Source organism: Netta rufina (assembly GCF_964035555.1).
Source record: "Netta rufina genome assembly, chromosome: 11".
In the NCBI taxonomy this organism is placed as follows: Eukaryota; Metazoa; Chordata; class Aves; order Anseriformes; family Anatidae; genus Netta; species Netta rufina.
The window spans coordinates 11,549,522-11,682,282 of record NC_140134.1 but is presented as its reverse complement, the minus strand read 5'-3'; the positions used below and the strand labels follow the sequence as shown (position 1 = coordinate 11,682,282).

At 56.4% G+C, this 132,761-nt stretch overlaps 4 protein-coding genes across 6 annotated transcripts in view; 1 reads left to right on the top strand and 3 right to left on the bottom strand.

Annotated features, from left to right (window-relative positions):
- Window positions 1-15,391, bottom strand: part of RBPMS2 (RNA binding protein, mRNA processing factor 2) — a 24,957-nt gene extending 9,566 nt beyond the window's left edge. The window contains exons 1-6 of the mRNA XM_084293293.1: window positions 14,799-15,391; window positions 3,844-3,921; window positions 2,899-2,937; window positions 2,302-2,364; window positions 1,289-1,439; window positions 558-706 (exon numbers count right to left, since the gene is read on the bottom strand). Of these exons, the coding sequence (XP_084149419.1) occupies window positions 558-706; window positions 1,289-1,439; window positions 2,302-2,364; window positions 2,899-2,937; window positions 3,844-3,921; window positions 14,799-14,858 (540 nt within the window). The 5' untranslated portion in view covers window positions 14,859-15,391. The remainder of the gene's footprint in view (window positions 1-557; window positions 707-1,288; window positions 1,440-2,301; window positions 2,365-2,898; window positions 2,938-3,843; window positions 3,922-14,798) is intronic.
- A 21,278-nt stretch (window positions 15,392-36,669) lies between these two features.
- Window positions 36,670-49,860, top strand: OAZ2 (ornithine decarboxylase antizyme 2; the record flags this gene model as incomplete). Its single annotated transcript, XM_084293649.1, is given in 6 exon segments — window positions 36,670-36,689; window positions 39,698-39,773; window positions 39,775-39,855; window positions 44,851-45,026; window positions 46,740-46,825; window positions 48,376-49,860. Coding segments are annotated over 6 exon segments (573 nt in total). The 3' UTR covers window positions 48,510-49,860.
- Window positions 49,861-50,601: 741 nt separating this feature from the next.
- On the bottom strand, window positions 50,602-98,786 carry ZNF609 (zinc finger protein 609). 3 transcript variants are annotated; one of them, XM_084293361.1, is made up of 10 exons: window positions 98,650-98,786; window positions 86,272-87,132; window positions 63,116-63,341; window positions 56,706-56,793; window positions 54,256-56,608; window positions 53,628-53,991; window positions 53,207-53,382; window positions 52,861-53,077; window positions 52,668-52,746; window positions 50,602-52,554 (listed from the first exon to the last, which is right to left on the bottom strand). In XM_084293361.1, the coding sequence occupies exons 2-9, from the start codon at window positions 87,016-87,018 to the stop codon at window positions 52,673-52,675; spliced, it is 4,245 nt and encodes a 1,414-aa protein (XP_084149487.1). In that variant the 5' UTR covers window positions 87,019-87,132; window positions 98,650-98,786; the 3' UTR covers window positions 50,602-52,554; window positions 52,668-52,672. The 3 variants fall into 3 exon arrangements, with proteins under 3 accessions (XP_084149487.1, XP_084149485.1, XP_084149486.1); XM_084293359.1 differs by having other exon boundaries at window positions 52,677-52,746; XM_084293360.1 differs by having other exon boundaries at window positions 52,677-52,746; window positions 86,272-87,129; window positions 98,650-98,782.
- Window positions 98,787-100,204: 1,418 nt separating this feature from the next.
- Window positions 100,205-131,610, bottom strand: TRIP4 (thyroid hormone receptor interactor 4). The gene is made up of 13 exons (XM_084293644.1): window positions 131,493-131,610; window positions 130,759-130,925; window positions 130,417-130,553; window positions 127,376-127,609; window positions 126,374-126,452; window positions 124,496-124,625; window positions 123,964-124,179; window positions 123,292-123,418; window positions 122,367-122,554; window positions 121,063-121,187; window positions 119,903-119,994; window positions 104,145-104,247; window positions 100,205-100,403 (listed from the first exon to the last, which is right to left on the bottom strand). The coding sequence occupies exons 1-13, from the start codon at window positions 131,576-131,578 to the stop codon at window positions 100,336-100,338; spliced, it is 1,752 nt and encodes a 583-aa protein (XP_084149770.1). The 5' UTR covers window positions 131,579-131,610; the 3' UTR covers window positions 100,205-100,335.
- Window positions 131,611-132,761: the final 1,151 nt, after the last annotated feature.

The following is a 132,761-nucleotide window of genomic DNA, read 5'->3' as shown; positions in this document are numbered from 1 at the left end:
TCATGAACAGAGTTCCTTGCAGTGGCAGGGCTGCGGTCACTCATCCCCTGTGGGACATTCCCCTCCAGCTTTAGAATTGTTTCTGCATTACCTGGCCCATGGGGTTCCAGCTGAGCCCCTGAGCTTCAGCACTGAGCTAAGCTTTCACTTCACGGAGGACATCTCCTGGCTATCCTACGTGCTGGCACACAGGGTATCCTCCCAGCAGTCACACCAGGTTCTCTGGCCAAGGGTACCAAAGCCGGCCAAAAATTGAGCACTGACTTTCTCCAGCTGCCTGCCTCTGGCACAGGAGGAAGGCTGGACCTGCAGGGTCAGAAGCCAGCGCAGAGCTCTGGCTGCACTCAGGTCACCTATTTATCCAACAGGCTATGGCTGAGACATCTGCCCCGTGCTTTATTGAGGGCTGGGGGCCCCTGCGCATGGCAGCCGGGAAGAGGCTTTGCCCAGGAGTCAAGGTGCAGAGGCCAGGGTCGAGCTGCCCAAGCAGAACCCCGAGAGAGCAAGAACCAGGGGAAGGGGGGAGAGGAGAGCGTGGTTCTTGGCGAGCAACTCACCTGAGCGTGAAGAGCAGCGGCCGCAGCAGCGGCCGCTGGGTACGTGAAGGCGGCATGGGGGATGGCTGGGGTTAGCTCCGTGGTGTACAGGGGGTAGGGAGCCCATGCTTCTGGGGACGCTGGAATAAGAGCTGCTCCAGTCAAGTCATCTGGACAGGGGGAGACAAGGTGACAGCCTCTCAGTGGCCAGAGCCAACAGCCTGCTTCAGGGACGGGCTCTGGATTTTTCACCCCAAACTAAAACCCTGCACTGCTGTCCCAGCAAGGTTTAAGATACAATGCAGGTAATGCATTCTGCTCCTCTGGCCTCCCAGCCTTGCCAGGAGAGGCCAGGAGCATGTCCCATCCCTACTCCACACCCCACAGGGGCACTCGGCTTCATGCCTGGGCCACCACCAAGCCTCAGCAGGGCTGCCTGCCCCACCAGGACATGCTGAGGGTGCATGGCACAGGACCAGCCCTTTATGCCTTGCACCTAGCTTAAAGCACTTGAGCAGTACCACTTCAGCTACCAGAACCAACTCCGGTCTCCCGATGCTTCTGGTGTTGGCCAGCAGCCTCAGCAGATGCCTGTTGTTCTCCTACAACCCCAACATGCTGACAGGTTTCAGCCAGAGCAGGTGGCTACAGTTCCCTTACTACACCAAGCTCTGACACCAGCATTCCCAGTGCCAGGCATCTCCCAGGCTGGGCCAGACACTGCCTCCAGCTGCCTCCCCCAGCATACTCACAGGGGTCCCGTGCAATGAAGTGTGCGCCCAGGGCAGGGTGGATATTGGTGGGGTTTGGTGTAGCCATCAGCTTGCTCTTGGCCATCTTTGTGTTGGCTTTAGCAAACTCTAGCCGCAAGGTCTGAGGGTTCTCTGGGTCAAAGCGGATGCCCTGTCACAGAAGAAAGCACAGGAATCTCTCAGAGGAAAGGCTTCCTATCCAAGCACAGGATGCACTCATGGAGTAGAGCCTAACCAGGGGATCAGGGCCATCACCCTGCAGTCACACACCCAGTTTTTGTCACCTCATGTTTGCATTTCCATTTTTAGCTGGCCCAAGGCTACTACTTCCAAGATGAGGGACTCAGCTTTGCTCTTTAAGTGCAGTTTGCCAGCCAGCAGAGCAGGGATGTAGTGCTCGTCAGGAAAGGTGCCCCATCTGCTGCCATGGAAGAGTCAGGGTGGGAAGGCTGCTCTCCTCTGACACATCTTTCTGGAGCAGGTACCTTCTGGCTGCAGAGGTCCTGGCAGTCCAGAACGCAGGACAAGGACCTGCTCTGCTGAACTGACACTTTCCACCAGGACATTTGGTAAGCAAGGATTTAAATGAGGCTGTCAGCACCAAGCAAGCCTTGTGGCCATTTGACAGAGCTTTGCAGCGAGCCTGCTTCACTGCCCAGCTAGGCTGGTGTGCGCAGCCTGGAGCCCCACAACACTGCTAGGACCACAGGCTGAGCACCATGTGCCACAACAGAGCACTGAGTGTTGCTGTACCTGTTCGCTGAGGCTTAGTGTGCCAGAGGACCCTGCATCAGATACCCCAAGCCAAGCACGACTGACATCAGCCCTAAACATGACTAGCCCTCCTGCCTGCCTGGTGCTGCAGGACCATTTATTTGGTATTTGTGGGCAAATACCAAATTTGAGACTCCCTGACCCTTCCCGTGCTGCGGGGAAGCCACACATCATCCCTGCCCACAGCTCCAGGTGGAGTAACTGCAGGGTGTACAGCCCCCAGCCCTCCCAGTACTCACATTTAAGGCATTCTTCGCTGCTTCAGCACCAGCCCGGCTGTCAAAGGTCACAAAACCAACTGGCTAGAAGAAACAATGCTGATTTCAGTTTGGAAGCCTCCTCCCACTCCTCAGACCACCCTGCCACCCTCTCTCACCTAGACAGCTTATAGGAAGCAGAAGAAACCACGTGAAGCTGCACAGGGCTTTCAGGCAGAGCTTGAAGGGGCTTGAGGCAGTGACCCCTGCTCTGTCTGCTCCCACCACACCAGAGTGCTTTGGCATTCCTACACAAGTGAGCACTTTTCACCCCAGCAGCCCCCTCAGCAGAGATCCCCCTTGCCCACAAACAGAACTGCTGCTGCCTCAGTTAGGATGGAAGGGTTTTCTGGTGAGGCTGAAGCACCATTCCACCTGCAGCCCCCATCAATATGGCCAGCCATAGGCAATATGGAAAGCTCTCAGCATGTGCTGAGAGCTTGGGGCCATCAGGAGAGGAGGCAGTGAGCAGAACCCAGCTGGGTACGTGGTGCTGAACACAGACAATGCTTTAGACAGTGAAGTGGCATCTGCACCCCTTCCCTCCCAGCACATCCAGCAGAAGGAAAAGGGAGGTACCTGCTTTGATGTTAGCTTGATCAGTGACCCTTCATAACCCTAGAGAAAGGAAGAAAGTGAGTCGGTGCCAGGTTCCTGAAGGAGCCAAGCTACAAACGAGAAGTGATGCAACAGCTCCAGGAGCTCCTGCAGCACCAAACCCTCCACAAGGCAAGGTCTGCAGCAGAGGCAGAAACATTAACCCATCTCCCAGGGAGCCATCCTTCTCTTCCCCAAAGGAGAAGAGAAATCAGTCACCAGGCAGAGCAGGTATTTCAACTAACCCATTCTTCTAGTCCGCTCAGGAAGAAACCCTCTTTTCCAGCTCCTTGTCAAGCTATTAAAATATGAAACCCTTGCCTGGGTAGCACACAGGGAGCACAGAGCACCCTGTGCTAGAGGAGTGCAAACAAGGACTCCTGGGGAAGAGGCTCATTTTGATGCAAATTCCTCTGCTCATTCCCCAGCTTCCCAGGTCCTGCACAGAAGGACTCCACAGAAGGACTTCCAGGACATTAGGACCAGACCTTCCAGAACCTCGAGCTGGCCAATTCCAGCAGCTACAGAGCCACCACTCCCCCTGCCCTGGGGAGCAGCAGTACATGGGAGGAGAAATGCTATCCCAGACCCCAGTGTGGCCAGAGGGGAGGTATCTAGTGAAGGCTGGATAGGAACTGGGTCAGGACAAATGGTAGAGGAAGGGTTGGTCCAGTCAGGCATCAGTGCTAACCAAACAGCCAGCATCAGGCTTGGAGACAGCAGGATTCCAACAAGAGGCTCTAAGGGAGGCTGCCAAGCTGAGCACAACCCACAGGACCCCAGTCCCATTTCCTAACGGGCTCACAAAGCGTCCACAGAAGGCCTCGCTTCCCACTTCATTCTTGCTTCCTTCTGGCAGAGGTCATTTCTGCAAGGCTGGCTGTAAGATAGCATCTTTCCCCCCAAAGCCCAAACCTGAAGACTTACCTTGAATGGTCGGAAGAGTAGGTAGAGCTCTCTGGGTTTGATGTCCACAGGAAGACCACTGACAAACAGAGTCCGTACCTAGGAGAGAGGTCAATGAGATCTACTGAAAGGAGATGTTCAGGACTGAAGTGGGAATACAGAGGACAGTGCAGGAGCTCTGTGTGGTAGAGGCAGGGCATCTCGCACCAAAGGTGGCCTCACAGGCACTCACACTTCCCTATATTAGAGGATTACTGTCACAGATGAGATGCACCCAGTCCTTTTCCTCTTCCCCCAGAGGATTTAGGCCTTCACAAAAATCCAGACTCTAGAACAGTTTGGATTGAACAGGGTGTGGACAGCAGCCCCAGTCTTTGACTGGACCTTGATGACTAAGACAAGACTGTACACCATTCAAAGCACTACTGCAGGGTGAAACATCTCACCACTCCAGGAGAGACTGGTACAACCCCGATGTGTCTCTCTAGCTCTTCCCACAGACATAAAGTGCTAGATCTTGATCTCCTTTCCCTAGCCCAACCTAGCACCTCACTTCAGCCACGAATTCAGAGACAGCCCTCAATTTTGTGAGCCAGCTCACTACTACATGCACATCTTTTACTTCTGCGAGAGCCCCAGAACATCACTGGCAGGGTGATTTTGGGTCCACCCCAGACCTTTCAGAAGTCATTCTCAAAGCAGCTCATAGTGTCCATCCTACTACAGCCAGCCACGAGCCAGCTGTGTTGCACCAAGTCCAAGGAGACCGCTGCTCCTTCCAAGCTCTAGAGGTAATACACCAAATCCAAACATTTGTACAAGCACCAATCCAGTACCAGAGGAAGATTTCAACAGACAGCGCCAGAATTCACATGAATAGCCAGGAAGATAAAGCAGTACTACAGGCTGATGGAGAATGTTGCTGAACAGTCAGACCATCGCAGCCACCTTCTCCCTGCACTGGGAGATGTTGGCTGCCAGCCTATTTCCATAGGAAGCAGCACAACAAAGCTGCCAAGATTTCTTGTAAATCAGCACTGAGCTGGAAAAGGAAGTTATGCACTACAGAGGTCACCAAGACACTAGTCGTCGTTAATAAGGAGCAGGAGACCGCAAGCTCAACTCAGCCAGCACCAACACAGAAGCAAGGGAAGACAAAACTATAGGAACAAGATGGAGCTCTTCATTCCTCGCTCTGAACTACCTGGCTATGCCACCCACTGAAGCAATCCCAAAGACATCTCTGGAAGCTCATGGGACAGCAGCAGAGCATCAGTGCTCAGAGAGACACCAAACTGCACCAGAGACATTTGGGGTGGACGCAGCAGGAGCAGAGCCCTTGTGCTGGCCCTCTTCCAGTCGGGAGTTCACACTCCCGTTACGTTCCCATGGCAGAAGCATTCTGCTCCCACACTTCAGTTTTTTGTTTCCCCTTCCCCAGAGGAAGGGGGTTGTACCTGACACCTCATTAAACCTCTTTTCCCACCAAAGTGAGCAGCACACTCTTGCCCTGCTCCTGGGCTGGAAGCTGTGGCCACCAAAAAAATTAAAAAGAGGGATGCAGCACAGCCTCCACACCCTGCGGGTCTTCAGGAGTAGCCAGATCCAGACTCCTCCAAGCAAGGAAGCTTCTGCTGTTTTGCCACAGGGAATACACATCTCCTTCTGCTCCTGTGCCCAGGTCAGCAACACCCATCACATCAGCCCAAGTGGCAGCGTAAGCCCTCCAGGATGGATGGTGATCACCAACTCTTGGGGTGCTCTGCCCCTCTTTCTCTCCACGACCTGAGACCAAAGGCTGCCACCACCCCCGTTAATGCACAGAGCCCTCCTCCAGTCCAGCACATCTGGGATGCAGCCACTGAGCATCCCTCCTACCCCAAGTCCCAGCATTCCCAGGCTCAGTCCTGGGGTCTTCCCATCCCACCCAGCACCTCAGGTGAGGTCTCAGTGCATTCCTCAGGGCTATTTCATACCCAAACAGAGCAGGCAGTGGCAGCCAGCAAGCTCGAAGACTTCAGGCTGAAGCCTGAGCTATGTGGAGCGGCTGCTGCACGTTCCCAGAAGACGCGCAGCCATCTCTTGCAGGGGAGGACTGCGTGGAGCACGGTGGCACACATGTGCCTCAGCCATGTGAAAGCACCATCCCTTTTCAATATTTCAGGATTTGAGTGCGTTCAGCCCCCAGAATGGATGTTTCTTCCGAGCAGATAGAAATCTGCATCCCTGTTGGGTCTCTAAATGGTCCCGTGATGTGCGGCTGGGTAAGTCCTTGCGACAGGCGTGACAGAATGGAAGATGTGCAGTTGCTTGGGGAGGGAGAAAGTCGGCTACTCAGAGCCCTTACAACAGCCTGAACAGAGCAGCGCAGGTGCCTAGGAAAGCTCTTTGTCAGAGGCAAGCTCCTAATGCTGTCCCCATCAGCTGCTGCCAAGGACAGGAACAGGAGACCTCCTTTCACAAGCTTCAAAGCTTCCCTTGGCCTCCAGATTCAGTCTGTCACTGCACGTGGCTTTGGAAGGGGGACCCCAGCTGACCCACAGCACCCCCCAAAAACCAGCATTGCCCCAGAGCAAGCCTGGCCAGTCCTGCATGCCACAGGACCTGCAAGTGAGGTTTCCCCAAGGGTCTTGAGACAGATTAAGGAAGGGGCCTGCTCAGAGGAGCAGGTTAGGAAAGATGACACCAAGTGGGTGGTTTTCCAAGATCCCTGCAATTCAGCACATTGGTGAGCGATCTGGCAGAGGGCAGGGGGAAGTGAGACCAAGATATTCAGGGAGGAGGGCCTGAGGCTGGCAAGAGACCCATTCAAGGCTTATAAACAGAGCAAGGCAAGCCAGAGACCATTTCTCAGACCAGGTGTGAGCAGGAGAAGAGCAGCAAGCATAAAGCAAAGGAGATCTATGGTATTCCAACAGGAAGAGAGCAGGAGGCATCTCGCCAGTCTAAGCATTGGGCATGCACTGTGGGCAGCCCTGGTCCAAGAAGGAGGAATTATATAGACGAGCATCAATAAAGGCTTTGGACAAGTACCTTCCAGTGTATTAACTGCACTGGGACTCTCCAGATGCCCCTTTGCAGCCCAAGTCCTGCTGGTTTTGAGGCCACCGGGACCGACACATCCACCCTTCCAGCCCTCATGGTGCCACAACGGGGTACTTTAATCAGCCCACCCTGCCTCACCAAACACCGGATCCACTTTGACATTCAGCCTCCCCACAGAGCAGCCAGAAAAGCCACAGGGCAAACAATTATTTTTATTATATATATATTATATATAATGTGTGTGTATAGGGCTAGATCAGAAAGTACCTAAGCCAAAGTGGATGTTCAGCAGGAGTTTGGAGAAGATACCACAGAAAGCTCTCCAGGAACACCTTGTTCTGATGCTCTGAGACTCAAGTGGCTGGTAGCAGAGCAGAGGCAGCGGCTCAGAGCAGCCCCTTCTCGCCCAAGCTGCTCCTCACCATGCACACAACCAGAGAAGCAGAGCAACTCTCGCCTAGGACAGCCCAGCAGGGTCACGCTGCTGGAGGCCCTGCAGAAAACGCGCTCCCTTCCCTGTCCCTGCCCCCTCTGGGGATGTCCCCAGTCCAAACACCCGGCAGAGATGGAGGAGAGCCATGGAAAACAGGATTCGTGCCAGGAGGGACAAGACCATCTAGGCCATCTCTTGAAGAGGGAGGATCCCAGCGCTGCTTCCCACGCAGGAGCAAGGGAGGGACAAGGACAAAGCCAGTTAGCGATCAGATCCTCGGAGGCTCTAAAGCCGTCCTTGCACAGCTGCATCTCCCAGAAGAGAAACGCACCCAGTGCGAGCACAGCCAGGTGCTTAGCACCAAAGTTTCAACCAGCACAAGTCCTGTACATCCGCATCTCCTGCCTATGTCTGCTTTAAATAAGCGCTCGAAGGGGAGTCCTAAGAGCAGCCAGACGCTGCCCTGCAGCCCAGCAAGGGTCAAGTTATGTCAAAAATGCAAAAACACAAGCACCCGTCTCCTGCAAGGCTGCTCTGGTAGTTCTCTGGGCTTTCATTAAGAGATTGCTCCAAATCCTCCCACAAGCAAGCGAGGCAGAAGGGGAGGTTCTGCAGGATGAGGCTTTTAGCTGCGTTTCCCACATCCCTGCTTTAACAAAGCTGTGACCACTCCAGCTCCCATCAGAGCCCTGGGGCCGTGCTGACATAGGAAGGGAGCCCAGCACCCAACACGCTCAGACAGCATCCCAAAAGCAGTCCCCACTCCAGGCATGCAAGCCCACCACCCATCCCCTGTCCCTGCAATGCCCTTCTGGCTGAGCCAAGCTGCCCCATAGCCACCTCCTGCACCGCAGCTATTCCTGTGGGAGTGCAACCCCAGCTGGGCACCCAGCACCCCAAGGACTGGGGCTGCAGCCCCCAGGATGCTGCTGAGCCCCAGCGGCCGCGATGCGGCTGGGGCCACTTGACACGAGGCTGCTGGAATGCAGCAAGGCTGCAGGCAGCCCCAGGAGCAGGGACTTATAAGGCATGGATGGGAAAGGCGGGGAGCCAAGCGTGCAGAACTCGGCTGCAGAGAGGGGAAGGCTCAGGAGCGCTGCTGCCGGGGCTGAAAACCGATGGGGACGCTCCAGATGGGCTGCAGGGCTCCTGCCGCTGCTCCAGGTGGAGCCAGCCCTGGGCAGTTTTGTTCTTCTGCACAAACACCCCCCCAAATAAAGAAAACAGAGACGAGAGGCAGCTGATCTGCAGCTCACGGGCTGGATACCACTGAGCCCCAGGGCAGGATCAGACCTGGAGTTGGGCACCAGCACTTCTCCCCCTGAGGCTGGGGTGTTCTGCACAGCTCTGCTCCCAGCTGGATCAACCCTTCTCCAACAAACCCACGGCAGGCAGGGGGACACCACCGGGGCTCAGCCACCCCTGTGGTCAGGGCAGGAAGCAGCTCGAGCAAGGGGAAAAGCATGGAGAGGCACCAGCCCCTGCCTGGAGGAGCAGGAAGCACATGGGTGCCGATAAGGCCAGGCACAATGGGGCAGCACCCAAGAATAGGACGTGGCAGGGGCAGAGGAAGTGCTGCTGGTTACTGTCCCAACGGGGCAGCTCCCCAGCTCAGGAAGATGCCAGCACAGCATCCCCCCTTCCTTCCACCTGGCCAAGAGGTCTGCTGGGCTAGGAGACACACGAGTGGTGCAGACAACACGCTGGATGCTCACCTCCACACTGGTACCACCCAGCCCATGTGGCACCATGAGGTGGCAAGGGACCTACAGACCTCTCACCAGCAGCTGGAGCCATGGGCATCACCCACAGGGAGGGCTCAGGAGCACACGCACCATGGAAAGCTTCTACAGACCAGCTCCGCCTGCTCACACCCATTTGTTCTCCTGGCAGGAGACACAGAGATGAGACAAGTTCCTGCCCTGACAGCAGGGTGTTGGTCTGGATGCAAGACCCTCACGAGGAACATCCTCCCCTTGGGTCCTCAAGCATGTGTCCAAGGTCTCTGCCCAGCCACAAGTCAGATTCCTGGGCACCCTTCAGTCCTACATCTCCTCTACTCATACAGAGTACACCTGGAGGCACACGACCCTCTCCTCAAACCAGCTTGATGTAGGGCAGCACACTTCTGGCCACACTTTGCATCTCCATGGGCCAACACCAAGCAAGTCTTCCACAAAACCTGAGCTATGGTGAGGTAAAGGGTTTCATCAGCTCTCTGCTATTAATGCTAGCTACGGGAGTGTCACCCTGATCCCGGGGAACCTTTTGGGATTATCAGTAGGATGCCACAGCACTGAACCACCATTGCATTAGTTCAGTTTCTGGCAAGACAAGGCTACTAGACAGTGGGGAGAGGCCATCCTACCCAAGAACAGACCCTAAATGCCAGCCTAACCAGCACCAAGCCCTGGCCTCCACACAGCACTCTTCCCCACAAGACCTCAAGTGGGCAGCCAGCCTGTGAGAAACAGAAAACAAGGCAGAGGCAAGACTATCAGCCCAGAAGGAGAGCTTCTGCTGGCTCCCAAGACAACAGCTTTGATACGCAGCCAAGTTCCAGGACCTCACTGCACACTAACACGAGAACCCACCGTGTCCTTAGCAGGGAACATGCCATCCCAAACTGGGAGGTGCAGCCAGTCCACAGCCTGTTTCGGGCTACGCAGCAGGGCTGGAGGTCTTCCACGTGAGTAAGGCTGTCCTACTTGTCCCTTGGTTTTGAGCAGCCACAGCCTGTGCCCAGGTAAGCTTGGGCTCAGGAACAGAGGAGAGCGTTGTGCAAGGCCAGCACACATGGTCAATGCAGCCATGATCCAGACACACACCCCCACAAGCTCTGAGCACACCAAGGCAAGGCTGGAGGCAGGATCTCCTACCAACATCCTGCCTCCCTGTTCTCCCAGAGGGATAACATCCATCTGGTGGGGCTTGAGACCGTTCCTTCCCATAGGGCATGCAGCAGAGGTCAACATCCTGCTCCTGTCCACATCTCCAAGCAACTGAGGGAGCCCCAGGCCCAAAGAAGTCCTCACCGCCCCAGACACACCAGGCAGAGCCCAGAGCTTGCAGAAGTGCCCTACCTCCACACTTTCTGCCATTCAGCCATCACCCAAAGCATCACAGCACAACACCCTTCATCGGGGCTGAACCAAGGGGGACAGCAGGCCCTGGGGCAGGGGGCATGCCAGGACCCTACAGGACAGCAGGCAAAGTACCCTTGCCAAGCTCATGTTCTCAGCTTTTGCCACACTGAGGGCAGGTTCACCTGGCACAGATGCCCTCATGGCATGAGGGACACCACTTGCCCCAGGGTCCCTCCTCACCAGACGCACCAGGCTGCCTCAGGACCACAGCTACACATGGCAGTGTGGCCCCAGCCCAGCATCTCCAGCACGTGGGGCTGCATCCCTCTGCCCTGCTCCCTCACCACGAGGGACTTCACAGCATTCTGCACACAGGAGGGATTCAGCTCCAGCCATCCCACGTGGCACATAGGTGTTTTAAAGCACAAATGGATCCTTCCCACTTACGTCCTCTGCCACATGAGACATCCCTGTGTAACAGTGACTGCTGCTGTAGAAGGCACTGCCCTCTTCCAGGGGTGGCCTGTGATGTAGGGACACATGGGGAAGACACCTCAGGGCTTCCTGACAGGCTGAAGGAGCTGGGGTGTTCGGCCTGGAGAAGAAAAGGCCCTGGGGAGACCTCACAGCAGCCTGCCCGTGCTAAAGGGGGCTGCAGGAGAGCTGGGGAGGGACTTTTTGTCAGGGTGTGGTGATAGAACTAGGGGTAACAGCTTCAAGCTGAAAGAGGGTAGATTTAGATTAGATATAAGGAAGAAATTTTTCACTCAGAGGGTGGTGAGGCCCTGGCCCAGGTTGCCCAGAGAAGCTGTGGGTGCCCCATCCCTGGCAGTGCCCAAGGCCAGGCTGGGTGGGATTTGGGCAGCTTGGGCTGGTGGGAGGGGTCCCTGCCTGCAGCAGGGAGGTGGAATTAGATCATCTTTGAGTCCTTCCCAACCCAAACCATGCTAGAATTCCACAGCATAAAAGCTTTGGGACCACTCATCTCCAGATCTGAAAAGGAGACCAGCTCTCAGGCCGGGTCTCCTAGAAAGCAGGTGACACACCTGAGCCTTTATTTCAGGCACTCGGGGCCAGGACAGGCAGAATGAAGCATTGCCCCACGATCCAAGCAGCTCAGTCTTCGTGACTCAGCAGAGCCTAACCTGGCTGAGACCAGCAAGCCCACGAGAACTTCTAGCTCCAGAAGCGTTCTGCACCAGCACTGAGGAGTCACGCTTGACTTCACACAGTGCCAATTCCTCCAGCAGAGACAGGGCACCGGGACAGGAGGAGATAACAGGGAGACTCCCACAGCCCTCTCCCAGGAAGAGGGACTCATTGGTAGACCAAGAGGAGTGGGAACACTGCAGTTCCCAGACCCTCTACGTGCATGGTGACTTCAGGGTGTTTGCTGGGCCAACTATCTGTCAGTAGCAAAAAGCTGCGTCTAACATCGAAGATACTCGCACGATGCACAAAAACAGCTCTGAAGTGAATCACCAGCCAGACAGAGCACAAGGAGATTACCAAGTGGTGACCACAGCCCCTGCACCCGCAAGCTCCACATAGCAAAGAGCAGCATCACAAAGTCATTTGACTTCAGAAGGCACATTAATCTTATTTGTTTCAAGTCAGAGAGCTAGAATCCACGCATGTAGGAGGTATCTAGGTCCACTCAAGTGGAGATTACAGAAATCAAGAAGCGTCTGGCACCAGTCCATGAAGGGCTACAGCCACCCAGCGCGAAACACAGGCTGCTCACCACTGGCATTCCTGGATGTTTCTGGCAGCCCCAGCATGCTACAGAGCTAAGAAAGGCCAGGGACGAAGTACTTGCTACACGTGCCAAACCAGAGCTCTGCCCGTCCTTCTTCTGGAGGCTGCAGGGATGCTGAGAGCCTCCTGCCTCCCAGAGCAGGGCATCCTCCAACTGCTGGGTACCACCACAGCCTCGCCATGGGCCAGAAGGGAAGATGCCCCTCTCCCAGTGGAGAGGCCCCAAGGTGGTGAGCACACAAGCTCCCCCGGCTACTCGAGGGGGGCACGCAGCACCCAGGCAGCTGCCAGTCTCACGCTGCCCCTGGGGAGTGCGGGGACATGAGCTGCCATGCAGATTGGCGGCTGCCTGGAAAACTAAACAGAAGATAGCAGCAAGTGGGGAGGGAACGGCTTTGGGGAGGTGTCGGGTGAGGAACAGCAGGGACTGACATTCGGCCCTGTTTGTTTAACATTCCCATTAACGACCCAGAGAGGAGCAAGAGGCATTCCTGTCCTCCGCATGTCACCGGGCAGGAAGGGGCTGCGAGGTGCGGGGGCTTGCAGATTAGATAAAGGGAGAGGCTGAATTTAGGAGCCTCATACCACTGCATCTGGGGCACACAGTGCCCTTCTGAGAATGCTCTAGGAAGCAGCAGAGGAGGCTTGGGGCGGGATGCATCCACAGCACCAGGATCTGGCAGCATTATCAATGCCATTTGGGAAGATATTCCAGCATTCCCTGCTACTTGTGTTGGGATTGAAGGAGTCGCCTTTGCATTAAATGCAATTATTGATAGAAGGGAGCGAACAGACCTATAGCAAAGGGAGCTCTGGGCAAGCATCTGGGCTAGCCCAGGACGCAGCTGAGCCCCCAACCACAGCAGTACCCTGAACACAAGGTCACTCCTGGTCCTTGTGTCACCATTAGCTTCCTCTGCTGAAAGGATGGCTTCTGCTCAGCCACAGAAAACCCTTTGGAGGGCTCAGAGTGGCCACCGGGGAGTCCAACGAGCATCTAACACTGTAATTTGTGGTGACAGCAGGATCCCAGAGGAGGGCTTCCCAACAGCAACCCCACCAGGCACAGGGACACCCCCACCAGCCCATCACCTCCCAAGCATCCTCAGCCACCTCCGGGACAGTCAGACATCCTCTGCTCCCCTGGGGGCAGGGTGACAAACACAACCACGATACAGACCTAGCAGGGTGTGCCAGACTATCCCCCTCCCCACACACAGCCAGAGGCAGCACGATGGAGAGCAGGGGACACCTCTGCCGCAGAGCCAGCCCCACGCTCTTTAATTCTGTTTTTCGGCCACTAAGCATAACCTTGGAGAACACCAGACTCCGAAAATGTAATAAGGGCACACCAGCTTCCAGCACCCAAGTGGCCAAGCCACTGCCAGGCTCCCTGAGCACCACGAGCTCACCCAGCCACCACCGAGCCAGAGCTGTGATGCACCACACGGCATCAGCCTCGGAAAGCTTTGCAGGCCAGTGAACAATCGGATCAAGGAGCCACATTCAGTCTTCTGTGTGCACATGAAAACCAGCTGGTACTCAGCACCCAGAAAGCTGCGTGGGTCCCCAGGTGCTCCCTCTCTACACTCACACACACCAGTGCCGCCCAGTGAGGCAGGGACGTGCCACCAGCAGCATCACAGCCACGTCCCATCGCGTCACCTCAGCCTTGCTCAGCAGAAGCCGAGCCGCGGCCACCACCTGCCCATCCATTCCGCCCCATTACCCGGGACTCCACACCAAGGGTCGCAAGGGCCCCGCAGGCAGCTGGTGCACGGGGTCTGTCCGGCCCCGGGGGTGGCAGAGCGGCCCGGGCGCCATGTTGCGGCGGCGCGAGCGCACGGCGCGCTGGAGGAGAGCGAGGGGAGGGGGCAGCGCTTCTCCCCGCTCCCCAGGGCTGGGTGCGGAGGACTGCAGCAAAACGCTGCCCAGGCTTTTTCCCAACACCAAGATGGAGGAGAAGAGGTAACTGCACCACACCAACGTCGCCCCAACACGCGGCAGTAACGATGATGTTGATGCCCAGCCAGTGGATCCGCAGCGTTGAGGGCTGGGCTCCATGTGCTTCAGCAAGTGACTATGAACAAGCAACCCTCCTTGAGAGCCCTCCCAGTGCAGGATCTGGCTCATGACGGGTGTCCAAGGGATGGGGATGGCAGCCAGGGCGGCTCCCAGCCCTCTCCAGCCCCAGCCGGGCTGCCAGCACACATGGCACGGGCTTCATCACCAAGATTTGCCTGTCCCTACAGCCCATCAGTGATGCCTGGATGCTACAGCCTGGTCCCACCAACCATGGGGGCTTGGGAACAGGACTCTGTCCCCCAGGGCAGCATGGGACCCTGTCCCATGAGGCTATGAGACCACCGGGCTGCTCTCTCCCAGGGCTCACTACATCAGCGCTGTCAGTCAGAACCCCCTGCCCTCGAAAACCCCGATGCCCACCATGCTCCAGCTCCCCGACTCCCCAGATCTCCAGCTCCCACAGCTGGACCTCAGCTCCGCAGCCCAACGACGGGTCCCTCAACACCCCCATACCCCACCCCGATGCTCCATACTCCCAACACCCCGGACCCCCGAGGCTCCGGAGCTCCCCGCTCGCAGCTCTCCGGACCCCCGACGCCCCGGTTCGCGGCCCCGCCGTGAGCTCCCACCTCCTCCTCGACGTTGCCGCCGCCGTTGGTGTGCTCGGTGTCCTTGTTGAGGTTGCTCATGGTGTGGGACCGGGGAAGGGGAGAAAGAAAGAGAGAGAAAAAAGAAAAGGAGGGGGCGAAGGGGAGGGTGCACAGCTGCTCCGGGGCTCGGCGGGGCCGGGCAGGGGAGCGCTGCCGGTGCTCAGGGGCGGTGCGGGGCGGTGCGGCGCTGCCCTCCCGGTTCACATGCGGTGACCCCCGAGCTCCGCTCCGCTGTTAAGGACCGGACCGGGCCGGGCCGGGCCGGGCGGAGCTCAACGAGCCGCAGCTGCGGGGCCGACGCGCCCCAGCCCCAGCGCCAGCCCCAGCGCCAGCCCCCGCCGCTCCCGGTGCCGCCGCTCCCGGTGCCGCCGCCGCCGCCGCGCACCGAGCAGCGGGGCCGGGACCCGCCCGCCCCCGCCCCGCCGCCCCCGGGGCCGCCCCCGGGCCGCCCAAAGCCAATCCCGGCCCGGCCCGCCCCCGGCCGTCGGGGGGGTGAGGGGTGTCCAGGGGCTTTTTTTGGTCGGGTTCTGTTGTGTTTTTTGTTTTTTGTTTTTTTTTTTGCGGGTCTGTTTTTTTTTGTTGTTGCTTTTTTTTTTTTTTTTCCTCCTCCCTTTTCCACGAAAAACTTTCTCAACTTTGATGAACTTTCGGGCTTCAGCTTTTTAAAGAGACAAGAGACCGGCGGCTCCCCGAGCCGGCACCGATCGCTCCGGGCTCCCCTCGGGGGCTGGGGGAAGGCGCTGGGCTCCCCCCGGGGCTCCGAGGAGCTCGGGGCTGCAGCTCCGAGCGCCGCCGTTACCCCCGTGAGAGCCCCGAGCCCCCGGCACGCACCCCATGGGCTCAGGATGCGTGTCCTGTACCCTAGAACAGCATCCCCGGGGCAGCAGCTCCACATCCCTGAGACAGCAGCCTCAAATTCCCTAGGACAGCAGCCCCACATCCTTAGGACAGCAGCCCGAGTCCTCCTGCAAGAGCAGCCCCGCGTCCCAGGCACACAGCCCCGCTCTCAGCCCGCACTGATCGCCTGCTCGGCTCCACGGCTGGGTGAAAGGAGGGGAGATGTCAGCCCTACTCTGTCCCCCGTGGTCCCATAGCTCCCCCGAGCATTGTGTGCTCCCGGTCCTTGGCTGCTGGGGTTGGCCCCGCCTGGAAGTGCTCTCGCGCCCAGGCTGAGCATCACTGCTCACAGAATCTCAGGATCGCAGCACGGCTGGGGTCGGAGGCACCTCTGGGTGCAAGTGCTCCGACCCCTGCCCAAGCAGGGAGACCCAGAGCAGGTTGCCCAGGACCACGTCCAGGAGGCTTTTGAAGATCCCAGTGGGTGGAGACCCCACAGGCTCTCTGGGCAGCCTGTGCCAGTGCTCCATCACCTGCACAGCACAGGAGCGCTTCCCGATGTTCAGATGGAGCCTCCCGTGCTCCAGCTTGTGCCCAGTGCCTCTGCTCCTGGCACTGGCACCACTGAGGAGAGCGTGGCTCCATCTTCTAGCAGAAATGTTCCAGTCTTTTGATTGTGTTGGTGGCTTCCTTCACGCAGCCCCACAGCCAGCTCCCCACCATGACCGCGTGCCCTCATCTCCAGCACCATGTTGTCCCACCAGGGCTGAATTTCACTTCAAAATCAAACTTAGCCCATGACCAAGACTCCAACCAGTGCCTTGCTTCCAGCAGCAGCTCGGGGACAACATTTCGTTCATGTGTGTGCTGTGAAGGGGTGTGAGCGTGGCTGTGTGCAATCACAGCTGATTTCTCTGCTGACACCTGGGTTCGGTGCCCTGTTCAAGCTCCCACTCCTGACTTGCTTCTCCACCTGGGTGCATGGAGGCTCGTCAAGAAAATTTCACCCTAAACTCAGCCAGTAGCATGACCAAGGAGCTCTGGGTCCAGCACCATCACCAAGGGTTCCCGTAGTCAAGCGAGTGCCCTCTAGGCCATGTCTTCATGGGAGGTGTCGTGGTTCTCGTGTGGCCAGTGGCAAGGAGGTGGCTTCTTTTAGTAAGGCTATGCAATGAGCTTCTAAACCCGAGAGCCTGATCCCTGCCAGGATGCTGTCCTCCAGGAGGGGGGGGGGGGGAGGGAAGGAAAAACAAAAAAGTGCTTTTTAATTAAGAAAACCAATTATTTGCAGTGTTGATCTGTGGTATTTTTTTTACCTTTACTCCCCCAGCCCTGCCAAACCAAGGGAGAGCCCCTGCTCCACCCCCACAGCCGGGTCATCGGCCGGGCAGGGCTGGCCGCTTCTCCGCTCAGCAACAAGAATGTCGAGCAGACACGGAGCTCTGCACAGCTCTGGTGTCAGCAGGACGCCTGCTTGAGCAGCTGATGGACCACCCGGGTCCTTCCAGGTGACACTTCTGTCCCTTATTGTAGGTGGCAGCCTAAGCTTGGCCAGCTGACATGGGCATGGTGGTTCACTTGGTAGGAAAGCTCCTTGTGGGGTTGTTGGGCAAGAGAGAAGCATCCTGCTTGCAGGGCCACCCCTCAGAGCTGCATTCGCTGGCAGCATCCCGATGTCCCAGCGTCCTGTGGCTCCTAAGTCCCATCGATGTCCCCAGCAAGGTCACAACAAGGCAGCCTGTCCTGTCCCAAGGGGCTTCAGTGAAGCAGCGTGTGCTGCAGCGAGGAGCCCCTGCTGGTCCAATTTCTCCTCCACGGGGAGAAGATGATGCCTCCAATCCCAACAAGCTCACAGGGGTGGACAAAAGTTGGGAGAAATGATGTGGTTGCTGCTTGCAGCTTGTGCAGGAGAGCCCGTCCACCAGAAAAGTGTGGGATTTGGGCTGAGGACTTTTTCTTTGGGTTGCTCTCCACTCCCCGCACCCAATTGGAGCTTCAGCTGCATCATCTGAGACCACATCAGCTGGACCTGGGTGACACTGGTTGGGGACAAGCTTTACAGCAACATGTTTTCATGCCAGCACTTTGCACCCTGGAGCACCTCCTGTCCAACAGTGTCTACCTCTGCAGTCTGGCCAAGGCCTGCATCAGGGCAGTGTTCTTGCCATGCCATCCTTGGTGATGCAGTGGTGAGAAGAGCAGAGAAGACCCCCACCAGCCTCTTCTATGTGGCTTCCTATGGGGCAGAACCCCCCTCTGGCAGGTGCTGGGAGGCAACACCAACAGGGCTTGGAGCAGTCAGTGCTCACTGTCAGCTGGAAAATCGTATTTCCATCTCCAGAGCAACCCCCAGGTCTCCTGCTTCTGCAAACACAGGGATGTGCGATGTGCACAGGGGCCTGCCCCACCACCTGTCCCATGCAGGCACATCACTGTGTCCTATAAAAGATGGGAATTTGGTGATGGCACTCACCAGGGAAAGGTGCTCAGCTGTCAGGTGCTCATAACCATCAAGTAGGTCCAGGGGAGAGTACTGCTTAAGTACTTTAGATTAAAATAGTTTGCCGTCAGCTGAGAAATCAAGGTGAAACCTGATGAGGTTCACCAAGGAGAAGCGCAGAGTCCTGCCCTGGGGAGAACAAGCCCAGGATGTGCTGGGGGCACCCAGCTGGGGAGCAGCCTGGTGGGGAAGGCCCTCAGGGACATGGCTCTGGGTGGCCCTGCCTGAGCAGGGGTTGGACCAGGAGCCCTCCAGGGGTCCCTTCCAGCCCCAGCCAGTCTGTGACGCTCTGGAACAACTCGGAGTCGTTCACCCATCTGTAGGGATGCAAAAAGTTTCACCTGGGGGTTGTCATGGAGGGTGCCTCGGGTGCCTGCTAGCCCCAAGCCCATCACAGGCTGTGCTACACTGCGCTGTGCTGTTTTGCTATTTCTCGCTGCTTATCTGGGGCAACAGCTGAGCCTTGGCACTTGTCCCGGAGCAGAGAGGACGTTCCCGTGTTGTTTCCAAAGTGTTTGAGGTACGGGGATGGGAAAGTGCTCATCCTCCAGGCACAACATGGGGGGATTTCCTCTGCTGACACCAATTTCTCCTCCTCTCACCCTAGTCTGGAAAGCTTCATGTCTCCCCAGACCACTCCTGCCAGCACCGCTCTGCTGCTCCGCTCCATCCTGCCCTGAAAAATCCCTGATTTCCAAGGGAGCAGAGCAAAGCAGCCAACCCCGCCGTGCCGACACTGTGGGGAGAGATGGGCACGTGCAGGCTGGGTGTTGGGGTCACCAAAACCTCTTTGTGGCACCATAAATTCGTTCTTGGAGACTTTTCTGGCCACCAGCAGGAGGAGGCTTTAGGGCTGAGATGATGCCTTTGGTATTAATCAACATCCAAACGTCTGGAGACTCATTACCACAGAATGGCTTGGGCTGGAAGGGACCTTACAGGTCATCTAGCTCCAACCTCCTGCCACCCTGGAGCCCCCCAGAATGGGTGCCCCCCTCCAGGTGCCCATCACAGGGCTGGACCCTCCTGCACCTTCCCTAACACCCACCAAACCCTCCCAAGCTGTGGCCGCTGTCCCGTGTTGTGTCGTCTCCCACTCCCAAGGGACGTGTAGCTCCACCAGCTTTCTAAAAGCTGGCCCAGGAGCTGTAAGCTGCCAACAGACCCCCTTTTAACCTCTTTTTGGCCAGACTAACCCAGCCCAGACCCTTGGTGACCCTTCTGTGGTTCCTCCACCTCCCATTCCCATCCCCAACCTGCACAGGGAGCTCGCTCTGGCCCCACAGCCCCTTTACACCTCCCCAGCCCACCACAGCGGGGAGAGCAGCCAGCTGGGGCAAGGCTGAGAGCAGCCCCCAGCCCTCTGCATGCTGAACACCCCCGCACCGCTCCCACGAGGCCCGGGTGGACGTGTGTTGGGCTGTCCCATCTACCCAACGTGTGAGCCCTGCTCTGGTACTTTACGACTTCGGGTTTGTGGGAACACCACGAGTTTCATTTCTGAGGGTGCCTCGGGTCTGTTGGCACTAAATCTCATTTCCTGGTACTTTTTAAAAAGCGATTTATCACAGCGACGCCCATTTTGCAGATGGGAAAACTGAGGCCTAGAGCAACCAGCATCACTGGGCTGGTAAGCAAAAGTGCCGTGGCCTCTCCGGAGACGGAAACACTGACAGAGAGAAGGTGATTGCAAATGGCACAAGGGCTCCAGAGCAGCAGAAGGGTGCCCGAAGGCAGCACTGCAGCATCACCCCCCTCCGGCTGCTCTGAGCCCCAAACTGGTCAGCTCAGCGAGCCGTGGTGGCCGCGCTCCCCTCTGCAGCCTGCAGCACCCCAAGGACCAACAGCAGCACGGCTGAAGGGCGAAGGGTGAGAGATGTGGCAGGAAAACCAGCACCAAGCACGGCCGGGATTTGGGAGCACCTGGGTACCAAAGGGCGGGATGCAAACGGCCCAAGCAGTGCAGGATTTTGGGTGGAGCAGCAAGGAGGGTGCTGGGCAGAGGCAGGGGGAGAGCGGGGCTCATCCAGCATCGTCTGCCTGCAGCAGCTACTCCAAGGGTGGCAGCGAGCGCTTTCAAACTTTAATTCCTTCCCGCACGTCACTGCCCGTCTTCTCCGGCTCTGCCTTGCCCCAGGAGGACGCGCTGAGGCTAACCGAGAAAGACAGGGGCTCGGAGGTGTGTGCAAATGCTTGCTCAGACGCACCAGATCGCTGCAAAGCGGCTTTTATGGGCATTTCGGAGCGGCTCCTGGCAGCGCCGCCGGAGCTGAGGGCCGGGGACGTTCTCCGCTCGCCGCGCCCCGTGACGTTTCGAGGCCGCTGAGTGGGCTTCAGCCCAAAAAGGGGCGAGGAGAGCTCGTGTTTACGAAATTTGAATAAAAAATGCGCCAAACAGAAATGCCTCTCTGGAGCCAGGAGCGTGAACAATGAGCCCACACGCTTCTCCCTGATGGGTTGCAGATGCAGCACGCCTGCAGTCCCCCGGCGGAAGGAGAGGAGGGCTTTTGCAGTTTATTCACCCAGGAAATGAAGATCTCGCTTTAGTCTGCCCCAGAACTCCTCTTTTTTTTTTTTTTTTTCTCTCTCTTTTTTTTTTCTTTTTTTTTTTTACCTTGAGGGTAAAATACGCAGGAAAAAAAAAGTCACAGCATTTTTCCAAGCTTGTGCGGTGCTTCAACAACGCGTTGTTATCCCGTTAGTTTCATAATTAATGTGTTGCTCGAGCTGTCATATTAATTACAGGGGAACGAAGCAGCGGGAATTTTTTATACGGACCCTTGTTAAAGGTCCCAGAGCCAGCTCTCCCTGGTGGCAAGCACTTGTGGAGGAGGGCACCGTGCTGGGACACTTCTGAGGGTCAGCAGCAGCAAGCAGCAGCCCCTGATCCCAGCCAGGATCACCCCCTGCCCTGGGATGATAGCGGATGGACCCTGTGCCGTTCGGCTCAGCAGGCCCACCTCTGACCATTAATTCTCTCCCGACCTCCATCCTCTGTTAAATCACCTTCGGACCCAACCAGCAGACCACAGAACATGCTGAAGGCAGGAGTGCTCCCCACATTTACCATTAAGCAGCTACAAGTCGAGAGGGGTTGCGTGATACGTTTCCCTGGTCACCCCAGAAGAGATGACCAGATCTCCTCCGAGGGAAAGGAAGGCCCGTTTTCACGCAGGGTATTAATGTCCAGCCCTTTTATGCACTGGAGACCTTGTAAAGCAAAACAAAAGGGCTTGTTGTGGATGAATCCTTGGCAACACGGCCAACATACACATGACCTTCCGACTTGGAAAACAGATGGCCAAAAACCCAAGCGAGCGATCCCACCGCACGCAGCGTCACTCGGCTCCCCCGGCGCCGTGGCTGCGGCCGCGGGCAGGGATGCGCCGTGGCTCACGGAGCCCAGATGGGACGTGCAGGGCAGCTTGTGGCAGCCACGAGGCTGGACACCTCAATCCTCAGCCCCATCACAGGGGAAATGACAGCACCGCCAAGCATGGCACAGAGACCTCCTGGTGGCTTTGGCCTCCCAGGTCCTGCCTGCCTAGCCAGAGCCGCCCATGTCCTCCTCCCAGAGCCAACGCTTCCCGTTCAGGAGCTGCTGGCTGCTCCTGGGTCATGTGGATAAGGAGGGATTAGCAAGCCGGGGGAGGATGGGAGCTAAATGAAGCATCACCACCGCCTTGGAAGCTGCTGCTCTATCGATGCTGCCGGTCCGGATCCAGAGGGCAGCGCGCGCAGGCGGCCTCCATGAGGTGGGGGTAGGAGAGCCACCATGGGCAGCACCGTCCCGCAGCCCCTCACGCCATCCCTGTGCAGAAGACCCTGGCCATGGTTTTGGCCAAGCTGAGGAGCCTGTGCAGGGGCTTTCAAGGGCTCCACGGCTTGGCCAAAGCCAGGGGGTTCCTGACAGGAGCAGGGAACATCCCGTCTCTGTCCCCAGGGCACCCCATGCTTCTCCTCTCGGCATTTCAAGCCTTGGCAGCAAACCAAAGCCATCCATCTTTCCAATCCTTAGTCCCAGAAATGCCAGACATGTTTAAAATGGGCTGTTTAGATGAACCCGTCTACGTTGGTATGTTGGACACCCAGCATGAAAGACTTCAGCTCGCGATTAAAGCTTGGCACAGCCCTGAAACCACAGAAAACAAAAAGTTTTATCATGGGACAGTCCCTGGGATGAGCTGTAATTAATTCTGCTCTGCTTTGACCACAGCACATAAACACCGACGGCAGTGAGCGCCGATTTTCCAGGGCTGGCTGCTATCGATCGTTTCAGCTGATGGGGCAGGAGGGGACAAGGTGCATGTCCCGGGCTGATGCCTGCCTCTAGGCATTTCCCCAAATCCCAAACTCCCAGGAAACACCCGCTGCATCCCTGGCCATCAATGCTCTGAGCATCGACAGCACTTCCAGGACAGAGCTTTACGCTGGTCAAGAGTCAAACTTCACTGGTTTCCCCACCACCTCTCCAGTGTCTCCCCATCCATGGTTCCTCACTACCTCCAGCCCCACCATTTCCCCTTCCTCCCACCCCAAAGTGTTTGTGCACAGACTTCCCAGGAATCATCCATCTTGAAGAAGGGAATAGGGCCTGGAAAATTCCACCCTCAGCAGGGAACAACAGGCAAGGGGCTGTGATGGAAACTGTTTTGCAACCTCCGTTATTCTGCCCCAACGCTGGCAGCCCCGGCAGTGCCTCTCACCCCGCTATCTCATCGGTCTCTTGCCCCCTCGGAGCGCCTGCCCCACCACAGCCCCGGTCTCTCTCCTTCTCCACCCGCTCGCTGAGGCACCCAAAAAGCTCCCGTCCGAGCCTGGGGAGCTTGGGGGTCCAGCGAGCCCCCCGTGCACGCGCCCTGCCAGGCAGGTCCTGGGAACAGCTGATTTATAGGCTTGTGCCTCGTTCTGTTTACGCCAGGCGAGTTATTTAAAACGAGGAGAGCGAGAGGAGCCGGGTTTTGTTTAAAGTCCAGCGAGGAGATTTGCCTTAAATAGGCAAGAGCTGAGATTGGAGGGGAGGCCGGCAGCGGCGCAGACCTCCGGGGTGGGAGCGGAGCCGGGCACCGCAGGGGGAACCAGCGGGGGGGAGAGGTGGCAGCAGGCTCCCGGTTAACCCTTGGGTGCTGCTGGTGCCCCCGGCACCGCAGACACTTCCCCGCCGGTCCCAGCGGGGAGAGAAGGGGCTGGCATGTCTGAAACACACCAGACGGCAGCCCTGGGGGGGATGTAGCTGGCTCTCCTGAGCCAGAGTTCACTCTGAAGCCTAATGATGGCAATTCAGAGAGCTGTTTGGTGGGCTGTGTTGGAGCAGCCACTGTGTGTCTGCCCCCAAGGGAGCCCCCACAGCCCGGCACGGCCCTGGCGATGTACCCCAAGCAGTGAGCCCCCCGATTGCCCCCCTCCAGCCCTTGAGGCCCCCTCCATAGGGGTGAGGAGCTGCACTGATACAACAGCGTCCCACGGGGGCATGCCATGAGCTGGGTTTGCTCAGTGCTGAGCACGGATCTGATAGCTCTCTATAAATACATCCGGGGTCACCACCAGGGACGGGGCAGAGCTATTTAAACTCAAGAGGGACGCTGGCAAAAACAAAAGGCTATATATAAACTTTCCATGAGCGGCGCCAGGCCGGGGGGGAAGGTTTTAACTCCTGGAGAAAGGAGGTGGAGGAAGAGCCCCCAGAGGAGTGGGGCGAGGCTTTGGGATGGGGCCGGACACGTGCCTCTGTGTCCCCAGGGCGGGCAGCCCCCACGTCCCTCCATCCCCATCCCCAAGACCAGCAAAACCAGTGCCGGCAGAGGGGGACAGGGTCCGGCCCCAGCGCCGCAGCTCCCAGCCCCGCTCCAGGCAGGACAGCAAGGGGCAAGAAGCTATTCAGATACTTTTCCACTTTCTTGACTTATTTGGTCAAAGCTGCTGATGCATTAATCAGAATAATGAGTAACGTGGGTGCCTCTGAGCACTGCGCTGCTCGGCTGGGGGGAGGCAGAGCTGCCGGCGCTCCCTGTGCTGATCCCCGCGGTGCTGCTGGTGCCTGCGCTCCCCAAAATCCCCGCACCCCTGCTCACCCCTGCACCACCACCTGCTAATCCCAAACCCTTGCAACGTCGCCGATGCCTGCGTGCCCGGCTGATCCCTGCACCCTGCCTCTGCATCAAATCCACGTCGCCTTGATGCTTGCACCCAAAACTGCCGGCACTGCCACCCCACACCCCAACACCCAGCGGGGTGGGCAAAGACACCTCGCACCTGTTCCCACTGCTCTGGTGTCCCCATTGAGTCCTTCTGCCCATCCCCGTGAGCTCTGATGCTCACAGGAGTGCCATGGTCCCAAAATATTGCAGCCAGGGGAGAGGAAGAGGAGGGGGGATGTGGCTGTGAGGTGACACAGGGAGCAGGCAGGCACATGGGACATCGCCCTGGCTCTTTCTGCAGCTGGTTTTGGGGTGGATCTGGGCTTTGCAGTGAACACCAACTCGGGATCCCTGCCCCGCTACCCCCTCGGAGGTCGTTCTGCTCCTACATTGCCACTCCACTATTTTGGGGCTCTCTGGGGGCTGAAGGGAGGAGGCAGCAGTGCTCGGCACAAGGGATGTGCACGCCCTCAGGGGAAACCCCTCTGCCCTCGCTAGCCCTTGGCAACCCACCCTAACCTCGCTGGAATAGGAGCAAGATGACCACAGAGGTGGATGAAGCATGGGCTTTTGCACGAGGCCCATACACATCCACAACCATAAATTACAGCAGAGCTGCCCCAGCCTGCCACGCTCCCAAATCCCCTAAGCCGCAGCCCCGATAGCAGCCCTGCCGGCACCGGCGTGAGCAGAGGCACGTCCCTGGCAAAAGGTTCAGGAGGTGCACGAGGAGGGCTGCAGGGGCTGGGGTGCTGCACCCAGGCACAGGCTGGCACCGTGCACCCCCCAGTCCCACTGCCAAGCCCCCACTGGGATGTCCCCTCTCCTGCACGACCCCACGGTGCTGGAAACGACTTTCATTCCTGCTCCCCCAGCCAAAGAGGAGCTGCGAGTCCTCGGGGTTGCCCCATGGAGGAAATCCCCGCCAGCAGCTTCTCCTGCAGGTCTCAGGGACACGCACAGCATCCTTGGATGGCGAGGACCACGCACACAGGTCTGGGAGCCTGACGGTGAAATTTGGGGCAGGCGGCATCGCTGCTGAGCCGGCGCTGGGGCCGCATTCCCCAGGGACAGATAAAAGCACCGGCCGGGGTCCTTGCTACCGTAAAAGGGTTGTCCTGTCACTCGGGCTGGCCTGGCTTGTGTCAGCGCTGCGGGAGGAGCTGTGCATCACTCAGCAAGCGGCTGCCACCGCAGCCCTGGTGGCTCGATGCCACCTTATCGGCGTGGCGAGGAGCCGCCTGCCTCAGCCACCAGAGCATCCCTGAGCTGTGTCACCCGTGACGGGGCCGAGGATGCCAAGGACGGGCACGGGGCAAGCAGGCAGAGCCCAGCAGCAGCCCCGAGTGCGGCCGCACGCCCGGCTGGAGCCGTCGCATCCCATCAGGCTCAGCCGGCTGCCGAGCACTCAGCCCCTGCTCCCCTGCCCTCTCCTTGCAAAGGGAGAGCCACCCGCGCTGGGGCGATGCAAGAGGCAGTCCTCGGGGTGCCCAAAATGTTCCCAGCAACAGCTCGGAGATGCCCACCTCCCCCTCCCCACGCTCTCCAAATTCACCTCCTTCCCTTCCCCAATCTCCAGTCCCCCCCTCAGTTCCCTGCCCCATTCCTCCTCGACCTGCTGACAGCCTCCAGCTGCCGGCCCGGCCCCCGCACATCTCTCTATGCCCCTGCAGCCTCTGACCACAGCTTTGCAGGGCAGGGGGACACCACGTCCCTCCATCCCCATTTTGGCACAGCCCCGCTAGCCCCTCTCCATGCCAGCCCCCCCCCTCTCCCCAGCTTTTCCTTCACGAGCTGGTGGCCGCTATCAAATATTCATGGCCCTGCGTGGTAAATAAGCATTACAAATTCATGACTTGCTGAATTAACAGGGTCTGTCTTGGGCCGCTCGGCCAGGCGGAAGGAACAGCGGTACGCCGGCACCAGGCAGGGCAAAGCGGGAATTCAAGGGGTGTCCGCGTGTCCTCTGTGCTCCGGGCACCCCAAAACCGATGGCATTCACCCCAAAAGCAAGCCCCTTGTACTGGGGATCAGCCACTGCCCGCAAAACCTCCCCAGACCCCGCAATCCAGCTCACCCCCGAGCTGCTGCCGCCTACAGAGAGGAAGGACGCGAGGCTCGGGTTTACGGGCTTGAACAATATTTAGTGGAGCACTATGGTTACAAGACTGAAGCGGGTTAATAGATAACAGGGCAAGTGTTCACCCAGCGCAGGAACCGAGCACGGGTGGTTTTGTTTGGCACAAAGAGGCCGGGGGAAATTCACCAGTGAAAGCAGAGCTGTCGGAAGGAGCTGGGTGTGTGCGGCTGGTCCAAAGCACGAGGAGAGGGTGAAAAGATTGCGTGGGCACGTGAACGTCTCCCTGCACCCGCAGAGAAGTGGGATGCAGGGACAAGGAGGGGGCAGAGGGATGGGAGAGGCACAGCAGTACGAGGTGAGACATCACCCCGCCTGGTCCCGCAGCGTGAATGCTGAAGGAAGGGATGGCGGATGGGATTTCCAGGCCTGGCACAACACATAGAGTAGGGAAATACACCACGAGTGTCACCAAAGCAGTGCCAACGCCACCTCCTGAGGGAGCAGCATCCAGAGCTGCCTCTGCTTGAGGAAAAATAAAAAACCCAGAGGGGAAAACATTTCCGTGTGAGCAAAAGCAGCGCTTCCCGTGCCCCTGCCACGCAGCGAGGCCGCGACACGTGGACGGCAGCCGGGCTGGCCGGGATTTGGCACGCTCAGCCCCAGCTGGGCCCTTTCGCCGCGCGCAGCCCCCTCCTCGCTTATCGGTTCCCACCGCCGGCTGCTCCCCCGTTCCCCTCCGCCCCCTCCAAAGGGTCAGGAAGTTCCCGTGGTCTCGCCTACCCCGGGGCGGCTTTCACACGGGACGGCAGCGTGGCCGGACCCCCCTGAGGATGCTCCCGACCTGCCGCCCCCGTCCCCTCAGCCACCAAGGGACCCATCAGCCTGCTCGGTGCTAAGGCCGAGCTGCGCAGCGCGGTGCCACCAGCTCCTCTCCCACCCTGGTGGCACCAGGGAGGGGTTTTGGGGGACTGCAGGGTGAAGGGAGCAGCTGGGGAAGGGAAGGGGTGAACTGGGGGAGGCAGCAGCAAGCACCCCGCCATCTGGGTCTTGGGGTGCCCAGGAGGGGGCTGCAGGGACAGTGCCAAATGCCATGGCATTGCCACCCGAGTGGCAACAGCACAAAGCAGCCAGGAAGTGAGCAGATCCCAGGGAGCTTGTATGTTATTTTAGCAAACTGCCGAATCCACAGGAAAAAAGCTTCTCCCTGCACACTTCTGCTCTTTAAAATCGAAGATGTTGTCGGTCTTTTTTTTTTCCAGGGAAGGCAGTCGCGAGAGCTCAAAATCCTGGCTGGATGTGAGCGGGATGCAACGCTCAGCTCGTCGTGCCGGGAGAAAAACGCTCGTTGTGAAAGAGTGACCCCAACCGTTGTGCTGGAAGGAAATCTCCCTGCCCGGCGCGACGGCGAGAGCAAGGCGAGGCGCTGGAAATCCGCTGCGGGGAGATGCGAGACAGGGGCAGAAGTGACGGGGTGCTGCAGGCGAGGCAGGGAGCTCAGCGGGGTTTGGCCAGGCAGAAAGGGCTGCCAGGGTCTGGTTTGGAGAGGGATCTGCTTTTGCTTTAAAACATTTGGAAATGTTTTGGAGACTAGAACACGCACGGCCAGGTTATTGCTGTCACCTCCCCGGGTCCAGGAGGCTGCCGGCTGCCCGTGTCACCAGGCAGCCATGGGAAGATCATGCAGGAGGTGAAATAAACCCCATAAAGTGGAAGAAAAGACACTAGTGGGAACACAGGGGCGCAGAGGGTGAAGGGGGGAGCACTGCTGTATCCCCAGCCCCAGGAGCTCTTGTGGCAGAATGGGAGCCCCAGGAGAGATTTTGGGAAGGAAGGATGCCAAATCTCAGCCTTTTAGACCACCTGGAAGCAGGACATGGCAAATGGCTTCCTTTAAAGAAACATGCTAGCGGATCCTAAAGTGGCACTTTAATATTCTGTGGAATATTTGGAGGTTTCAGCGTTCAGAAGATCCTCCAAACTTAATTTAAAAATAAAAGATGATGAAAGGCGCATGAAATCTTTCAGCTGGTTCCTAACAACCCGCCCCTTAGCCGGGCTTCACACAGCGACCAGACGGGCGCGGGTGCTGTGACAGTGGCCGAGCAGGGAGCCGGGTGCGTTTCAGCAGGGGAACACAGGCAGCATCCGCATCGCAGCCACTGAGGCCACTTCCCACGACCCTCCGTGCATCCTGTTCCTCATGGCCCCAGGACACAGAGGCGGAAACGCTGGGGTCTGCGGGGATGGGATTTGTGGGGATGGGAGCCACAGGGATGGGATCCATGGAGATGGGATCCGCAGGGATGGGATCTGGGGGACCAGCACTTCGCCCGCATCGCTGGCCCCGTGGTGCCCAGCTTGTGCACGGATGCTCGGGGGCAGCGGGTTATGCCCAAGGTGAGGATTGCCCGTCGCAGTTTTGGCACGCCGTGTTAAAAACAACCAGTGTTTCTCCAGGCTGGGAGCTGTAGGGCGAAGCCGCCAGCCTGACACATCCCGCAGGTGCCTGCAAGGGAGCCAGGCTGCGTGCTGGGCCGGCTGCGAGTCCCCGGCGTTGGCTCCAGCCCAAAGCCACATCCTCTTGCTCCTGAAGCTCGGGCCGGAGGGGCCACACCGGGAGGCGGATGCCGGCGCTGCACAAAGAGGTGCAGGAGGAGGCAGGAGCTTTCCCACCAGGTTCAGCCCCTCTGCACGCAGACGGCACCTATCGTGGGTGCTGCTCACGCGTGCACTGGGACAGAGCTGCCAAAAATAAAAAGCAAAGCCAAAGGGTCCCGGTGACAGCTGCCCCTTGCAGCAACTTGCTGAGTCCCTTCTGCAGGACACCACGCTCTTCTAGCAGAAAATATTCCCAGTTATGATGCCATTTCCAGTGGGTTTAATACCTTTATCCATAGCCTGAGCACATGTGAGAGCTCCAGCACAATGCGTACGCTGTGGAGTGTAGCTTTCGGTACCGTATTTGGGAAAGCCCTCCGTGAAGGTATCTCATGGAGCTTTTTATCAGGGTTTCAAAAGACTGCAGAGAGCCTGCTCACAAATCCCTTCCTCGGATGTTTGATGGGCATTTTCTGAAGTTCTTCCATGCGAAATATTTAGGCTGTTCCCAAGCTCACGTTTTCTGGGCAGCTGGAATCGGAGCCCCAAGACTACAGGCTGCATGTGGAGACAACAGCCCTGCAGCCCACACGTGCACAGATTTGGGTCACACCTGTAAAGGAGAGAGGTCCCTGGGGATATTTTTAGATGTCGGCTCTTGACGAAAAGGTTTTTGGTTTCCCAGGGACTCCTCCGCAGCTGATGCACCTGCAACACAAAGGTGTTTCTGTCCCAAGTCTGTGCAAAGCTGTGCAGAGCCCGGAGAGGCCCTTTTCCTGTCTCCCCCTCATTTCTTTCCTCTCTCCATTCTTCGTGCAAAGCTTTGTTCAAACAACACTTCCCAGGAACAAGGAGCACTGCAAGGTAATCAGCACGAGAAGTTTTGGCATCTGAACGTGTTCTGAGCTGAGAAACCCTCAACCCGTTTTCCATTGCTCTTCTAACAATGCTGGAAAACAATGCTCAGCACACACCCCTGCAGAGAACCCGCCAGCGAGAGCGCTCACACGAGACGGGGCAGGCGCTGCACGGCGGGTGGGCGCGGGCAGCAGAGCACCCAGCCTCACCCCAGGCACGTACAGGCACCCGTGGCTGCTCTGCGAGGCAAACGAGTGGAGGAACGGGCCCCTCTCCTAGGAGGAGAGGCTGAGAGAGCTGGGGCTGCGATCAGATGGCCTCCAGAGGTGCCATCCAGCCTCAACCACTCTGTGAGATGTGATGGTGATCCTCCTCTCCCCAGCCGGCTTGGTGCATTCATGCAGTGACAGCCCCTGGAGGGTCTGCAGGCTTCTCGGCAAGATAAAAAACCAGAGCCACTCATCATCACCTGTCTTAAAAGGAACCCACAAGAGGAACAGACATTTCACTTCTCCAGGCTACAAGAGGGCTCTTCCTCTCTGCATGCCTGAGCAGTGATTTCTGGGATTGTTTCAAGTCAAGAATGCAATTTTATAAAAGTAATTTAAATTGCATCTTAAAAAAAAAAAAAAAAAAAAAAAAAAAACTCGGAATATAGCAACTGTGAAACACTAGTAAAAGTGAATTTGGTGGTTTGGAGATGGCCAATAGAAAAGCTTGTATTGCACCAAGCAATTTAGCTGTGTCATGAATAAACAATCAGCCTGTCCCACTTAGGAAAATATCCATTAAGCCTTAAAGAAGAAAATTCTAGGAGACAAGTACTGATGCCTCTTTATTCTCATTCATACTAAAAACATCCAGGGAGCAGCTTTAACAGGATTTAGAAAATATAAGGGAGCCCATCTCAAGAAAATCAGCAACTTCATGGTTAGCCACAGACCAGAGTCAGAAGCCACGTTTTGGCTCCCAGGCTGCGAGCGAGGCGTGCAACTTTGCAGGACAATTTTCCTCTCTGTGCCTCTGTTCCCAAGTGATCCGGAGGGCAAACACACAGCCAGCCTCAGCGGGGAGCCCCGAGCGATTTCACTGAGCCTGCAAATTCCTGTGGGGCCACAAAAACATGAGCTTTACGAATCCAACCGCACGGGAACAGCAAGGCACCGAGCAGAAGCCCTTGCACGTGCAGAAAGCCACGAGAGAGATGAATCTGAGCACACAGGTCTGGGGGTTTGCAGAGAGCACGTCCCCGAGCTCACACGTGCACAGGCAACATGGAAAAAGAGGAACGGTGTTACCCTTTCCAGAGCAGTGCACGGGATGGGACAGAGGCAAGATTGGGGAAATATCTGGATACGAGACCTCAGCTGCAGCCTTGGAGTGATCCAGAGCATGAAAACAGGCCCGGACACATTATTATGGGGGTGTAGAATTGAGAAAAACAATATTATTACAGCAAACAGAGGAGGTGCTTTGCCTGGACAGGTCCTTGAGCTCCTCGGCTCTTTGTTTCCAGCAGCTTCACCGCCAGCTCGGGAGGTGTCAGCAGGCAGGCGCTCTGCAAACCCCTGGTCCTGCAGCCATCAGGCTGCCCAGGCCACACAAAGCACCACCTCACGTCCCTGAAACCCGGCCCCCAGCACCAAAACAGAAGTAAAAACAGCTTCTGAGCGAGCCTCGTTGTGCCAGTGTGGAGAATATGGTACAGCCTGGTTTGGGCTAAGATCTGACAGCTCGATTAGAAACACCTCGGGCTCTGCTCAGCCCAGCTTCACACTGCGTCGAAAAGCAGCCGAGAGGAGACCCCTGACGGCGCCTGTTGCTCCCCGGGGACAGCAAGCGGAGCTGCTTGTTCCCAGCTCACGTGTGGATGCCTGAAGAGAGGTGCACCGAAGCCTGCCGTGCCTGTGTTAAACGAACAAGGGAGTGGAGACGTGCCAGGAAGGATGAGCTCATTGCAAAAATAATTGAAAGGGCTGTTACAAGAATCAATACAAAGACCTAGCTGGCTTCAGATGCGCAACGTGCCAGCAGCAAGACACCTCCTCACAGCCCCTGCCTGCTTTCCCTTATTGTCCATGCCACCTCCACCAGCCTTTTTGCCTTCTGACAGCCACAGCATTTCCTGCGCACCCATCGGTGTGCAACGCAAACAGGCAGCTTGCTTGGCATTAGATGGAGGCACACGCGTGTTTCTGTAACGCCAGGAACCACGTTCCTGGGTTTACATTTTTAACAAAAATCAGCTTTCCAAATGCCTCCTTTTCCCTGAGCAGGTCTCTGCAGCAAAGCACCCCTCTCTCTTCATTACCAGTTTACCCTCAGCTGTTTCCCCAAGGCTCATCGTTGGTGCTTGGGGCCAGCCACCAGACCCTGCGCTGAGAGGTTTGGGCCAGCTCTGGGAGTGCAACCTACACCGTGAGCAGCCAAGGAAAAAGGGCTCTGGGCACACAAGAGAGGGGATGTCGAGATGATGCAGAGGAGAAGCTTTGGGCATCCTCCTGTCCTGGCAAAGCGAGGCAGAGAAACACAGAAGCCTTTATTCTGACTGAGAGAGGAGCGAGCTAACCTTGCATTGCTGCCGGCCAACTGCTCTCGGCTGACGCAGCCACAAGCTGGGAGCCACATGCCCGAACCTCGCACCTACACGTTCCTGTCTTTGCTGCAGGCTCTGTACTTCATGGCTTACTTTTTCCATCACGCCCCGTTCCCAGGTTGTGTTATGCCAGGCAATCACGGGAGGAGGAACTGTCTTTTTCCAGTATTTGAGGAAAAACCCTGCCCGCCTCTCCAGGGCAACCCATCCCAACGCTTTGCACAGGTTTGCTGGGGACTTGCTCCGGCATGTGTCTCAGCATCTCACCCCATGACCACCCCATCGATTGAAGCAGAGCCCTCGCTGGTGTCTGCAAAGGTGCTGGGGCTGGCCCAGAGCATCTTCACAGGGCGTGGGGCTCATCACGGATACACAAGATCACGATGGACCATCTCGTGGTGGGTCTTGTCTCCTGCTCTCGTCCCCGTGATGCCATCCAGCTCCTTTTTCTTCCCTGCCCATGCCCTAAATTTGTGCTGCACGACATGACCTGCGCTTGGTGCTGATGCAGGAAGAGGGATGATGCCTCCTCCCAGCACAGCAGAGGAAGGCCAGCCGTTGCCATGATGTCCACGTTCTTCTTCTGCCTGCTCGAGCTCTCGGATGTACCCGTATCGCCTCTGCTAAGCTTGAAGCTCAGCGTGCTCTGAGACAACACGTTCCTTGACCTGCTTTTCTCTCATCACTAATTCACACCCAGCAGATTTTCAACTTAGCTCATGCATGAACTCTTCACTGGCACCACTTAGTGGCTAAGTAACCAATTCTGACAAAGCTCATTAAAAAATGAAAGCCATCGACGGCAGCGGCGTGCCTCAGTTCTGACCCCCAGCTCCAGGCAGGTCTGCCAGGGAATCAACTCCTCGCGATGGAAACATGAAGGAACAGCACAACGCCGCACCAGCACAGCCTGCTTCAGCCATTAAAAGCCATCTCTGAGGCTGACACTCACATGAAAACCTCGAGACGTGATTCCAGGCTCCCGGCTGTGCAGACGGACTGGCTTCCATGAACTTGTCCGCGGCTCACCCAGAAACACGGGGAGCCAAAATCAGGTGTCAGGAGCGCTGCTGGTGCTGCTACAGCGGTAACATGATCCAGACGTGTCGGCACAGGAAGGCCGAGCTGGCAGCGGGCTGGGAGAATCGAGGTATGAAAACAAAATTCCCTGGCAGCATGTTTTTTTTCTTTTCTCCTAGCAAAACAAGATCCTAATGTAGAAAAAGAGCAATCACAGGAGCGGGGATGAAAAGGCTGCTGTCGAAAACATAATTACATTCCCAGATGCCTTTTCAGCCCTAAAAAGTTCTGAATGACATGTTTCTAAGGATGTTTTTTTTAAATAACTACACGTGATTCATTCAGTGGAAAGCTACCAACCTTTTTCCATCTTCATTTTGAAGCCTCTGGAAGTGTTTTTGAGTAGACAACACCCTTCCAGCACAGGCAGCGAGGCCAGGTGGCTGTGGGTCCCGAGGGACAGGCTCGGAGGCTCCAAAGATGAGGGCAGAGCCAAGGGAAAGGCACCCGGTACCCACCGGGGGAAGAAGGAGAGGAAAGGGCTACAGCTTCCCTGGTGCCCTGCCTTATCTGAGCGGCTGCATCTCCGCGAGGTCAGCAGGAGACCCGCTGACTGCATTGCCACGGAGCCGCTCAGAGGGGGTGAAGGCGCTCCCGGACGTTTCTCACACGAACTCGAGGACAGCGCGGCCGGGACTGCCGCCAAGGCAGAGCACAGAGCGAACGTCCAAGGGACCGCCTGTCCCGCAGGGACCCGCTGTCCTCCTCAGGCCCCAGCATCTGGGCAACATCTCTGCCGTCAGCCCCATATGCAAGGAGGCTGTGACCACGCAGCTGTCCTCCCGTCCCCTTCTCCTCGCCCATCTCCACCAAGTGTCTTCTGGCTCAGGCAGCTCCACGAGGTGCTCCACGAGGATCCGTTCCGCATCTGGAACCTGGGATAATTGACCCTAAAACTGGCATGACGAACAGCAAGGCTATTCAGCCCTACCTTGGACTGGCTGCAGCACAAGAAGCATTCCCAGGCCAGGAGGAGATAGAGGAGAACCAGGCAGCGCTCTGCTGGAGTGCCATGCAGGATGCTGTGCTAAAATAACGCACTCTGGGACCTGGGAAGCTGCCGGCAACTGGATTTTATTTGAGAAGTAAAAATGGAGAGAAGGGTGACGGCTCACCAGGAAGAAGGGTGGTGGTGCCCAGCAGAGCCTCACAGCTCTTTGGCCAGGACAGCAAACAAGGGACAGCAGAAACACCCTAAGCACAGCAGCGGTGCCCAGCTTTGCAGAGCAGGCGAAGGGAAAAGCCACAAGAGCCACAAAAACCACTGGCAGGCACCAAGTGCCTCGGGAGCCAGGCTGGGGTAAGAGTCCAAGCAGCACGTCTCCGCTCTGCAAAACATCCAGAGGTGTGGGAATTACAGACACAGGCATGCTACAGACACGGGCACATGCAGGCAGAGACACCCAAACCGTCTCAGCAAAGCGTTTGGAGAGCTGCAAGCAGCAGCCAGAGACCTCATGCTCGGCAAGCCTTCCTTGGCGCAGATGGGGACACGAAGGGACACGCAATAAAACCCTTCCCGGGGGATACAAAAATAATACCGTGTACATTCCAGCTTCCCGAACAACAATCGCCTGAGAAGCAGGCACTGTGGGAAAGTCTCGGCTCGCTTTTCCTGGGTATTATAAATAGAATTACGGCTGCGAGGCCATTTAATGGGCTCCGTTTGAACTCGGGCCCTGGCGGGAGGCCAGCTCCCTGCACAACAGCTGGCCCCTTCTTGACAAACCAAAACACACGTGCGGTGGCGCTGGGAACCAGGAAGCCCCGACCGAGCGCTGCCCGTCAGACCCCGCAGGCTACGGGCCCGCAGATGAGGACAAGGAGGCACGGGGGCGGGCGGGCAGGTGTGAGGTTTCCCAAGATGTTCTCCAGCTTGCGTCTCAAAGGCTTGAAGAACTTCTCTTCCAGACGGCTGCCCGCTTCCTGAGCCCCCCGCAGCCTGCAGCTTGCTCTCCAGGCTCCGTGTCTGTGCCCAAAGGGCTGTCGGTGCCATTCCTTTAGGGGATGCTGCTCATCACAAGAGCTCGCAGAGCCCTGCAGCGGGCAGCTCAGCACACTGGTGTCCGCATTCCTCTCGTCCTGCTTCACGCTCCCACCCATCTGTAGGTCTGTACATCCTCAGACCACATGGAAGGGGCATCTGCATACCCCAAGCAGGGTATCGCACAGCTCAGCCAGTGGCGGGGGCTGCAGACACCACCCAGGCCCTACTACTTCACAGAATCGCTCAGAGTGGTTGAGGTTGGAGGCACCTTGGGGTCCACCTGTGCCCACCCCTGCTCGAGCAGGGACACCTGGAACAAGTCGCCCATGTCCAGGTGGGGTGTGAAATCTCCCAGGAGGGAGGCTCCACAACCTCCCTGATGAGCTCTGTCACCCACACAGTAAAAAAGCATGTCCTGACATTCACAGGGCACCCCCTGCCCTCCAGCTTGTGCCCAGCGCCTCTCACCCCGATACTGGGCACATCAGGAGAGAGCCTGGCTCCCCAGCCTTGTCTCACACCCCACAAAACCCTTGCAGAAAGCCCTCCCTGCAGCAACCCCAGGCTGCTCCATGGGCAGGAGGGGCTCAGAGCTGCCTCAGCCCAACACCACACAGCCCCAGGGCACACCATGCACAAGGACAGGGGCTGCTGGATGGGTGCAGGGCAGTGCCACAGGGCGACCATGGGGCTGGGGCTCCCCTCATGAGGGAAAGCTGAGGGAGCTGGGGGCGCTCAGCCTGCAGGAGGGGAGGCTCTGGGGTGAGCTCGTGGTGGCCTTTCAGTACTGGAAGGGGTCTCGTGAAACACATGGAGAGGGACTCCTCCCTCAGATATCGACAGGATTTGGGGTGTGTGCGTGGTTTTTAACTAAAACAGAGGGGATTTAGGCCAGGAGGATGAGGAGAGGGGAGAGCGGAGCGCAGCGCGCATGCGCCACGCGCTTTTGTTTGGGGCGGCGGCGCTACCCAGCGGGCCCGGCGCGCGGGACCGGGGGGGGGGGGAGGTGGGCGTGGCCTCGACAAAATGGGCGTGGCCTCGCGCGGGAGAAAGGGGGCGTGGCGCGGGGGGAAGGGGGCGTGGCGCGGCGCGCGGCGGGGTCAGTCGGAGCGCGGCGGCGGCGGAGGGCGGAGGTGCGGAGCGGAGCGGAGCCCAGCGCAGCCGGAGGCAGCCGAGGATGATAAACACCCAGGACAGGTGCGCGGCCTGGCTCGGCTCGGCTCGGCTCGGCTCGGCTCGGCTCGGCTTCTCGGCGGGCCGCCGCTGCTGAGCTCGGGGAGCCCCGGCCGGGTGGGCCCGGAGGGCCGCGGCCTTCCCCCGGCCTTCCCCCGGCGGAGGCGGGCAGGGGGCGGCCGGGCCCCGTGTGCGGGCAGCGCCTTGCGGGGCGGCTCCGAGCACGGGGGGTGCGCGGGCATCCCCTCGGGGGGCTCCCCAGGGCCGCAGGGGCTGTCCCCGAGCCCCTCAGCCTGGCGGTGAGGGGCTGCGGGGGGTGCGGGGCCGGCACTGGGCTGTGTGGGGTGTACAGGGTGTTTGTAGGGTGTTTGTAGGGTGTTTATGGGGTGTTTTTTGGGTGCTCCTCTGCTGGGGCTGCTCCGCGCGGGGCTGGCAGCACAGGGGCTTGCTCCTCTGGGCTGTGCTCATCTGCATCCCCAGGGCAGCCTTTAAGAAGCAAACAGGTTTGTTTTTGTAACGCCGAGGGGGCTGCGTGGGTCTGTCCACTTGGCACAAGTCTTCGGCGTAAGGAAAAAAAACAACACCGAACCCACCCAAACGTGGAGCCTCCTGGACCCAGCGGTGCCGGTTGTTGGCATGGACGGAAAGCGGCAGCGGCCTGGAGGTGCTGGGAAGCCGGCGGGAGCGGGCTGAGGAGCGGAGTCGTCGTCCCCTGCGCTGCCCAGGGCCGGGGCACGGCTGTGGGGCCGCTGGCAGCGTGGCGAGTTGAAATGACACCCGCTGGGTGCACTCAGCAGCAGCTCCCGTTTCAGGCAGGACTTGGTGAAGAAGCTCTGGGAGCTGCTGCAGTGCAAGGCGCTCGCTGAGCTCCACGCCTCTTACTCTGAGCTGCTGGAAAGCCAAACGAAGAGGGGCTGCAGCGGATGGGAGCGCAGCCCTCATTTTAAGCTCTAAACGGGGTGTGTCGAGGGATGAGGCTTTGCTGGGCCAGTGCATGAAGTTCGTCGCAGGACTGCTGCCGATGCACATTGGGATGAAGCAAAACCTCTTAATTTGTGCCCCCCACACGTGCTTGCACCCCGGGGTTGCTTTTAGGGCCCTGCCTGGCTGCAGCTGCAGAGGTTGGTGGGAGGAGAGAGGCAGTGTGCAGGTCTGGGCTAGGCAAAGCCCCAGAGGGCTCAGCGCTTGAAGGGGTCTTGTGTTTTGACTTCTACATGTGCCAGAGGAAGCAAAACTGGGAAGTGCCTTGAGCTGCTTTGCATGAAAACTGCTGCCTCTTTTTTTTTATTTTTTTTTTCCCACAACTCCACTTCATTATCCAGCTTCTTGATGCATTGGCTGCAAGTCGGAGAGAGCTATCAATAGTACATTGTTAGCTGGGGGGGTGAGGGAGGAGGGAAGGGAAAAACAAAGCTGCCAACAGCTTTCTGGGGGTGGGGAATTGCACAGCAAAGTGCTTTGTCATGCCTCTCCACATCCACTACTACTGAATACACACTGGTCCATTGATAGCCCCAGTCATGCCGTGCGGAGGGACTGTATTAATACGGAGTGCGACTGAGCATGTGTGGAAGGGATTTTGCCCTCAGACATCTTCGATGCGACTGCTTAAGCTCTCTTCTAAGCGTGTCTGAGCAGCCTTTCCTGCAAGCAGCATCGGCTACACGCCACGGCCGCGTGGGAGCACCTCCGGAGAGCCCTGCCTAGCAAACCTGGAGGAGAAGGAAATGCGTGGAGGAAGAATATTTGTGTTTCCTGCAGAAAGATTAGTTCGGTACGAGGTGGACGGACAAGATCTTAGCAGATTCTGCCTGTGTCGTAACCGTGTTGGCAGGCTGTTGGGTTGGGTTTTTTGGCATCCGTAGACGTTTCAATAGTTTGTTTGCAGCCTGTTGGTGTGTGTGTTCCCTGTGTGCTGTTCAGGCGGTGCAGCTCAGTGCTGGGTGCTTTGATACCGAGGACTGCCTCGCTCCTGGAGTGAGAAACACCATCCTGGAAGCACCTCAGCTGAGAAGCTTCAGGACAGCCAGCCAGTTGTGAATGCTTCTGCAGAGGCTGTCCCGTACAGCCGTGTTCCTCTGTCAGTTTGCCCATTGAAAACCCTCCCGTTCCCCTTTATTTCTCAGGGAAGCTGTGCCCAGGTGGTGTTTGCATAGCTCTGTGCTGGTGCATTTCATTGTGGGAATGCTGGAGAATGACGGGTGACTCTGCCTTGCTTCTGCAGGCTTCGGGAGCAGAGTAACCGCTGCTGCCCCGTGCCTTGGCAAAGAGCTTTTATGGTGCTGAGAAAGGAAGCGACGCTCCTGGAGTAAAATAATTTGATTCCATGAATGTGCTGAAAGCTAGAATAGATGTTAAAGCCTGTGTTAGAAGTGATCCTAAAAGAGCATACGGATGAGATCCCAGCAAACTCAAAGACCACAAGGGGAACTCTTTCTTCTTGCGTTAAGCTCTTAAAATAGATCTTAGGACACAGTCTGTGGGGTGAGCTTGTAATATTTAGGGTTGGGCTGAAGGATGCTTGTGTGGTGTTTCACGTGCATGTGAGGATGTCAGCTGGGATGCTGCGGAGTACATTCAAGGTATCTGAAGAGCCAGCCCTTTCGCCTCCTCCCGGTTTTGAAAATGTGAAACTTAAACCTCCTCCTTCTGGGCCCTGTTGATCTATTTGTAGATATTTGTCTACAGAAAATGTGTGCTCATCTGGTCATGCGTTTCCAGCCATCTGCTATTGGCAGCCTTCCAGGCGTCCCTTATTAGCATGAGGTTGCTCAGCACTCTCTGGGATCTTGGCTGCAAAGCCCCACCTCCATTTCGAACAGAGCGCTGCCCTTCCCCGACACAGCAGTGCCTGGGCAGCAAAATGTTTTACCAGAGACCTCCGGGCACCAAAGGCTCGGCAGCTGCCCCTCACCTCCTGCAGAGGAGCGGGAATACAGGCGGTTTGGGGTTATGGGGCGCTGGAGTATCAGAAACTTGGACCCCTGCTAACGTAACCTGGTGTTTTTCTGTTGTCCCTTTTTGTCTTGCAGTAGTATCTTACCTTTGAGTAACTGTCCCCAGCTGCAGTGCTGCAGGCACATCGTTCCAGGGCCTCTGTGGTGCTCCTGATGCCCCTCACCCACTGTCGAAGATCCCCGGTGGGCGAGGGGGTAGCAGGGATCCTTCTCTTTCAGCTCTGATATATAAGGTGAGAAAGATCGGATGTCTAAACAATGCTTCGTGTAACAAATCTGCTCGCTTCCTTCCTCAGTCTGATGGGAATAAATGCAAAAGTCTTCAAGGTAATAAATGGGGGAGGCTGCTAGCTTTTTCAGCAGCCCTGCTGGCACATGACTGAGCTGCTTGCAGCTCTGCCTTGCTTAAGTATCACCTGTTTGTTAAGAAACTTCTTATCAAAGGTGTGCAGCAAATGACTGGCTAGCCCAGTTCCCAGAGCCTGTTTCAGCTGCTGCCTGCAGAGCTGGCGTTATCAGCACGTGAAGCAACTTCTTGCATGTTGTGCAAAAAGAGGAAATAGGAAGCAGAAAGGTGAAATGCTGGGAGAGAAGGGTCGATAAGCTCCTTCCCGTGCCCTGGTCCGGAAGGTAACGCTGCCTGAACCTCACAAAAGCAGGAGGCTCACAAACGGGAACGTTTCTGGAATGCACACAGAGGGTGAGGCAAGATCGTGGGGTGTTCGTGTCTGCAAACTGGCCTAGGAGTACGTGGGTCTGTGTTGCTTTTTTTCCGTGGCCACCCTCATTCTAAAGGATCTATCCTTTTGGCCTTCCGATGAATTGGCTCTTTCTGTGGAATAATCAGCACTTGTGCAGCTTCTCTGCGTTACGTTACAGTGCTGCACATCTGTCTCCCTTCTGGGACAGGCACTGTTTTTCCCCAAGCCAGGGTGTAAAGTGCTATCAGATGAGGCTGCCTGAATTTCTGCTAAGCTTGCAGATCTGGCTGCTCAGACAGAATTGCTGTCATAGGTGTTAGACTTGATTTTAATTACCCCGTGGGAGGCAAGCAGCCTTCGTATGATGAAAGGATGCAGGCCCTTTCAGGTTGCAGCTACCAAAGTCTCCTGTGGAAACTCATGAGAAACAAGAGACCTCGGGGCTGCTTTCAGAGGAGTTTGCTTTAATGCAGAGCTGGTGAATTTGTAGCGTGTGCCTTGCCTGCTTGCCTTGTGAATAAATGTCAAGCTCTAGCCTCTTCATAACAATGTGACATCAGCTTAATGCTGTTGAATTGTCGCAGATGTTAGAGGGATGTGAAGTCCAGAGAGGCAGCAAGCAGCTCGGCTGGCTTCATCTTGCACAAAGAAGAGACACGAGCAGCTTCAGGAGGGCTCAGGACGTGAGCTGCGTTCTGTCAGGGTCTGACGGATGACAACTAGGTGACCCTGCAACTTCAGCTCCTGCAGGCCAAGTTTGCCAAGCCTTGTATACACACCAAGCAGGACCAGAGGTGGAAAATAGTCTAGACATGGAGGAGATGCTGGTGAAAAGTCACAGTTTGGAGGCTTTGAAGTATTTGATTTGAGTACAGCCTTGAATCAGCACAGAAGCCTTCGGTGGTGGTGTGTAGGCAGGGCTTGCTGCCTGGGGAGATCTCATCCAGATAGCTGCTTCTCAGAAGTCAGAACACAACTTCCTCCAGGGTTTTGCTGACAAAACCCACCTTGCCACCAGAGCCTGGCAGAGGATTGGCCCCTTCCTTCATGTAGCTCATCCCAGGGTGGAACAGGTTGTGTTTGTAAACCACCTCCAGGGTGGTTTAAAAAAAGTCCCACCTCTGATGTGGCGATGGGAGAGGGCCTCAAGTTGTGCTGGTGTGGCAGGGGGTTGGTTGAGTGTTAGGAGAAATCCCTTTACTGAAGGCGCTGTGTGGCGTTGGAAGTGGCTGCGTCACCATCCCTGGACGTCTCAAGAAACATCTACCTGTAGGGTTTTGTAACGTGGCTTTGTGGTGGACTTGCCAGTGCAAGGTTTGGGGTTGGACTCAGTGATTTTTGGAGGCCGTTTTCCAAGCTGAACAGTTCTGTGACTCTGCCCCTCTTCACAGCTCACTGAAGGTACGGCAGGTATGGCAGGCTGGGCTTTCCAGCCAGCGTGACCTGGAAAGGCATCTGGGCCCAAAAGCTTAAGTACTTTTTCCAGCTGTGTCAGCTGTTCCAGTTCAAGGGCTGACCTTTCTGAATGCAACTGCCTCCTCCTGAGCGTGCAGCACAGTGCTCGTGTACAGCAGGGCTATGGATCGGGCAGCTGGGGCTCCCGGTAGCTGTTGGTATTTTCATTTTAAGGGACTTGATGCTCAGCCTTTCATCGAGGGAGCTCTGTAGAGCTGGGAAAGCAACGTGGGAGTCAGTGCTGGGCAGCCAGGAGGGGCTTTGTGCAACGTCCATGCTCTGGCCAGCAAACTTGGCAGGAGGCTGCAGGTATAGTACATGCGGACAGCAGGCTGCCTGCGGGGGCTTCTGGAGCTGCCTGGCCGTGGCAGAGCTCAGTGTGCATCCCTCCTTCCCTGCCAGCACAGAGGGGCCTCCCTCCGTCCTGATCGGGGTGCTCGAGGAGCGTAACTGGGTTTCGCTTGATGCAAAAACAGGGTTGTGCTTTGAGCAGGTTCCTGGGCTGCTGCTTCCCAGGAACAGCTCCTCTCCTGGGGATCCCGCTAGCTCTATTTTGATACACGGAATAAAACGCCAGCTGCCCAAGCCAGGCTGCATAAGCGTAATTCTCACAGAACCAGGGGCACGGCTTCTGTTCATCCCCACGGTTTCGCTGCCTCTGCAATAGCGGGCTGTGTATCGGGGGACTTGGAAAAAGCTCCCAAGGTTGGGAACCTGGGGAAGGCTTCGAAAGTGCCTGAGTTCTGGTTGCAGCAGGGCTATGTGACAGCAGAAAAGCTCTTCCCTGCTCTCTCAGGCTTCTGCCAGCCTTCCCACACAAACGCACGCGTGTGCCTCCCCCTGCAGCGTGTCAATCCCAGCCTGCTTTACTCAGCTTCCTCGCCCTGTTCTTGTTTTGGTGAAATATGGGAAAAGCATCTGTGAGCCTGTCTCTTCCTTGAGAGAGATCTCTTCTGGAATGGAGATGTTCTCTGCACAGGAAAACAACTAGAAAAGGCTCCCATGAAGTCACCGGTGAAAGATGTGCATAATCCCCTTGTTTTGCTCTGTTTTTAAATAAGCCTCTGTGGTGCAGAGCTCTCGCTGGGCTCAAACCTGACTCTTTCTGCAGCTCTGCTGTGTCTCGCTCAGCAGCTGTCTGGTTTAACCTCTCCTGGAGCAGCTGCTGGTGGGCTTCTTGCTGCACTGGGCTAAAAACCGTGGTGAAACCTGACGGCAGGCACAACCACGCAGGCTCCTTTCAAACTGAATGAATAAACTATTTCCTACAGGATATTTACTCCGATGAAGTGTAAACTTGTTTTGCAGCGGGCCCGCACTCAGCTTTGTGCGCCTCAAACAAACGGCAGCTTCCTCTGCTCCCCTTACCAGAGCCAGGCAGTTCCTGATTTACATGCAGAGCTCCCTCCCCGCCAGCATTAACATGCCCACTGCCTTCTCCCTTGTCACAGCAGACAAACCAAGGGGCTGGACTGTTTCAGTGTATGTGGTAATAGGGGTTAAACCACTGGGAAACAGGGCAGAGGAGCCCAGCAATGTTCTCAGAGGGTTTTGCTGAGCATTGCCCTTTCTGCTTACACCTTAGTAGGATAAAACACCTGCAGGGCAATATCCCCTGCCCACCCCATGGCTGTGAGGAGGAATTCTGCAGCCCCAAGCTGCACTAAACGTCCCCAGGTGTGGATGTTACGGTCAGAGATGTGTAGATGTGCCTACAAGGGATTTATCAAGGGCAGTCTGGTGAGGTGCTGCCGTTCTGCACCCAAAGCACTTGTTCTGTTGTCAGCCCAGCTGCTGGTCAGCAGATCAGAGCTCATACTGAGCTGCTCAGTCACTCACCCTGATTAAATACAATGCCCAGAGGCTGGATGGACCCCTGCCCAGTGACCCTGTGGGGTAAAGCACCTCCCACCCAGGTATTCCTGAAGCTCGGGAGCAGCACAGGCTTGGCTTCTCCTCCCTGGTTTGCTCCTGCCCGTCAGAGCTGCCCAAGTTGTACAAGCTGTGCGTGGGACAGCGTGCACCAGCCTGCAGCCCAGCACATGGGAACGATTCAGCTTGCGCTGGAGTTGACAGCGTTAACTCTGGAGCCTAATGAATTTCTGTAGTTGTGACACTGGGGCTTTTCGAAGTTAAATGTGGAAGATATTATTGGGCAAGCCAACTGCCTACGGAGACTGCCAGGAGCAGGAATGGCATTTAACCACGGAATTGTTTTCTAGGAACTGCTAAGCTGAATTTGAGGCTGGCTGCATGCTTGTTAGAGAAGCGTTAGAGGGGGACATGTATGTTTGTGGTCTCTGGAAAAAGACTTTGTCACAATTTTCGCATCCGCGTAGCTTCTGTCTATTTTGGGTTTCTCTGTGCTGTGTATTCTCCTCCCTTGTACCGGGAGGCGAGCCATTTGCCATACCAGTTGGTTGTAAAATCTGGGAAAGCAATTTGTGGTCATCCCTTAAACAAAAAGACTGTGCTGGGGACTGGGGAGACAAAAGTGGTCAGGCTGCCACAGCAGATGCTATTGCAGCTCGTCGGTTGTGTTCTTTGAAGGGTAGTTCATGAACCGCTCTCCAAAGATGTGGCTGGGAGCTGCGGTGAATGAATGGACTCTTGCTGCCCAGAAATTGAATAAAATGGGAATATGCAAAGCTGCGTTCTCTTGAACAGAAAAGCATGACTAGAAAATCACTCCAAGGCTGGAATACTCGTTTTGGTGTGTCCCCGAGCCAATGAAAGGGGAAGGGAAAAGTATAATGTTCTCAGTAAAATTATTATAGCGTTTATTTTGCATTTGCATCTCCCCTGCCTGTTAGGATGTAGGGTTTTACTTTTCACTCCTATTTCTTTGTTAGGCCAGAACAAAAGCGAGGTGTTCTGGGAAATACAGGCAGCTTAAAACAATAGCTCTTAACCCCTTGTGGGTGTGAGGGGCGCTGAGACTCGGGCATGAGTCTCAGCTCCTTTGCATGTTCACTGAAGCATGGTCTCTTACACTTTTGGTCTGTAGTTTCACGCTTCGTTTTCTTTAACCTTAAAGCCTATTTCACGAGCTCTCCTCCCTCCCCTGTCCAGGACGAGAAGATCACTGTTAACCAAGATGTCCCAGTGCACGAAGGGAAGCCTCATATTGTCCACTTCCAGTACAAGGTCACAGAGGTGAAGACCTCCTCCTGGGATGCAGTGCTCTCGAATCAGAGCCTCTTCGTGGAAATCCCTGACGGATTATTAGCTGATGGAAGCAAAGAAGGGTGAGTTTGGCATCCCGGAGCTGCACCCACAGGGAGCAGTATTTCTCTTATGCTGGTGATGTTCCATGTGTGGGGAGAACAAGCCGTACACATGTACGGTGCCTCTCTTCCTGATCTGTACAGCTAAAGCACGTCTTTGCTGCCTTGTCTTCAGAGAAGAGTCCTGTTAGTCCTCCATATGTATTTTTTCACCCCTTTGGAGATCGTTTGAGACAAGTTACTGTTTTTGAGGTCCTGTGCTAATGAAAAATAAGCAAGAAATGAGTGGAGTGATTCTTTGCATACTTTGTGGAAAATTCTGTTCCGCTGGCCAATTGGCAAGTATTTATTTTGGCAAGTGTCTTCCTCTCTTTCAGGGAAAAACTCCATTATATTGATGTGCTCCTTCTCATCAGTAGGTGGTTCTGCTCTTGGGCTGCTGCCATGCAGGCTTCTGGCTCTGCCAGAATCTGATTTTTTTCTGCTGGCAGAATACGGGAGTGTTTTGTCCAGACAGCTCTGCTCTGGGAAGTTTGTGTAAACGCAGCTTCCAGAGCAGCTACTTCCTGCCAAGTGCTTCGCCAGAGATCTCCGCTGGCAGGGAGCGCTGTAGCGTAGATGTGGCTTCACCAGATTCCTGTGCAGAGCTCGCTGAAGCCCTCCTAAATTTCCAAATAGGGTTTACCAGCAAATGGCACAAGCTAATTGCAAAAAACCATCATTGGGCACCTTCAGTAAGTGCCAGTATCCCTGCTGCCTCATGCTCGTCTCCTTGGAATCCGAGTCCAGATAAATGTTTCTGCATAATTTCCGCAGTCAGCCCATAAATCCTTTGGCTGTCCGTGTGCCTGCTCTCCTGGGAGCAGGTTCTTCCGTGGGGGTATTTACCCGCCCAGCTCATCATGACTTAAAGCACGATTTTGCAAGATTATTTTTAGCTAGGTAAAACAGCCTAGTAGAGGCTATAATTAAAGTAGTTCATTACCATATTAACAAAATCCTTGCAAATTTAATCTCCCTCGGTGCGCTCCAGTCTCACTGACTGCTGTTTAATTAGATCTCGATTCGAGCCCTGTTTGTCACTGCTCTAGCAGCCTGCATCGTAAATGGTTACAAGGCCAGCAGCACCACGCGGCTCCCCGGGGCTCGGATGGGGTCAGTGCCACTCTGCTCCCATCAAGAGAGGGGGCAGAAATAATTTAGCTGGAAGGAAGCTGGGTTTCATGATGCAGCTTCTCAGCTGTGCCATCCAGATAATATGTTCAGGAAACAGCTTTGCCTGTGCACATGCTCCTGCAGCGATGGTTTTCTTTTCTGCCTGGCATGAGCTCTTTTATTTTATTCTATTTTTTTAAAATCTTTACATAACATGCAAAACTTAGAGATCCTGTGTGGTGCCAGGGGGGAAGGAATGTAAACAGCTGCGATATTCAGCTTCCCACCTCTGAAGGCTCGTATGCAAAACTCCTGGCTGGCGGGGCCGTGCGTGCTGGCAGGCGGGTGCCAAGGACACGGAGCTGTGGGGTGACTTGGTGGAGGACAGCTCTCGGTTTTGCAGGGCTGGACATGAAGGCAGGAAGTCCATTGTTTCAGCACCCATTGTTCACTGGAAGGTGTCTGTAAACAAGTCATCTTTCTGCCTGACAACATCCAAACAGTTGATAGTGCTCAGTGGCTTCCTCAGGACAGGACTTCCTATAGCTGATGTTCTTTTGTCTTCTTCCTCCTTGGCAGGTTATCAGCTCTGTTGGAATTTGCTGAAGAAAAAATGAAAGTAAACTACGTCTTTATTTGCTTCAGAAAAAGCAGAGAAGATAGAGGTGAGGACTCAGCCCTGCTGGGAGGTTTGCTCCTTAGATCTAAAATGGTGCTGCTGGTTCTGTACAAAAATCCGGTCATCCCAGGGCTTCGGGGGACACGTCCTACTGCAGGAATTGTTACGTGCAGAATTTCTGTGGTGTTCTCACAAATCAGAAATGGTTTCTCATGCAGGAAATAAGCCCTGTCTTGAGACTGAGGGAGAGAGAACATCTTGATTTCTCCAGCTGGATATGCTTTACTGTCCTGCAGTTAAATTATTGCTGGTATTCTCAAGGAGAAAGCTGCTCCTGAGTAACTTGGAGTACTTTCCTGTCCAGATAGTGGTTAATAATCCTGCTTGGGTAAGGAGGGAAGGCATTTGGCACCAGGATTCTGTGATTTGCAAGGGGAAACCCAGGAGAGGTTAATACATGGTAAATGAATACTGGTAGCTTGTTGCCCTTGTGCTCATCTGCTTTTTAAAGATCTCCTGGCACTTTTGCCCTTCCTAGACCTACAGGTAATCCTGACCCTGGCTATAGATGCTTAGGGCTTAAGGGGACTGCATTAGGATCTAAAGATAGATGTGTCGGATGAGTGATTAAAGCACGGAAGTTTGAGATTTGCGATGAGGTACCAAGCTACGTACGTGTCACTTCAAATCCTACTAGACGCAGGCTAGTAACCAAGCAATTACCATGGCAGGAATAATTCAAATCTTAATTCTAATTTTACTCTGCTGCTTCGCAAGCTGCACTGCCTTCTCTGAAGTGAAGCACGTTGTTACAGCTAAGCTGTGCTGACCCCAGGAAGCTGTGGCTCCGCGTTATGATACCAAGATTAATTTCCAAACAGAGTTCTTGCTCTAGTGTGTCACCAGCAGTAGTTGCATAGGTGACCTCCATGGTGGCTGTTTACAGGGGATATCTGATGCTGGGTTTTGCTCGTTTTTAAAAAGCACGAGAAGTGTTGCTATTGAACCTGGCTTGTTTGTACGAGCTCTAGAATGCTCCAGACTTTGAGTCTTTGCACAGCTGAAATTCAGCATCACCTTGAGGGCACGTAGGAGCTGCTCTGCGTGACTGTGCAGAGCTCTGAGACCAATCATCAGGAGGTGTCGCAGAGATGAGGTGCTGTGGCAGGGTGGCTCTCAGGTCACAGGGGAGCGGCTGCTGTAGTAACAAGGGGACGCACACCCTGCTAGTGCCACGTAACCTCGCCTCACCCAGGTGAGCAAGAGTGGGGCTCCGGGGCTGCAGCTCTCCTGGGGCAATGTGCGCAGCTGAGCTGAGGCTGCAGCGAGCTCCAGGTCCTCCTCATGGAGCCAGCAGATCTCTGACTGCTCCCTGAGCAAGCAGGTTCCCGTCTGCTGCTGCACGACCCGCTTTCAGGGCTCAGCGGGTGCTGGGAACAGACATCAGCTTGCAGCTGGTGGGTAACCGGGCGGCTGCCGCAGTGTAGTGCACAGCTCAAGTCCCCCTCTCAGCCAGGAGTGATGGTCGTGGCTTCTAGGGCAGCACAGGTACAGAGGATTATTCCTGATGGTAACGGATTTCCTTCTCTTTGGTAGCTCCACTCCTGAAGACGTTCAGCTTCTTGGGCTTTGAAATCGTGAGGCCTGGTCACCCCTCTGTCCCGTCGCGGCCAGATGTGATGTTCATGGTGTACCCCCTGGATCAGAACTCTTCCTCTGACGAAGAATAGTTGCAGCGGGGGACGCGAGTGTGACCTGAAAATGCTTTTGAGGGGAGAGAGGGTTACATCTCCTTTCTTGAGGAAAGGGAAAACAAGCTTCTGTTGGACTGAAACCGCATTTCTCATTGTTAGATTGGCCTGTGTATCCTCAGAGTTGACTATCTCATTGAAACGTGTTGCCTAGAGAACTATATATACACATGTAATCACCAAATAGTAAATGGAAGATGTTTATGAACTGGCATAGGAGCTCTTTACATGCAGCTGTGTGGTGTGTTAGCCTAGAGGCGCCTCATGCCCCGGCCACGTGGGGGCCCGGCAGCGTAGGGGAGCACAGCGGTAGATGCAGCATCATCAACTCCTTGACTTCTCCACATCAGTGTTGGTTCTTTCCCCATCACCTGATGTGTGGTGTGCGCTCATCTGACCGGCTACCTTTTAATTTTCACTCAGACTCTTAAGTGTAAGGCATGTTTGGGGTGTTAGACACACGGAGGAGACGTGAGTTAACCTTTAACACTACATTAAAACCCCTGTGCATCTCTGCTTTGGGGCAACCAATGCTGTTTTAACTCATCTAACTTTTTTTTTTTTTTTTTTTTTTTTAAAGAAAAACCACAAAACCTTCTTGCTCTTCCAGCTTTTGTTTAAACAGTCTTACTCTGTTCAATGTTACCACTGCACTATCACAGCATTTAATAAAAGGGGCATTCAGATTAACTTCACCCAGCTGGGGCTGCTTATTTAAAAAAGGAACGGAGCCTTTTTCGTGCTGCAATGGTACTCTGCTCTGCTAGGGTCAAGCGAGCGTTTGGAGCGATGCCTCGGGGCTGGGGGAGCGCTCCCTTCACCTGCTGGAGTCGCGCTTTCTGTGGTTCAAAGAGCACTTGAGCCTTGGGGCTCCTTCCCAGGGCGAGGCGAGGGGCTGCCCTCACACCTCTGTCCAGGCTCTTCCAAAGAGAGACGCTCGAGCCCCGAGAGGAGAGATCGGCTGTACCCAAAGCCAAGGGAGTCGTGCGGGGGGCAGCTCGCGTTTCACTCGTAGCGCTGGGGAGCGAGGCTGTGCTCTTGTCTTTGTGCCACGTGGACGTAACCTGGCTGGCTTCCTTCGAGCGCCACATGAGAAGGGTGTATTTATAAACTGGGCCCTGGAGCCGTGTCGCGAGCTCTCTTCCTGGCCTGGCTGCTTGCGTGTGGAATTGTCCGTGTGTGCTTTGTTCTGCTCTCACTCTTCTGTGGAGGATTTTGTTAAAAGCTGAAGCCAAGCCATTCCATAAACATCATGGTCAGTGTTTTCTGTCTGGGGGAGAGAGGTGGGGCCGGGCTACGAGTTTGTGTGAATAAATCATCTTAAAGTTTGCGTCTCTTTGCCCTCCTTCCCCTCCAACACAGTGAAACAGGACAGACATGGGCCTGAGGGATGAGGAGCTGGGGGCTCTAATCCCTTTTAGAAGGGGACTTTGGGGGGATTTTGGTTTAAAATCAGGTGGTTGCTGTTTGTCCACCTCTGTCTCCCTGTCCCTAACCTGCTGGGGTGGGAACGGCTGTGCTCCTTCCATGCTGGTGGGGCGTGAGCTCCCAGGTGTGGCTGTTATCCCGAGCTCATTAAGAACCTGCAGTTATTGGTGCCTCTCCAGCAGGCACCCCACACTCGCAGCTGCTGGCGCTGTCCCTGGCCAGCTGGACCTGCAGTGGGGCAGCCTTGGTGAAGGGCTGAGGCTGCGGGGCTGGTGCCGGGGGAGCACAGGACCCCGCTGCGTGTGCCTGGTCAGGGCTCTCACTGCCCCAGTTCCAGCACACCCACCCCATTAAATAGCTGTTGCCTGTTAAAGCCTCAGTTCCTCCTGTTACCTCTCAGCAGCAGACCTTCCCGACAAGTCCCTCATCAGTTATCCCTTCAGCTGCATTCCTAGGGCTTTGAATGGTGCTGGGATGCTGTGCTGGCAGGTCCCCACAGGCTGGGCACCGTGATGGTAGTGAAGGCCCCCATGTCCCCTCCACCCCAAAGCCCAGCGTCCGTGTTGGCTGGGGATGGAGGAGTCGGGGGGAGCAGGGACAGGAAGAAAAAGCCACCCTCACAGGTTTGTGATTGTCTCTTAAAAAGATTTATTCTCTCTCCTTGCCCAAATGTACAAAGGCAAGAAGAGTACAGTTTGTATATATATATATTTATATATATATATATAAAAAACAAGGAACTTGGTAATAATGTACACTTTACAGAAGGGCAGAATCAGGAAGACTGAAATGAAACCCAACACAGCAACTCCAATGGAAACGAGCGCTATAAACATCAACGGTGCAACACCCGGGCGGGCGCCCGCTCACGGGCAGGGGCTGGGGACAGGGCCCCGGGGGGCTGCTGGGGGCCCCGCGGGCAGGGGCTGGCCCTGGGAACGTCCAAGGGCCCCGTGCTGCTTCAGCTGCTGGCTCACTTGACGCCTAAAGGGAGAGGCAAGCGGGTCCCAAGGAGATGGGAGCAGCCCCCCCCCACCCAGGCACCCTCCTCATGCGCTGGAGCAGCCTCAGCGGGGTGCACCGAGAGGCTCCCCGCGTCGCCCCGACCCCACCACCTCGCAAAGTCAACGAAGAGAGGAAATTAAAAAAAAAAAATGAGTCGAACTAAGAGGCGTTGAGGAGAGCAGGCTGGGGCCACCACGCTGCCGGGGTCAGAACCGAGGGCAGCGAGCATCTCTCCAACCAGGTAAAGTGGGTGAGGGGAACGGGGTGGGGAGGATGGGACGGGACAGGGGGAAGAAAACAAAACCCAAAAACAACAGCTTTCAAACAATTGCTTTTTACAGTATGTACAGAGCCCGGCGGGCAGAGCATCCCGGTACAGCGACCCCTCAGGGCCGGGTGTGACGCGCGCGCATGCACACGACGGAGACTGCCGCAGACCGAGGGGACCCCCCCGGCACTTCCCCGGCCTGGGAGGGACGGCGGCGGGCAGGGATGGTGGGGACAGCCGGGGCGGCCGCGGGCCGAGGTAGCGAGGTGGCCCGGGGGGAGCCACACCGCGGCTGGGGCGGGCAGAGGACCAGAAAGCCCCTGTCCTGGGGCGCCGGGAAGCGGCTTCGGGGGGCTGGTGCCCTGCACCCCGGGTGCCTCCGGCAGAGCCTAAGTGTGCTTGTTCCTCGCCGAGCTCTGCTCGCAGCCTGGGGAAGCCGACGGACACAGGGAAGAGAGGACGCGAAGCGTGGCCGCTTTCCCTGGGGCGCAGGGCAGAGGAAAGGCCCCGGGGCAGGGTGGGTGGGTTGCAGAGTCACAGCTCAGAAACCAACTTGGAAGCCTCGGAAATGAGCTTCAGTCAGGGCTGGACCGTAACAAGGCACTGGGGGAGAAACCCTGGCAGCAGGGCCGGGTGGTGGGTGCTGCTCACGGCAGCCCCCAGCACCCCAGCCCGGAGCCGTGGGGCTGGGAGAGGGGCTGAGGCCGATGGAGGCAGGGAGGCCGCCTGACCCGCTGATGTGCACACCCCCATGGCTGCATCCCGTGAAGCTGCCGTCCCCCCCCCGTGTCCCCGTCCCCTGCCTTGGCCCTGTGTCACCCACACGGAGCTGCTGGAACTTCCATTCCTGAGACCGTGCCTCCCCTCGGGGATCGGCCCCACAGGTTGAGCCTCACGGGGGGGACGCAGGGAGGGGGGCCCCATCCTGCACCACCCGCCCCAAGTCCTGTGATGCTCAGCCCCAACGGAGACGCGGCGACTCGCAGGGGCACAGCAGGGCCACAAATCCATCGAGAAACCTCAGTGCTTCCGTTTCCTCTTCATATGCACCAGGCAGGCGATTCACTTCCATCCCAAGTGCCGGTGCCCAGTAGAATAAATATTTCCGTAGGTACCAGCTCGCCCGCTCGCCAAAGGGGAGGGTGTGGGGGGGATTCAGTGTGTGTCCGACGGGGGGAGAAGACAGAGTCTGCCTCAGATCGCGGCAGGAACGTCAAGCAGAACAATTAACACCATTCAACTGATGTCTAAAGGAGTCTCCAGCGTGTCCCCATGTGAGCCAGTCACATGTCTCGTACAGCCCAGGCGTCCCGGCCTCACGTCCTGCCGAACCCAAGGCCCCGTCAGCCCCTGCCTCCGCCAGCCCCCGCCGAGGGGCGAACCCCAAACCTGCGGCTCGAGGCGGCCCCGTGTCCCCCCCTCGCAGGCAGCCTTACCATTCTCACCTCCGGGGCGGTGGGTATAGGGAGGGAGCGGAGCCCTGCTGGCTGGCCACGATGGCTGTGGAGGACAGACCTGCAGGGAGAGGCCGCGTCAGGAGGCTGGGGAGCGCTGGAGGCGGCCAAAGCAGAGCTTGCCGCGGGGGCTCTGGCTCCCCAAACCCCGCCAGGGGTGAGGTGGGGCTCTCACCTGTTGCATAGGGCAGGTTGTACTGCGCCGGCAGCAGCGAGTACCCGAGGTGGTGGTGGTGGTGATGTGTCGAGAGCAGGCGCTGAGATGGTGAGGTCCGGGGACGGTCCGCGCTCCTCTCCCCGCTGCCAGCTCCCCCGACGCTGCTGCAGCTCCCGCCGCCCCCCACCACTCCGCAGCCGCCGCGGTCCCTCTCCTGAGATGTCTTCTCACTTATCTGCAGAGGAAAAAACAAGCGGGCGCTGAGGGATGCCGGCGGGCAGCTTGCAGTGATGGGGCCGGCTCCATCCCCACCACCCCAGAAGCTGCTGTACAGAGCTAGGCCAAGCCAGCTCCTGAGCCTCACCGTGGGCGATTTGCTCTTGTAGTGGCTGGCGTGCTGCTGCAGGATGTCCAGGGCCTTGGACTCGGAGCTGGATTTACAGCTGACGCTGGGGCTGGCTCGGGACTTGTCGCTGTCATCGCTCCCGGATGCCTTGCTCCCATACGGGGAGAAGGAATAGCTGGAGGGAAGGTACGATCCTGGGGGGAAAGAAGGCAGTCAGGGCATGGGGACACAGTGGGTTTGCTGCACAGGAGCCAATAAGTTGTGGCTGCAACCCGGTGAACATCCCAGCAGCGGCACGAAGACCAAAGCAGATGCTCCCCTGCCCACCCCCTGATCACTCCCAGAGCCTGACCCACAAAAACTACCAGGACACAGGTACAGCCCAGGGAGGGATGTCCCCCCAGGGTGAGATGTCCCCGAGATGGCCGTGGCTCCCTACCTGGGTAATTCTGCATCATGACCGTGGGCATGGCCCGGTAGCTGGGGTGGTTGGGGTCGTACGACTGGCTGTAGGAGTAGCCGTGCATGTAGGGGATGTAGGACTGATGCTGTGTGAGGGGTGAGGACACGGGGACGTGGACGCTGGGTCTGGGGTCCTTTCCCACCATGCGAGCCTCCTCGGTGGGGGTCAGTTTGCACTCGGAGCTGGTGCTCTCCTTCCCGTCCTCCTTGGACACGTCTTTGCTGCGATTTCTTTCTTCCTTCAACTTCCTGTCCCGCTCCTCTTTCCACCGCTCATCCTCCGTCTTGATGTCCGAGTACTTCGCGGGGTAAACGTAGGTCCACATACGGGGCTCTGCTTCCTGCAAGAACCAGATCAACGTCAGAGCAGCTGCCTCCCCCTGGCCCCACGTGCCCCAAAACTGGGCTGGACTGGGAAGAGACCAGAGCAGCCCCCCCTCCTTCCCCAGCCTCATCCTTGCCAGCCCCAAAAGAACCTTGTGGAGTCCCATCACAGCAGGAACAAGTCCTGGAGCAGAGGACAACACACGTTCTCCACACTGACGGCCCCAGCCAACCTACGGGAGAAACCCAACCGAGTGGGCAGTGAACGAGCACTGCATTACCTGTCTGTACCAGAGCACGGGGTCCACCTCCGCTTGCCGGCCGCACTCAGAGCCAGCCTTCGTCTCAGCGGTCTCCTTCCCGAGGTGGCCGGCCTCGCTCAGCTTCACCTTCAGTCCCTCGGCCACCTGGCTGCCAGACAGCTTGGACGAGTCCTCCAGCTTGGGGATGATGACGGATTTGGCCATGTCGGCACCTCCCTGCTCCTTGGCCTTGCTCAGCCCCGACTTGACGAGGTCCGTGAGGCTCGGGGCCTTGGTGAGCGTCGGGGGCATGGGCGGCTTTTGCTTCCACTCCTCCTTGAGAGCTGCCTCCCTCTCCTTCAAGCCCAGCTCCGCTTTCTTCTCCAGCCCTCGCTGCTGCTGCTGCTCCAGGCTCTGCCGCTGCTTCTGCTGCTCCTCGTACTGCTGGCGGTAGGCAGGGTTGGTGCTCAGCAGGTGAGCGTGGTAGCCCTGCTCGTTGTAGCCGTAGGGCGGCACGTAGGCGTACTGGTTGTAGTAGAGGGACTGCATGTACATGTTGGGGCGCTGCTGGATGACCGAGGGCTGCTGGCTGGAGCTGCCGAGCTCTGCCTTCTTCTCTTCGCTGCCCTCGCTCTTCACCTTCACCTCCGGATTCTCCTGTTCCTCGTCCTTCTTCAGCTTCAAGGCTTGTGTCTCGGCCGCAGCCTGGCTGCTGGGGTTCAAGGGACCTGGGCTTGCCTGGGGGTAGCCAGGGGAGTAGTAGGTTTCAAAGCCTTGGTAATAGGGAGACTCTTTGCTCTGGGGTTGTGGGGGGAAAAGAGCTTTTTTGGCGCCTTCCTTGACCAACTGCTCTGGGTCCTTCGCCTTCACGCTCTCCAGCTTGCCCTCCCCATCCTCCCCGGCGTCGGAGATGTCCGAGTAGGCTGGGCTGTTGGTTTTCACTGAGCTCGCCTCTGCCCCGTTCTGGGTGACGACGTGAAGCGGGGTCATGGGTTGGGCCGGGTTGGTGTTCTCCAGCCTGCTGGCACCACCGATGGAGGGGCTCGGGGCGTTGTCAGTGAAGCTGTAGATCTTATCTGCCTCAGCCTTGATGCTGGCAAGCCGGCTCTGGTGGGGGTCGGACGAACCGTTCAGCAGCCCCTCACCTTTCGTCCCGAGGTCGCTGGATTCTCCCCGGAAGGGGCTCTTGCCTTCCTCTGCTCTGCAGACCTTGCCGGGGGTCAGAGGGTTTTCTACCTCTTTGGGCTCCTTCTTCTTCTTGTCCTTCTTCTTCTTCTCCTTGGAAGGGGTGAGGGCAGGGTTGACAGTGAAGGGCTCTCCCATCACCGTAGGCTTGGGCTGGATGGGTTTGAGCTGAGGGCTGTTGGGCATGGTCTGGACCACGGCGGTGGTGAGGCCCGTGGAGGAGCCGGGGCTGGCGGCGGTGAGGGTGGCCGTCTGGAAGGTGTAAATCGGCTGGGGGGGAATGGCTGGTGCGATGGGTCTGGCAGACTTCAAGCTTTTGGAAGGCATCTTTTCCTGCTTAGCACCAGATGCCTTCTTGGACTTGTCCTTATCAACGCACCTCTTCTCCAGCGAGTCGAAGCCATCGTTACTCGTTTCATCAGCCACCGAGGGCCCGTCCTCAGAGCCGTCGTTGGACAGGGCACCCGGGTCGGTGTCTCCTTCCCCCCCCAGCTTTTTCTTGCAGGGCACCTTGGCGCTGAACTTGCTCGACGGGGACGGGCTGTGGGGCTCCATCAGACGGACCTTGGGGGTGGCCGAGCGAGCCGGGGAGAGCGAGCCCTTCTGCGAGACGGCGGCACCGTTGCAGCTCCCGATGTCGGCGTGCAGGGAGGGCTCCTCGCCGTACTCGCTGTCCACATCTGCCTCCAGCTTGCTGTCGTCATCCGTGTGCGCGTGGGCCTGGTGGTACTTCAGCCCGTTGATGTGCTTGTACTTCTTGTTACAGTTGGGGTGGGGGCAGTCGATGAGGATGGGAGAAGGGCAGTTTCGGTCGAGGACAGCCGGCTCCACCTTCACCGTGGCGGGGGGCACCGCCGCCGAGCCCATCGAGTTTGTGCGGATGCGTTTGCTGCCCTTGGAGTCCTCCGAGCTGGAGTTCAGCTCCATGTCAGAGAGGGGTTTGCTCTTCCGCTTGGTGACGGAGGAGGGACTGGCCTTCACGTCCTCCGCCGTGCCGCTGGGCGGCGTGCGGTGGTCCGAGGAGTTCTGGCTTCCCCGGCGCCCTTTGCTGTTGGCTCCCGCCCGGGTCTTGCTGCTGTTGCTGGTCCCTTTGCTGTCCGAGGCGGCGGCCGTCTCGTTCACGGGCGTGTTGCTGTTGGGGCGCATGCGCTTGCCTCTGCCCCGGCCGTTGCGCATCTCCAGGTCGCTGGTGGGAGAGTCGCAGAACCTGCGGAGAGGAGGATGAGGATTTTATCACGCAACGGCCCTGCCACGCTTCCCAGGGGAAGGGTCCCAGAGGTGGACGGGACCCGCCAGGTGCTTACCGGGGAGGCGCCCAGTCGTGCTGCGTGCAGTCGAGCAGCGTCCCCACGTACGTCTTGTTCCTCCAGGTGACGTTGACCACCAGCATACCTGCAAGGCGAGGGGACAGCGTCACACGCATTCACGGCTTGAGGGGCACCACGAACTGGGCTCAAAGCCCCCGGGCTCCACGGGTGGTGGTGGTGGTGGGAAGGTGACCTCCAGGGAGCGAGGGCTGCCCGTGTCCCCACGGAAAGGCCGGTGGAGAGGACGCTGCCACCACTAGATGGCAAGCTGAGCCCAGCGTCCCCACGCAGCCGCCCGCCTCTGATGGCCACCCCACGGCCCCACACTGGGGCAAGGAGAAGCCAGCTCTGGGGAAAAGTCCTGTCTGCTGCTTCGCTTTGCTCCTGCGCCCCCAGGACACCCAGGGAGACCCCCGGTGAGGAGTCAGCCCTGCGATGCGATGCCACTCCTGGGGCCATGCAAAGATGTCAGGCAAAGCTGTACAACAATGGTATTGAAAACCAGCAGGCGAGTGGACGTTTCAGCTTTGGGCAAGGAAGAGAAACAGCCTAGCGAGCACAGAGCCGGAGGAGAGCCCTGCCGAGGATGCAGCCTCAGCCTCTTTGCTGGGGGTCTTATGCAGCATCTCCGGGCCCTCCCCAGTGCTGCACGTGGGTAAGACCCAGCCTGCGCCCGCCCCGGCACTAGCACCTTCACTGGCCTCTCGTGGCCAGCAAGCTGCAAGTGCTTCCACAAGAAAGCAATTACACTAAATAATCTCAGGCCATTAGCAGAGTGAAACTCAAGTGGATATTTCCTCCCAGCGATGGACTGCTCTGATTACTGCATAACTAATTTGACCAGGAGCAGAGTCCATTGCGCCGAGTGCATTTATCTGAGCAAGGTAAAACTTGGGAGATAGAAATCTCATTTACAAGGGCAGACGAGTGCAGCTAGATATACAGCCGCACGGCCCTGGAAGATGGATGGAGCCAAGCGAGCCCAGAGCAGCTGTGCCTGAAGCACATTTGTAAATCTCGGTCCACATCCTCGCTTGCGAGGTGCCAGCAGCCAGCTGCAGGCTTTGGAGTGATAATGTACGAAACGGAGAGATGCTCGCGGAGCTGTGGCCCGAAACGCAGGTTTCCTAAACAACAAGCAAAAGCCAAGTGCTCTCTGTTCCTCCTCCTGGAACACACCGGCAGCTCCGATGGCAGCAGGTCACGGGAAGGGGAAGCAGATCAGCAGGAGGGGAGGACGTGTCCTGGCTCCGGAGCAAGGCGCAGACCTCGCGAGGCTGCGGATGCAGGCAGGACGCATGCAGGGAACGCAGCAGGCGAGGAACGAGCAGAAACCAACGTGGGGGCCACAGCCCCACACGAGGAGAACGTGGGGAGAGAGGGGGAGCCAATCCCAGCATGAAGGGTGCCCACGACACCCGGCCTGAGCCCCGAGCCCCAGCACAGCTCATCCTTCCCTCCGCCAGCTCTTTGAAGGCAAGCTGCAGCCACAGACATCAGCCGCCCGTCCCCCTCCGCCTTCCCGCGTGCTGCTAGAAGTTAATTGCGTGACAAGCCACCAGAGGCTCTGCACATCCCAGGGCTGGCGTGTGATATTAGAAAGGACGTTCTGGCGTTCCTCCCTGCTGCCGCGAGCACAGCAGATGAAAGACGGGGGCTGGCGCGCTCGGCGGCCGCCCCTTCCTCCCCTCCGCAGCAGCAGCCCGGCGCGGGGCGAAGCACAAACCCCGCGACACGTCCCAGCCTATATTTAACCCGCTGCAACCAATCGCACCAAATCCCCTCCTAATCCTCCGACAATAACCCAGGACAATTTAAAGCACGGGGATAGATGCTAAGCAGCTTTTTAACCCGCCGTCCCCTGTGGCAGGAGGGGATGCTCGCGGATGCAAGGACGGAGAGCAAGGAGCGAAGCCCTGCGCTCGGCGTAGGATGGCAACGTGTCACCGCTGTCCCCGTCAGCCTTTGTCCTTGAGCAGAAAAGCCCTGGGATGCATCGGGCTCTGCTTTAGGAAGCTCTCCCTGTTCCCTCGGAGGGCTGGAGATGCTCAGGCACAAAGAGCCAGCAGCCTGCAGCCCCTGCGATGCTGCTGTGCTGTGCGAAGCCCGCTGGGATGACTCCAGCCCCACCTGCTTGCACGGGAAGGTGACACTTTGGGAGCGCTCCAGCGATCGATCCCGCCCAAGCCCGGCTGCAAAGCGCTAATGTCACTGCAGCAGGGCCCAGTCGCACCCGGCAGGGGAATTACAGGAGGGCTGACGCTGCTGGGCTGCTGCTGAGGAAGGCGGCAGTGGTTTTTGCTGTTTTCCTCCACAAATAAAGGCAGGGAGAGGCAGCCTGCACAAAGCCAGGAGCTGGCACGGGAGCAGGGCCCTGTGATGGATGATGACACTGCTGGAGGAGCTGTGCTGCGAAGGGAGCCCTCTCCCCATGGCCTGAAGCCCCTGCAGGAGATGCTCCCAGGACAGTCAGGGATGGAGCGGGGCCCCAGGGGTGGCACCGAGCCCCCATCCTCACCCTCCCAGACAATCGACCCCGGCTGAGCTCCCAGAGGAGCGAGGCACAGCAGGTCGCAGCTCGAGAGCCTCCTTGTAAACAAGTCCCTTAATCCAGCGCCCGGCGGCTGAGGCCAGCCCAGCTGCTGTTCCCCAGGGCAGCTACACGCGTGGCGGAGGGAGTTCGGCACCGGCAACAGCCCTGTCTGGAGCAGAATATTGCTCACCTGTTGATAAAACAGCCTTCACACCAAGCTGACAGATGCTGAAATAAACAGTGCTTTGAGAGTGATAAGCAGTGCATTAGCTCTTCCCGAGCTCCCTGCCTCCCCGCACTGTCAAGCATTCTGCCAGCAAATATTAGATAGGAAGCGGCCGCGCTGTGGGAGTACCAGGAAATTATGCATAATAAAGCTCCACTTCTCTCCGACGACGTGCGAGCAGCCGCCTGGCTTCCAGGGCTGATGCTTCCCCCTCCGATGGGTGCCGGAGGGGAGGCGTCCCTTCACCTGCCATCGCTGATCTGAAGCCGAGAGCGGTCACGGCCACGCCGTAATGGTTTTGGGAGGCTTCAAAGGGCTGCGCTGAGCCCGGGCAGGCTGCTGAATGGCTCGGCAACCTTGGAGGGGATTTACAATCGCTCACGACTTTTGGAAATGCCATTAAAGCAAATGAGAAATCCATATTCCCAGGCTCCTCTCCCTTGCTGCATAAGGCTTAAAAACTCATCTGTTTCTGGGTTCAAGTTCTCATGGCTACGAACGACGGATTTTGCTCACAGGGGATTGTGTCTCCCCCTCTGAAGCCCCAAAGCCCAGCTCCAAGCAGCGCAGTTGTGGCCCAGCCCCGATTTAAAGCAGCCCCAGCAGGACCCTCAGCAGCAATGATGCTCCCAGCCACAAGGCAGGGCTGCAGGATCCAGCGAGGCAGCGCGCCGGGCATGCAGAGCCAGCAGTTTGGGAGAGGGCTCCCTCCTGGTCATGGTGAGACCTTCCACTGCCTGCCCTCGCCTCCAACCCTGCCCATCCCTATCACCTCCCAGCTGCACCCCTCCTGCTCCTCCCTCGGCTCACACCACGTCTCCGAGCTCGTGCTGGGATTTTGCAGGTTGGGCAGAAACAAGAGGCCGTTTGCCTCGTTGCTACAAGGGTTTGAAGCCCAGACACCAGCTTGTTTGAGCCACACACAGCCCCGTCAGGTGGGAGCTGGTCTGGTCCTGCTCATGCTGAGCACGGGCAGGGATCTGCTGGCCCACAGGTGACACCAGCGAGGAGGATGGAGGAGAGCCGGGAGCTAACGAGGCAGCGAGCGGAGCGATGCTCTCCGGTATAATTAGATCAGTTAATAGTTGCTGCAGATCGAAATCGCACCTAACAGAATTAGGGAAACTGCCAAGACAGCTGCTCCCATGAAAGGCATTTAACAAAACACATTCCCTGCACAAGACGGGCTCGGTGAAGGGGCGGCCATGCATGGAAGCTTCCTCATCGCGGTGGTGGGACAGCCAGGGGTGGAGAAGACGATGGTCGTGGCCATGAAGACACTTGGACAAGGTTGGAGGATGTCGTGGAGCTCCTCAGAGCTTCACACTCCCTCCTCTGATGGACCAGCTCTGCTTGTCCTTCCGAAGATGCGGCAGGCTTTGTCTTTATGACACCTTCTCCACAATTTCATGGCCATGAGGACAACCCAAAAACCATTTCATGAGAAAAGGGAGCCATGTTGCCTTCCCCCATGCAGCTGACCCCTTCCAAGGAAGAGTTTACATCTGCAGCAGACAGAGCCAGCCGTGAGGCAAACCCACTGGAAGAAGAGCTGTGAAGCTGGATGAGCCCAAATACACTTCTGCAGGCACGCACAGCGAGGTGCCGATCCCCTCAGCTTCTTGGCGTGGTCAGGAGCGAGTGGAGAGGAGCAGCTGGCAGGAAGGTCAGCGTTGGAGCGATGACCGCGGGGCAGCGATCCCTGAAGGCCAGCTGACACGGCCGAGCTTCGCTGCTGCCCCCACTGCCTTTCCCCAGGGTCTGGTGGGGCTGTACGTGGCAGACCGGGAACGACCGAGGGAAACAGCAGGATTTGTATTCTGCGTGACAGGAGTGCAGGGTTTGCTGCAAAAGCCATCGCTCCTGACAGCAGGAACCAAGCCGCAGCCAGCAGAGGCAGGCAGAGAAGGATCTTTGCACAAGTTCATTGAATTACTGCGGACTAAAAATAGCCGAGCTGCAGGAATCGCAGCGCGCCTCCGAGGCAGGGTCTGAGCCGAGAGCTGCACAGGCGAGGGGAGATGCGGCAGGACAGGCAGAGTGTGCTGGCTGGGGAGGAAGGGGAGGCTGCACACAAACACCCAGCAATGATGCTGAGGGAGAATGGAGCTGGGAGACCAGCAGCACGGCCGCCTCCTTTGAAGGATCCGAGGGCCCCGCGCAGCCACCAGGGCTCGTGCGCTTTGTGGAGCGATGCGGAGCTGCTGTGGGAGCAGAGATGTTTCGGCTCTCTGCCTCCTGTGGCCTTGGGGATGCTCTGTTTGTTCCTTCTTGCGTGGCCAAATGGGCTCTGCTGTCCACCACAGGCACCTTTTTCCGATTTCCACCAAAAAATACAAAATAAAAAAGCTCTCCAAGCTCTCATCAGCCCTCCCCATGGGGCGCTCCAACTGTGCCAGTAAAACCAGAGCCCTGGGGCTCTCCAGCTGCAGCTCAGGGGGGTTCTGGAGTCACACAGGACCTCATCACCTTGGAAGCACTGCCACCAGGCTGGTGCTGACCCTGACGGCTTCCCAGGCAGATCCCACAGCCCTGGGGCCAGCAGAGCAGCAGCTGCACGGCCGCTTGTTCCCTTGTCCCCACCAGCAGGGCGAGCTCCAAGACGAGGATCCCCAGGGTCTGATTTTACAGCCTGTGGCTTCCTCCTGCCTCGGGAGCAGCAGAAAAAACCACCCTGACAGCTCCCCGCTGCCTCAATTCAGACGAATTTTTCCACAGTGAGCAGAAGGGGAAGCAGGGAGGGCTGAGGAGCGTGAGATAGCTGGAGGTCCCCATCCCAAGCTGTGCTGGAAGCGGGCCTCCAAAGGAGCTCTTGGTTACTGGCCGAGGCAACCTGTCAGCTGGCCCCTGTCACCTCTGCTCCTCCTCACCTTTGTGCCTCTGGGCTCTGCTTCTGCTTCCAGAGCCAGCTGAAGCCAGACGAGCGCGAGGAGTTCACCCCAGGCCTCCAGAAGCAGCAACCTCCCATGTCCCAAGGAGGCTGGAGGGAAGGCCAGGTTCCAGCGCTCGCCGTGGTCCGCTGAGCCACCTATTCATCCCTGTGTGACTTGGCAGAGCCCCAACAGCAACTAAAACCCATCAAAGGAGCTGGGAAAGCAAACCAAGCTGTGCGCAGATGAGACGAGCTCCAGCGGAAAAAGGTTCGATTGGCTTGGCAAGAGAGACGCGAGCCTGATCTCCTGTCGAGTCTATTTTGAAAGCTCCGCTGGGGTTTTTTAATCCAGCAGGAGATTTCTGCTGCCTCCCAGGGCTTGAGCGCTTTTGTGACAGACCTGCAGGTTGCCAAGTAGAAATGAAGTCAACTCTGTCGAGTTCCCATTCGGGCTGGCATGGCCTCTCCTCTGGCACCTCCAGGAGCAAGTTAGCTCTTGCAGAAAGGCAGAGAAATGGCAGCTTAGATTTTCGCCCACTGTCTGGGCGACAGGATAACACAACGCGCTGGGCTGACGCAAGTTTTGGCCTGTTACTCCCTTTGCTGCACAGACTAAGAGCTGCTCCCACGCAGCTACTCTGTCCTGACCACCCAAATTGCAGCAGAAAGCCCGAGATGTGCCAACGAGCAGCACAGCAGGGACAGGGGAAGAAAGGGATTGCCCCAGCTCCACAATTTCGTTCTCAGAGAGCAAAAGGCTCGCCGGTGCCACTTACCGTCCTCAGTCTCCTGCCAGACGATGCCCTCCAGGTTCACGCTGGTGCCAGGCTCGCAGGGGCCGAGGCACTCGGGCTCGGTGGCCAGGGCCACGTCGCAGGTATTCACCCCCACGGAGCGGGTGCGTACCATGATCTGCTCGCAAGGCGACGAGATGTCGTTGTTGACCACGGGGACGAGGAGGTGCAGGGGCAGCACCGCGGGCGTGGAGACCGGAGACTCCATCTGCAGGGAAGGAGAAACAGGCCGGTCACCACCGGGAGGGGAACAAGTATCAACAGGCAGCTACATTTCTGGAGAACCTGGAGCCCAGGGCAAGCGCCAGGAGGCGGTTCAGGTCCCACACCCCAACGGAGGACAAGGATCTCGTCGGTCTTTCCCACCCCGGCGTGCCCACAGCCACGTAACCCCGCAAAGCCAGCGCTTTGTAGTCGTGCAGATCACGCCCCTCGGCCCTCCGCGGGAGATAGCAGCTCTGCTGCTGGGAGCCGGTGCCAAGTTCCTTCCCCGACCGCTTCTGCTGGTCAGCGTGCCTCCTGGCCAGCGCTCAGATGTTAACGCAGTCCGTGACTTTGGACCCAATGGCTCATTAGAAAAAAATTACAGGCTTCTGCTCAACTGGCAGGACAGGCCCAACGAGCAGCGGTCTCTCTGCGGTGCCCGTGAAAACCAACATCCTCCTCCTCCCACAGCTACCCCGTGACCATCCAGAGCCACACAGCCCCCTCCTCCACGCGCACCTCGGCTCCGGATACCGAGCGCCTTGCACGCGGAGAGCTCGGAGAGCCAGCAGCACAGCACAGCCAGCGTGAGCGTGGCCAAGGCATGGCCGAGCTACGGGAACGATGGCGTTAGGAGAGGGAGGGCTGGCGCTGCTTCTGCTGCTGGGCCTTCAAGCCGAGCCACCCGCAGGCGGGCAGCACTTTGGGGCTGGCTGCCCCTCCCCTGCTCAGTCCCCTCTCTCACAAGGAGGTTTGCAATCTCAGTAAGACGCCGAGCAACCTCAGAACAGAAGCAGGCTGAGGAAAATAATCAAATCATCAGCAAGCGCTGACCTGGGTTTCGGTTTCAGTCGGGGGATGATCTCTCTAGAGCATCCAGCCCTGCACCGAGAGATGTCTTCCGAAGCCTCTGCTGAGCTGAGCTGATCACAGCCCTGCAGAGGCCACGCTTGCTGGTCACCGAGGGGACATGGACACCCCCAGGGCCACGTCCAACCTCGCTGCTGCCTCTCCTTGGCCAACGTCGCCGAGCACAAAGTGCTCAGCCTGAACTGGCGCCAGCTGCCAGAATTACCTGTTCACGCTCTCGGCCCCGGTGGAAGCTCACACCTTCCACCACCCTGCCCCAGGGTTTACACGCGGCCGCACTGCAGCTTCCTGCACCCCCAAAGCCTCTCCAAACCCTGGGGGATGCAGAGCACCCAAACAGGAGCAAAGGCGCCGCAGTGCCCGCGTGGCGGAGCGGATCGTGCCTGCCAGCAGGGGACACGAGCGTGGCCCTCTCGGACAGCGTGGAGGTCTTCAGGCTCTGGTGGATGTTTGCTCTTCCAGCCGTGTCCTCCCGCATCCGTCCTCCACCTGCAGGGCTCATCGGGGCGCATCCAGCCCGTGAGGCATTAACGATGGCCCAGAGGTTTACAGCAGCAGTGGCTGGACCCCGCTCGCTCGCTCTGCGTGCCGGCAGCACCAGCTCCCCCAGGAGCCCTTCCCCGGGTCTCCAGCACAGCCCCTGAGGCCACCCGAGGGCCAGCTAGTCCTGCAGGAGGTTTTTGGCATAGAAAGCTCACCCACAGACAGCTCAGCCCCCCAAGCACGCCAAGCCCATCCTGAGCATCTCAGCGGATCCAGGGCAAGAAAGATGCTTGAAGGAGGCAGCAGGCTCCTCTGGAGGGGGGCCAAGAAAGCAAACTGCTCCCGAACGCTGTGCTTTCCGAATCCGTGCGAGTTCCCCTGCAATGAAATACGCGGAGAGGAGCGGGGAAGGGATGCGTGGCTTCGGTGGAGCCCTCGCCCCCAGCACCCCGAGCCTGCGAGCAGCGGCCAGCTGCCTGCTTGTGCGTGCGGAGGAGAGGAAGGGCACCTGTGGGTTTTGAAACTGTTCAGCTTCCTTCCACTTTGCAACAGAAACCACAGTGCAGCACAGGAGCGTTTAATTACAGTTCCAGCTCTGCTAATTATCGCTTGGTCACATTTGTAATCTGCATTACGCCACAGCGCATAATAAGCAGCTCGCTGCGATCTCTCTAATAAGCGAGGAGGCTTTATGGGATTTCATATTTCACCCTGCACTGGAACAAACAGAGCCTCATTTATCAGCCATTGGGAAAAGGCAGCTTGCCTGCTCTTGCCCAGAGCTCGAGAGCAAAAAAGGCCCAGGGGCCGGGCAGGAGCAAAGCCCCCAGAGCTGGGGACACGTCCCAGGCAGGCAACAAACCTGAAAGCCAAGGCAGAGGAAGAAGCGGGCAGATCAACCCCCCGATTCCCCCCGCCACCACCCCCCCGCATGCCTCTTATCTCCCAGCGCCGCAGCTTTTCATCCTCCTGCTTTATGGAGGCGAGGAGATTCGCCTGCTCGAGGCTGGGGGCAGAGGCAGCGCACGAGGGCTGATGTGGGGAAGGAGAGCAGCAGGCAGGCAGGCTCGCCGTGGGAAATAACTGTGTGGCACGGGGGCCCCGGGTACCGTCGACCACCCTCACCCTCTGCCGTGCCATTCCCTACGGGGCCGGGTGCCAGGAGCTGCTGCTGTCCCTGCCACCTCCCCCAGGCAGCGAGCACGAGGCTGGGGAATGGAGCAGGCTCCTCAGAGCAAGCCCTGCGCTGCTGCGGCTTCCAGCACCCGACACACACACACACCCCTGGGCAAATCCCTTGGTGATCCTGGGCCCGAGATCCCCTTTTGGCAGAAGGGGATTTCTTCCTCTTTCCTTGCAGGGTTGGTGCTAAGATTCGGGAGCACAAACGCAGCCGGAGGGAGCTTGTTTGTCCTCCCACAGGAGTTCAAGCAGGACGATGTTTCCCATGCCGGCTCCGGCCGTCCACCCGCCCCAGCCGAAGCCTCGCTAATGAAAGCCCTTTGTGTTCCTCGCCGAGGCTTTCCCATCACGAGGAACGTGCTCTCACCGCCGCCGAGGACAGAGGTGGAACGCAGCCAAGCCCGGCGAGCGGCGGCCAGCACGATGGGAAAAAGCAGCTCCTGCCATCCCGCAGCCGCACGCCGCGGCCTCGTTGGCGTCCCTTGGCGTTAAGGGGACGCTGCGTCTCCAGGGCAGCCATCAGCTAACGGCAGAGAGAGGGGAGGGCACAAAAAAAATCAAACCACGGGGCTAGTTTTGGTGCCAACCTCTGAACCACCTTGCAGGGGAAAAGCAGGACTGGTATTTATCAATATTTTCATTCGCTCCCAGTAATCCAAGTCATCCAGGCACGAAAAGTGCGTTTCTGGGCACCGAAAGCCAACAGATGCACCCAAAAAAAACAGGAGAAGAGCAACCAGCGCTGCACCTCGGAGGGCAGAGGTGTCAGCAGCCGTGAGGTGTCAGCGTGCCGGCGGAGCTGCAGTGCCATGCACTCGGCAGTGAGCATCCCACAGTGTGAGACTGTCTGGAAGGGTCCTGCAAAACCAGAGACAATAAGAGACAGCCAGCGCTGGGCACAAGCTGGGTGGCGAGGACCAGACGCGGAGCAGAACTGCTCCGTTGCAGAAGAGTTGCTTGAGGCTGCAGCCAACGCTTCCCACGTCCTCGCCAGGCTCAGCGCAGCGTTTGGGAGCGTCAGCGCTGTCGCTCCTGCCCTGCCCGGTCAGCACAGCCCCAGCAGCTCTGCTTTTTCCTATTACAGCCTGGGAACAAGAGTTTCAAACTCCTTGAGGTGAGGTAACCATGGAGTAGATCCATCCCACAGGTGAGCACCTTTGGTTGGCACCTCCAAAGCTGAAGCCGCAGCACCTGAGGTGCCTCTGCCCCGTGCAGGTGACCTCGGCTTTCCAAGAGGTCTTCTCCATCCTGACCCCCAAAGTTGGGTGTGCAGAGCATGAACCACTTGCAGAGCATCTTGGGGATGGGAGGAGCCAAACATCTTCATGGCAAGGAGCTGAGAGGTTCCTGTGGGCCATGTCCTGCACCCCAGTGCCACTGGCACAGCCCTGGGCGCAAGGACACAGCCGGGACCCCAGCAATGCCGCCCACTGCCCTTCCCTCCTGCCCACTGACATCAAGATGGGAAAAAAAAACAACAAAAAAACATGGTTTAGGAGAAATTTTCCCTTCCCCGTCCTGGAAAAAAGCCAGCTTCAAGCCTCACGTCAGACATTTTAATGCATAATTAAATGCTGTTTGGGTAGGAGATGAGGATTTTTCCAGCCCCTGCTGCTCAGCGTGCGGAGTCCTCCAAGGAGCGTTTCTTGGCCCAGGTTTCCCCCCTCCCCGGCCCATCGCTGGGGGCTGCTGGGTCAAGTGCAGCATCGCCGGTGCCAGCCCTGAGCTGGGAGGGAGTCAGCGAGCCCAAAACCACAGGATTGGGTCTCTCAGGTTTCTTCCCGATGATATCAAGGAGGCAACCAGCTCCCGCTGTCCTCAGGGATCGCGGCACTGCCCCAGCTGCCCCCTGCAAGGAGGAGAGATTTGGGGTGGATGCCTGGAAAACCAGCAGCCCAGCAGGCTACCCCAAGGAAAGCCACCGGGGCTCAGCTCCATGAGGAGGACGGAGCCACGTGTGTCCTTGCAGCAGGGCTGGGAAATCGCTGCCTTTCGGGAGCAGCCCCCAGGCTTCATCGCCGCCCCCCCGCAGGCCTGCGCCGTGCTTTCTCTCCCCGTCACCGCTCTCCGCTGGGTAAATCCCTGCTCGAACACAGCCAGGCTTATCTCAGCACTTGCAGCATTTCGAGATCAAGAGGAGGCAGACGCTGCAGAGCCACAGTCTTGCATGTTACTGCGCCTTCAATAAAGCCAGGAATAGCACCCAAGACAGACGTGCTGGCACCGAGTCACCTGCTCCAACCGTTTACGAGACTACCAGAGCTGCTCCAGCAAAAGAAAATGAAAAAAAAAAAAAGGTGTCTTGGATAGGAGAGAGGTGGCAAAGAGCAGCCACAGAGGGGACAGGTGACAGGAGCAGGAGGGAGGGAAGGAGCAGGCCGGGATGGCAGCCCCGTGGGGTGACAATGGGATTGGTGTCGGGCCAGCTGCTGCCAGCGACCCGTCTGCACAACGACAGGAGGAGCAGCAGGCTGGCCCCCTCCTTGAAATAGAGAAGCACCACGGCTCGCTCCCACACTGCAGGGTGGCTGCAGGAAGCTGGCAGGGCCGCCTGCCTGGCAGCTCCGCTTCCTTGGGTCACCCTTTTCGTTGTTTTTCCCCCCAGTTTTCCTACCTCAGTCTTGCGAGTCTAAACCTCGCCCGGCCCCAGCGCTTCGCGCCATGGCACGGCCGCACAGGCAGCGTGCAAACTGGGAGTGTTAATAATTAAGTCGTTTCATTAATTAGTGATGCCCATCCAAGCACGAAGTCTTGCACAGCCCAAGCTCTTCTCCTTAGCAAGCCGCAGTGTCTCTAAGACTACCACGTCCTAGGAGCAGGCCATAGCTGGCAGCGGGATTTCTACGACTGCAGTATCTCTAAGACTACAAAATCCTAGAAATATTCCTAAGCATTTCTACTATTTCTAAGAAATATTCCTTAAAAGTATTTCTATGACCATAAAATCTTCAAAAATAGCTTGGCCAGATGCAGACTGGGCTGCAAAGCCTCAGAAGCAGGAGCTGGAGCGGCGAGAGCAGCTTGCAGGAGACCTGGGTGCAGGAGCAGCGGACGGGACTTTGCTCAGGACACCAACCCCTCCTCGCCTCTCCCAGCCCCGACTCGGTTTGGACATGGTGTCGGAGGAGGAGAATTTGATGGTTTTGTCCTGGTGGCTCCCGGGAGAGCAGCGATTGTGCTCAGCTCTGGACATCTCATTACCGAAGAGGATACGGATAAATTGGAGGAAGTTCCGAGAAGAGGACAAAAACAAGGAGGAGGCTGAAGGGATTGATTCGGAAGAGGCAATTAAAGAGCTAAAAATACGGAGAGCTCGGTTCAGTGACAGCTAACAGGGGACACAACCGTAATCGACAGCTCCGTGGGGAATGAAAACAAGCAGAAGGAGAGGAATGGCGCAGGGTGATGCAGAGGGTAAGAGCAAGAAGGACTGGGATGAATTAAGGACAGGAATGTTTAAGAAAGGCATTGGCCACAGCCTCCTGGCAGTGAAACTGTTCCTGAGCACACGAGTGCTTTCCAATGGGAAAAATCCTTCATCCTTCCCCGCTCTCCTCCTACCCTCCCCGCATCCCTCCACGGCTGGACCAGGAGGTTCATAAACAAGCAGATACAGAAAAAATCCTTCATTCATCTCCTCGGCCTATCTACAAAGAGCAGTCGGCGAGCTGGAGTGTGTTCTGAGCAGCTCTCCTGGGCAAGAAACCCAGCTGCCTGCAGCTACCAGCGGCACCGGGTACTTTAAGGTCTCGCGGACTCCTGGCTCCGAGGCAGGAGAAGCCAAGCTGTGCGCCCGGCGCTCAGGCGTGGAAAATCTGTTTGGGGCTGGGGCGGGAGGGAAGGAGATGAAACGAGCTCTCTGCAAAGCAGGACGCACCTCTGGAGGCACCGGCACGGCTCCTGGAGCAGCTCTGCCACCCGAGAGCTCTGCTCGGAGGGCACCCGGCCCAGCAGCATGCCAAGAAGTGCTGTGGCTCTCCACCCTGCCCAGGCCACCATGGATTTGGGGGAAATAAGCAAACCCATCTGCCAGGCGCTGCATTCGGAGTCGTGCTGGCACGTTGCATGCACAGCACAAGAGCATTGCACACGCCTGTTGTCGCTGGGTATTCGAGGCTCCTGAAGAGGCTCAATTCCAGGGCGAGAGAGACGTATTTCAGTGTGATAAGCGGCAAAGTCTACAAGGAGTTTCAGATCTATTTATCCCTCAGGCAAGAGGAGACATCTTCCTTCCATCTATTTAATATTAAAGAGCTATTTTGGTATGATTTTCACGTCCCAGTCCTTGCAGGCTGCACGTTTAGGAAGCTGCCCGCTTGGCTCTTATCTCTTCTTCTTTGTAGGTTTTGCTCGAGTTGCCAGGAGAGATGCTCGTGGTTTCTCGTCACAAAGCCAGCTCTGTCTGATGGCCTGATCGGGAGATTACAGGAGGGGAGCGAGCGAGAAATAAGCCAAATCCCGTGATAGCCACGGATGGGGGCAACAAGAGGAGGACGGCACCACGCGCCCGTGCCAGGAGATGCCAAACACCTTCCCCTTGTTCTGCCTCTCTGTGCCACGAGTCCTGCGCCTCCCCCAGCTCCCCACATCCCAGCTTCCCTGCAACCTTTCCAAAACTGCCTGCCTTGGGAGCAGCCCGGCGCATTTTGGGCACCTGTAAGAGCACAGAGCAGCGCTGTGCCCCACGTGGCAGGACGCTACGCTTGCAGCCGTGCTTCTCCTTGAGAGCCCTCGATGTAAAAATAGAAAAACATCTTCAAGTGGCTGCTTCATCAGCTCCTCTGGTCTGCAGCAAGGCAAAGAGCTCAGATCTGAAATCCAAATAAGCACGGGGACCCTGAGAAGCTCCACAGGGATGGGAGCGAGGGGATGCTGACACCGCCCAGATAAGCCCCAGGAAGCTTTTTGCCCTCCAACCGTGCATTTCTCAGCTTGTGCACGGAGAAACCCATCGCCAAATTTAAGCTAATGACTAATTGCTCTCCTTTGCCACAGAACGAAGCCCAACACTCACTTTTAACAAGACAGAAGATGGTTGCCACCAAAAAAAATCCCATCCCAGGCCAGCAGCAGACACGCCGGCACTCCTAAAACAAAGCAAAGACGCTGTCAGACAGAGCAGGCCCACCGCAAGCGATCCTGATGTGGCGAGAAAGAGCAGGATGATAAAAAAACGGGCATTTTTAGCACCAGACCCCTGCGGCCAGGGTGCTGCTGCCCTCGTTTCTCCGCCGAGCGCTGCCTGGCGGAGAGCTGCTGTGCTCAGCCCGCACAGCGCCAGCCCGTGCCTGGCACTGCACCCACAGCATCTGCTTCGGGCTGCTTCAGCCTGGTCCCAGCATCAGGGAGTAAACACCAAGGGCTCAGCGCTGGCCTGGAGGCCGTGGCCAGGCATTATTCTGTAAAGGGGAGGCCTTCCCGGACAGGGACCAGTCCTTACGAGTCCTTCCCGGGCAGGGACCCTGCTGCCCCACAGCACCATGTCCCCAGGCTCCTCGGGAACACATCCCCACGTCCCCCACACCCCCAGAATTCTTCATCTTTGGTTCCTAAACTGGGATCGTCTGCCAAGTCTGGGTTTCTGGGGTGTGGGGGAACCCAGAACACAAAACCAAGGTGACTGGGGCAGCACAGACCTTCTGGGAACGCCGCTGTCACCGCCTGTCACACATGGGTGCCGTGACCCTGCAGGAGAGGGTTCCCCATCAGCTATGGGACAGACCTCTGACTACCACAAGGGTTGGCCAACAGCACTGGATACCTCCACTTCAGCATGAAGAAGCAAAAAAAAACATTTCTGCCCCCAGATCCCTGCAATAAACCCCTCTGAGAACCCCTCTGAGCTCCAGCTACACCTGGAGAACACAGAGCAGGTGCATCTGTTCGCACTGACCTGCTCCTGCCTTGTACCTGAGGGAAGGAAGGATAATGCTTTAGCTGGGAAAAGCCACACCAGGCGCAATACGGACTGAGGGAGAGGGCCCCGGGCACCAGCTGTGAGCTCCAAGGCAAGGAGCAGAGGTTCAGGGCTGCCACGGACCTGAAGGCAGGGAGGGCGGCTGCTGCTCAAGGGATCAAACGCACGTGGAAGCGAAGCCTGCCAGGACAAGAACAGGAGACGAGGGGCTCAGCAGCACTGAGATCTGCTTCTCAGTCATGGAGACAAAAGACCAAACACCCGCGTTGGAAGGGCACCGTGTCGGAGAAGAAAGGGGACGGCTGACAGGTAACAGCAATGCTGCTGCACGGGGGGAGCCTGGCACAAGAACTCCAGGCGTGCAGGGATGAAAGCCTCAGGGCAGGCTGCGGGAAGCTGGGATCACGATGGGGAGCCCCATTTCTGCCCCACCAGTGCAGCACAAAGAGGGGGAGACCCCCCCAGGAGGCCAGCAAGCAGCAGTACTGGTGCCGCCTGGCTGAGGTGCTGCTCGGCCTCCTCCTCGCCCCGGCAGGCAGAGGAGAGCGAGGAGGGTGGATGTGAGCGTGGAGGCTGCAGACACATCTTGTTTTAATTGCATCAGCAATCGCTCAGCAATTAATGGCAGGGAGGAGGAGGAGGAGAAAGAAGAGGAGGAGGTGTAGGGCAGCAGACAGGAAGGGAGGCAGCAACCGACCCTTCCCCGTGTGACAAAGCTGTCGCTTCTCAAGAGCCACCACAAGCCCCTGGCTCAGGACAGCTCCCCCACCACAGACAGGCAGGGACCAGGACCTCCTGCCGACAGAGAGCAGGGCAGCCAGGAGGCCAGGAGCAAGTAGAGCAGCACCAGGAGCTGTAACGGGGACAGAGCTGGGCTCTGCTGCATCTTTCAGCCACGAGGAGCAGGCGCTGAAGGAGAAGCCCCAAGACAGCGGCACCGACAGCTGGAGCAGAAACCTTGGAGGCAAGGGAATGGAGCGGGAGCTGCTGGTCTGCTCCACAGCCCCACCAGGCCCGGTGGCTCCCACTGCTGTTGGAGCCCAGCACTCGGTGATTTTTTGCTCTGTTCAGCGAGTGCCGGTGCCTGCCAGCGCTCGCAAAGCTCAGGGCCTGCCTGTGCCCCCGCTGAGCGGATCCGCCTGCAGTTCATCCAGCGACGTGAAATGGCTTTCAGCTCATTAACGAGCCTGCCGAGATCAAGGGGAGTCAGAGCTGCTCCATCCTCACCGGCTGGAAAGCGCCGCAAGCACGTACGCCTCCAGCCCAGCACCGGGATGTCGCATTTACAGCGCTCCCTTTGCTCATTTCCCCTGCTTCCTCAAAGCCTGAGACACCCCAAAACTCGGCTCCGGCGATCCATCATCCAGCACGGGGGCAAGCTGAGTCCTTCCCAAGCGCTGGGCCAGATCCCAAGTCCTCTGGCTCTCGTTAACAAACCTGCTGGCAGATCCAAAACCCCCTCTCCAGAGAGCTGGGCTTCAAATCCAGGAGGCGGAGAGGACAAAGCTGCTGCACGCTAGAGAGAGGCCGGGTCCTACCCAGCCCGGATGGGAGCAGAGTTTTCTCCCCTGCCTGCACCCACCAAGGAGACTCTTGCTGCATTGATCTCCCTGTTTCTAATGGGGGAAATGGCACAGCGACCTGTGTGCCACGCCGGGTCACCTATCGACAGGGGCCTCGCCTCCTCCTCGGGCGGGGAGCCAGGCCGATTACCCATCATATGGTGCAAGACGCAGTGCCAACAGCCCGGCCGAGATCACCCAGCTTGTTTGCTATTAAAAAAAAAAAAACAACAACTCGGATGCAGGCAAGCGGCTTTTGTTCAAGCCCTTGCTTGCCTGCGGAAGGTGAGTGAGCACATCAGCCTGTGCTAAAGCATGTAATGCCCGCAGGCTGCTCCTCCCTCGCACTCCTGGAAAGAGCGATGCAGAGCAGCAGGCAGGAGCGCTGCCAGCAGGGCAGCCCCCTCCCGGCTCGCCCCGGCACCGGCCCCGGGGCGCTGGCAGCCTCACGGCTCCGCCGGCTGCTCCCCGAATCCCAAATCCCGCTGTTGGTGAGGCCAAAGGGCTGGTGCTGGCGGTCGGCTCAGGCTCCTGGCACCAGCTGGATGGGAGTTGCTGAGAAAAACCATCTCGGTGTGCAGGGCACAAGCTTTCAGGGGTGCTAACAGCGTGTTAACCTCTCTGGCTCCCTTCTCTTCTACTGTGTGAAGCACACGATGCCATTTCGTACTCCTACGGGAGCATCAGAGCCTTTCCTCCCCTTGGGATCAGGAGTGGGAAAAGGTTCGTGGCGCTCCTTTGACAGCCCTAGAGAGCAAGCACAATGCAAATCTTAGCGCTTCGCAAGAGTGTTTCATCCAGACTTGTAAGAGAGAAACTGAATTACGTGGAAGAGAAAGGCAGGAAATGATGGCAGTGAACTTCAGAAGTGCTCGGTGCTTTTTTGTTCCCTTGGGTTCTGCCAAAGACCTCAGAGGATGCAGATTTTCTGAGGGTGGATGTTCAGAGCTCCCCCAAAACAGGGCGCTCAAACAACCAAAGCGCCCCCCTAACCCCGTCTGAAAACCCGGCCCAGCACAGCGTGACCTGGTGTTCCGAAGGAATCCCTCGGCCTGGAAGACCCAAGCAGCCCACACACCATCACCATCGCTCGGAGTGAAACCTCCAAGTACAGATTTGTGGGTTGATGTACAGGGAGCCACCTTCTCCAGCCTGCAGCCCCCGAGCTGCGTTGTCCAGCCCCAGCAGAGCAGGAGCAACGCCCGCTCCACGAGGCTCCTCGAAGGGCTGAAGCCTCAGCTGCCCCGCATCTAAATAACAAATCTTCACCTGCGACTTCAAAGGCGGCGGCACGCCGGGAACCTGTCATTAGGTAATTAGGAACCTGAATTTTCACACCCAGGATCTATCACTGCGGGTCATGCCGACATCGAGCCGCCCACTGCACCGGGCTGCAGCCACGGGGAGGAGAAGCTCCGGTGCTGGCAGAAAATGGGAGCTCGAGGAGCTGGGAAGAGAAATAAAACCTTGGGTTTGTGAGCCAGGCTCTGTCCCAGCAGGGCTTGCGTGCTAGAAGTTTAAGAAGGGGTTTGTTTGCTGACAGCTTAAGGGATTTAAGGGCAGGATTAACCATGGCTTTGCTGATGAGAGAATCGGTGGCAAACTCGGAGCAATCCCATGCGCATGGGGAGAAGCTGGAGGAGGATGGGGAAAGGAGAGCAAAACCAGCAGGGACGGCCTGCTTTGTATGGTGAACTCGACGGGGAGCTGCTCTCCCCAGCATCACCAGGTCAGAAGATGCAGGGAGAGCCTAAGGACGACCAGCTGCAGGGCCTCACCTTCACGGGAGGGTGCTGGGACTGAGCCCGGCCAGTCGGGGAACCAAAGGTGCCCAGATGCTGTACGGGCAAAGCGTTTACAGCCAGATCAGCCTCACGTCCAGGAGGATATCGCAGAGAAAAGGCGGCAGGAGGCAGATCTGCTCCAGATCGGCCACACGCAGAGGAAGATGCCACTGGAGAGGTTCCTCCTAGCACAAGATGTCCGTCACCGAGCCCGACGGGGGTTGGGAGCAGATGCGGACGGCTCGATGGGCTCGTCTGGAGGGCTGCAGCCCTGCAACGAGGCCGTGCTCCAGCTGGGAGCAGCTCATCCAGCCCCTGCCAGCCGCTCGGCAAACGAGCACGGTCCCCTTAAGGGCAAGCACCATCCAGGCAGATTTAGCTGCAAGAGGGTGGGGAGATCGCTGAGCTGGAAGCCACAGTCTGAATCTTATCTGCTGCTTTAATACCTATCAGTGGTGATACAGATTAAAGGATTAGGCGGGATTACCGAAGGCAACCCCCCTGGCACCAGGCAGCCGGGGTGCAACGCTCCCCTCCTGCACCCGCAGCCCTCCGGAGAGGAGCTGCCCCCCGAAAGCAGGACAAGGACGCTCTCCGTGAGCGACGGCAGCCCTGCAAACTCAGCCCACCCGCAGGGAGCAAGGCTGAGCTTCCCAGGAAGGAAAAGAAGGCTCGCCAGCTCTCACCAGGCCTGTTGCCCCTGCGGTTGCCCTACCAGCACAAGTTCAGCAAGTCTTCAGGGACCGCTGGCACCAACGCCAGGAGAAAGCATCTCGCCGTGCTCCACCCTGCTCCTTCCTACCCCTCTTTTACCAACGCGTTTGTGCAGCCCTGGGAACCCGCCTGCTTAAAACCTGCCTTTTTTGTTGTTTTTTTTTTTTCCTTGCTGCTCGGCACAGCTTTTAATTGGATCATTTCCCTGACCCAGTTCCCCACATGGCTGCACAAACCCTCGAGCAGCAGTGTGGGAGGACGTGGCCAGGACACCTCCCGCGACGCCCCGATGACCGCACAAGGACGCAGAAGAGCTCCCATGCCCGAGCCCAAGCTGAGCACGTGCTGGAAAGAGATTTCCCCTCGAGGCTCCCTACCTTCCAAGAGGTGCCTGCAGCCCGATGGCTTTCACGTGCGAGTTGGCTTTGGTGGGAGAGCCCACAGGTGGGGCGGGTGAAGAGGAGTGTGCCACCAAGCCAGCGTGCCTCCCTTAGCGGTGAGTCCCACAGCAACCACCTCCAGCTCTCGTGGCACTGCCCCTCCGAGGGGCTTTGCAAATGAGACACCAAAGGTGGAACCGTGTCCACGTGCTTCCTCCTCGGGGACAGCTGCAGGAAGCAGAGCAGGTCGCAAACAGAGGGAACAGAACACAAGTGAGCACCACAACACTGAGATTTCGATTTTAGTCTAGAAAAAACAAGCAGCGTTTGCCCCCCCAGTCCCCGGGAAGGCACAAGCTGCAGAAGCTGCGCCGGGCGCGACCGCCTGCCAACAGCAATAAATCCGGGGCTGGAGCCGCGCTGCAGCCCGCCACCAGGACAGATCCATCAGCCCCTCCAAATTCTTGGCCCCGACCAAACAGCGGCTCCCTCCGGAGCTCGGAGGGCCTCCTCTGGGTTAGCAGCACAATTATTTATGGAATCGAGGCGCTCAGAGTTGGTCACAGCTTTAATCCCCCGCAGCGTCATCTCCAACAACTCCCGGCTGCGCTCGCGCTTCGCTCCCGCTCCCTCCGGTGCCGCCATCCTTTTAAACGAAGCGCAGCGGTGGTGAGCTCGAGGCCGGGAGGGGAACTGCTCCCTGAAACGTGACGGCCGCTGGTGTTGGCACCGGGAAGCCCAGGTGCCCAACACAAACCCCACGGCGTGACGGGATGCGCACGCCCAGCCCAACCGATGTGGTGGCCATCAGGAGAGGCAGAGCACGTCCCCAGGCCTGGGCTGGAGCCCTGCAAGTCAGGAGAGCGCGGAGCTCCCTCCAATAAATCCCCCAACGCACACGGCTTCATGCATTTTTGCTGCATTCTGGTATTTCGGAAGTATTTTGCTTCACGGCTGCGCTGCTCTGGAGCACACATACGTAGCTCCTCGTCACCGCGCCGTAGTTGTCAAACAAAGCCTCAGCATACGGACGGGTGACTTTTCGTGCAAACACTGCCAGAAGGAACATGACCAAGGGGGCAGAGTTGAGGCTGCTGCGCTCTGCTCAGCTCTGAGCTTCCCAGGTGCCGAGAGCCAACCGCTCGGCTCCGGTACCGCACCAACCTGCTTCTCAGATGGCTCCTGCAGGTATCCTTGTCGCGTTGCCACCGCTGCCTCCTCGGCACCTCAACGCTCCGCCAGCTCTCGGGTTGGATGCAGGATCCGACGTTGTCCTGGTGGAGCAGTTCGGTCCCCACCAGCCTGCCCGCGTGCGCTTGGGTCCCTCCTCGCCAGGGGCCAGCCGTGAGCCCCCGAAGCTTCGCTGGCCGCTCTGCCATCACCTCGCCAAGCAGGTGACAAACTTGGATGCGCTCGCAGAGCAGTCAGAGTCCTGCAGCCCCCAGCGGGAGCACTCGGGGGCTTCCTCCGGCTGTTCGTCATGCCCACACGCCACGGGTTTTACAAGAGAAAGCCCTGATAGCGGCACTTTGTCTCAGGCAAAGATTATTTTTGGCAGGTTTATCAGAACGGCTCTCACTCCCTTAACCTCTTCTTGGATGAAAGCAGATTTAGAAGAAGAGCCCAGATGTTGGAGTATCAATAAAACACAAAGCAGCAGTACAATGCAGCCTTGGAAAGCTCGCTATAAATAAACAACTCTGGGGGGGGTTGCTCTCATAAACCAAATCTACATGCTCACCTCACCTGGAGCTGGAAATAAAAGTTGCCTTGGGTTGCCCATCTGCCGGACACATGCACAAAAATGCTCCTGCAGCTCCCTTTCCCCTCGCTGGTCAAGCAACTCGTACTGCTCCATGGATTTTCAATCAAATTTCCCAAAATAAAGATTTGCAGGAGGAATCACAGGAGAGTCAAAGCCCTGGATGAGGAACTCGAGCCACAAGAACACCATGAGAGGGTCACCACCAGTTCTCAGCCAGGTCTGGAGGGCTGAGGCGAGTCTCCCATCGCAGCAGCAGCTTTGCCCGAGCAGGGGGACAGCTGTTCTGGTGCTGGGCTGGCTGCAGACCCCACAGCTCACCGCTGGAAGCTCTCCTCTGTTGGCCATCCACGGATGCTCTGGACCTCACACCAGCATTCCCCAGTCCCACCAGCATTTACCACTGCTACCAAAAGCTTCTCGAAGAAACCCAACCATCTCACACTCCTGCCCCGATCTGCATGGCCACTGAGGCAGTTATTACTGTAAATCAAGCCATCCTCTCCTCCCAAGCTGGTGCTGGACACCTCCAGCAGATCTGGGATGCCTTTCATCAGCTGACAGCAAGCCTCCAGCGCCGGGAACAAAGCTCACTTCTTGGTCCCCTCTCCCAGCGTGCGGGGAGCAGAAGTGCTAAATGATCTGCTCTCACAGCCCAGGAGAAACCCAACCCGGCCGCAGCCCCCATTTTCACCCTTTCCATTCATCAGCAGTCTCGGCACGAAGCGGGGTTGTCAGAAGATTTCTTGGATTTCCTTAAATTCTTCTGCCAAGTTCTGATTAAAATCCTCCTAAGTGGTTTTCTCTTTATTCGATTTCCTAGAACTGAGCAGCGAGGCAGTCCTGATAGCGGCGCTGAGTGCCGGCGTTAATAGCCACCGACGCGGCCGGGCCACCTCAGGCTCCCACGCAGGCTCGTTAGGATCAATGGCAAATTGAAAGTGATTCTCTTCGCATCTCCCCTATCAGGCCATCAGCTCCCAGAGGAGACTGGGTTTTAACAGCCCTGCTTGTGCCATGCTCGAAGCGCTCTGTCTCACGTAGCACCTCCGGGTACCTCTCCAGTGCTGCGTTTGGGAAGCTTTGACCAGGGACGAGGGCTCCCAAAGGGTATGGGTCTCGCTGCCCAAGAAGGGCCAGCTCCACCGAAATCCCACACGCTCTGCTTGGCGCTGGTGGCTTCGGAACAGATCTCCCTGCCGGCGCTGAGCCCTGCCAAGCTGAACTCTCGTTACGTGCCATCAGGTTTGGAGCCCGTGCCAAACCACGGCCCGCCTTGCCCAGAAAATCTGGCTGCTTTGGTGGGCCGCAGGCTGAGGCGCTTGGGCTCCTGCCCAGGCACCAGGCACCTGCGAGCCCGGTCGCGCTCGTTCGTGCTGCCGAAGGCTGGAGACGCGAGGGACGCCGTGAAGGGGTGGCCGAGGGAAGCCCCTTCCCCGGGGGTCTCCGACCCGAGGGCTCACGCAGGCCCGAAGGCAGAGCAGCAGGAAGCCCGAGGCAGCCTCAAACAGGAAAAAACAGAAGGAAGGCTGCGAGGCCCTCGCTGCGGAGACCTGCTGCCTGCTGCCTGGGACACGGCTCCACCAGGAGTGACCCCAGCTGACCAGGCACATTTCAGGGTGGTTTCATGCACGCAGCCTTTGTGTGCTTTTTTTTTTTAATGCAAGATCCGACCTCGCCAGGGGCCGTGGCTCTTCCCCTACCAGGTCTGCAGCTACCAAATGCTCTGCTCGTGGCTGTAGGGTCTTGAAGGAAAGGCTGCTTTCCTTCAAAGGGACATTCACAGCCCTTCCTGCAGAGGCTCAGCCCCTCCAGCTCCCTTCACCCTTGTACACAAAGTGGAGTATTAATAGCCGGCCTGGAAGACCATAAAACACTAAATACCTAAAGGGTTCCTGTGCCTTGAAATGTTAATGTTAAGCAAAAAAAAAAAAAAAAAAAAAAAAGAAGCCTTCCTGTTAGCAAACGGCTCGGGTCTGTGATATATATACACGCTGGCCTTCCTCCCCTGCAAGCCACAGAACAGCAAACAGCACGCCAAGCGCCGCATCGCCGCGCTGCTCACAAGGCGCCCCATAGATGCTCCCGGCTCCCCGGCCGGGCCAGGCTGGCTTCGCCAGCTCTTGCTGATGACTTCGTTACCACCTCAAAGATCCCGCTGGCTCCTCGCCATCCTCCCCTTACAGGATCCTTTTCAGCCTTCAAAAGAGGTTTCCCGGCCTCGCCCCGGAGCTTTCCTCTTCTTTCAAGCCTACCTCCCAGCTCGGCTGTGGTGCCCCTGCTCCCTCGGTCTCGCCAAGGTCACCTCATCTGTGCCGGAGGAGATGCAGGAGCGGGGAGGGCAGGGAGGGCTCCCACGCTGCCAGGCTGGCTGGAAATACTCGCTCAGAGCCGGTACGGCCGCGTTAGCTGCATCCCTCGGCGTGCCCAGCGCGGGACGGCGCTGCTCCATCACCGCCCCATGTGCAGGTCTCCGTGCTGGGCCAGCTGGCGTGTGGTTCTGCCCCATCTAAGCCGTCCAGCCATCCGAAGGATGAGGGGGGCTGCTCCCAGCACACGGGCAGCGAACCGGCACCCGAACGACTGGAGGCAGGGACAGGGCGAGAGGGGATGCGGGGAAGAGCGCTCATTTGCATAGCACCTGGGAAAAATCACATCGCATTTACATGGCTAATTGGGGGAGCGAGCTTCCTGGAATGAAATTGCTTTCTGGCTTGGGGTGGGAAAAAGAAAAAAAATAAAAGAAAAAGAAGAAAAATAAATAAAAAAAAAAAACACCGCCATTTGTAGCTGTAATTGCACTCTCTCCACCTGCAGCACCTGCCAGCCCGCTGGCTCCCGGCACGCATCCCGCTGCGTTTGGGGCAGACTGAGGCAGGGAGAGGGAGGCAGTGGCTCCACGTTCACCCCCAGGACGCAGGAGGGGCAGCTGAGAGCAGCAGGGACTCCTCTGGGATGCAAACTGCCTCGGAGCTGCATTGTATCCCACCCCTCTGAAGGGGTGGGCAACGTGAGGACCTCCTCCTGCTTGCTCTGCCCGCTCCCCACGCGATTCACGGCAGTGTGTTTGCAGGGACCCCGAGCGCACAAGGGACAGGCAATATTTTAAGATCAATCTAGACAATTAACGACTTTTAAACCAACTTCAGTGTCAAGAGCAGGGGACACATCATCAGATAGGAGCACGCGCTGTTACCACACCATGTGAAAAAGCTTTGTGGTTAGCTCCATCCTGCGAAGGGACATCCACAGCGCGCCAGGACGGACCCGTGACTGTTTTGGTCGGCTCGGAGCTCGCGGTGACCTCTGGCTCAGCGGCCATGAGGTCGGCCACAGGTTTGCCCGGCTGCCCAACGAGGATGCTCCGAAGCCACCCGGCCGTGGCCCCGCGCTCACCGGTGAGGTATCGGGAACGCAGAGCCACCACGGCGTGGGGAATGAATGGCACCAAGGACACTGCGCTCGCAGGAAACCCGGAGAAGGTGGCCGGTGCTCTGTGAGGCAGCCTTAAAAAGCGAAGGGAGGGTGTAGGCAGAGCGCCGTGCTCCGCGGCCCTTCCCAGCGGCCTCCCCGGCTGCCAGGTGGAGGAGCAGATTTGCTCATTAGCGGATTATTCCTGGCACACTCCCCTTGCATCAGCTCCCCGGAAGGGCTGCGAGAGCAGCTCACCGGTTTTGAAGCCTTCAGGGTTGTGAAGCACTGGAGACGCCAGCGAATCTTCCTTTAAAGAAATCTCGCTCAGCCAGATAAATGGTGCTGTGTAGCAGGGGTCATTAGGCTAATAAGCAGCCACCGCCAGCCTGGAAGCAAAGCAACAAACACAAGAGAATCCACCAAAGCCAGTTAGCCTCAAAATCTGACCCATCTCAAGCAGTTACCATCTGCTAAGGAGTCTCCTTTGGAGGAGAAACCGGGCACATGAGTCAGCAGGATAGGTCACACGCTGGCCTTTTCATCCACAGCTCGACTCACAAAGCGGCTGGGGAGCCGCGAAGCGCGCAACGGAGCGGGCTGACGGCTTTTCTGAGCCGGGGAAGCGGCGTGCACCCAGTGCAAAGCCCTCCACCTCCTTCAACCTCCTCACTCCCACGTTGGCATTCTGCCCTTGTGCCTTCCCAGCTCCTCCAGTGTGGCCGTGCTTCGTGCCACCGTGGCCTCGATGGGGAGCTGCTGGTCCTTGCCTCTGGAGCGCCGTGGACATGCACCACAACGGGGCTGTGCTTTGAGGTGAGCCCCCAGAGCTGTTCAGTCAGCTATGGCAACGCAAACAGGTCATGCATGGACCTCGGCGCCTTGCCTCGTCCTTCCTTCTCACTGCTAACGCGGGGAAATCCAACGGGAGGAGATGAAGATTTCCCCCGCCTGCACTACGGAATCTTACGAGGTGGGATCAGCCAAAACTCCCAGCCTGCTACATCTAGCAGCTTTAAAAAAAAATAAAAAAAAACGCACACATATAAATAACCTCTCAGTAGGAGCCAAAACTCAAAGACTAACCCCATGGTTTTAAGTGAACAAGTCCAATTTCCTCCTTTGTAGCTCTTGACACATGTTGGCTGCGTGCCCCCTCCTCGCCTTGTTCCTGCAGCAGAAGGCTCTGCACTGCAGGTCAGGGGACGATAAGGAAATGAGCAGTGTAATTTCCAAGGCCTCCAAACGCAGCCCTGTCAGCAGCTCCGGAGGCGGCTTACTCAAGCATGGCTGGAGAAAGGAAACCGCAGCGAGAGGAGCCGGCAGCTGCTGCCGCGCGCTCCCCGCCGCCTCCCGGGCGCCCTTGGCTCGGCCTCGGCCGGGGCTGCCAAAGCCGCTGCAGCTGCAGCTCCCTGAAGGAGCCGGGGCGAGGGTGGGGAGCGCTGCGAAGAGGCGAGCCCACAACGGGCACTGCCCAACACACACGGGTCAAAATCTCAAGCGCACAGCCAAGCACGAGGCCGGGGAAGCGCACGACGCCGCTCCCAAGGGTACCCTCTGCATCCTCAGCGCGATGGGAGTCGCCATCAGAGTGGCCTGGGTCTCGCCAAAGCCTCGCACGGCACAGCAGGGAGCTCGGAGGGCTTTGCAGGTTAGGGCAGAGAAGCTGCTTGAATCATTTGGTATCGGAGCAAAGGATCTGCCCACGGAGGGGTAAATATTGAGGCCAATACACGGTGTGCAGACAACAAAGCTGGAAGCTATGAGCGATGTGAATGTGCCACGCTGCTTTACCTGTGCCATCAGCAGCCAGCCAAGAAGGGGGCAAAAGCAAGAAGCTGGCGATGGCTGACACCGTGGCAGACGGAGCTGCTCACACCAGCGGGATGAAGTGAGGCAGCAGCACAGCATTAAGGGCCACGTGCAACGTGCTGCTCCCACGATCAGGTCAGGTCCAAGCCCACAGCAGTCTCTGAGCATCCGTCTCTGTGAGATGCAGAGCTGGAAGAAAATGCAGTACCCAAAGTAGAGAAACGTCTCTACGTGGAGGGGAAAGGCAGGGTGAAAACGCCCCGGTGGCTTCTGACCCAAATGCCCAGACTCACCCCCCGCGCTGCCCCAAAGCGCGGCGCACATGAGGCAGTGAGGGCTTTCTGAAGGGCCGCGTCTCCAGCGGCTTCTGTTTGCCTTTTCCTCGTTTGCAGCAGCGTCACATCTGGACACTCGTCAGCAAAAACGCCCTCCTCCTGCTGAACAACCTCTCAATCAAAACAAAGCCGGAGCAGCAGCCAAGAGCTGGGAGGCTCTTTTGTTCAGTGCTTGACATCCCCTGGCCGGCCAGCACCGCCGTGCTCCCCCAAAATGCCATGCTGCCCCCCAAAAAATGCCGTGCCCCAGCACCAGCGAGCCCAGACACCGGTCCACACACACCAGAGATGGGTGAAGCAGCACAAGGCTCCCTGCGAGCATTAAGCTCCCGATCCTGCCCCCACAAACACATCTGGGGAGGAGCAGCGCCTGCAGCACTCGTGCCCAAGCTAGAGGAGGGCACGCAGGAGGCCAGGATGCGGCCAAGGGCACACACCTAAAAAAAGGGTGTTGGGGCTGTCGGTGCCGGGCGCAGCATGGCAGCTTCACCCCGGGCAGCAGCAACCACAGCAGACATCTGGTGACAGCGGCAAACATCTCCTGCTCGCTTCGCTGCCGCGACGCACAGATGTGAGAGGATGTCGGAAAACCAAAGCAAGGCGCTCTTCTACACCCAGCAAGGACTCGAGGGCTGCAACACCCTGCCGGGAGGTATTTAAAGAGCACAAAAGAGGAAGGAGGGGCAAACGGCGATCTGCCTGTGGCACCAAAGCACCTTGTCAAGGAAAAATACTCGCTGAGAGAGCTCGACTCCAGCCAGGAAGGCACAGCGAAAGCTCCCGGCCCCTCTTCTTCGCTCCCCGGGCGGAAAGCGGCCTCCCCGCCACGCGCCGCAGCCCAGACAGAAGCGGGCGCAGGGCAGGGTGAAGCAGAGGCCAGGTTGCCGGAGCCCAAAGGTTGGGCTGAGTCACGGCGTGACCGTTCCTGTTTCGCTCTGAGCGAGTTTCTCGCTTCCCAGCGGGGTTTGCCTCAGGGTGGGCAGGAAGCCGTCTCCCACAGCCGGCACACACCTCCACCTGCTCTCCAGACCTCGTGTGCCGTCGTAGATGGGTACCGGCAGCTTTCCCCCCCAGCCCAAACCCCACAGACCTTCCTCCGGACCCAGGCTGTTCACACAGGGCTCAGCCCCCCCAGGCCATGCCTCCCCCTGCATGGTTTTGCCCGACTCAGCATGGGTACAGCAGCACGGGCGGCCTCGCGGTGCAGCTGGATGATGTCTGCGCCCTGTCTTCACAACCCCTACCTCACCTCGGCACTTCTCCCCGCAGGTAGGGCTTCTGCAGCTGAATCGGTGACAGAAAGACGGTTTGAACCGCAAAATGCAGACAAGGCAGCGCGGGGTAGGACCGAAGGTGCAGCCAGCAGCAGATGGCTGCTTGGGAGCAGAGCAGCCAAGCACGCTGTGACACCTCCCAGGCTCCAGCCCCCCTCGGGGTCTCCTCAAGCCAAAGATGTTGCCCCAAACAAGCGCCCAAAGCACTGCTCCTCCACAAACCCACCCGGGCGCATAGAGCACCGCTAAACGTTCGGCACCCGCAGCTTTCTGCGGCCTTTCAAAGCCATCACACGGAAGAGCATCTGCTCCTCTTCCCGGAATCATTCACCCCGCTTCTGCTGCTGGGAAGCACACGGAAACAAGGCGCCTTCCCCACGCCACTCCTTCATTTTACAAGCTTCAGCCGACTGCCCCAGGAATCTCCTTCCCTGACACACTCAGTAGCTTCTCACCCCGTGACCCGTCATCCCCAGCCTTTGCTCCAGATTTTCATGCTCTACACTGTGCTTTCTGTGTTTTTTTTTTTTTGCAGATATCTCCCCAGCATCTTGCTGATCTCAGCAACTTTCCCAAATCTGCTGAGTGCGGCCCATCCTTGCGTGCACCAATCCCTTCCTGGTGCCCAAAATCCCCCTGTCACACCCAGCGAGCACGTGCAGGACCCTTTGGGAGCAGGCCAACGCCACCCCACATGCCTGCCAGCCACGGCTCCCTCGCTCGCCACCTGCACCGACAAGAAAATCGCTCCATGGGCACACTGGGACCACTTGGATTCAGGGGCACGGGGACACCGCGCGTGCAATCAGCACAAATGAGCTCTTGTAGGCACAAACACGCAGATGGGCGTACCTGAGAGTACCCAAAGCGCTGCTCGGACAGACAGACAGACACGAGGCCAGGGCATGCTCCACCAACAGGAGCTGCGGGGCTCCTGGAAGAGCAGAGGGCGTCCGTAGGCTGCTCCTGCCCAGACGCAGCGCCAGCTCAGCATCGCTGCCGCACATTAGCAGAGGAGCGACACGGAGCAACCACCCACGGCAGCACGGTGGCCCCAGGCTGATTGTCACCGCGAGTGGGACAAAGCCCACGTACCAACAGCAGGCCAAGCAAGGCGGCTCCCGTCAGCCCCGCACCTTGTGCTTGCTCGCACGCCCACGCAGAGCCCGCGTTTACCAACAGGCGAAGGTCTCCTCTGCAAACGAGGCAACTGGAGAGAAACACATTCCTCGGGGAGCTCCAGCAGGTGAGGTGAGGCTGCTGGGAAGCGGAGCGTGGCAGCCAGCAGGCTGGAGACCCGCAGTGCCCCGCTCTGCTGGAGGTGGCACGGGAGCAGGGCGTCACCCTCCCGTCTGCCCCGGCTCCTCCTGCAGAGCTGCAGGGACCGGGGGTCTCACGGGTGCTCGGCACCGCCGCCGCCTCCACCCGCAGCCCGGCCCCTTCCTTACCTTCTCCGATTTGACCTTTTTCAGCTGCCGGCACTCGCCTTCCCCATCCTCCAGCTCCGACTTAACTCCCAAGGGATTGAGCGCCGCTCCCGTGTCAATAGCTATACTCCCAAGCTGCTCGGCAGCAGCAGGCTCCGTTCCCTGGCCACCATCGTACTGTCCCACCCGCACCGCCAGGGCCAGGGGCTGCAGCACACCAGGCTCCTTCTCCGACGGAGCCCCCGCACCCTCACTCCTTTCCTTCTTGCTTTTGGATGAACCACCCTCCTTGTCCTTCTTGGAGCCGGCCACGCTGCGAGATGCCTTGGCCGACTTCTCCGAGCCCTTGGGGGTGACGGCAGGCACCAAGCCACCAGAGTTCGCACCGTCCCCAGAGCGTCCTTGAGCCTCCTTCTTGCCGCCAGCTCCCTCGCCGGGGGTGAACAAGGAGGTCCCCGGGGTTGGCTTGCCACTGTCCTTGCCACTCTTGCTCCTTTTCGACTTGGATTTGCCCTCCTTGCCCTGCGGGCCTGGCACCGGGCTCACAAACTTGATGTTATCGGGCAGGGTCGCCACCGCGTTGGGTGCCGGCAGCCCCACCTCCTTGGAGCCCGACATTTCCAATTTCTGCTGATCCTTCTCCAAATCAGCGTCCAGATCAATGATGAGATTCCCTACGCCAATGTCCCATTCATCCCCGCTGTCGTACGTCTCTACCGGGTTCGCATCGATTCCTTTCCCTCCGGAAGCTCCGCTGCTCAAGGACATCTTAGAGTTAACGGCCCCTCACGGTTCAAGGCTCTTCCCTGCCTCCACGGCGCGGCTGCACCTACGTCCTTGGGCTGCCAGCGGTCGGGGTCTGCCCAGGTGACGGCATCGCTGCTGAAAGGGAGAGCAGAGAGAAGAGTTACAGGAGAAGAGCATGGCAGGCACTCCGGGCAGGGAGATGCACCACGGGCAGCGTGCAGGCAGGGGACTGGGACCGAGCTGTCCCCGCAGCAGGTCCCCTCCAGGCCACCAGCGTCACTTTGCATCCCCGGTTACCCAAATCCCGTGTCGGGCCCAGCCAAACCTCCGCCGCCAGGCAGCAGGCTCCCTCCCTCCGCGTCCCCTCCTCGCTGTCCCTGCAGCAGGAGCCATCTGGCAGCGGTTCCTCGATCGATACGAGGCCCTGGCAGGTCACAGCTCCCGGCTCCAACAAGACATTACTCACACATTCCCCGCTCGCCATTTCCCTCTGAATTATTGAGCGCTCCCCGCGCGCTGCCCCTGGGATGGAGGATTGATTCCTCTCCTGCCAATGCCACCCACGGCCAGGGGCTGCTGGGGGGGGGGGCTCCTCCCTGCTGCCAGGGACGAGGTTTAGTGCCTTGGTGGCAAATAAATCCCAGCCCCGGGGCACCTGCGACACGACCAGCGCTTGGAAGCATGAGAGCCGTCACCGAAGGCCAAATCGCAGGGGGAAGCGCCGGCTTCCCAGCTCACGTGCCCCAAGGTGGGACAGCAAGAGGTGGCACCGTGCTTCAGGGCCCTGCTCCGAATTATCTGGCTCCAAATGAGGGGGAAGGCTGGGCTGGGCCACGCGGGTACCTGGTTTTTAAACAGCGCAGGGCTGGCTCCCAAAGCACTGCACAGCGACACCGACACGTCTCTGGAGGCGGTGGGGGGGCGAGGAGAACAAAAAAGCAAAGCCACACGCGAGGTGGGAAAGCACCAAAGTCCCTCACTGCAATGAGCTGGTGGCAATTACATTTACGAGACGTAATTAACACATGAAACGGCCTCTTCCCAGCAGCTCCCCGGCCCCAGTCTCCAGATCTCGGAAGAAATCCTTGACCACCCATTTGGACGAAGCTCCTCTCCAGCGCCATCGTCCTTCCCCTTCCCGCCGCGCTCGAGGCCTGTTCCTGCTAGTATTTACGAGCAGCACTTCAAAAAACAGGTGACTTAAAGAGAAACGAGAAAAAAAACACGCACGCACACACAAATTTCTTCAAACCCCAGCAGGCAGGAGCCTGGAAAGCAGCTTCATGGTGCGTTTCCAGAGATGCAAACACTGTAAAAATGCCAAGGATTCTTTCATCAGACAGGCTGCCGCAGCCAGACCATTTTCCATCTGCTCCCCACAGCATCCCCAGCTCTGCACAGCTAATAATCCACTCTCTGACAGGTCATTACGGAGATTTTTAACCCCAGGAGCCAGGGGCTAGCATGCAAGCTGAAAATGAAAAGCACTGACCTCTCGTTTCAGCGGCAGGGAAAGTGCCGAATCAGGAGATCACTTTGTGCACCGGTGTCGCTAACGGCTTGCCAAAGCCACCCCACGCATTTCTCTCGCCTTCCTCTTCCTCCTCCTCCTCTCCCGGAGCCCTGACTCACCAGCATCCCCAGAGCCCCTCTCCCCAGCTGAGCTCTCCAAATCACCGCCAGGCCGAGGAAGGCCGCAGCTCCTCGGGAGCACAGCACGGCCTCCCTCTGCACCACGGCACCCTCAGCGATTCCTTCGGCCAGAGGGGTAAAGGATGAGGAGCCAGGCGGCCCAGAGTTTGAGCTGGCAGCGGTGCCTTCCCCAGGCACACAGAGCTCGGGGACGTGGGACGATGGCCAAAGGGGCAGAGATTTGGCCCCGCAGCCTCCAGCAGGCAATGCGCAGTCTGCTGGGCCCAGCGTCACCCACTGCCCGTGAACGAAGGGATACGCCGTGGCCAAGCATTAGTTTTGTCCAGAAAATAAGAGGAGCAGATGAGGAGGACTTAGGTGTGAAGCTACCCAAACAGCAGCAGCGTCTGGTTCCTCCCACAACAAAAGGAACGAGCCCACGAGTCCAGCGGAGAGCCGGGCACCACCGAAGGTTTAGCAAACAGGAGGAGAAAGCGTTCACCCAACGCAGGAGGCGGCAGAAGGGAGCCCGAGCCCTGCCGGGGCAGGGAAGGGAACCGCAAACAGGACGAACAAGAACGGGCTGGGGCTGCAGCAGGGAAGGAGAGGCGCGTCGTGCCGCGAGCGCTGCAGGAGCCGGCCTCCAGCCCGGCAGAGACCGGGGATCCGCGCATTCTGGCCTTGGGTTCGAAGGCTGCGACCCCAAAATGAGATTTGGGTTGGTGGCTCCCTCGCAAGCCAGCCTGCATACGTGGGTCCCAAGCATTTCCCACAGCTCCCCCAAATGCCGGGTGCTGCTCGGGTGCTCCCCGCTCTCCTCCGCAAACCCCGGCGTCTCACGGAACAGACCGGAGGGATTGATCCAGCCATAAACGTGGCCTTCCCCTTACCTCCTGCCATCGCAGGATTGATCCCCGCACAACATGAAAAGCATGTGCTCACTTGTTGGCCTGGAGACCTGCCAGCAAAGCGTTTTAAGAGCAGTCCTGGAGCACAGATCCGACAAGGAGACAGCTTTCTGCTTGGGAATGCTGCACACACACAGCACCAGACATGAATAATTCAGCTCCATTAGGTGCCGAGACCTCTACAATCCACATCTCCGCACTGGGAAGGAGCCAGCGTATTAGAGACAAACCTGAAAGTTCACTTTCGGAGCTAGCAGCCAACTGCAAACACACCTAGAGAAAGCTATTCAAACAGAGCCAGGCAGCACTTCAAAAAGCACCAAGCCGAGAGCTGGGAAACCACACGAGCCCCGGCTCTTTGTGCTGAAATACGCGCGGGATGCTCCGAGCCCGGCTCGCCGCCGCGCTACCAGAGGCCAGGAAACCAGGCTGGGGATCGGCTGCAAGCCCAAGGGGGGCGAGGGGCAGGAGAAAGCGCTTCTCCTGGCGACAAGGCAGCCAGCCCACGCGTAGCAAGGCTGTCTCATACCCATGTGCTCCAGCCCGCAGCGCTCCAGGACCAGCCTCTGGTGGCTTCCAGACATGACTGACTGCAATTTTCACCCTGATTAACTTTCAGGAATGCCCGCGAGAAGGAGCGGCAAAAGAGGACGGAAAAAGCTCCTGGATGTGGCGCTTCCCCTGGCTGGGAGCGGAGGGCTCCGGCGCGCCGGTCTCGCGGGCATCCCTCCCCGGGGAGGCGCGGGGCGACGCGGGAGCCTGGTCCCTCCGTGCCACGAGGCCTTTCCTCCCGCCGCCCCTCGCTGGCAGCCAGCCTGCAGCTTTCCCCATACGCCGCCTCAACACCAGATCCCTTTTTGTTTCCTTTTACGACTAAAGCAAACTCCGAGGGGACGCGCCTCCCTTTCCAGGGCCGCCGCGCTCTCTCCCCGCTCGCCTCCTACCGCCGCGTTCGTAATCCCCCAGCTGGGCTTGTTTGGGTTGGATTTTTGTTAAGTAACTCCCGTGTCTTTTCTGCAGATTTCTTTTTAAGATGTTCCTTTTCTCCCCGCCCCCTCTCTCTAGAGATGGGGGAGAAAAAAAAATAAAGAGAGAAAAAAAAAAAAAAAAAAAAAAAAAAAGAAGAGAAATGTTGAATGAGAGCCAGCTGGCACGCACAAGAGGAGACGGAGAAATCTGCACAAAGGAGCTTCCTCACTCACTTGCTGCTTTCAGCTCCAGAAATCCGGCAGGGGAGGAGGGTTTGCTCTCCCCCGTGCATCAGTCAAGCCGAAGCAGACAAAGGAGATTTACCATGACACCCTCCAGAACTGCCACCCGACAGGGGCAGGGTTCCTCGATCGCGTCCGCACGGCAGGAGCCCGCGGCGTTGCAAAACCGAAACGCGGGGCTTCGAAAGCGGCCGCTCGGCGTGGCACCGGGCACGACCCGCGCCGAGGAGCCGCGCTCCTGCCTCCACGCACCGGGAAAACTTCGGTGGCTCCCGGCTCGAGCGGGACGGCGCAGGCAAGCTGCCAGGAGCCAGCAGGCTGAGCCCAATTTGAATAAAATGGAGCCACCCTTCTCGTTTAATATGGAGGTGCGCCCCAGTGAGACTACATCTTCCAGCATGCAATGCAGCTGCAGCGCCCAGCGAGCGCTCCAGAAACTTACGCCGGGACTCCAAGTTTCCGTGGGCTGAGCCTTGACACCAGAGATGAACCTGACGCGGGGCACGAGTCGTTTGCTGGCGGTCGGTAGGAGCCTGCGGTGTCCAAACGCAGGCTGGGGATGGATGGGAGAGGGGAGCCCATAGCCAAGGGGAGGCCGGGAGGCTCTGCCCGCGGCAGGGTTTCAGGGTTACCAGTCGTGATGCCCACCTGCACCCAAACGCCCGGGTAAGCGTCAACGTAATGCTCAGCATTGGTCAAAAACCGTGGTTCAGATCAAAACTCAAGCTTGCATCCACCCCATATCTGCTAGGAACCCTAAAACACAACCTTCGCAGCAACATTCAACTGAGATTATTACAAAGAAGCACAGCAAAACCAGAAGTGCCACAAAATATAGGCACGCAGCACCAGACCTGAAGGAAACGCTTTGCTGGGCTAGCTACAGCTCAGCATTTACCTCTCCTGACACTTATTTAGCACCGATGCCAGACAGGCATTTAGGAGAAGCTCATTCAGGGGCTGAAAACCCTCAGTGCTCTTGAACGAGGCTCGAGAGCAAAGCCAGCCCCAGCAGACCCCCGCTCGCACACGCTCCCCTCAGCCCCCAACGAGCCAAACGCGACCGGCAGCGACGTCACCGCTGCGTGAGGCACACAGAAAGGGGGGACCGAAAGGGAGGAAACATTTCAGGCCTTCCTTACATCAGGAAACAGGAAAAGTGGCACGAGCTCGTCTTTAATCCTCCCATCGCTCTTGGAAGCGCCAGCACCAAAGTCACAATTTTTTGTTTGTTCGTGCCTCGAGAGCCGGCGGTTCTTCAGATTTACAGGTATTTTGGTTTGGGGCTCCTCAGCCCTCGTGTTTTTTTCAAGCTACCTGCCTCTGCACTGAATCAAACACTGCTCAGACATCTTCTGCCGACACACAGGGAAATCCAAGGGCTTCCCATTTCAAGGCAACAAATTGCAAGAGAAACACCGCTCGCGTGCACGAACCTCGGCACCATCAGCAGGCACCAGAGTACCTGCAAACCCAGGTGAAGGCACCAAGCACCACTTCCTTCCATTCTGATACAGAACAGACACACGGCACCTTCTCGGCCCTCCCGCTTGCTGTCGCTCACTCACAAACACGGAGCCACCCCTGGTACCTGGCTTGGACCCCGAGCTCACCAACACGCACACGGGGAGCGTACGGCAATTAGGGATGCTCAACGGGGATCTGCTCTTGCATCAAAGCTGCTCCTCAACTTGCACGTCAGGGTCCAACAAGGACCAGAATTACAGCACCGTCCTCACCCCAATCCTACAGCCCCCACCCGATCGGTGCGGGTCATGGGTGCCACCAACTCCGAGCACGGGCCTTGTGGATGCTGGCAGCTCCCTGGTGGCACCGGCAGCCCCTGGGAGCCACACCTGGCCAGGACGGGCTCAGAAACGCTTGGGAGCAGTCTGCAGAGCGGGATGGGTGCTACCAGCAGCGCCAGACCCAGCGCGGGTGCTCTCCTACCACGCTGCAGCTCGCTCCCGTTGAACCCAGTCAGCCACGCCGCTGCCGGCTGTGTCCAAAAATAACATGAAACACTCGAAACGGGACATCTGAGCGAAGCCGTTTGACTGGCACCGAGCTGTGCGTCGTGACGCTTCCCACAGGGACATATGGGACAAAGCTGGGGGTTGATTCTCCCTCATCCACGGAGCTGTTCTCCATTAGGAAACTGGAACGAACGCAGCCGTGCGGATTTCAAACCGGTCTGGTTACACCCTTGCTCACCCCAACGCAGAAAGGAGCTGATTTACGAGAGGCTTAGAGATATCTGAATTGGTGCCCTGTCCTCGCCCACAGCCTCCAAGGGGGACCGGGCCAGAGAGCGCTTAGAAATAACCAAGAAGGCTCACAAATTCCAGATAAAGCTCCGCGCAGGCTGGAGGGACGCCAACAGCCTGCAAAAGTCGGCAGCGAAAGGAAGCAGCGAGATGGATGCGATCAGGAAAGATCCCCAAAACATCAGTCACGGAGATGGGAAGAGAGAAAAGCTGGCACCGAGCGAAGGCGTGCGGCGGGCATAAACAACTGGCGGAGCAAACGCCAGAAAAAAAGGCAGCTCGGCCTTCTCCCCTGCTCGCCCAACGCCGTCCGCAGGCCTGCAGAAGCGCACCGGTGGTTCTGGCAGCAGCCCGAGCTGCTGGGCGTTGGTGGGAGCAGACCGGGCACGTCTCGGCAGAGAGCTGCACCCTTCCTCTCCAGGCCTGGGGAGGCAGGGAGGCTGCTCGCCTCGCCTCGCCCCGGCCACGTCGGTGGGAGAGCACCCAGGCAGGGGGTGGTACACAGGTCAACCTCTCCCTCCTGCCTTCGCCACCCCAAGGAAGAGCCCCGGGGCGATGTGAACCAAGGGCTCTGCACCAGCTCCCAGCCATGCTCCCACCTGGGGCTCGACACAAAGGAGGCGCCGAGCGCACGCCAGGGCAGCACGATGCTTGTCCATGGAGGAGGACAGAGCGCTGCGTCCCCACCGCTCCCGGGACCGCAGGGCAGAGGCAGCGAGCTCCTGGGCTTGATTTTAATTTGAGGAGAGAGCACCGGCGGCCTTGGCCCTTTCCCAGGCGTCAGAGGAGGAAGAACATCTCTCCGCCGCTCCAAAAATGAAGGAGCCGCCACTTCCCCTCTTAATGCCTTTAATTCCCCTCATTCAATAACCAATTAGGGCACCTTGGCTACACGAGCAAAGGCTTCATTTGCAGCAGAAGACTGTACGTGCGGCTGTAATCCCTCTTGCTGTCAAGCCATCAGCCTGGGAACACTTTGGGAAAAACCAGCCAGACTGCGAAGTGCGGGAGGAGGGAAGGCAGGCACAGACAGGGACGGATGCAGGCACAGAGAGTACCAGACCAAGAAATCCCTCCAGCGCTTTATTTCCCCACCACCACCTTCTTTTTTTTTTTTTTTTTTTTTTGAAACGAGAGGGATAATAAATAGGTGTGTTTCACAGATTAATAAAGCGCATTTGCAAAGCTATGATATACATCAGAAAGTTGCTAATTCACGCTAATGGCCCATTGCAAATTACCGAATTTTGTGAATTAGCCAGCACGTAAAGGAATACAATACAAAAAAAAAAAAAAAAAAGCAAGACTCATGCATCAAAGTGTACTCGGCTTGTTTTGGTAGCTGTAGCCCAGCTGTAATTACTTGCGGCAATAAGTACAAAGGGAAGGTATGGATTAGATGCTAAACCAGAAAAAAAATGAAGAGAAAAGCTTCAGGACAAGAACCTTCACTGCAGCATCGCCCACCAAACCTTCTGGGAAGGAGCATGAATTCTGCCGGAGAGCCTCCACCTCCTCAACGGGAGCAGGGCAGTTTGCGCCAGCCCCCCTCACGCCTTCAGGAGCTGCAGGCAGGCTCCTGAGCTCCCCTCGAAGCACCAGGTCTCGGGGTAACTCAGAGCCAAATCTTGAGGGTCAGCCACGCGGAGATGCTCCCGTTGCACCACAACCCAGGAGGGGCTCCCCGGGTTTATTAACAGCGCTCTGAAATCGCCTCGTTTTGTTACCGATAGATCGTGGTACCCATGCCAAGCGATGAGATGCTGCACCTGATGAAATGCAGTCCACAAACAGCCTTCCAGCTGTCCCGAGAGGCCGAGCAGACCCAGCAACAGCTCAAAGGGAACATCTCAGGCTGAAAAACTTTTCCGTGCCCATGACACGCTCAGTGACAGAGTGTCAAAAAGGGAGGTTACCTTCCCTCTCCCTGTCTCTTTTCTTGCTCCAGAAAACAAGGAAATGAATTGCAGAAGTTGAGCGCTTAATGCTTAAATACAAGATCAAGATTCTCCTGAAGTTCTCTTTCCTCATCCACAACCACGCACTCACATCCTTCTGTACCTCTCCACACACACACACCCCCCTCACACTGCATCAGAGCTGACGTTTAAACAGGTCCATCAGAGATTTCTTTGCATGTGAAGGACACTCAGCTGCAAAAAAAGCAAGACAACATCTCAGCTTCAATTAGGAAACAGATTTTTCACCGGAACCCAGAAGTGAAATAGGCATTTCCTTCACAGAAACTAATAAATTTGACACACAAAAAAAAAGAAATCTCAGAAGCAGCCAAAGTCACAGCCAGGTTTCCCAGACAGGCAGCCAGCCCCTTTTCCCTTACTACAAGGCCATCAGTGCACAAACTTTGCCTTCTCCCTGAAACCACGCTGTACCACAAGGCACTGATCCCAGTTAGCAGGAAAGTGCCTTTTTTGTGTTGCCGTGCCCCGATCGGGTCTTTTCTTCTCCTTCCCTTGCATGAGAGCTGCCGAGGTCACATCACTCCACTCTGCACCCGTTCTGCAGAGCGGCCCCGAGAGCTGGGGAGGATGAACAAGACCATGAGGCTGGGTGCCAAAAGAGCTCACTGGTTCCTCACCTGCTTCTGCGAGGGCAGCCGAAGTACCCATGTGCTCCGAGGCCACCCCAGGGAACCACCCGAGCCAGCAGAGCTCCGCAGAGCTCCCACACGCTTCGCCCATGCCCACAAAGCATCAGCAGAAAAGAGGTGCCAAGGGGGAACCCCAGACTAACGCTGCCTGACCACCTCCAGGAGCTTTGGGAAGGTCAGCGTGCACAAACATCTCAAAAAGCCTTCCCACGAACAGCCAGCAGCCACTGGGAAACGCGAGGCGGGTTTGGGAACAGCCCCGTGACTCTCGCAACGCCAACTGGGGAAACTGCTGTCCACGTCCCACAGCTCACAGCACCAGGCTGCCCTGAAACAACGTACCTGGGAGCAGAAATACCATCCTCTTTACATAAGGCTCGGGATAAAGGGGACAAAGAGGCTTAGTGCCTTACAGCTGGCACCAGCATTGCATCAGCGCCCTGAGGCCTTAATCCGAATCCGAGTGCGGCCGCGTGGGAACGCAGCAAGGCTCCAGCCCACGGGGTCAACAGCAACACGGTGAGCGAGCAGAGGAGAAGTGTGCCTGGGAAACACCAAGGCAGTCAGTGCCAGAGACCGCTGCCCTCGCCAGGTGGTTTTGTCATGGCCCACAGTTACCGGCCGGGCACACGGAATCGATCCACGTGCGCAGGGACGCCCGCGCAGAAGCACCAGATCCACAAGGCAGCTCCTGGTGTTCTTTAACTCATGCAAAAAGGTAAAGAATGTAAAAAATATTGCGAATGCAAACCTAGAGGCAGATTTAAATTCAACATTGCCCAGTTCTCAAAGAGAACAAACCTGACCGACCTTGTTTGTACATCACCAAGAGGCACAAGCTGTTAGGTAGCTTCGACGTGGCTTGAGCATCCCCCCGCTGCCTTCCCACCTCGTGAGCCATTTCTTCCCGCAAACGCTTCCAGAGAGCCAAAGGACTTCAGAGGAGAAGCTCTGGTGGCCGCAGGGCTGCGACCTGGGGTCACGGCCGCATGGCTGCTCACACTGCGGTTCCTGCAAGGGGCCTTTGCGACCTCGCCACTGCACGGAGGGAGAAATTATCCGCCCTTCCCACCCAGCCTGGGCTGGGGTGCGGGTGGCTGAGCGTCCCTTACTCACGCCAGGTTCTCCCTCAGAGCCAGGCTCTGCAAAAAATAATGTTGCTGCTCTGCAGGCGCACAGAGGACGCGGTAACGTGCGCCGAGGCACCTCCATGCACAGCCCGGCACCTCCAGCTAACGAGCAGCCGAATGGCGACGCGCAAAGCGCACAGGCCCTCCGCTGGAAATGAAGTCCAAGCATGAAAAAGAAAAAAAAAAAAAAAAAAAAAAGCCCCAGCGCCCCGGTCATACTCAATTACAGGTCATTACAACTTGCTTGATAATTAATTTCCTCTGGTGGCTCTGAACTGGCTCGGGGCCCTCGTCCTGAACGCGAGGCCGGTTTAGGTAAAACATTAAATCCTCGTTCTTTTGCACCAGCGAGATGGCCACGCTCCTGGCACCGTGCACGTCGCCCTTCCTCGGCGAGCTCTACCCCGCAGGGAGAGGAGAAAACGCTGGTGGATTAAAGGGGGTGGAAAAAGGACGAGGATTTCTGTTTTCAAGACCAAAACGGCCTCAGAACGATAAATTATAAATTATTCCGTTCAAAAGCTAATCAATAAAATAAGCTGACTGGATTTTTCAAGCGCTGTGCAGGGCTGTGTACTGCCAACAAAGAGCTAGAAATGTGCAGCATAATCCGATGCCGGAGTCATCACACAAAGCGTGGAAATAGGTTTTCCTGAGGATGTCCAGGCGAGGAAGGCTCGCACACCAGCATCGGCCCTGCTCTGAAAGTCAGCCCCGACACCGGCATCCTTATTCTTCTGGAGGGGGGGAAAAAAAAAGGGCCCGCGAGCTCTTGGCCATACGTCACACAAAAAAATTCGTCTAACACCTCCTCCGAGGGAAAGGGCCTACCCAGAACAGGGGGGAAGGGGGGAAAAAAAAGGAAAAAAAAAAAAAAAAAAAAAAAAAAGAGGCCTGCTGGGAGGTGGAGGGGAGCCAAGTCTGACAGACAAGACCTGAACCTGTGACCTTCCCTGTGTACACAATGGGCGGGAGGGAGGGAGCGCTTTATCTCAGGAGCGCCCGTTCTCACCCCTCGGCTGCACCCGGAGAAAACCGGAGCCGTTCGTGGCCACCGGAGCCATTTGTGGCCACCGGAGCCGTTCGTGGCCACCGTGCCCGGCCGGCAGCTTCGGCACTTACCACAGCCACGAGCGGCAGCGTCCCGGGGGGCTCGGGATGGGGCTGTGAGGAGCACGGCGATGGCTCCAGCACGGGGTGCCCGTGGTGCTCGGGGTGCCCTCGATTCCGGGCAGCAGAGGAGCCTCGTGCCCTCCAGCGGGTGCCCTCCCCGTGTCCCCAAACACAACTTACGCCTGGAAATCTCCTGGCAGGAGGCTCTCGCCCGCTGGCGGGGGGCACCCACGAGGTCCCCGCGGCGCTGCAGTGCCAAGGGCGCTGGGTGCGAGGGGAGCAGCCCCCCAAAAAGCCACCCCCCGGGGGGGGCTCCGGGCACCCTGAGGCACAGCGGGGACGAGCAGCGACCCCCACAGCACCCAGGGCCCCACGGACACGGGGGGGGGGGCTCCAGGGAGGGGGGCGGCCCCTGCACCCCCCCCCCGGGGCCTGTGGGCACAAGGCGAGGCCCCCCCACACTGAGGGGCTGGGGGGGGGGGGCGGGGGGCGTGAGGGGAAACCGGGACCAACGGTCCGGGAGGGGGGAGGGGGCGGCCCAACGGCCACCGGGGGAGGGAAAAGAGGGGAAAAAGGGGGAAAAAAGGGAAAAGGGGGGGGGAAGAGGGGAAAGGGGGGATGGGGGGGGGGGTCCCGGCCCCAACGGCCGCACGGGGGGGAGGGGGGGGGCGGGGAGCGGGCTCGGCCCGTGACGATCCCCTCAGGGAGGGGGGGGGGGGGGCACCGGGGGCGACGCCGTTCTCCGCCCCCCCTCCCTCTCCGGTCGGTGGCGGCACTCACCGGGCTCCAGCTGGCGTCCCGGGCGGCCCTAGGTGTCCTCCATGAGGGCCGCGGGGGCTCCTGCCTGCAGCGGGCAGCTAGGGCCGGGCGGCGGGGCCCGCCATGCCGCCGCTCGGGGCAGGCCGCGCCGGTGTCCGCCTGGCGGGGCGGGGCGGGGCGGGGCGGGGCGCGCGGCTGCGGGATCGGCTCCGCTCGGCCCCGTTCGGCTCCGTTCGGCTCCGTTCGGATTCGCTCGGCTCCGCTCGGCTCCGCTCGGAGGTGCAGCCCGCAGCGCGCCGCCTCCGTGCCCGGCTGGCCGCAAAACGCGGAGTGGATCGGAGCGGAGCGGAGCGGAGCGGGGAGCACCCAGAGCTGCCCCCGGCCAGGGGTGGTTTAGGGGAGGGTTTGGGGGGCGCGGGTTGGGCGCGGCGGGCTGGGAGGTGGCTCCCAAGCGAGGTGGTGCCCTGGGAGCAGCTGAGAGTCGAGGAGGGGTGTGGGGCAGGTGCACAGAGGTAATTTTCGGTCTGAAGCTGCCCGCAGGAGCCATAGGGGCCGTTTGGTCCCAACCCCAGCACCCCAAGCGAGGGGAACCCCAGTGGCACCCATGGGGACACCTGGCAGGGCAGTGGGGCACCAATGGGACGGGCATTTGGGGCACGTCCAGCACCTCCAGCCCCAACACATGGCAGCAGAGGCACCAGGCAGCTCCCTTGGGGCAGGTTGTGGGGGTCCAGGAGGGGCCCCAAGGAGCTTTGTGGGGGCTGCGGCCACACCAAAATCCCCCAGGGCCTTGGGAACACCGAGGGCACGGTGGGGCAGAGCCTGGAGCGAGGTGGCACCAGGGAGCACGGAGGCGTAATGAGCAGGGGCAGGTCGATGCAGGGAGCTGCTGAATGTGAAGGATTAAAGAAAGGGGGAAATTAATCTTGCTCGCGAGGCACAGAGGGTTTGTAACTCGCACACGCAGCTGCAGCAGGAGCAGCTTTTGCAGGGAGGCTGCTGCTCCAGTACAAACCAGGAGAGAGATGCACGGCCCAAAGGCACCGGGAGCTGCAAGGGCGAGCTCCCGCTGGCAGCCCCACACACCGACCCTCGGGGCAGGCAGGACCAGAGCCCACCTCCCACCCCTGATCCCATAGATGTGCTGTGGGGCCGTAGGGTGCAAGCATCACAGCTGCCTGGAGCCATCCCGCGAGCCCCACGTGGTTTCTTGGCCCAGCAGAAGGCATCGAGCACTGCAAGCCCTGCCGAGCACCCGGGAGCAGTCACGGTGTGCCCTCCTGCGAGGCCAGCACGTGTCCCAGCCCAGCGAACAGGCACGAGCTGCCTCTTTGCTTTGGAGGGGGACACTGCCAAAGCCAGGACAGAGCCAGCTCCGAGGGGCTGGGATGGTGGCTGGAGGCCGTGCTGCCCACAGGCTCCTTGGGATCAGTCGTGGGGTCCCCACGGGGGACAGACGCCAGCACCCGAATGTGTCACCGCATCAGCTCCACCTCCCACCCACCCCTTTCTGTGGCGCTGGGCCCTGGGCAGGGAAAGAGCTTGGTGAAAACACTTCTTTTAATGCTTTCCGAGTACAACACGGAGCGATACCCAACGGCGCCGTCGCAGCCTCCTTCCCGCGAGCACCTGCTCCAGAGGCGAGGGCCACGGCAGCACCCGCGGGTGGCGGTCCCGGTGGCAGTGCCCGCGTGGGAAGGTGGCAGCTCACAGCACTGCTTTCTGCTTCATTAACCCCTTCTTCGCTCCCTGATGGATCTTAGAATCCAGCTTCCCTGTAAAGAGAGGGGGGGAGAAGGAAAAAAAAAAAAACACAACCCTCATCAGTCTTTATTTTTAAATGCTATTTGCATTGCAAATCAGCTGGAGGCAGCGAGGTCTCCTAGTTAGTGTGTTGCTGTCACATTTAATTATCGTGCTTGAGGAGCCCGGCGTTTCCAGCCGCCATGCCTTCCCTCCGCAGGCGCGACACGGGAGCCGGGGCAGCGCGCAGCACACAGGCGCCGGGGGGGCTCCAGCGAGGAGGAGAGCAAATTAACATCCAGGAGGAAAGCGATCGCTTTGCTCGCCCCCAGGATGCGTGTCAACACGTTCGAAGGAAGCCCGCAGAGAGCGGGGACAAGCGGCGTGGCAGGGATGCAGCACAGCGAGCGGGCGGGGAGGGTCCCCCTCACCCTGGCCAGACCTAAATTCTTCAAAGCAAGGAGAATTAGGAGAAGCTCCAGCCCAGCTACAGCACGGCCAGGGGAGCTCCCGGGGATGAGACGGCCCAGGCTCCAAACCTTTGGGCACGGCTCCTAAAACTGCTGGTAAATGCCAGCGTGCCACGGGAAGCAGAAACTTGGCCAGAGACAACGGCTCTCATCCAGTCAGAGAGCGTCGCCTTCTCATCACGCTGAGAAAACTTCTCGTTTTAGCTCACAGAAGGGCCTGACAGCGCTTTTTTCCAGGAGAGGCAGACGACAAAGCTGCTTCGCTCGTGAGATCCCATTAGGACAACGACCCCGACCTCCCTGAAACTGCCTCCTTCCTTCAGCTCGAGTCACGGGTCAGCCTTGCTCCTCTCTGAATACAGAAGCCATAAATGTGCAAAAAAATATATTAAAAAAAAAAAAAAAACATGAGTGAGCACTTGCAATTCACTGCACCATCGCTCTGCAAATGCCTACACCAGGCTATGGCTGTGGTTGAAATTGGTTGCAGGAACCAGGTGCTGCCGATGCCTCGGTGCGGCAGCTCCCAGGACCCAGCAGGGTGTCTGCAAAGCTCCCGCGTGCTGCTGCTGCCATCAGAAATAAACAGCAAAAGACCAGGCCCCCAGCAGGGCCGAGGCAGAGCGTGCGGATGCTGCACGTCAGCCCTCCGAGTCACCAAACCGTGGGGTTTTGGCAGGAGAAAGGTGGCGAGTTCGTGCTCGCTCCACGCTCTGGTCTCCCAGCGCCAAAGCTCTGTCACGTCCAGAGCTGTTAGCTCCGTACTTAGCATGCCTGCCTGCTCCTCTCGGGTCCCAGAAGTGATCAGTAGGCTCCTCTGCTCTATCAGCTGGCAAAGATAAAACGTCACGTGGGTAACCTTTAAGAAAAGGCTAAAAATAAGGCAACGGCCCCAGGGTCCCCTTCTCTTTACGCTCAGTGATTTAAGGACTCTCATCTCGCAGGCAGCGCCGCGCTGTGTCCCCTCTCCCAGCCCCACCACCACGCTCCTCCAGCCCTCGGCTGTTCAAGGCAGCTTTGGGAGCGCTGCTCCAGGGGGAGCTTTGCCCAGATTGAAGGAAATCTCCCCCGAGAGCCACGGCTGAGCTTTGTCCTCACATGCTGAGACTGAGCAGGGACATGTTTGGGGAAAGCCGTGGTCACAAATGTGACACAAACGCCGTGCCCATCCCTTCCATGCAAACAATAACCCTGGCACCGAGTCGAGCTCTGTTTCTTTCTTCCTTCCCCAGGCTGCTAGAAACGACTAATTTGCAATGGAGAAGCATTCAGATGTCATTGCGGTGAGGTCCATGCTGTTATCTGGCAAGGAAAGCCGCTCGGGCTTGGCTTCCCAACAAGACAAACTGGCATTTTGTCATGGTTGAGCCAGGCTTCAAGGAGACCGGGGCAGCCAGCGAGCCCAGGTGGGGACGTGAGCCGGTGCAGCCGCTTCCAGCTCGGAGAGCCCCGCTTTTGACCGGCTCGCATGCGAAGCCAGCCCCTCGTAAAACAGCGTGCCACCACCAGGAAAGGTCAAAGGCTCCCCCGCTCCTTCCCCCACCCGTCACAAACACTGTCTGTGTCTCCCCGGAGGGGGACGTGCAGCTCCACGACCTCCGCGCCGCAGCTCCCGCGCTCTCGTGACAGATCCCGTGGGGAGGAGGGCAGGGGAGGTACGGCCAGCAGTGGGAGCGGGCCACGCGGGCGGCCGCGAGCGCAGCCGGCTTCCTTCCAGGCTGTTAGGCTGATCCTGCTCCAAGCAGGAAACTGTCACAACACAAAGGAGACGATGTGACAGATGGGGGGGCAGGCAGCGCCCGTGCCCGGAGAGGCAGACGTGCAGGAGGCGGCCAGCCCCGCGCCACGCAGCCGCTTCCCCTTCAGCCACCGCAGCTCCACAGGGGCAGATGTGAAGGGGAAGGGGGCACGGCGGCCGGAGCCTGAAAGAGTGGAGAGAAGCTGAAAATATAAATAAAAATAAAACAAAGGACACGGCAGCTGTTCCAGCGATGAGGCTGTTGTAGCGCAGCACAGACATTTCCATCCCAAATAACTCAGCACAGCCCTGACTGCTCACCGGCACGCTGGAAAAGACCTGTCCCCGGGGGAGGACAGCGCCGCTAGCAAGATCCAAGCCCTCACATGAGCTCTGCAGCTGCAGATCACCGAGCATTGTTTGTTGCCATCGGCTGAATGCACCTCCCAGATGTTGCTACAAAAGCCAGGGAATAAACCAAATTGTTTTGCCCTTCCACCCGCTCGGTACCACTGCAGGGAAGGTACACGCCGAGCGCCCAGGGAGAGAGCAAAGCCGTGGGAGAACGGTGCTCCTGCGAGTGGAGAAAGGGGAAAAAAACACCTCAGAAACAACACAAAAACCCACACTGTGCTTCAAAAGGCCTTATTAACCAGTCCTGAGAAACCCTGCCGCTCCTGCGCCACCAGATAACTACTCCCTGAGAACCACGCTGCAAATGAGAAAGAAAACCCAGCCATCAGCTCTGCTAAACAAACAGCCAAGACTATTTCTGCTTATGCTGCTTTTAGCCTGTCAAATTAATTTTTCACATCCCCTGAAAGCATGTACGGTGCCTTCCCCAGGCTGTGTGGTGGGGAAGCTGCTAATAAGGATGGAGCTGACTGCAGACTCCCCAGCTGCTGCATCCATCCTCCATTCTTTTTACAGCAGCGGGCAGGAGTAACTGGCAGCCTGCGGAGGGCTGGTGGCTCATAAAAGGGACTAACGACGCTGGCAAGCAGAGCGCGGACAGATGCTGCGGCGCTTCCCCGCCAGCTCTGCCAGGACATCCCATCCTGCCGGCCCGCGGCTGGGCTGGGGCAGCGCATCCATCTGGCCCCGCAGCCCTCGTTGCTTCAGCCCCTCACCTCCTCACAGGCGATGTGGAAAGGAAGGCAAGCAGCCAGCACGGCTCAGCCCGAGCATGGAGCAGCGTCACGCCCCCCTCCTCGTCTGAGGATAAAGGGAGGCTTCTGCCTCGCGTCCTGACCCAGGCTCGGAGAGCTCGTGCCAGACGCAGATCAGCTGCAGACATGCGTTTCCTCAGAGCACGTGAGCGCTCTCTGAGTCCCGAGTGCTTGCAGAGGCAGGAAGAGGCATGTATTTAGAAGGAAACAACATCTGGGGAAAGGGGAACCGAAGACAAAAATATTACAGATGTATTTGAATCATTAAACAAACACCTACAGATCAAAGAGCGCGGGGCAAAGGTTGTGAACTCATATGGCAAAGGCAAGCAGAGGTGGTGATGAGAGCAGGCAAGAAAGGCCAAGGGGGGCATCTGTGGAAACTTTACTACTTACAGATTTTGGGTTTTCCTTTGATGGGAAACTTCACAACCATCTCCTGGGGATTAGTGCAGATAAAGACAAATGGAGACCCAGACTCCTGGCTCAAATCCGGATACTGCAAAACACAGAGACACACACACAGCACAGTCAGGCGAACTGCAGCGGGCGTGAAGGGAGCTCAGCAGTGGGGAGCAGCACAAAAGGAAGCGCTTCCAGACAAACCCTCATTTCAGAGCCCAGCTATATATAGGCTGCACCAGCTCTGAGCAGTTCAAGAAGCCAGTTCAAGAACTTTTAATGAAAGCAGTACGCTTGCAGGTTTGCCCCTTCTCATTTTTGCCTCTGCTGGGGTTCGCCCTGTGTCTGGAGCCGCGCGCCGAGCAGATCCCCGCACGCTCCCTCAGCACAGGCCTGCGTTTCGCTGCCTGAAGGTGTGGTTTCACACTTGGCTTACGCTGACCCAGAGCGTGGGCTGTCGCTGTGAGGCTCTGCCCTCCCAAGCTCGCCGGCTCACCGCCTACCTTGTGCTGGCTCTAACAAGCACGAGTGATCCTCAGCCTGCTGCGCTCCAGCTGACTGCAAACAGCACACCGGCGCTTCAGCCAGAACAGCCTGGGCAGCCAGCACAACGAGGCCGTGACCACCAGAAGAGCAGCAACATCCCTTCAGCTGTGATAGCCCTTCCAGCTCCAGATACAGCCCCATCCACTCCCCGTGAGGCAGATCCGTGCTTGGTTCAACCACGCTGATTTGGAGAGCGTGCACCGTCCTGCTGCGGGACACAGCCCTCGAGAATCACCTGCATCTAACGGGTGAGCAACCAAGAGCAGCGGGTAGGAAACGGGGCGTTATGGTGCGGCAACAGCTCGGCCCCAGAGCCCTAACGCAGCTTGCAATGAGGCCGGCTCCTCTGGGCCAGGCACCTCGGGACAGGAGCTCACACAAAGGTCTCCTGAGAGATGTCACTGTGGTGAAAACATCAGGGAATTTTACAGGAAGAGTGTAAACAGAGCACTTCTCTCGTTAACCACAGGGAAAGGGGAAAAAAAAAAAAAAACAACACTGGGTGAGAGAAGCACATGGAAGTCCTGTCTGGATGCAGCTCAGATTCGCTGGGTTAGAAGGGAAATGCAACAAAAAAATGCAAATATCAACGAGCCCTTCACCCTCCGTTAGTCACAGACCTTGTGCTGCCAGGAGTGCTATCTGCCCCTCCGGGAGAGGGCAACAAAGGAGCTCCAGCCCAGGAAACGCTGCAGAAACAGGCAGGGGAAGCTGTTTCCCTTCCCCGGGAAAGCTGCCTTTTTCTCCCCTGCCTTCCTCGAGCAGATCCGCTGAGGCTGGTGTACGGGACAGGATGCCAAACCAGATGGAGCAGTGTGTCCTGGCAAATCCCCCATTTGTTACTAACAAATGACTTCTAGGCTGAGTGTTTGAAAAGCTCTCCCTCTCTCACAGATCTGCCAAGATGAGTTTGGATTTGCCCTGGAACAGCTGGGCATGGAGAGCAGAGCAGGGAGCAGCCCACTTCTCCGGCGCTGTAGCAGGGTTTGGCAGCGCTGCCGGCAGTTAGGGGAGATTTACAGAAGCCTGACACTAGGAGTGGATCAACTGGAAAGTGTTTCCAGCCCCCTCATTTTACAACAGCGTGGGCCACGCTCGCCGAGCGAGAGAGATGTACAGGCACTGAACTGCTCTGTGCAACACCCGCGCTGGGAGGGAAGGAGCTGCGCTCATCTGTGCAGCACGCAGACGCCCTGCTGCACTGAGCTGGCATTGGACAGGTTTCTTCCTTTCTTTTTTTTTTTTTTTTTTTTCCTCTCTCTAAGCCACGTTACTTGACTTGCTTCCATGGCTCCACGCCGATGCCAAGGATTTTCATTTCCCATCTGCAGGGAGGGAGGATCTTGGAAGGTTACAAAGCGCCAGTGTGAATATCCCTGGCCAACGCCTGGTGAGTGCGAAATGCTCGCCCGGCTTTATTGCTCTCGGGATCACACGGCCGAGCGGTCGCTCTTCAGGGCCAGGTATCTGACTGCCCCAGCAGCTCCCACAGCAGCGGGGCCTCTGCAGCTCACCCTGTCGAGCTGGGGGGACTCAGCCCCCTCCCTGGGGACAGCGGTGGTGTCCCTGTACCATGACACGTGGCTCGGCCACGGCTTCTTCAGCCAGGCTGCACACCCAGCACCGATGTGCCGTGGAGGACTTGCTGCCTGCAGTGGCTTCCCAAACCCCTCCCAGGTGGACCTGAGCAGCAGAGTGTCGCCCTCGCCCCTCTCACAGGCCCCTACAGTGGGGAACAGCCTCACAACAGGCACTGAAAGCCAGGCTGCTTTCTCCACTGAGAGATTTCATCCAAAACAGGCTCAACCCTTCAGTTCCACACGCTTAAAGCTCAATCCAACCCCAAGGCCGAGATGGATGCCACAGCTGCGACTTGGGTTTACGCTGCCATGCCGCAGCCTTTCATCTCCTCTCCCAGGGTAGGGTTCTGTCCGCGTGCCAACGCTGCGCAGCCTCCGTGTCCTGCATTTTAAAAGCTTCAGCCCTTCCTCTGGCATCTCGCCCCCAGGAGGCAGGGAAGAGCACCTTGGCGAGGGGCTCCCAGCTCAGGCTCCCGATTGTACCCACCCCAGAGGTCTCCTACCCCGTCCCAGTGAGCACCAAAGGCGGAATATTCCTGCCTCCTGGGGCTGAGAAAAAGCCGTCAGCCTTTCATCTGCTTCCAGCAAGAACTCAGGTGGAGGAATGGGGGCTGAGCCTTCACGAGCGGCTGAGCCTCCCCAAGAGCCAGGCCCTGCTCCCCCCCCTGCTCCCAGATGCACAGGCACGTCCCAGGGACTCACCAGTCCCTTCTGACATGTTGATTCAACTCATTCGTCCTGAAGAAAGTTAGTCCCACCACCAGCACCCCCCCGTAGCACTGTGCAGTCACCGTCCAAGGGAAGAGCAACGTAAAGAAGCCATCTGTGGGCACCGTGCCCCCCATACCAGCACCAGGACCACGACAGACGTTGTGGCAGCACAGCGGGCTCTCCCCGCAGCTCAGCTCAGCGCTAGGAAATCAGCTCCCACCTGCCACGCTCTGAAGATGCCTCTCCTATCGGCGACTGCTGGTTGACTTCTGTTCTCGTCTCAGCCACTGGCACCGGGACGTGGAACACATACATTTGTCTCTGTTAAATTTTCCACAGCTGCCCAAGTGCCTAATGAGTAAAAAATTTGTTTCTCAAAGTGCCTTTGGCACTTTGGATGGCTTTTAACGGCAGTTACACTCCTTGGCCACGCTGAGAAAGTTCTCCTTCTGTTCAGTTTTATGCAATCCTTCCCATCCAATTTCCTCCTCAAACAATACCCTGATTCCTCCCTCTCCCAAAAACATTTTCCCGAGGCAATGGGATTTCCATCCTACTGTTTTTATCAACTATGTGCAGCTTTTCTGGACCAACAACTGACCCCTCAACGCTTCTGCTTTGGGCTGCAAGAGGTCAGCCGAGTCAGTCTGCAACCCACCACACAGTAAGCTTAGGAGGTAAAGTAAAAAAAAAAAAAAAAAAATCTACTTCCAAATACCATGGCCCACAGACTGCAACCACTGCCCATCAGTGCTTCTGCAAGCGTGAGACTTGTAGGAAAATGCCAAAAGCCAAATCTAGAGTGCCAGAGAAAGAAGACAGAGCACGTCCCCGGTAGAAATGGCATGCAACAGCTCTTTTTTCTTTAAATAAAACTCCAAGGTGAAGAGAAAGGGCAAACTGCACTCCCTCACTGCAAGAGGCCAAGAATCCCACCCAAGCAGGAGTTTTCATGGGGGATGTTCCTTCCCAATGCACTCGTCATATTAATCTTGAATGCATTAAGCAAGACAGGTGCCAGTAGTGCAGGGCTCTGGCATTGCCTCTCCAGGGAATCAGTTCAGTGTTTAGGAGAAGGTGGCTACAAAGGCTCTCCAGTTCTGCAGAAAAGCCAGAAAGCTCTACAGAATGGGGTTGCACAATGTAACAACAGCGTAAAAAATAATTTGGTCTCCTTCCAGTCCTTCTGCCACCTCGTAGCAGGCTTGCAACGTGGCTGTTGGGAGGACGGTGGGCGCCGTGGGCTGCAAACAGCAGGCACAGTTTGCCAACTGCTGCTCCAGCCCACGTCTCCACGCGGTCGAAAGCCCCATGTACACCCCACATGTGGCTGCGTCAGTGCAGCCACCGCCCTCCCTGCTCACCCCGGCCACCAGCAGATGTAAGCTCCCATCCCTGCTTCCACTCAGGCTTCCATTTGCTGCTAACAGGTTTGTAAGATCCTAGCTGTGAAGAGATTAGCAGGGAGGAGGAAAAAAAAAAAAAAAAAACACCACCACCAACAACAAACAGATCTCAAGGCAGCTTAACGCACAGAGAGAGCTCGAGGTTAAATGGAGCATCTGAGCACGAGCTGGAAAAGGGAGCTGCGTGCTGGGCTCCTCCAAAAGCCAGCCACCAGCTTCGCCAGCGCCCGCCCTCTCTCTGGAGCCAGCGCTTTGAACATGCATTAAGCGGCTATCAGATGTCCCCAACAGCCACCCCAATCAGGCTGCAGGCAGGGATAATTGCTAATGAATGTTCCCTACACTTTGTTTTCGCCGTCCCTCATCTCCCATCACCAGCTTGTCAAGGCCAGAAATAGCAGCAGGCCTGCCTTGCCTCCCCACTCCACAGCAAAGAGCAAAGGAGGAGCTCAGAGTCAGCATGGAGATGAACCCATCCTCTCTGACATTCTGAGAAAAATCCCTATTTCCCTGCAGTTTCTCCCCCTGCAATCTGTTAAGGTGACTGTTTTTTCCCCTAATTTTCCCCAGCTGGATGGGGGTGCCACACAGGGCTGCCCAGACCCCGCTGGATGTTTTTCATCCCAGAGGATATCCCCGCTTTCCTCCTGTTTGTGCCTCCCAGAGCTCCCAGGACAGGCACTGTTTCTTTGGGAACCCACAGGAGCGCTGCCCTCGGGCCAGCCCGCTCGCACCCTCCATTTCTTCACCCCTCTCCCTAAATCTGCATTCGCTCGATCCCAAGCGCCTCGAACAGAAGGCAAGGGGATTGCAGCAACGGAAGGAAAACGTGCCAGGGGAGCGGAGCCGTCGCTAACAAGATGAGCTCTGCTCCGGTGAATCCAAGGCAGGAACAAAGGCGCCGTGTGCGACGGAGCAGAGGTTCTGCGCAGCACAAAGCGCAGAGCGAAAAACATTCCCCGGCAGCTCCGCCGGCGACCTTTCGAGCTCCTCTCTCGCTCTTATCACGACACAAAAAGCCGAAGGAAACAAACAGGAGATCGAAGGCTAAAAATACTGCGTGGAAACAGCCCCGGCGTGTGCGTGTCCCCCCCCCCCCCAGCCTGAGAGGCAGAGCTCTGCAATGCGGCCTGCTCTCCTCGCTCGCTGAGCACGGCACAGCCCAGCGCCTGCAGGCCCCGGCGGTGGAGAATTGCACTCTGGAAGCTGTAGTCCCGCTGGGCTGGCCGCCCTCGCTCCATCTTATGGCCACCGGGGCCAGGGGGCTGCTGGGGTGACCCCAGCAGAGCACAAAAAGGAGGTGGAGGTCGCGGCGAGGGGACGGGGGCGTTCGGCAAGGGGTGAATCATTTTCCTGGCATGGCTGCTCGGAGCGCTGTGAGGGAAAGGCAGCCGGTGCTGCCAGGCAGCGCTGGGCCAGGACACCAGCTCGAGCCCTGGCCTCCGCTTCCCCCCGCCGCTCTCGAAGAGCTTCAAAATAAAAGAGGCAGCACTGGAAAGCGAGGCTGTCTGGAAAGAATAAAAGCGAGCAGAACCCATGTGTTGGCAAGAGCGCTTGATTATTCCTCACCGTAAAACACATTCAAGAGGGGAAAAAAAAAAAATAAAAAAAAAAAATCTTGGCAGAGACGGTGTCCCTCCGAAAGAGCTGGGCTGCTGTAAGCAGGCCCGCGCGCAGCCATAAATCAGCCTCCCCCAGCAGGCAGAAACACGCAGCGGGCTCTGCCCCGAAGCTCCAAGAGTTACGAGAAGCTGATGAGCAAGGGGAGCGGGCGGCAGAGGGCTCCCCGCGAGGTGAGGGGAGGTCTGCGAGTGCGTCCGGCCTCCCCGCGACTTCCTTCACCCAGTTCTCCTCGTGATTTGTGGGCCAGGCAGATCCACTCTTCTTTCATGCCTCATAAGCTTCATAGCTGTCAGCCTAACATAACAGGTAATTAACTACTAAACAGCCATTTTCTCCTCCTCTCCTGAGGGAAATTGCTCACCATCCAGCTAGAAAATGTTTCTTTAGTGGTTTGCAAAAAAAGAGAAAAGAAACTCAGTAGTTCCTGGCAAGCGACAGAGCTGCCGCGGCCAAATGGGGGCATTTATGGCAATGCTCGCGGCATGGACGCTAGTCCCTGTGCTTGTAGGATTCAGAAGAAACAGAGCCCTCAAAACGGAGAGTGAGGGCACGTACGTGTATCTAGCTGTGTATCTGCCAATGCTGCAGACTCCCTGATTCCAGTTCATGTGCCATCAGCAATAACCCAGAGCCCTGCTCACAGCTGCCCTGCGGGCTGCAAAAGAGCAGCTTAGGTACAGCTGCAGACAAAATGGATCCAGGGCTCGAAGCTCAGTCAACAGCCCCGCGATCAGGCAGCAGGTAGGAGCTATTTAACACCAAGAAAAAAAAAAATCCCCCGTTTCTCGCTGCGTGTGGGTCCAGCCTTCGGTGACAGGCAGCCCCAGCGGCGTCCTTCCTTGCCGCTTGCCCAAGGACAGGCGTGTTGAAGCAGCTTTTCCCCATCTGTTGTTCTGACAGCGGCCGTCTCCACCGCCTCGTTACACGGATGGTCACTTTCGGGGATTATCTAACCCATCCTGGCAAAGCAGCCTGCACGCTGAAGTGCTTGAGGGCACGGCAAAGACGACTCCGATGGCCAAGGGACGCGGGTTTGCTGCTGCTCCGAGTGGCCTCTTCCCGGCAGCCAGTTTTGGGAAGTGCTCACAGAAAACCAAGCGCTTCGCTCTGAGTTTTGATCTCCCTCACAACAGGGTCTTGCATCACGCTTCCAACTTTCAGCGAGCGTTCAGGCATCAGCTTTTAAGGCCCCATTCCCGCTGCCTCAGCCCAGGCCAAACAGGCTTCTGGCCCACGACAAACACAACGCTTTCCTAAACAGAAATCCCAAAGCAGGTCCAAATTTCTAGAAATGCCAAATTTTATAGCCTGAGGCAGAAACATCCAGTACTGCAGCCTTGAGAACAGGCACCTGAGGAGCTCTGCACGCAGCCCTCGGGCAAAGACCACCGCAGTGATACAGAAGGGAAGGCTGGCTTGGAGGAGGGATGCTCAGCCACGTTTGATCCAAATCAAGAGAAGAGGCAAAAAGAAAAAAGCAGGATGGCAAAAAACAAAAACAAAAGCCGGCAGCCAAACTTTTGTTTGAAAGCCTGTCAGGTCTAGACTGCAACGTGTGAGGAAGGAACAGCTCAAAACCACAGCTGCTAATGGTTATGGATTTGGCAATCAAAATGTCTTTGTTAAAAAAAAAAGTTAACTGCCTTACTATTGAGGTTACAAACCGCAGCCTTGATGCATTGTTGCAGTCAACATCCTCCCTGCTGTTTTTGAGAGCTTACATCTGCTGCTGGCAGATAATGTGCTGGCATAGGCTCCCTTCATGAGAATGCACAAGGAATTTTGCTAGCCTGCCTTCCTTTCCCCTTCTTCCCACAGCGATGCCCGTCAGTTGGTGCCTGTTCTGCCCCTCGCAGGCCTGGCTGGTACCGAGCAGATGCGCGGGCAGCGGGGGCGGCAGGCTGGGAGCCCCGCAGGATCCTGCCCCCGGCCGGGCTGATCCATCCATGGGTGTTCTCCGCCTCCCAGCCCAGCTCGAGTTGTGCTTCTCCACCACAAGCTGTACTTTGATTCAAAGGGCAGGGGAAGCAATTAAAATGTAATAAGTAATAACAGGACTTTGAAATGTAGATTTAATATTTAAGCTCGTTCTGGTGCACTCGATTTGAAGCACTGAGCAGTCTGCCAGGGCCCCGGTCCTCAGGGAGACCCAGGGACCCCAGCGGTGCCAGGGCACATCACATCCCCTCTGCTCTCCCAGAGCCAGCCTGCGACACAGGACCCAGAGCCACCAACACCCTTCCGAGGCTCAAATCTCAGCCCAAGAGAGCACCCGCCCGTGGTAAACCTACACGCAGCGCAAGAAGGGCCTGAGACATTTATAGAGTGCCTGACGACCATCGGGGGAAACTGGGTGGACTTGGAAAAATATTCGGTAGTGTAATAGGCTCAGCTGAAAGAACCATTTCATCCTCCTGTGCCGAGGGACCGTGGAGGCAGGGCTAACCTCAGCTGCAATGCAGCCCCACCGCTCACGCTGTCAGACGAAACCACGGCAATAAGGAGGAAAGAGGCAAAGGGAGGGGGGTGGAAATGAGGGGAAACCAGGGCACCTGCTTCTGCTCAAGCCACTCAGAGCGCCTGCACCCTGCTAGATGCAGCCAGGCATTTTCAATCAGCTTCATAAAATCCTTACCCCTCGCTTTGAAACTCTGATTTATGGAAGGCCAGCACAGCCAAGCTCAGCAGGTGAGGAAGATTATTTGAACTTGGAAAAATCTGACTTTGGTGAGCGCAGCTCTGCGCGGATAAAGCGTCCACATCCCTGCCCTGCTTCATTTCAGCAACCGCCACTCCCCACCGTGACCCTTGCTGCTCCCTTGCTGCCACCCCCCGAGGCTGATGATGCCGGCGGCAGGCTGCCCGTGCTATCGATTCCCTCACACCAACACCACGCCGCTTCTCACGGGCAAAGGTGTGACAGAAGCAGGATGTGCATCCCAATGGCCTGTGTGCTCAGGGTTAGGGAATCGATGCCGTGCAGATGAAAGCTGGAGCAAGCACAGTCCCCGAGCCCTCGCAGGCTTATGGCAGCGGCTGTGTTTTGTAGCTGCCAGCTCCCTCCCCACCCATTTAGGGTCACCACCTAAAGCACGGTCACGGCTCAACCCAGTGGAACTAGGACTGGAAAGCCAGGGCTCAGGGCACCTGAGCAGCAGCCAGGCTCGAGGTTGATTTTATCTAAGCCTTGGTTTCAGGATTAATAAAAACCAAACAGCAAGAAGAAGGCAAGTATCAGTGACCACATCTGAAAGAAAAAAAATTCCCAGATCACTGACTAGTTTGTTAAAAATGGTAGCAGAGGCTAAGTCCACAGTCATCATTAATTAAGTCATATGCTTCAGCCTTGGCTTCGTTTTTTTTCCCTAGGGTCTATGAAACCAGAGGAGAGGGCAAGCTAGCCTCTATCATTCGATTTCTTTGGCATGTTAATGCATTCCTAAATTAATCATCATCAAGTGACAATCTCTCCTTCATCTTAACAGACTGAGCAGTGGCCTCAGTAAACCTGCTGGCTTATGCAAGGCAGCTGGAGCATTAGAACAGCCTCTGATGAAAACCAAAGCACTTCACATACGGAAAAACTCCCCCGTCTCTTACCATCTATAATCCAAACCAGCTGCATGCCTACTCCGCTCTGCTTCTCTAACCAAGAACCAGAGGTGCTTTATGCCTTGAGGAAGTACAGGGAGAAACTGAATAAAGATACGCGTCACCTGTAGGGCCCTGCAAGCCAGACTGATGCCTAACACCGCTGCATCTTGCAGCAGGCTGCACGTCAGAGACAAATTCAGCTCAGGAGAACTCAGGGACCTGTAAAGTTCAAAGGCCTTTCTGTCGGTTGCAATCATTAACAGCCGCCTAGATATCCTTCCTTCGCTAACAGTCTGATCTAGTCCTCAAAGCCCTGACACCCTGCTAAAAACCCTGCGTTGGCAGAGGTGCGATAACCAAGCCTCGGGAACCAGAAGGCAAACATCCCGCTGGCGGGGGCGAGCAAAGGTGTTTCCTGCCAGCACGCGCCGGACAGCCACACCACTACAAGGCAAAACATTTGTCTCGCTTGCAGCCCGTGCTAGGAAGCCTTTACGTCAGGGAGAAGGTCCTCGTGAAAAGCCGTACCTAAATCTCTACATATTTATACTGTTTTCCGAAGTACACTTCAGTGTACGCATTCACATTTCTCCCTCTCATTAACCTATTTCTTGGGAAAACACCACGAGCGTGCTATTGTTCCTCTATCTGCAGATAATCTAAAAAGGCGCCTTCTGGATGCTAAATACAGAAAATTTCTACCTCCCTTCTTCACTCCTGTAGGAGAAATTAAATCGAGCCCTGTACGCTTGTCGCCCAAGTCTCATTTTTCTGCTGCTATTTTCATTGGGGAGGGAAGAGGAGGACAAGAGATTAAATGTAAATTTCCTGAGGGGGTAAGAAGGAGCCTATTTAAATGATAGTTGCAATCTCGTGGCACAAAAATAGCTTAGACATGTTCCCTCGTGCAGATTTAGGACACTAAGCGATCACCTCGAAATGAAAAATAAACACTTTACTCCCGTCAAACGTAATTACCTGATATTTCAATCCAAGATTATAGCTACCGCTAGGTATCAGTATCTGTGTGCGCTTGCATTTAAAATAAGCCCAAACACACCTATCAGCTACTAAAATAGCAGCAACGGAAATGTTCTTTTTCCAGTTAAAATCACAGCCTCTCTGATCAAAGTCATTAGCAAAATGAGCGTGGACTTCAGAGCACGTTACAGCAGCATAAGCGTAAATCGTTCTGCGCTTGCTTTAGACTGGTGCCAAGCCCTGCCTGCACCATCCCGTGTTTCCCCAGTTACCGCTGCTGAAGTCACCGACACCTAATGCAGGAAAAGAAAGGCAGCTCCTTGCTCTGCTCGAGGTGTGGGTGACGTCAGCCCGCAGCAAGGAAAAGCGGTCGTTAACGCCCCGATCTTGACAGGGGAAAAGTTTCCAGGTCACCTTTCGCGCCGAGCAGCGTAACAAAGGGATCATTCTGATCTGAAGCAACGCTTTTTGGGTGGCTGCCATTAATAGGAGGAAATGAGTTCAGAAATGAGTCCAGAAGGCACTCCGAGGAGGTGCGAGATGTCTAAAGCTCCACTGGAAATACTGAGATTTAAGAGCCACACAGAGGATCTCCTGGCACCAGCTAACCACCCGCCCTCAGCAGCGGGCTGGAATCGGAAAGCAGCTTTTGCTCCACTCCCCTGTGCACAAAGCGAGCTACCCCGAGTGCCCTGGGTGGACTTTCCTACTCGGTAACAGCTTGGGCTCCGAGAGCAGCCTCTATCCAAAGATCAGAGCACAGCTTCGAGCTACGAAATTAGGTGTATGTAATCTCCGACAGGGAAGCAGTATTTTATTTTACACGCGGGAAAGGCACCCAGAGGAACTGATTTAAGTAGTCCACACAGTAAGTAGCACAACTGGGATTAGGGCAATGTCATCTGACATGATGCTGACTTTAATCACAAGGACATCTCTCCTCAGAAAACATCTTCCTCTGCTCCCTGCCAGCTACTGCATACGAGATCTTGTTCTGTCATCACTTTTCGCACAGCCCTGCAGATCTGCGGAGCACTTCAGCAAAGTCAATCTGCCTTCAAACACTGTGCACAGCGCAGAGCTGCAGGGCAGACCCCTCCAAAGGGGTTACGCGAGGCCAGACGTGTGTGTCCGGTAATAATGCGGATAAACAACCAGTCCCTAATAATAAAGGCAAGCTCTCAGGGCAGGGATTTGGTCTGACTCTGTTGGCACAGCCTTCTGTGAAAAGAGGCACCATTGCTTGATTCTGGTTTTTGAGCAAAGTGTAAAAAAATATTAAACGATGATAATGATAGAAAAATACCAGCAGGGTGCCACTAACATCTTCATTAACAACCTGACAGAGGACGCAAACAGCAAGGAAATTAAATCTGCAGATGGTACTAAACAGGGAGCGGATGACAGCATCAAAAGGACAGAGAAATAACAGAAAAGTCACAGGAGGGACAGACCAGGAAAAGTCTCCTTTGCTTATGGGAAAGAATGGTCATAAGAGTCAAAACCAAGTCCTGCGGCTGCTGAAAAAGGCAGGGCCACCATCAACAGACAATGAGCACGACAGGAAACTATTTCATCTTCAGCTGGTGGGTATAATCCACAAATGTGGTTTGCCCTGTACTTGTGAAATGGTTTCTTCTGGAAAACGCAGAAGCTTCACATAAAAGTTGGCAAAGAGGAGAGGTGTGAGCCTAAGCACAGCGCCTGAAAAGCGCTCTGCTGTGGCTTCATCTCCGAGAGGTCTCTGCTGCTGCACCACGGCACTTACCCGCTAACATGCTGCGGGTCTGCAGAAAATTGGCAGTGTTTCTGCGTGCTGTAAATGGGGGAAAAAAACAACGTTCTCCTTTCCTGCTCCCCCAGGAGCTCGGAGGAGTCTTCGTACACAAGAAATTGCTGGATTATGCTGCTGACAAGTGGCTTTGGTGCTGCTTGCTGATGAACCTCAGCTGAATCATCAGTGTGATCAACAGGGATTTCCTGCTCCCAGCGAAATCCAACTCGGATTTCTGAGTTGGCGCTGCACACATTTTCATCTTGCTAGCACTTGCAATTAAATTAATCTCAGCTTCTTTCAGATGCACTTGCTGCTCATGCTACTCCAAAAACACACACATTTTCTCAAAAACCCACTTCAGAAGGATGCTCACATCTCCAAATTCAATCTTACAAGCCAGAGAAGTGAACACTGCATATAGCGAGCCTGGAAAAAAGATTTACAAAAGCACCCAAAGAAGACAACAAATTAGGAATTATAAAAATCTTGCAATACAGGAGCAGCAAATAGCTGGTGAGTTGTAAATCTGCACGTGCCATGGCTTTGTGGCACCAAGGAGAGAAGAAAATCTCTTGCCTGTAGGCCTCGTAACAGAATATGCTACTCGTTTCCTACTACCTCTGCAGCCAAATGGTGTCAGCAAACTGGGAGGAATTTATAGGGAACATTATTTATTGCGAGGTTTCTCTGTGGGAAGAGTAAAGACTAGTTACCTATAGCTTGATTTCAAGATTTTAAGAAGCTGTGGCTGCCATTTTACCAATGCCTAAAGAACAAACTCACGAAGGAAGAGGAAGGATGGGGGTTGATTGTGCATGATACAGGGGGAAAAAAATCTTACACTGACCCCAGTGTCCTTTCCTCTTCCCTCTGCCAAGGTTTGCTCCCATACAAAGGCCACATACGTGCAGATTGTTGTAATCCAGTCCCAATGCTCCCTCTGCTGCTCGTACTCTAACCTCTCCCCCTTCCTGAGAAAACTGCCCCTGAATGAACAGATGCAGCCTCATCAGAAATATTCTCTTCATCTGTAGTTTCCAGGCATCTCTCCTAAATTCTGCTTGACAAAACCTCATGGGATCTGGGAAGGCCAGAAAAGCACTTCACGAGGAACAGCCCCCAGCCACTGATACCCCTCCAACTCTTCATGGCTAGAAGGCACCCACCAGCCCGGTGTGTTCTCCTCTGGCCCAAATAATCCATTTATTCTTTCTCTGAAGCCAGTCTTGTTCACTACCAAGCCCTACGTGTCAGTGTCTGGTGACTCCCATCAGACCAAACCTGAGCGGTACCGGGGCAGTGCAATGAACAGACACGATGCAGTATCGAGAGCAGCCCTGCCGTGTGTGGCACTAAGCACAGGCTTTGTAAGTTAATAAAATGCAGCCTGAGGAAAGCAGCTGCTCCATTTTTGGGGCATGGAGGCAAGTCACGGCATCACAGAACAGACTCAGAGCCCAGGAGGCCTCTGGACCTCCTGATCAAAGCAAGGTCAACACTGAATTCAAGCAGGGTCGCTCAAGGCTTTGTCCTGCTGGGTCTTGGAAACCTCTGAGGGTGGAGACCACACAACCCCTCTGGGCAAGGCCTGCTCTCACGGGGAAATATGGTGTCTTAAGTCACACTGAAACCTCATCTTCCAATTTACAACCTCTGTCCTCATCCTCCTGCCACATACATCAGGAAAGAGCCTGGCTCTGTTCCTCGGTAAGCTCCTGGTAGGCAGTGGAAGGTCTCTATGAAGTCTTCTTCCTCAGCCCATCCTCATAGGGTGCGTGCTCCAGCCCCTGACCACCTCGGAAGCCTCCACTGGACTCGTTTCAGTTTATCAGCCTGCTTTGTAAGCACAGCAATCCAGGTGTGGTTTAAATGATGCTGAGCACAGGGAATGATCACTGCTGAGGGCCGTAACCCTGCTGCTGATGCAGCCCAGGATGCTGCTAGTTCCAGAACTCCCCTTTACCCTCCAGGCCACTGCTAAATCCATTAAACAGGAGGTCTGAGGAACAAACCCAAGGAACACCACCCGCAGCTTGCCTCCAGGGAGGTTACAAGCCAACCACCGCCACACTTGGAGCTGAACGGCCCAGCCAGTTTTTAACCCTGGCAGTCCACCTCCCCAGGCTGTAATGGCTCATCTCGGATACATGCCTGTTGCAGCGGATCCCACAGACAGCCCTGCTAAATGCAGAGCAGGAGACATGCACTGCTCTAACTGTTTGCTCATAGAAGGCAGCCAGATTAATGAAGCATGACTTACCCTAGGTAAATCAACACTGGCTATTCCCAGTCTCTTTCGTGTGCTCCAAAATGGCTTCCAGGAGCCATTACAAGAGCTCTAGCAATTTCAAAGGACCAAAGTGATGTTGGCAGGCCTGAAGTGCCTGGGATCATCCCTCTTGCCCCTTCTAAAAATGGATGTAATATTCACCTTTCTCCAGGTATTGGGGTCCTCTTCTGATCTCCACAACCTTTCAAAGATCAGAGTGGCCTCAGAAAAGCATCTGCCAACTCTCTCAGCAATTTTGGATGTGCACCATCAGCGCCCACCGACCTGTACAGGCTGAGATTTCCAGACATTCCTAACAACACCCCTGCACTACGGGTAGCTGCTGTTCTCCTTGAACCTTGCCACTAGGGATAAGATCTTGGGGAGACCTCGTTGCAGAAGCCTCAACCGTACTTGTGTCCCTGGTCACCAAATCACCTGCTTCATTCAGCAGAAGCCCCACTTAAACCTCCCTTGAGTGTCTTGACCCACTGTATTCTCCAGCTTTCCCCCTTCACTGCACCCAGGGGCTCAGGATGTCAACAAATCACTGTAGTAACTGCAGTCTCTGCTGTCCACACTCAGGGAGTGGTTTGCTGTCCTCCAAAACCAGCCAGACAGGCACCTGACCCTTCCTAGTGCAGAGTCCTCCCCAGGATAGGAAGGTCAGCACAGTTATCCTGCCTGGCTAGGCAAAACTTTGAGGAATTCTTCCTGTCAAGATCCCATGAAGTTTCTTTAAGAGAAACAATCAGTGCTTTAGAAGTCGCATCCACATGAGATGTCAGCTCCCCGAATTTGCCAGACGAGGATAAAAACCAGAAATACATTAACGCATGCCCGTTTTCCACCGTTCCTCACAGCCGCAGCATTCTGGGGCACATCTGTCCGCGCAGCAAGGGAAGCAACAGCTGCCAAGAGCCACTGCAGCATGGTCTCTCAAGCTAGTGTTGGTTTAATTAAACAGCTACAAGTCCTTATTGAAAAGAGTGTCACAGTAGGTGAGACACTAGTTCCAACCCAGAAAGGCTGGCCAGAGACTGAGTCTTTATTAGTCCCCCACACCCTTCCAGAGCTCCTGAGACACGTTACCTTGCACAGCCGCTGGTTATCCACACAGGACTGTGTGGCAGCAGTGTCTTCTCTCATTGCACTTTAAGATTTTTATTCACCACTTTCTCCAGAGCATCTCACAGAAGCAAGTTACACTACTTTAAAAGCTTGCTGCTATTGCAGGCTTGTAAAGGTCTATTTGCTGTACTTACCTGCTCATTAAATTGCTCTTGTGACAAACAATCAGTTATGTCCACACAGCCTAGGAGGCACCCCGAGGGATAATCGCTTGGAAATTCCACATCTGCATCAAAAGAAACATCTTTTAAGGGCTCCATGTCCATACACACATAGCTGGGGTCCTTCCAATCCCCAGGTGCCCTTCACTCCCTCCGTGCACTTGTACTTTCTGAAGCACAAGAAAAAGCAATTTTAACACCCTGTAGCTCTTTTTTTCCATTTTTGGAGGAGAAAGAGCACGCTGCCCAGGACGGCCTAGCACTAGGCCTCTGTCATAAGCCACATGTGCTGATAGAGTTAAAGGGTGTGCACAGCTCTCCTCACACATCCTGAGCCTGGCATGTGCCAGGCTGGGGGTTTTCATCCGAGTGCCCTGCTCTCAAGCTTTGATGCTCCATTTTACCAGTTTGTCTGATAGCTTGGGGGGGTCTTAAGTTATCAATCTGCCCCAGCAGCCCACAGACAGCAACAGTCGAACATCCACGCAGCCCCACAACCAAAGCACTCATTTGCTTCCAAGCACAGCAAGGTTTCACAAAGTAAGCTTGCACATTGAAGCAAATGAAGAGGAAGGGTCGAGAACAGAATGAAGCTCAGGATCCTCACCATGACAGGATGAGGGCTGGGAGAAAGAATTACACACACAACCTTCTCTGCTTAGCTTCTGAGAAAGGAACACTGCACAAACAGGCCCACGTGAGAGAATAGCGCCACAGTAACCTGCAGCTTTTCCATCCTGATTCCCGTAAGGTCAGAACACATGAAAAGCCTTTAACATCACTGGGAACAGAAAGAAGCACAAGCCACTTCACACACACACAAGCACACACTCAGTGTCTTATTGCGTGAGCCCAGGATAAAATAAAGTCCTTTGCTGTCAAAAGTTACCACAGAAGTCAGGTGCAATTTGTCAGTGTTTGTGCTTGGAAAATCTGACCAGTCTAAGGACGAGTTAAATTCTGCTGCCGTACCGATTCAGCTGACGAAATGCAGAAAGGATGAAGAGAATTTCAAGAACAGAAGGTTAAAAAGTGAAGCAGTAATAACTGCTCAGCAGAGAGGGCTTTCTGATACTGCTCATTACGTGGCTCAATGTACCAAATAATACAAAGATCCAAGGAGAGAAGTTCACCTTTCCGGAGCAGCATTCTGTAGGTGGTCTCCAGTTCAGAGATCTCCTGAGGGGAAGGTCTTTTAGCAGTGGCTGCAATCCATAACCGCCCTCTATGAGATGTGTACCAGGTCCTGCCCTCCACCCTAGAGAACAAAGGAGAATTTAGGACTTAAATTTCAACAGAAATCCCACACGGACAGATTTTCAATCTATAGCTTCTCTATGTAATTCCTGTTGCTAAGCATTGCCCTGACTACATAGACCTCAAGCAACTCATCAGCACTACAGAGAAAAGCTGAGAGAGGCAAGAAATAATGCCACAAGCAGAGCATGTCCTCATTCCTTGAGAGTAACAGCAAGAAGGGACATCAATCCCTTGCAAACACAACAGCATGTTGAATGCGAGCAGGACAATCTGCTCGTACAATTTGCTTTCAAGCTCCAAAAGTTGCGCGCAGTGAGCATGCAGTCTAGGGACTAATAAAGGACCACACGTCTGTATGAAGCAGTCGTTAGCAGCGGCTCTCGGGGATCCCAGCATGGGCACTCAACATCAATGCTGCGGCTGTATCAGAGCAGCTGACAGCATCCCCAGCCCACCTCGATGCAGCTACGATCTTTGGCATCTTCAGCTGGAGAAGTGAAAACGCTTTGCTCTCTAACATGAAACATTCTTTGAAGGAAAGGAGAATAAAGACTAAAGAATCCTTGTTCTACATTAATGGCAGGAAAGGAGAGTTAACATGCCAGAGGTGTCAGGTTGAAGGATTCTCTTTGGAATCCGATTCCTAGGCCAGAGGGTGATGGCAAGATGTGGGGTGTTGGGTTTTGGGTGAGTTTTTTTTGATTGTTTTCTATGACAGAAGTCAGTGCCACTATCAGCTTATTTATGATGGACAAGAAGACCAGATTTTCATCTTATTTACCTTTCAAGTCACAGAAAGGTATACCCTGACTATACTCCAGAAACCTCAGCCTCTCTCTAAATTTACCCTATATAAGAAGCTTCTACCTTACAGCTTAGCTCCTTTCACGAAAAACAGATTCACCAGCATTCTCCAACCACCAGTATGCTGCACAGACTTCCCGTATGTGCACAGCTTCACGTTTTACACATCCCTCACAGTTGTTTTCCTCTCAAGAAAAGGAATGTTTCGAATTAGAGTGCTAGATAAGCCCGTGGATTAACAGCTGGCAAAAACCAGCTCTGTACAGTCACTGTACAAAGCGAGTCCGCAAAGGTTCTCTGAGGAACTTCCCATCTTGCAAGACATGAAGCAAGAGCTGATAAGGGTAAGCCACAGTTCACACCACCCCTTTACCTTTTGATTCCTCTTATGAGCAAGGACGCCCAGGGCTGGTGCATGCTGAGGCACCAGCCATCGTCGGAGATCTCCTGTAACTCTCGATCCTGAATCCGCAACCTGTTCCGCTCCGAGCCAAGCTCATCTCCAGCATCCACGGACCGCATGGCTTTCCTGTGTGGGAGCAAACCAGTTTGGTCCACCCACTTCAGCGTTCAAAATAAACAAGAAAAAGGTTAGTACCCCTCTAGTAACAACGTATATATCTACCAAGCGCAAATACTATTTGACGTTTCCCTTTGCTTAAGGACAGTGCTAATATTCTTACAGGGATCATTCTTTCTTCCTTACAAGCAGAATGCCGCACTTACACGCCACACTTTGGCAATAGGAAAAGCAAGGTAGTGAATCCACTGTGTGGCTCTTCTTCCTTTCTATTCATTGCAGCTAAACAATGGATTTAAAGGAAAAAAATGCATGCTGGTGTCTCAAAGTATTCATAGGAAGATACAAAAAAAAGCATAAATTGCAGCTGACAACACCCAAAACTGGTAATCATCCAGCTTCCAAAATGATGGGTATGTGCTAAGCATGTCATGATGGAAGTGGAATTAGAGGCTAGAGATTATGCCCATTGAGAACTGGAAATGTGGCAGAAAAGGCTTCATTAATAGAGCTGCAAAGTGACGCTGCCTTAGGAATTCTTCCAAATTCCTGAAGAGGAGGCAGGAGACTACAACCCAGATAAACCAAACCTCTCAAGAGCTGGGAACAGAGTAGGGCACTGGCAAACTTCTATCTCCAACTCAGATGGAGAATGAGGATCTCTGAGACAGGGGAGGAATGAGGAGCTACTACAGACATGCTAGAATTCACAATTCTTAAGCTCAGCTCTCCCATAATTAGCCAGCTCTCTGGTGTAAAATATTCATCCCATACTGACCAAAGGAGCAGGCTGAAGAAGACGGGGATTCACTAAAACACCAGAATTCGGAGTCATCTTTGCTTCTGGGCTCCCAGCTGACTTGCTCAGTGTGCCGCTATTAATGGCTTCAATGGTTTCATCCAGTCTGCAAACACAAACAAGAGGCATGAGAATTCCCTGCTTCCCTCTGGCAACATCCCCGTCCTCCCTGTGCAAGCAATTCTGACCCAAGGCATTTATTTCTTTTTTTTTTGTTGTTGTTGTTGTCTGGTTTTTATCACCTCCCCTAAATTGATAATTTCCTCACTTAATTTGAGCAGCCAGTCTTATCTACCACAGAAACTCAGCCTGGTTGGAAACTGTGACTACTTGGTTCTGGTGAGATAGTCCTGCAACATCTCTTTCCAGAGCATTTATTTTTTATTTATTTTTAACAGTGCCAGCTCTGTGCAAGTCTCACACAGGTGGCCATCTCAGCAGACCTGTGCTGGAAGAGACATTGCAAGTCAAAGAGACCCTCGAAAAGAAGAGAATGGAGGCATGCATCCTAGCATGAGAGGTGCCCTTCAAGAGAATGGCGTGTTCAGCTTTCCTTACGCTTGCTCATCTGGATTCAGCCAGACCCCCCTCTGTAATGATTTTCACCTCCCTGCTCTGAGGCATGCTTTTGTGCTGCCAGTTCTCACTCACTTGCTGTGGTATTCAGCCATCCCGCTGTCCTCCTCCAGGATCTGTCTACCAGCAAAGTCGATGGTGATTTTTCTGGCAAGCCGGGAGGCGTGGCGCAGCTCCCGCAGCTCCTGCTCTCTCTTCTGGAGGGCCTCCCTTTCTTGCTTGGACAGCCACTGGTTGGAGTCCGTAGCAAAATAATCCGATTCATCGTCAATGACCTGGGTTCGACGCACGCTGGCAAGAAACAAAATGTGACGGTAGATCAGCACAGCAGGACAGGCACGCAGCGCTGCCTGCCCCAAAGCTTCCCTTCTACCTGCTCCCTCCAGAGAGCTGGACCGTCACGGGCACAGCACAAGGAAATCCAAACAGGACACATTTCAGGGGCTCACTCTTGTTTCAGTGAATGTGAGCGCCAAAGTCCAATGTTAAGGTGTTTGTAGCTACTGCCCAGGTTTTATATTACGGAAGGAACTCCATAACCTTTCTGTTAGAGGCAGCTTTGCCTGCCAGATAATTTAGTTCACCCTAGTCACAGCTAGTACCTTACCTTGTCCTGTCAAACTCTAACAACTTGTCTTTGTGTTTCACAGCCATCTCCAGGCCTGCTTTGAATCTAGCTTCTTGCCGAGGCAGTAAGTCTTTGCTTATGGCATCCAAATTCCCTGAATTTTCAGCACCTGAGAGAGAAAATAAATCACAGTTCGATATTCAGGGACAGGATACTTGTTTAAAGTCTGGTCTTGGTGGGGCTGGCTGCAGAAATGCCCCCTAAAACAAATGCCATTCAAGGAATGAAAAGAGGCACCAAGATCAGCACCTTTCTAAATCAGGTTTTGATTTTCCCTCTAGCCCCTTTTCACAGACTCCTTCCTCCAAAGAGGAGAAAGCACTTGAATGCCAGTGACAATGTCAAGGCAGTGTTTAGAGAAAAAAAATCTTAGTCTTTGATTCTCTGTTAGCCTTTCCCTAACAATTTGGTCAATGCAAACTTTGCCCATTGTCAACTGCAAGCCAAATTACCTCCTAAGCATTGTTACTGCTACAAAGAGACTCTTGGCCACAATAGATCGCTGCCAAACGCTAGTTGTGCACAGAGCAAGCCTTGCATCTGCTGCTGTATGAGCTTCTCACAAATGAAATCCTCCCCCAGTACACCTCAGCAGGTTTTTGAGACCAGCTATTGTTAGAGGAAGAAATATATTCCCAGCAATGATCTCTTATTTCTTACCATTTCTGGCAAGGAGCCAAAACCCAACCAACCAAACAAAAGGAGAGAAGGTCTGCCTCACAGCCACAATGGAACAAGCCAATGCATTTCACAGAAGCAACACGCAGCACAACGCCTTTATTTCAGGGAAACAAAAGGCCTGTATTCCTCTGTCTCCACCAATCCCCATTTTTCCACTCCCGAGCCAAACAGCTATCCACATTTCAGCCTTCACCTACACAGATAACGTAACAAAGCAAGGCCCAGCAGAGCAGAAGCGGAGGCCAATAAAACATGTAAGAAAGTGGGATCCTGAAGCACAACAGGCTCTCTACAGGAAGATTATAAACAGACTGACTCTGACCAGCTATTATTCCCGAGGACTTACAGGACCTCCTGCAGCTCTACTCAGAAATTGACACCGAGACCCAAAGTAAATACTTCCCCAGTTCCTCAGCAAAGTTTATTTTTCAACCAAGAACATTGTGACCTTGGCCATATTTCAACTAAACTCAGACAAACATCCCCATAACACATAGGTCTTCACTGGGAGACTGGGTATTATTTCCTTTTGCTTTCCTTGACTCTGTTTTTATTTTTAGCTCCCAAGATAAGTGTTAGATGAGAAAAACCATTAGAAAATATTAACCAACACCTCTCTAGACCCAGCAAATCAGATAGCAGCACTTCATCTTCCACAGCACACATTCCACATGGGACTTATCCTCATTTTCAAGGACTGCTGCAGCGATCCAGTTCGTATGATTGATTCAGGAATGCCTAACAAGCAGCCCTGGGGCCTCTGGGTAAGGACGTTATATGCTGCCATCTGACACTGGCACTTATCGCCTCTGCTGAAGTCCAGAAACGCTGCCGAGCGGACACAACGAGCCAACATCCCAGCTACCCTTGTACACCCGGCAGCAGTGGGGGCAAGTGGCTCAGTGAAGCCTGAAGCAAACACAGCTCACAGCCTGTCCTGGCAATTTATGTCCCAGACAAACATTGAGGTGCCAGCTCATGAGAAAATATTTCCCTTTGGTTTTGCTGGCAGTTCTCTGTAACTCAGGTGAACAGATCTAAACACCTCATACATCAAGACACAGACACTCATTCCTTCACGTCAAGGCAAGTCCAACAAGTAGCAGAGCGAAGCACAGCAGGGCTCCTGCTGCTGCACGAGGGATTGGATTTATTACTTTACAGCTTGCTACTAACCTGCCATGAGCTTCTTCAGCAGCTTCTGGCTCTTGTTTGAGTCCCGCTGAAGAATGTCCTGCTCTTCTTTAGTGCATACCTAAGGGGAAAAAACAAACAAAAACAAAAAGACTAGAAAGGACGTTGCATGCATGACCAGCATCAGAGCTCAGGGCAACTGTTCAAAGAAAGCTGTTTAAGGTGGCCAACATAGCCCATGTCCTTCCTCCTTCTGCATCATCTATATGGGCAGAACCCTGAAGGCTTGCTCTTTACTACAGTCCCTGAAATCTGTACAGCCTGCCTTTAATTGGTTCCGTGGGCAGACACACTGCTGGGGTCTCTCAAAGGACAAGAAATGCACTCTGAGCTTCCCTGAGCAGATAAGCAATGCTTAACTCACAGGTCCTTTCTCTTGGTTGACCATTGGGAGTTAAATAGATCTTTGAAAAGAAAAACAAATCTGATTTCTAATGTTTTCTTCAACCAACCAACGTTTCCACCCTGCTGAAATTAACCTTACTGAGCCTGCAGTCCTTACCTTGCCCCCTCTCTCACAATACAGGACACAAGAGACATCCCAAATGACGCACACAGCGCAAGTGCTGAAGGAAACAGCATGCTACCCTGGCCACATCTTCTCTCCCTTACAAGCCTAGCATGGCTGCGCCCAGGAAGCAGCTGAAGTCTCACAAGTGTTTTGGACACTGCTGCACAGAAGACTGCCATAAATCAGGCAAGCTTCAAAGCGATGCAAATTATAAGGGCAACCTCTCCACTCTCTGAAGCCGCACGTCATAAAACCAACACAAAAGTGACTTAAAACCACAATGGTTCTTCTTCCCCTGGAAGGAGATGGTACAGGTTCTTTCCTGCACAGCTTCAGATTTTGGAGCACGTTGCTAAGGGAGCTTTGATCTGAGAGGAGCGGCTAATTCAGCCCCACACCATTGCAAAACCCCGAGCAAACCCCGCTGCGTTCCAGCATGGCAAATAAAAAAAACAAAACACCTCATTACTAACCAGCGAGCCACAAAACAAGCAGGGTCCGGAGCCCTCCTGCTCACAGACAATGCGCCCGCAAACCAAGCAGTTGTTGATGAGCTTGTGCTTCTGACCCAGGCACTCACAGGCGTGACGGCCGGGGATCAGGACTGCCAGCCTGTCTTGCCCTTCCTTGGTATACAGGCTGACATATTTGGCCTTCTTCTTACAGGAATTGTTGCTGCTGCTGACTCCAGCATTGTTCTCCTGTGCCTGAGAAGGAAAAATAAAATGAACAAACTGTATTCAGACTGTAATACCAGTAGCAAAGAGACAGGCATTGACACTTGAGCAGGCTGGGGAGACTCAGATAATCATTATTCCACCTAAATGGAATGAAACTGCCCCAGATTCACATCAAGACAACTGAAAGGCAAGCTTGGACCCGCCAGAAGCGGTCCAAGAGCTCTTAACAAAGCAAGGACATGAGGATGTTGCAGGCCCATTTGATCTCTTTGCTGCCTCTGAAAGCTGAAATTGCTTGGGTCTAGAGGCAGGTGTGCTGCCTGCCCTCTGGCCTGGTGTTATCAACCCTCTGGTATTTCACAGCTTCAAACAGCAGCTCAGCTACTCCCAGACACGCACTCTCACGAGCTATTTAGATTACAGCAACCCCCTCTTTGTAACTGTGAAGTCCTGCGCGCTCCTGTCCCCAGAAACAGAGGTGCTGCTGGCAGGTGGGACCTCGTCCCTCGCAGCCAGCTCACCAGCAAGAATTATTTGTGTTTTCCACCCAGCACAGCCACTGGAGCAGAGGTTTGCCATGCCCTGCACGTTTGAGTTTTTTGCTGCAATGTAAAGTTTTCTCCTCATTCATGACTTGGCATCAGCGATGCTATAATTCACCGCTCTGAGTTGCGATCAGGGACCACGCGTATAGGTTTTGGATTAGGCTGAAACAGAGAAATCCTGATCAGAAATGAAGTAAGATACTTTAGACAATGGCTGAATTAATAACCCGACGGTGGAATTCTCTATTTTCTCCCTCAGCTTCTCCATCTTGATCAAAGAAACAAATCATTCCCCCACCCACCTGACATCTCCAGCAGGTATCAGCTGAGAAACGAATAGGTCTGGAGGAGTTAATCCAGCGCAGAAATCATTCCAGGGGGACAGAACAAAGCCACATCAATTCTGCTACTGTTTTTTTCTGGCAATACTCAAAACCAGATGCTTTGAAAATAAGCCCAACAGACTGCAGGCACAAACCCATCTCGTAACACTAGTTGAGACTGGTTTCAACCAAGAATTACACACTAGCCATGACCAAGAAAAACCAGGACTTACTGCCCTTGCCTATTTCAGCAAGCATCACCCCTACATAAATGCACTCTCTAGCCTTTACTTGCCCTGTCTGTGACACTTGAAAATCCTCTTGCAGCTCAAGCACAGCATCTCTTTGCCCCTCTCAGTGATAGTAAAGAGGATTTCTAGGATCCAGAACAACTGTTTCTTTCACCCCTGAACTCCCTCCCTCCTCGCCGCACGCTCGAGGATCGCCCCACTCCCTGACACAGCTTCTTGCTCCCATGTCGCTTTTCCCAGCGATGGCATCGAGCTATGGCTTTAGGACACCTCTTGTCCTGACTGCTTTCACCAGCTTCCTCCACTCCCTGCTCTCAGCCACACTACTGGTTTAGAGACAAGGAGACAACACGTTTCCAGTTCCCCCAGCTCTGCCCAATTGGCTTTGTTGCCACTATGAGATGCAAACGCTACTACTCACAAGAAACAGAAGCAGATAAAGCAACCTTGGTTAGCAAACCTTGACAGAGCTTTCTCAGTGTTTTTACTAAGTTAAAAGATAACTGCAACGAAATGGCACGTCAATGTCCATTTTTAACTGCACAGTCCCCAAAAAAAAGTTTGTTTTTTTAACCTCTACAAACATTTTAAGCACTTGCACTTTCCCTACTTCAAAAACATCAGTTTAAAAACATAACTAAATTCCACTATTTAGTCAGGTGCAGCCCTGGCTTTTAGGATTCGGATGATGCTCCACAGCTTCGTGGCAGGGTTGCACCTGGGTAAATCACAGGGTTCAGCTTTGAGATGTACAACGCGCTTTACGTTTGTGGCACAAAGGACACTAAATCTCACTGCAAATCTAACAATGCAAGTCCATCACAGCACACTTCCACACTCTTATTTCCACAGAGCACACTCGTATGCTTCAGACAGCGACACGGTGATCTGCTGCATTCGATACAGACCAGGAGCAGCTCTCCAGCTGGATCCACCTACAGAAGGAGCTCAGGTTCCCAGCAAGTAGCTCTAACACCCTGGGTCAAAGCCCTCTATAGAAGAAATAAAAATCCAGAAACTCAGTCTGGGCAACTACCACAGTATTTGACCTCAGATCTCCACATCTGATGTGCTCACACTCAGAAACAGTGCTGTTGAATGGAAAACAAGTCTGCTACCAAATGTGTTAACTAACAAAAAGAAAGGCAATGAACACTTGCTGCATGGGTTTGTGCTGCCTGGAAGCTGCAGGATTCTCATATTTTGAAAGTTCTTTTGTTGGAATTTATGCACACTTCAAACCATTTGTCCACGGAATCAAACAGCGTCTCAGGAAGGAAACAGCCAAGCCAGACTGCCAAACCAAACCCAGCCTCAGCTCTCAGGTTCCTCTGCCTGGCAGTCATGGCCTCCTCTCTGCAGCAGCAGGAGCCTGGCAGCCAGAAATGTGTCAGCTGTCAATTGGAGCTTTATTTGGTGGGACTGGCAAGTTTTAAATTGAGCAAGAAGGAACATTTCACCCACATGGTGGATTTCTTAACTCCATAACCTTCAGAACTCCACTCTCACCCTTTCCAGATCTTTTCTCTGCCCTGTGGCAGTGAAAGGCCCCCAGATGCCTAGAGACAGACAGACAGACACACAGAGCACAAACACTGCCTGTCCAGATTGCAGTCAGCTTCGAATCAAGCCGCTGCACCAGAGTGACCACCCTTCACCACCCCCTGGGACGTGCCACCCCACACAGCCGGTGCTTACGTGCCAGCTGCACCCACCTTGGCCAGGTCGATGGGAGTTTTTACTTCCTCCACAGGTGTGCTTGGTTCCACATACGCAGGTGTTTCCTGTTTGTTCCTGCCTTTGCGTTTCCCCTTTTTCGCTTGGTCTCCAGCCCGAGGTGCTTCTGAAGTCTCTGGAAGTCCACAAGCACAAAGAAAGGCTCGGGAACTGACAGCAAGAGGAATACGTCCCTGACCTCCCACGTCCAGCTGGGGAATGAAAACTGACTCCACAAACAGGATCAGCCACTGCCGTTCATGGCAAAGAATTGTCTATAAACAGAATAACCGAGGCAAGCTCACTTGGTTTTACAATTCCTCCCTCCCCATACCACTCACCATCCTTTTTCCGATACGCTGGTAAGGGCTCAGAAGGCAGCTGTGAGGATTTCCGCCACCGGGACAGCAGCTCTTCTACAAACCGACTCTTCTTCCCTTCGGTCCCCTGAAGGAGGTCAACGACATACTCCCGGATCTCGTCCTCATCTGTTATTGACAAGATGTAGCTGCAAGGGGCAGAGAAACAGGTAAGGGGGGGTTGGTTCTGAGGAAACCCACGGCCTGATCCTGTAAGTCCTACTAGTTGCATATGCATCTCTCCTCCTTATAACAGGTTTCTATGTGGTTTATGGTAAGGAAAAGGCTTTCCAAGGAAAATACTGAGACAGACACTTGGGGAAATCCCTTATGGCTTTCCCTGAAAAATAAAAAAAATGGGAGGGGGGGGAATGAGCTCTTTCTTCCCCCGTTCCTGGGCGAATTGACATTGCCACTGCCCCTTCTGCCAAATAATAAACACCTCTCACTCAGACATTGCTTCCTCTCATACAGCACGCAAAAATAAGTAAATAAAAATAAAGAAAGAAGGAAACCAACGACAAGCTCCTCGTTAACCACATAACTCCCCCTCTCCCCTCCCTGCCACCTCCCGTCTCCAGGGCCACCCAAACCACCACCACCAACCCCCGGCGCGGCTCTAAAACAAACGTTTCCCGTTCGTGTCAGCTGCAGAGGCTGAGGAGAAAGAGGGAGGAAGCCCAGGAGCACCAAAGGCCGAAGGGGGGTTGCCTCACCGCACCACCTCCTCGCCCACGTCCAGCCCGAAGTCGCCGCGCAGGTGCTGGACGCACCAGGCCAGCAGCGGGCTGCGCGCCGCCATCTTCTGCCGGGGGCCGGGAAGCGCCGCGCCCGGCCGCTCCCCTCAGAAACGCGGCCGCGGCGCTGCCGTTCCGGGCCCTTCCTAAAACCAACCCCACACAGGGAGCAGTCTCTCGTTGTTAGCGTGTTTGTGGTGTATATAGATGGATATACGTGTTTGTGTTTCCGTCTCAAAGGGTTTGCTGCTTTGGGCAAGGCAATAAGCAGCAGGTGGGCTCCGCAGCCTGTGCCCGCTTTTCGAAAAGCAAAGACGCCCAAAACAAAGTGGTAACGCGTGATTCTTAGCGCACGGGTCTGTGCCGTGTGTGCCAGCACCAGGAGGTGGAAGGGAATGGGGAAATAATCCACCATTAAAGGAAAAAAAGCCAACACTAAAAGCTCAATTAGGCAAAGAGGCGTTAATGTGAACAAAAAAACACTTTTAGATAAGGGAGCAATAACTGTTGGAAAGGGAAGGAGGGAGGGTGTTTGCAACCATCCTCTGCTGAAACACGGGGCACGTTGCAGAAAGGGAGTGAGATTTCTTTATGACACAAGTAGCAGAGGTGGCACAGCGAGGCCCGCGGCTGCCCACGCCTGCAGGGCACAGCTGGGAGATTCATATCAGGGAGACCACCATAAACATTTCGGAGCACAATCGTCCACTGAAACCACCCCTCGGTGTCTGGGCTCCATGCGTGGTGGGCCAAATGAAGAGCCAGCCTTCCTCAGGCAGAGCAGTTCTCCCCCCCAGTCCCCGTGTGCCCGCCAAGCATCTGGGAACCACTTGAAGCCTGGTGTTGGAAACGAAGTGCAGTCTTGGACCCAAATGTGACACGTTGTGGGGCTTTCCATGCTCCTAGCCAGGGTGGCTCTCTGACTTCTTTTAAAAAATGCTGTAGGCAGTCAGCAAACTGTTTGGAGCTGAGGCTTCCACATCTGCGAGTGCCTTGGAAGGGAACAAACTTCCCTTGCTGGTGTTGGCGGCACTGCCTGGCAGCTGAGCACAGCCATCAGGGCTGGTCACAGCGGGGAGCAGTGTCACTCCTTCTCCTCTGTCAGTTCATCCAGATTTGCACTGTTTAAAAAAAAAAAAAAAAAAAAGAAGGTGGAACAAAGTTTGCGTTTGGTTGGAAAAATAACGATTCCTGTCAGACACCTCCCACAGAGAAACAATAGCATCATTGCTCCGAGCCAAGCACAGG

Excerpts from the sequence above, each read along its gene's own strand:
- ZNF609 (XM_084293359.1), bottom strand. The coding sequence starts at position 87,018 with ATGTCCTTGAGCAGCGGAGCTTCCGGAGGGAAAGGAATCGATGCGAAC. Across the intron at positions 53,383-53,627 it reads CATGATGCAGAATTACCCAG|GATCGTACCTTCCCTCCAGC; the intron begins GTAGGGAGCCAC and ends CTTTCCCCCCAG. Across the intron at positions 53,078-53,206 it reads ACAAGAGCAAATCGCCCACG|ATAAGTGAGAAGACATCTCA; the intron begins GTGAGGCTCAGG and ends TTTCCTCTGCAG.
- TRIP4 (XM_084293644.1), bottom strand. The coding sequence starts at position 131,578 with ATGGCGGCGCGCAGCCCGCTGCTGGCCTGGTGCGTCCAGCACCTGCGC. Across the intron at positions 130,554-130,758 it reads AGCGTATCGGAAAAAGGATG|AGACTTCAGAAGCACCTCGG; the intron begins GTGAGTGGTATG and ends GTGGACTTCCAG. Across the intron at positions 123,419-123,963 it reads ATGGCTGAATACCACAGCAA|ACTGGATGAAACCATTGAAG; the intron begins GTGAGTGAGAAC and ends TTGTGTTTGCAG.